This window comes from Echeneis naucrates, chromosome 20 (genome assembly GCF_900963305.1).
Source record: "Echeneis naucrates chromosome 20, fEcheNa1.1, whole genome shotgun sequence".
In the NCBI taxonomy this organism is placed as follows: Eukaryota; Metazoa; Chordata; class Actinopteri; order Carangiformes; family Echeneidae; genus Echeneis; species Echeneis naucrates.
This window is the reverse complement of record NC_042530.1, coordinates 14,379,720-14,501,420: the sequence shown is the minus strand read 5'-3', so window position 1 is coordinate 14,501,420 and position 121,701 is coordinate 14,379,720. Positions and strand designations below refer to the sequence as shown.

Sequence of the window (121,701 nt, the reverse complement as noted above, 5' to 3'; positions counted from 1 at the left end):
TCAGTTTGTGTGTGTGTGTGTGTGTGTGTGTGTGTGTAAGGACTCCTATTACTGCTGTTTGAACACATGCAGACAGGATTAACGCTGCTTTCAAGGTCCACTCAAAGCTCTGACATCTGACATATTGCCCTGTGTGTTTGCTCTCATAAATGTGTTTGTTTCTCACATAGTAAATACACTCCTGTGTGTCCGTGACTTATGCTTTAAATTTCAGATATGCTGTTTAGGACATTATTCATAGTCTCAAGGATATGTGAGTCAAAGTGATTTGACTGAACTGGTTTTCGAGAGACGCTTCCTCTCTAAGACTGTTTAGTAATGCTCTTGCTGCTTTTATTCGCCTATTTTGGCCATCCCTTCTACATTAATTAGTGTAGGATCAACAAAAACGCGAATCAAAATCAAAATCGTGGCTTCGGTTCGGCCTTTCTGTTTGCGTGTTCTTGCTTTCGTGTGTTTCCTCCCACCATCCAAAGGCATCAATGTTTCGGTTAATTGGTGACACCAAAAAAAGTTGTGCGTTCCTGTTTGCGTCTGTGTGTCTCTGTGCGTTGGCGTTGTGACGGACTGGCGACCTGTCCAGGGTGAACCCCGCCCCCGCCCAATATGAGCTGGGATTGGCTGCAGCTACCCCCCCCTCCCAGCAACCCAGAAACGTATAAGCCGGTAGAAGATGAATGAATGAATGAATGGCTGAATGAATGAATGAATGAATGAATTCATTAATTAATGGTTCACGCTATCTCTACATTACTTGAAGGCAGCGCTCACCTCGAACGCCGATCGGCTCTGCGCATGCGCAGCCAGCAGTGGACCAGCTCCGAAGTGTGAAGAGATAACCCGGAGCTTCTGAGAGCGGAGCGGCCGACAGCGGCGGACCTCGGACAGCGTCGCTGTCAGCCGGTGTAACTTTGTGCCTTCGGTCGCTGTGCGTTTGTTTAACCGGCCGAGGCTCCAGGGAGGCTGCGCTAACTCCTGGAGCTGTGAGAGGTAGGACCCCCCCCCGCACCCCACTCCTGCCGCCCCGGGGTGTCCTTCAGCTGTGCTGCAACCGGGCTGCACCGGTTCACGGTAGCGGGCTGTGAGGCGGTGTGTCCACCGCTGTCAGACGGAGGCAGGGAGCTTTGTTAGCCAGTTCAGGTGGCAACAACTACACAAAAACAGACTCACATTTAATGTTTCAGATCATTGTCTGCAGCCTTTAGAGGAGGGGAGAAACTCCTAGAGCAGTGCGCGTTCCGAAACGCACAACAGTCACTGAACTTGTCGTCAGTCTGTTATGTCGAAGAGCGCAGCTGACTTTGTGTTTGTGCTGCAGTCAATCTGCTGCTGTTGCAGAGCTCATTTACTCATTTCGGTCAGTGGTCTCCCCACGAGCAGCTCTTAACAGCAAGAGACCACTATAGCCTATTGTTACAGTATTATCACAATAGAATGCAACACTTGCTGATGTCATTGGGATCAAAGTGATGCCAGTCAGATTACAAGTTTGACTGGAAGCAGAAGCAAACAAGTTCGTGTTTATAGATACTGGAAATGCTACTGTACTTGTTGCACCTCTTTGTTTCATCTCATTTTGACGGAGATCTAGTTCCACAGGTCTGTAGAGGCAGCGAGTTGCTGTTGGCCTGGTAGGTCCTACAGCTGAGCTGGTTGTTTAATGGATTAGCTGTGCACTTTTGTCTCCTCTCCCATTTTTGTGGGCATGCTGGTGGGCTGCATTGGAAGTTTGTGGTTTCCTCAGTGTATGTCTTATATTTTTGCAGCAGGTTCGTGCTTCTTCCATTCTTTTCAAAGCTGTACCTGACAGAACAACTTGAACCTGGTTGACTGTTGACCCAGCTGATTTATTAATGTTCGAATACAAAACAGTCTTTGAAAGGAGTTGCCTTCCGGTGTCTCCTGAGCTGACCTGTTCATTGTGTCCTTTGTCGTTCTTGTTTGTAGTCAATAAAACATCATGTTTAAAACAAACTTTTCACAACAATTTCAAGTTGTGCTAAAGGGAAATAAAGGAGTCCTTAAGTGCGAAACCAATACCAAGCAATTGAGTTGAAAGTAAACAAAGGCCTTGATGTTGTCAAAATGAACACATCTGGTTTTAGTGCGTGGAGGGATTCAATCTGAAACTACAAGGAAACAGAGGATCTGATGTCAGTATTCTTTGTTCAAATAAAACATATTTTAGAAAAAGGTACACCGTCACATTTAGCAACGTGAAACAAAACATTGTTGCCTGACTGTTCTCAGTCTTTAAAACTTTTCAAAACTGATCAGTGATCAACCCGTTTTACCATTGTCTGTTATGATCTAGGGCAGCGGTCCGCAACCACAGACCGGCCTAATGTCAGACAACATTTCCAGGGCCTTTAAGGTGTGGCGGATAAATCCAACAAAATAAAATGATACGATCGGCATAAAAACTGTGCTATTTTCTAAATATCGTAATAAACGTGAATCCACTGTGCACTTGTATGGAACTTTATTAGCAGCATCCTCGTAACATCGCCTACAACATAACACGAGTAACATCCTCTCCTAACCCCCCTAACCCTGAACCTAAATGCAGCTTTCTTTTTCATGGAAGTCACAGGCTCTTCTTATGTCTCCTCACTGGGCCTTTTCCCCTTCACAAAGAAACTGTCCTTTTTTTAATCATTTCGCTAGCTTGTGGGTTTAATTTTAGCGGTAATGTATCCCGTGACCGAGACAAGCGTCTTGACATGCGTGAAGAGTGAGTCATAGACGGATGTAACAGAGAGAATCTGGTAATTTTTCAAAATAAAACATAGTTCAGCTTTAGATAATAAATAAAACATAAATAATGTAAGTTAGTTATTTTTTCTGTGCGGCCTAGTTCAAAAAACCTGGGGGTTGGGGACCGCTGATCTAAGGTTTATATTTTTTATCCTTGACATGCATTACGTCCAGTTAAGCTTGTTTTGCACATAATTAGTTTATTGTAACATCTCATTGTATGCATGATGTTTTAGCCTTTAGAACACTGTGTTGAATGTTTTCCTGTTTGTCCAGCTGGACTGTTTTCCAAAATACTTATCTCATCACAGTTCAATGATACCTCCTATCACTGACAGGTTCAAACCTTTATATTGCTGTGTAACGCAGTGAGAGGACACAGGTGACAGCCTGCAGCTGCTTATGCTGCTCGATGCAGATTTCCCCTTCAGTGACGGCATCTTGAAGTCTCTCCTTCTGAATTATTTCCAAGGGCTTGAAATCATGCAACAGCGTTCAACTGCAACAACATATTCACATTGTTTTCTTGGAGTAGGCTGGCTCATGGTGATTTTATTGCAGTGCTGTGTAATGAGCGTGAGGCAGACTGTCTTGCAACTTTTGTGTTTCTTCCCAAGATAAATAGAAAAACTTACTTAGAGCAATACTTTGGCACTTGAGACATTGTCCATCCCAGTTAAAGTTAAAAAGATCCATTGAGCTTCATCTTTGACCTGCTCTACTATTGTAGTTTGCAGTTATCCTAAGTAATGACAGATTGTCACTGGAATTTTGAGTTCTTATTTTTTTTCCTATCCAAATACTTTAGACTGTCATTCACCAAGAAAACGTTTCTGTGCTGAAATTATTAATATGATGTGAATTAAAGATAAACTGGGAGAGAGCCGCACCTTACAGGGAGATCACTGGCTGGAGAGACAGTCTCAGATTCTCAGAGAACTAAAACTACAGTCTGTATCACAGAGACACAGACTATTTATGAAAAAATAAACTCAAACTACTAACAGAATAAACAATAATTAGTGACAGCTGATATGACGTGATGGTGAATTTGACGGTACGTGCATATGCATAGAAATTAAAAGCAAGATGATCTGCAGTCTGTGTGTGAAGGATGTGGAACAGTGCAGGGTTAGATCAGATAACACTGCCTGTGTCAAACACTGGGTTCCCAGCTCACAGACAGAGGAAAGACCTGTTAATGTGACATTTACATCACACCAGCAACATCACATAGAAGTGGCACCTTTCCTCTTTTCTATATCAAGACTGAATCTGAATATGACCCAGATTAAAATACGAAAGGATTTTTCAGCGTTTTAGCAGTGGAGACAGCAGAGACAGTGACATTTCAGAGACATTTTCTGCCACAAATAAATATCGACACAGACATATTGACATGAAAAAATCCTCGGGTTTGGGATTCAAACACAGAACCTTTTTCCTCTCAGGCAACAGTGCAAGCCAAAGTGCCTCCCTGTCCAAACCAAGTGTCCAAAACAAATACAGCAAAGTCAGCAAAGTCATAAAATAAACCCATGAAGACAAACCACGACGACTTAATTTCACCTATCCATTTCTTTCTTCTGTGTTTTCCTCTGTTACTGGGACAGGAGCAATGAGCTCTGAGGGCACACAGAGACAGCACAACATCAATTCTCAATACTTGTTCTGCTCTGGGGTAAACGCCTATCACAGCATGTACAGACAATACCCCTGTGGCAACAACATGTTTTTCAAACAGGTACCTTGAAAATCATTTCAACCAAGGAACCTTGTAGGGATCATTTTCTCTTATGTGACAAAATAACTAGGCATTCTAACATTAAAGTCAAATGTAATTTATTTGTAATGTGCCAGCTCATAACAAAAATACATTTACATGATTTACATTATGTTCAGCTCTAAACCAAACTCTTTCAAGAATTATTTAAATAGACTAATACAAATCCCTTCATCAACTCATTCAGCCTTTCCCCAAACTGATGAGCAGAGTCTATAATGAAGACCGTGAATCTGAATCTGGCCAACAGGCAGACAGGACACCATCAACAGTGTTCCCCACTGGCAACCTGGCCTTTCTCTTGGTGTAAAAATCCAGCTCTGTATGCTTCCTAAAATCCCTTCCTGGGCTGTGCTGAAGGCCCATGATGAAAATGAGAACGTGCTCAGAAGTGAGATTGGATTCCATGTATCGAATCAATAAATACCGGTGAATCATAGACAATCATGGGATAAATAAAAGAAAACAAACACTTCCCTTCTAAAATCAAAATTAAATCAAATCAAATTTATTTGTATAATACCAAATCATAACAAAGTTACATCACGGCACTTTTCATATAGAGCAGGTCTAGACCAAATTCTTCATAAAATTATTTAAAGAGACCCAACAGATCCCCCGATGACCAAACACTTGGCAACAGTGGCAAGGAAAAACTTCCTTTAAGAGGCAGAAACCTCGGGCAGAACCAGGCTCAGGGGGGGCGGCCATCTGCCTCGACCGGTTGGGTTGAGAGTGAGAGTGAGAGAGAGAGAGAGAGAGAGAGAGAGAGAGAGAGAGAGAGAGAGAGAGAGAGTGAGAGAGGCATGTGGGGGTGGAGGGGTGTAGGCAGGAACATGCTGCTACATTAAGTTCATGGAGATGAGCTGTAGTACAGAAGTCATGAAGATATTGGACCAGCAGGCGTTGCAGGAACATAGTTAGTAAATGCAGTACAAATGCTTAGAACTGAGAGAAACAGTGATTTTTAAGAAGCATGGTTCTTATCAGCGCATGAAGGGGGGAGGGAGAGAGAGATCTATCTATGTAGCTATCTATGTAGCCCACATTGTTTTCGGGACACCACCTCGACACCTCTGTCCGACATAGTATTAGCAAAAGTACACACCAATTCCACATAAATTTTTGTGACTTCCGACTGGCGAAGTCGGCTGTCGTTACTGCCGACGTGAATAACAATCTTAGCATATTTACGTTTACCCTTAGCCAGCAGTTTCAAATAAGACTGGATGTTGCCTGCTCTGGCCCCCGGGATACACTTCACTACGGCCGCCGGTGTCGCTAACTTCACGTTCCTCAGAATAGAATTGGCAATCACAGAGTCGGCTTTTCAGCGGGTGTGTCGCTGAGTGGAGAGAACCTGTTGGAAACGTGTACTGGTCGGTGGTGAACCGGGGGCTGCTGCCTTCGACTATCCCTCTTGTCTCGGACAGTCACCCAGCCGCCCTGACTAGATCTTGGCTGCTCGGGAGCCACTGCGGGGGGGGGGGAACGCTCTCGGCTGCCGTAGGAGCTGGTCTAGGTCGGCCCGTACCGGCTACAGGGGGCGGCTAGCTACACTAGCATAAGCTGGGCTAGCTAAGGTGCGGAGCCGCGACTAACTCGCAAATTTTCACCTCCATTTCTACCATCATCCTGCATCTATGAATAAGTGCTATCATAAAAGGAGGCAGAAGAATAGCGACACATGAGGCACACAGAACAGGAGAGGGAGAAGGAGGAAGAGAGAGTGGCGAGAGAGCTAGAGGACATTGCTAATCGTGTGGTTTGATAAACGGAGCAGCAGAAGCGGTTTTAAGCTTTGGAAAGGGGAGAGAGAGTTTTAGACCAGTATTAGTGTGACAACAGTTTGCTGGCGGATTAATCGAGTGAACAGGAAAGAATAGCAGAAGAATATCAGACAACCCACGAGGTGACAGAGCACAACCACCAGTGACCGGAAATGACATAACACACTTACCGCGAATTGATGTGATGCATTTCAACAGAAAATGTATGTTACCATGTTTTACTTACCACCCCATTTAATTCATTAAGATATTTTGTAACACTTGGTACAGGGACCACACCTTCCAACTCCAGTCATTGATCCTTCCAAAAGGTAATTTGATCTGATGCAGCTGGTCATCTACATCCGGCCTGGAAACACTATCACTGGCAGAAGATTTCCTCTAAAGCCAGGAGGTGTAAGAAGACACCAAGAACACTTAGTCATTCTATGAAATTGATTAATCAAAATGTGTGTGGCAAGGGGAGGAGGTCTGTGGGATAGTGTAGAGTTTAAAAAAAAAAAAGGGAAAAAAGCAGTGGGGTGGTTAAAGAAATCAATGAACGGCGCCACCTGGGGAATTTCACCCCAGGAAGTAGGACCATATTAATCACAACCAAGAAAGAAAGGACACAGGTTCGGCCATTGAGGAGGCAGAGACTGTAGATAGAGAAAGAACATTTTCATTTAAAATATCAAATGAGGTTAGAATTAGACTATAACTGGGGCTGAAACAACAAAGAAAGAGTAAGAGTTAAACACAAGCATAAGTAAGTTATTAAACTCAATTTGAAAAGATACTTAAATCAAAAGAAACTATAATTAACAAAATAACTAAAGCCACAGTGTGGCCAGAGCCTCAAGGGGAGGCAGACTACGTAGGAAAATACCCCTACTCCTCACCTGGGGTGAAACACCACACAGCACTACGGTGACCAGGTTCCCACTACAGTGCCTAGCCTCCCTCTTGGACCTTTAGAACCATACTGTCAAACAAACAAACAAACAAAAAAAAAAACCTAGAACCAAACAAATGTTAACAAAACCACAACCAAAATTGAAACTTAATATACAGAATAAGTAAGATTCACTCATACCATGGACCAGGAAATAACAAAATGTCAACCGAACACAAAACTCAAGCTATGAGAGGGGGGGGGGGACCCAGGAAATGTTCTGTTGAGGGCCTCGTTTAATGCCCATACCTGTTACTCACTACATGTACAAGATCAGCTGCACTGGCATGATGTACATTCAGTTAGAGTGGAAAGAAAACTCATTTTAATTCTGTACAGATCTAAGTTCAGTATACCAAAGGTACACACTGAGGGTCAAATGAGCCTTTGCTGCAGTTATTGTCCACTCCTCCTTTTTTTTCTTGACATTCATTCATTCCCTCATTCATCTTCTACCACTTTTCCGGGTCGTGGGGGTTACAATAGCCAATCCAGCTCACGCTGTTCGAGGGTGAGGTACACACTGGACACGTCGCCAGTCCATCACAATGCTAACACACAGAGACAGACAGAGACCAGCAACCACTTACACTCACATTCAGACCTACAGACATTTTAGAGTCATCAATTAAGTCAAACGTGATGTCTTTGAATGGTGGGAGGAGACTGGAGTATCCAGAGAAGTTTGACGTTCAAGCACAGACATTTTACTCTTTGGACAGGTGAGTGTAGCACAGCTTCAGCTTTCAGGACTCCTAGCTTTTAGCTTTTAACTTCTATCCACTCCTTATTGTAATTATTTCTTTTTATGCAAGTCGCAGCTACTTATTTCTTTAATTCATTCTTCTTTTCTTGAGTAAAATTCACAAGGAAGTAAGAACAATGCCATAGATCTTCCTGCAAGCTCAAAAACAAGATCCGTTCTCGTAAAAGCCAACTAAATGAACTGGATTGAATCGCTGCTTCACCTGCCAAGGACTTTGAGCTTCCATGCTAAAACTTCAAAAGGGAAAGGGAGAACATATCAGAAATGTGTAATGAGTTGTTTTCTCCAATTAAGTTGCTGGACTATGGTCTACCAGTTTCTCAACTGTGTCAGATGGTTTTTTGATGTCAAACCCTTTCAGTTGACAGTACAGTAATAGGTTGCTTTAAAATATTATTTTCTGTGTAGCAGAAATACCTCTTTTAGTTACTACTTTTCTGTTTCAAAGGTGAAAAGCAAGACACAGACTTCACTAAACTTACACTCAGCTTCACTTAACAAATAAAAATTGTATTATTTCAAGAATGATGAAACTGGAAACTGGAATTCATCAGCTGCCATGTATATAAAGTGCACCTTACTGGTATGTTCTTATTTTCTTATACTTTAAGAGAATCAAAATAGTGCATGTCTAACCACTTGAAAAATGTGGATTCCTCCGCTGCTGCCATGGTGCCACAACAACATGATTTTCATTCTGGGATTTGTGCTGGTGCATCAGCGAAATGTTGATAAAATCTTGGAGAAAAAAAAAAAAGCGGAATAAGATGGTAGTACAATACTGAACACAGAAGCTCACATACTATCACAGAAATGTTAAAAGTAATATATTAATGTGTTTCTTGTGTAATGCTTACCTTTATACTGTGGCGTATGTTGTTGTATGTTTTAGTGAAGGGGTCGGGGTTAGGTCGGCCAAATCGAAGCAGGAGGTGCAGCTGATTGAGCTTTGGTTTTGGTCTGAAATGCTGCTGGTCCAGTGGGCGTCTATTGCTCCTGTTAAATTGCACTGCATTGTCTTGAAAGGGCCCCTACTGCATATACACTTCTTTTAAATCTCTTCCCAGTCTAATTTTTAATAAGTTGCATTCTGTCTCCTCTTTCCACAGTGCATGCTAATAAGAAGAGCAAGTCAACATGCCTTCAAAAAGCCTCAGCAGAAAAGGGCAAAGGAAACTGCTGGTTGCGTTGGCTGGAGAGGTAAGATATGAAAGATCTGACCGATGGAAACAAGATAGTTGGACAAGCACATTCTGAAATGATGCTGAACTGTAATACACTGCTCTGTTCCTGTGGAATGGATGTTATTGTCGCTCCTCTTAAAGGTGGTACACTTTCACCATCTAGTGACAAGAAAATTGAATCACAAAATCCAAAATACTGATGTATCCAGATGGGCAGCATGGTGTTTGCATGTTCTCCCAGTGTCTGCGTGGGTTTCATACCATCATCTGAAGACTTACCTGTTGAGGTTAATTGGTGACTAAATTGTCCGTAGGTCTGCGTGTGAGTGTGAGTAGTTGTTGGCTGTCTCTGCCTGTCTCTGTTGTTGGCCCTGTGATGGACTGGCAACCTGCCCAGGGTGTATCTCGCCGTTGCCCAATGTGACCTGGGATTGGCTCCAGCACTCCCCGTGACCCGGAAAGGGATAAGGGGTAGAAGTTGAATGAATGAACTAATGATGTATCCAGGGCAGGACGGCGGTGTGGAAAGCATCTTTCTTTTTCAAAATGACAGCCCGTATAAAAACATATCTATGCTGTGTTGAATTCAGACAGTGGAACCATTTCATTTCTGATGTATTGAGCACAACAAATGTTGAAGGTGAACTGAAAAGATGCTGACTCGTTCTTCAGAAATATTACCAGGCCCTTTATGAAAGTTAAAAAATATATATAAAGAGAGGATTTTTTTTTTTTTTTACTTCTCTCCCTCAACAGTGCAGCTCATTATTAATGTATAACACCCAAGATGAGACAGTGGAAAGTGTGACAGAAAAATATCATGAAATGATATGTCTGTCTGACTGTCTGGTTTCATGCTCCTTCATTTCCACAACACTGAGCAGAGATCATCATCACTCTTATTATCTATAATTGCCCACTATTGCTTGTATAGACTTAAAAGTCTATTGTAGGCTCTTCCTCTGCTATAAGTAAAAATGCTCCAGTTACAACTGAGAAACTTAATATTACTGCTGCACTGAATGGGTGCATTGATAGCAACATGAGGATAAAAGCAGCGATCCTAAATCCCACCCAGGTTTTACTGAGGCCCATTCATACCCCTCTGAGGCAATGTTGCATGTTGTTTATTGCCTGGTTTGTTACAGATAGTTGCATCACATTCCTGAATAGGTGAACAAATTAACAGGTTGGAACAGCAGGATGCAATTCTTAATTTCCTAATCATCTCAGCATGATGAACTGATGACGTCCTTGATCCAACTCAAAGTATATTACCAAATAAACAAAGAAAAGAGAAATGTTACTCTTTAATTTGTGAATTCACTGAACAATGGGAATGATTAGTACTTAGCAACTTACGGCCCATGTTGACTTAGAGTGCTGAATTTAATTTAAAGGACTGTGTGTTGATATACAGCTTTATTGCATTAATCGTCATCTTTGTCATCATCATCTTCATGAGTTCTCATCAGCCTGTGAAACAGTTGTTAAATGTCTGTAGCTTTGAAGGAGTTTCATCACGGAAATGAAAATGCCAGAGAACCTGCTTCAGGTTATTACAATTGGTTTGATGATCCAACTCAATTTACAGTACAATACGATGAAACACATGAAAATCAGCTCTCCTGCAATGAAAGTCTCAAAGGTACAGTAATACCACAGTTTCCATAGCCACCATGTAATGCAACTTAAACAATAGTTATGCCACATTTTGTGCTATTGTGCTATTGTAGTCTTCTTTGGGAGGGTGTTTTAGGATTGGAGGCTTTTGTTCGGATTATATACAGCCAATAGTGAAGGTGACGTTTAATAACTGCGCTTCCATTTCAAATCCAGAGGGTTCTGGGAAAAGAACATTTAGAGGATAGACTTAATTTGAATGGCTCTGTGACATGAACACTTGCCATTTAGGGATTCACCACTAGAGGGGGCAGGGTGTACACTGAGTAGAGACAGGTATGACAAACACACGGAAACATGGTACTAATACAAAATAGAGCTCACTACACTGTTACTGTAGTGCTGGTATGTGTGTATTGCTATGTAAAGAATATGTAAATATGCCTTAAAATCACCATGTACTCTATATATATAATATATACAATATATAATATATTATATATATATATAATATATTGTGTATAAGTGTGCTGTAAATATTGGTATTGCAAACTAAATTCTATTTATCACACTATGCTGTATCACATTGTAAATGTTCGGGAATGGCAACCGCAAAAAAAAAAAACATTAACCAGTTAGAATTTCATGTGCGTGTTGTTGAGCCGTCATGAATGAAAATTCTCAAATGCCTAACCTCGAACTGAACTCGGCAGGCAGAGGGGGAAGGTGAGGGTTTTTTACTCTGCTTCGTGTGCTCACATTTCACCATGACCACATCTGTACGACTTTAGTTGTTGTACAACGTCTTGGCCTGGTTTAAAAAAAAAAAAGAAAATACAACACCACACACACACAAAAAAAGAAGCAAAAAACACTGAACACAATCTCAATAGCAATTACAGGGTTATTCTCTCAGTCTTGATGAGGCGCCTCCAGAGCAGCAAATACATTGCAAAACTGTAAAGTGAACTGAGCAATTTATACTTTTGCTTCTTCTGTAAATGTTAGTCCTGTTTGTAAACTATAGATTGCACTGAAATTGCACTAAATACAGAGTCTGTTTGGGTTTCTTCACTGCTTTATTTGACCATGGCTTATAGTGAGGTATTTTTTTGTGTTCTCAGGTTGTCTGCTGCAAAGTCCAATATTCATTCATCCATACATTTTTATCCATACCACTTACCCATCTGGTTAACCTGTAACCTGTAACCAAGCAGAGGTAACACTAGGTGAGTTCACCCTGGACAGATTACATACCAAAATACCAAAATAAAAAACCTTTCACACTCACGCCTATGGGCAATTTAGAGTCGCCAATTAACCTATGTCTTTGGACTGTTGGAAGAAGCTGTGATAGGATACCTGGATCTAACCCATGCAAGCACAGAGAGAACACATCAAAATTCACACAGAAAGAATAAAGGCCTAGAGATCAGTCCTTCTTGCTGTGAGGTGACAGGAAAACCACTGTACCACTGTGCTGCCAAAGTCCAACCTTGTAGAGCACAGTATTTTGCCAAGAGGACAGAAAAACTCAGCCTGACAGAATCATAAGTATGGCAGGGATGGACACCTCTAAATGTAGGGACGCTCCAGTAATTTAATTGCCGAAAGTATTACTTTAGCAGTAGTTTGAAAGACGTTATTGCCCATATTTTAAAATTTGGGGGCTTGTGTGGAATTGTTTCCTGTGTGTATACAGGCAAGGGGCTGCGCAACAAGCACGATTCGTCTTTTTTGTAGACAAATCGATAATTCTGAGTTTTCTTGTTTGTGTGGATCTACATGTGGCTATGCACACAGTAATGCAGTGGGGAAAGACTATGTTGGGTATTGTTTGGTTTTGTTAGAGATGACAGGGGATGAGGAGAGGGAAAGACGAATAACAACATGTAGATAACTGTGCAGATTTGCAGGGGTGGAGAAAATTCTAGTAATTTCAATTCCATTCATTGAGCGGCTCTCAGTCATAGTAATCTGAGCTTGCTTTATTCTTTTACTTCTGCCTAGTTGGAGGAAGATAAAACGTCCTCTTTGTCAGCAGGTGGCTCCCCACTGTGATGGTCATGTGGCTCTGCAGGGACCCTTTGGTCACGTCCAGACATCTGGGTCTAAACTCAGAAAGCTGTGGCTATCGGTCTGTGAAGTTGTTTGGTCAGCAGGTATCCTCTGCTAGTGTCCACACCACCTGACTCTCCACTGTGTACTCCATACGTTGATGAGAAGGTGCTATTCCATCTCACTGATGCTGTTGCCCCTTATGGCCATGTTTGCCGATCTTCGCAGCCACCTCATTTAATATTGCTTGATCTTTGTGGCCAGCTGCATGCCCGCAGTTTGGTTTTTCCTGTTGTACGTCCATTGTTCAGCTTTTGTACATTTAAACAAATTAAATCCCAAAACACAAAGTGCTTGAAATAGGCTGGACTATGGAACAGGAGGATTGCACAGTGTGGTCCCTGCTGCTCCAGCTTCCTCTGGGGTTTGACCTGGTGAATATATAGAGATTGACTTATTAATAAATAGCTTTGTTTTTTCCTGAGAGAGGCAAAGAATCTATTAGTTTGGATTAGAACACTAATGCTTTGATTATCACATTGACATAGTGTGTGCCACCCTGATGCTGCTTCCTGTTGAGGAACAGAGTATCAGACAGCCAACAGACGTGCTTTGTATTGTCAGTCAATCTATTAATGTAAACAGAAAACAGACAACAGAATGTACATTTCTGTACTTGTTTCGTATTTTCTCTTTAGTTTTAAAATTTTCACATACATCAATGTAAATACATGTATCAGAAGAGGGCTGTAATATCTACAAACTTATCTCAGAATCTGAACCTGGAATTGATCGGCATAACTTAATATTTCAAACTAGAGGACAGAAAACTCGACAGATTAAAAAAAATCATCAGAGAAACACCAGCAGGAGCAAAAAAATCAGTAAATCAGCTTCAGTAGACTATAATTTGGACCTGAGCCACTGCCCAACTTGAATCCTGGTTCACATTTTGGACATGATTACCTTTTTAATACTGACACACGAACAATCAAAACACTGTCAAAAGTTATATAATCACATTTTTTGTATTTATTTGTACATGGCAACATCATTGAGGTTAAGTATTAATATTGCTGCATAGCCAAGATCTGCTTACTGAACAGTCAGCATCAACCCTCACTCTTTCACTCACCAAAAACTGTCTCCAGCGGTTTAAACAGCCCTTTCGTTGCTTTGTTCTACAGCATGTGCCAGTTCTTTTCCTGTAACTGAAGTTAGCATTAGCGATCAGATGGCCACTGCCCTGTTGTCGGTTATCTGAGTATGACTGGTAAGTAAAGAGATGCTGATGCCGAGGTACTTTAGGGTTTGGGGGAATTGGTATGGTGGTGATGAAGGAAATATTCTATCCGTGGTTGGAACAAAGCCATGACGTCTGAGATGAGATGAAACTCTGAACTCTGTAACACCATCAATCGACCTGACTGCCACACACCTTTTAGGCACCTCACGCTCCCTTTCCAGAGGTGGGACAGTGGGAATGTGTATCTCTGAGAAGGTGAATCAGGCAGCCAAGCCCACTTTACACAGTGGTTGACCAAGTGAACTAATGCATTAAACTGGTAAGGGGCTTGAACTTCCATCTCAACCTTTCTCTAGTTAGTTAACATAAAACGGCTTTTGTCACTTTTTGTGTGAGTAACCTTGTGTTTGAGGAGAGACTGTAATCAACACATTGGAAGACACAATAAAACCCACATCTCTCCCGACACTGTCTGGATGAGACTATGGCTACTTTTCACTCTGCTAATTATGGTTCCTTCTGTTTTTCTTTTCAGAAACACTCGTCAAAAATCATAATTTGTGAGTTACATAAGGTCAGACTTTGTCAGCTGACCACTGTCTGATCATTAAATTGTGCAAAGTAAGGAGGCTGATTGATCCTTTTATGAAAAGTTGAACATTGGAGGTTTATTTGGAGATAGAAACTTTGGAGTATAGGCCAAATAATAGAAAGGAGACAAATCACACAAAAAAATTGTATCCTCACAAAACTCCTCTTTGAGAGGGTTACAAGAATAATTTAAATGTACCCATTAGTTTGAATGACTTAAAACTTAACAATTGCATGCATATTTTCAGTGCATCAAGTACACGTTGAACCATTAACACCTTGGCCTTGTCCTGCCTTATTTACATAGATTCCTCTGGCTTGTTTTGGATCTGCTCCCACCTGTCTGTGCTGGGCATGAAATAGTCAAATGAGCACATAATTTGATATCAGGGTCAGGAAAGATAGGAAGCATGCAGCAAAATGCTGCATGTGCCTTTTTTTTTTTTTTACATCAAAGTAAAGGTGTATATATTCCAGCATAGGCCAAGGAAAACTCTTATGGTCTTATTGAAACGCAAAGAAGATTTACAAATGGAACATCTCAGACAATGTAACTGTCAGATCAGCATCTTGTGAGGTGCGTTGCAGCAAAATGTCGAAAAACAAAGCTTGAGAGCTGGCAGAAGGCTGAGCCTCTGAGTCAGAGTGCGGAGGTAAGTGGCCTAGCAGGCCTAGGAAGGCTTTATTTGGATGTATCATTAATTGCAACACTAACAACCCTAGAGAGATTCTTGATCTACTTCGTAATTATCTCCTCACCAGTCGCCAGGAAAGCAGCTCCTCCAGAGCGAGAGAGCGAGAGCGAGAGCAAAAAACCATGTATGTCAGTAATTGTGTATCAGTATTAATGGAGATACATGAGCAGCCACTGACTTCAGACAGCATAAACACATTTAGCCTTGTGCTCCTCTCCTGCCAGTTACACAAAAGATAAAAACACCCACAGCTTCATTTGTTGAAATATTTATGGCTTTATATCACTATAAATATATTTATACCTTAGAGCTGAACAGGTCATTATTGGTACTATTATGAATAATTCCAACAGTTGATAATAAATAATAAAATATAGGACTTGTTTTTATATAATTCTATCTAATGACCATCAGAGGGCAACTTCACTGGTTGTTAAAACAAGTCAGATTGTTTTAAGTCTTTGGGAAAGTTAGTTTACTGTTTCAGGGTAGACATTCGGGCATGGCTGCAGTTTGACGCGACAGACTATCACGCACAACGAATCGCCTGACATTCAGGATACAAGACAGAGCGGGTCAAATAGCGAACTCAAGACATCAAAGCAGCAATTTGCAAACTGATAGATAGTATCACTGGGTGCACTGAATAGATTTTAGCCTCTCGTCACCAAACAAAGTTTTTGGCCCGTTGACCTATTTAAACAAGCTTGCACCAATTGGAAAATGACAGCTGCATTGTATATACGTGCATTGGGATCGTCCTCAGCTGAATTCTGTTGTTAGTGCTAACATTTGGCTCAGCCTCAGAGATGTAGCATGGCTCTGAATCATTAAAGTAGCAACCCATTTTGATTTAGCTTTCAAAATATTGCTTTGTGAATTATGAATTTCTTCTAAAATAGCTTTCTTCTCAGCTGGTATCACAAGGGATTAACTTCTATTTAAAATTCAGCCCACCTTCGAATCAACTACTGTAGCAGCAAAGAAAACTAAACACATGCATTCTGTGTCATCTACGATGTGGCCAGCGTGTGCACTGAAAGCAACATGACATGGGCTGCCTCGCTGCAGAGCTGACCCAGCCTTCAATCTTCACTTCCTCCAATGCCCGCCACAATTATTGTCATTCATGGAAAGGGTCCTGCGTGAACCGCCTTCAGCGGGTCGCAAGAAAGACACTGCATGAATTTCTTATGAAGTGTGACATGCCAGATATGCCCAGGCTGCTTGAAGCATGTTACTTTGAAGTTTTCTCCGCTGCCGCTTTGCCTTTTAATAAGAGCTGTTTATTCACACGTGATGATGAAATCAAATCTGCTGTGCTACACTTGACTTGCCCTAAGAAATCAGAAAGCAACATATTTTGGCCTTTATTTGCAATAATCAACCCTTATTTTGTAAATCCCCGTCATGTTTCTCTTGCAGCTCCTTACTTTATTCAGCATGAAGAATCTCTGTGTTAATTTGTGTGGACAGGGAGAGATTGATATGCATTTCAAAGTGATGTGTGTGCCTGTTAGTTAAGGTATTTTTGCATGCCTACTCCAGCGATCTATTGACTGTATCTGGGTCGCACTGCTGCCTTTGGCATGATGGTGTAATAAAACACAATGTAAGCATTTCTCATATCTCAACCACAACACGCCTATTTATAGATTCTCAGTCAGTCAGACTAATATTGTCTTGATAGCACATTAGTTCATTTTCAGTGTCTTTTATATCCGTGACAGGGCAACTGGCTTTCTTCTCTTTTACTGTACATTATAGCGTCAGACCATTTGAGAGCAAATTATCATGTTAAATTAAAAATATGACTTGCTTTCTCCTGATACTAACTCTAACAGCTGAACCCAGAATTTTGTGTTGAGTAACAACCAGAGACTGGTGCTCTTTTTTTCTATCATGTACTCTACAAGGTGGTCTGTATAGAGACTACACATAATTCTTCTACATGAGGCTACAGCACTATCTGACACTGTTATTGTACTCACTGTGCTCGTGGAGGCCAGAGCAGATGAATGCTGCCTTTGAATTGCTTTCTTGTGTGTTACTTATTGTCCCGTCCCTGTTTGCTGTCGTTGCATGGAGTGATGGTTATATTATTTTCTGCTCTGAATCTGAACATATCAGCATCATGTCAGTATATGCATGTTTATATAGATATATGAGACAACTGAGTCAGAGTCAAACTCCTTGTTTGTGTGCACAAACTTTGCCATTAAAGATTATTCTGATTCCGATGTATACATGTCGTCAACCAAACATGTTTAGATGATTTTAGATTTTTTTTTTTATTATTATGTTTTATGATGTATATTTTTATTTTTTTGAGCCACAGAAAGTTGTGCAGTTATTTATCACTTGAAAAATAACCCCCTCTTTTGTTTCAGCCACAGATGTGGAAAAACTCTTACATGCTTGTATTTCCTTCTGCCTAGACTACTGTAACTCTCCCATATACCTGTCTCAGACAGAAATCAATACATGGCCTACACTTAGTTAGAATGCAGCAGCTCGGCCCACAACTCAAAAAAAAAAAAAAAAAAAAGTTCATATAACCCCCGGTCTCAGCCTCTCTCTGCCCATTTATTTTAGGATGAATGTTAAACTTCTTAAGGCTGGAAGGCTGGACTTGGGCAGTATCTGAGTTTTAATCTCGTTACCTAGGACAGAGTCTGAGATGCTTTGGTAATCTAATGCTGGCCATTCCACGCTATAAGTTGTAAACCAAAACTCTCCATATGGCAATTTGTTTCAAAACTGTCAGAGAAATTGTCTTTTTGTCAGCAAAACCTCAACAGTCAATTTTGCATCTATTTGGTCCCTATTTTCCTTCTCAGTGGGTGGCAGGAAATGTGCAAATTCAACACAAGCCCGTCCCGATCCATCTCACATATGTTGGTGGTTGTAAATAGAGCAGAGACAACAGCACCATAAAAACACAAAAACAGCTTGTTTCTTAGTCTCTCTATTGATATCTTACTTTATGCGGTGTGACAAGCAGAAACTTTTAACTACCCTATTTCTCCCCAAGTGAACAAAATATAAACTTTACGATTTCCACCAAAGACTGTCTTGCCGCTCCAATCTGCGTGCTTGTTGTCATACCTGGGCTGTTCAGACCAATCAGTGAGGGCTGTGGGAGGGACCTCAGCTAACCGGGGGTAACACCATCCACCAACCTGATGCTGTCTGCTATGACAGTGAGGAGCTTGGCAGCTTGTACAGATGTTAGCATCTGTTGAATCCATTAGATTAGAACTGGACCAGATTTCGTCACTGATAGCAAATAATGAAACTGAGGGCTTCTCTTAGAGGAAAATATGCTTCTTCTACCATTGTGACAATTGATTTACCGTCTGCCTGCGCTCACAGTGGGACAAATGGGAAGGATGTAGAATCTGATTGCTTGAATTTAGCCCAAAATGAATTATGGCAGACAGATGGTCCACCCAGTCACCTCCAACATATTTTTTGAAAGGGACATTTTCCAACAAAGTCTCTCACCTGGCACTATCCGTCAATCCATCCATCCATCCATCCATTATCTTACCTATTATCTGTCCTTGGTGGACTGGAGCCCATCCCAGCTGATATTGGGCGAGAGCAGGATTTACCCTGGATAAATTGCCATTGTATGACAGGGCTGACATTTAGAGACAAACAACCATTCACACTCAAGCCTACACATTATGAAGAAACACCAATAAACTAAACATATATGTCTTTGGACTGGGTAGGTAAGCCAGAGTGCCCAGCAGGAATCCACCCAAGCACCCACCCAGAACCTCCTCGCTGTGATCACTGCTCCACTGTGCCGATTCTAGCAATCTGGTGTGTCAGATTAACAAAAGACTTCATTAGCTCTTAAACATGTGCAGTATTCTTTAGCTCTAACTTTATTTATGGTAACAAAGCATGGTAGCCTAGTTGGATACACCTATTCTTTCCCTCAGCAAAATATTATACCTGAACTCAGAGCTGATATCACCCAGCTAGACAAGAATATTCTTACTTGCAAGGAGAAACGAATTAGTGCATGTACCCAGCCTAAAGGCCAAGCCTTATATTCCACTGGAGGTTATAGGAGAATGTCTTAGTCACAGACCTGAACCAGGAAGTTTTGTGGATTGCTAAATTTCTTGACCTTCTGTTAAGGCCACAAATCAGAATAAATACATCCCAAACAGGCAGTAATGTGGACTAGATACCAAAAGCAAAAGAATAACCATAATAATACATTCACCCTGACCTCTTCAATGTCACGCTGATTCTGCCTCGACATACAAGACTTATTCAACATTTCACACGGAGATCACAGTGAGAATGCAAAGTTATAGGAAGTTTTTGCCATTTGATCAAAGGACTTACATATTTGCTTGTGTCTGGTGTGAATCTGTAAATCAGGGGTTAGGAAGATTTCAGGGATTTCAGTTTGATCTGTAAATAAAGATGCTGAATGCTCGTAATTCTTTCTTTGTCCCATGTAGCATGGTGGCAAAGTGGTTAGTACTGCTACCCCACGATAAGAAGCTTGTGGGTTCGGTTCCCAGCCCGGGGCCTTTCTATGAAGAGTTTGCATGTTTGCCCTCTGACCATCTAAAGGTTAATGGGTCACTCTAAGCAGTTGAAGACAGGTGAATATGGGCTGGCAATATCTCTATCCTGTTTGAGGTTTTAGCAATAAGGGGGTGAATTTTGTTCAAATCAGGTTTATATCCAGGGAGATGCGGCGCAATACCATCACTTTTCCTTGAGTTAGTTAGTTAGTTTCATTTATTGTCCACAACGTGGAAATTTGTCATCACAACAGGCAACAGTAAATAACAAACAGCAGCAACAACAACACCCCCTACACACTATCTTCGTGACAAAAATGCAGGACAACAGTTGCAAATACATTAACATAACAGACCCAACAAGACAAGGTATCATTTAGTGCATTAATGGCAGTGGGAATGAAGGAATCTTTAAAGATGTTACGGCTAGCTTTTGGTACTTTGTACCGTCTATCAGAGGGAAGTAGTTCAAACTCCCTGCTGAGTGGATGAGAGGGGTCGTTTGCAATTTTAAAAGCTTTTTTCCGAATTACTTCAATGTAGATACAACTCAATTGTTCCTGTCTCTTCCCAATGGTTTTTGAGGCGAAGTTCACTATTCGCTGCAGCTTTGTTTTTCCATTTACATTCAGATTGCCATGACACATTGCCACGTAAAAGGCCAATATTCCCTCTATCAGGTTCTTATAGACTGTTTCCATGATACGTTTGCTCACGCCAAAGGATTTGAGCTTGTGTAATAGGTGGAGGCGTTGATTGCAAGTTTTAAAAATCTGGTCAGTATTGTCCCTGAAATTAAGTTTATTGTCAATATATGTGCCTAAATATTTGAAATTGTCTACTACCTCTATTTGTCCACTAATTGTAATGGACTGCACAGGTTAATTTTCATGAAAGACAAGTTCTTTTGTTTTAGTCACATTGATCCCTAAGCAGGCCTGCAGATAGATTTGTAGGCGTTTGGTATGTTGCCATAACACTTATCTAGGGTGCGTGCCAGGCGGGTCGGACAGTCCATGTCCTGGTGTTGGGTGGGCAGGTGGTCAAACAGTTCACAGGAGTTAAAGTCCCCGAGCAGCAGGACAGGTTGGTTAACTGGGGACAGAGCGTTGTGGTAGCTTTCGGCTATACTATGCATATACCCCGCAAAGTCCGGCCCAGGTACATAGGCCAATATGATTGTAATCTGGCCAAATTCCCTTGGGAGGTAGAAGGGACAAAATGAGACCACCAGGATTTAATAGTCGTGTGCATATCCGCTCTCCCGGACAGTATACTGGGTAGCCCGCCGTGTGTCCATATAAACACACAAGCCAGCACCAATAGATTTCTGTGACTTGATAATGACCTGTATAATTGTGTAGCCCGGCAGGTTTGGGTCTGACATCTCTTCTTTCAACCAACTCTCCGTGAAACAGATGAGTTTGCTCTGTCTGAACTCGTTGTCGTATTTAATTTTGGCGACCAGTTCACTAATCTTGTTGTTCAAAGATGGAACTTAGAAAAAGTTTTTAGCGGCTAAGGATGTTTACTGCTGCGCCTCCTTAATCTGGCTCTCACACCTCCTCTTGATACGCTTTCCTTTTCTTTTCTTCTTTCGCGTTTTAAGATGTGGATACTTATCCAGTGACTCCAACACCGAGTCTCCTGGTATGTCTGAGTGCCTGAGCAATAACAGCTGATCGCGAAAATAGGTGAGGACTCCGACTTTCCCATATAAACTCCTTACTTCAGCTACTAAACAGCTAAGAATGCACACGGCCAGGCAAAGTGTCATGCTGACGTTGAACTTCATTTTGCCGCAAACAGAGTGCGGGTTGGATCACTTAGAACGACAATATTATTTATATTTTTTTTAAATAATGATAAAAAAATAGCAGCAGACGAGACAGACAGGTGAGACACTGGGTCAGCAGCAGAGCCGCGCCCCTCCCAGAATACCTGCTCTGTGATCCAGGTACACTCCGACTCTTGTGCGACACCGTTTTGATACTTTACCTGGGCACCTCTGGGGCATTTCCTGCTCCTGATGCTTGTAATCATCCTTAACAATTGCACATTTATCACAGCCAGACAATGGAGAAAAATGCAACGCAGAGATATGCATAAACAGAGAAAGGGATTCTCAGCATGCGTTCCACGGCAATCATCAACCCCTTATTTATAGTGTAGACAAATTTTAAAGCTGGTGCGTGTTCTCTTTTGTTGTATTCATAGTTAAAACCATGCTTTGGCTCTTGCTTTAACTATTTCTAAGTCTGAAATGTGTTTGATCACGCTTTCATGTTTCCTACAAGTGTGTCAGATTCTTTTCATGCTTCAGTGCAGCTGCGGTGCGGTGGGACACCTGTATTCACTTGACAACAAAGCTCATTAGTCGCTCCTCAGGGAGAAGGTAAAAGGGTCTCCTTCTCAAATATGCCAGGTAGAGGGCAAAGAAAATATGCCTGTCATAGTTGCCTAAGATCTCATATTTACTGCAGCAGCCGTTTTACTATGACTACACCTCATATCACATAATACTCTGTTATCGCATGGAATGTAAACCTGCCTTTAATATGATATAAATCATTTTGTAAAAAGTGCATGAGTGTTGAGATAAAATACTACTAAGGTGAAGTCAGTGTATCCTTAGTGCCCACATTTCAAATGTTCCTGGGCCCTTGAACGGCGATACCAGTAGATTTCTGAAATCAACTTTATCAGCTCGAATTATTGACATGATACGAAATTTTACTGAGAAATCCCAAATGCTCCTGAGGTGGCAGCTTTATTACAGAGTACTCAACAAGCTTAATATATCAAATTGAAATGTATGTCCAATGAATGCTATTTCGCTCACAATATCCATAACTGAGGTTTTTGTCAATCCAGCAGTCAGCAACTGTGAGGGACAGGAAGCAGTGACAGATTTCCCTGCACCCTTTGCAGTACTTCTGTTGTATGTATTTTATGTTGAAAACGAACTGTGATGTATCATGTGTGTGTGGCCTAATCAGTGTTCTAGCAGCCAAGCAGTGACTGTGGGACTCCTCATAGGTTGACAGTGACAGATGGACCTATTGGTCTACAGAGGACTCAACTGTGTTCACACTCTCACCACCGTTTACATGAGCTGTCATCTGATTGGCTGAATTTGGAGCCTCTTCTCTGCTTCATTGGTCATGTCTGTGTGTGTGTGTGTCCATGTGCGTGTGTGTGTATGTGTGTAGGTGCATGATCTTACAAAAGAGGATAAGGAATTTATCACATCTGATTTCTGTAATATTGACTCAGCGAACATTTTATCAGGAACCTGCACGCTTTCTTATTTCTTCAATTATTTCATCAGCCAATAAAGTGGCAAGAGTGCAGTGCAAAAAAAAAAAAAAAAAATAGATACAGGTCAGAAGCTTCAGTTCAAATCAAACACAGAGATGCATCCAACCTTGAGGTGGATAAGCTGCAGCTGGTTTACTGTCAGGAAAGAGCAAATAAAAGAAATCTGAGGCTGCAGTGGACACAAACTCACCATCACTGGACAGCTGATGATTCAGAATGGTCTTAGGAATCTGCTGAGGCAACAGATGGTCAAGTAACACTTTGGCCTCACCAGCCTGAACTCATGGACCTAACTTGGCTCATGATGACAGTATGCTAGTGGTCTCGACATACTTAAGGGCCCCCTAATAGAAATCATTCATGAATTGAATATAGTCAACCGTTTCAACCATTCGTGGCCACTTTTCACTGTCCTTTCACTGTCAACATCCATGTTGACATGATTTTGTCAACGTCTGATTAAATCCAAGACATGAAGAACCGAGGCTGTTGGTGACCCAACTAAAGTGTTCATTGAGTGTACACGTGAAAACATACAGGCCCTGAAAAAGTTTCTTTTTTGAGACTTTTTTTTTTTTACAAAATGAAATATATTTCTCTGGGTTTCTGTTGGCGGGCCAGTTATTCTCCCCACTTTCTCCATTATTCACATCTGCTCCTTGATAAACGTGTTTTCAAACACGGAGCTTTAGTCACTCTAAAGCCTGCGTCACAATGTATTTATTATTTATTCATTTGTTTGTGACACATCAAAAATGTTTCTGTTTGTGAGGTCTCAGGTTTGCCAGCAGATTCGGCTCTGTCAATGCCCAACTCTCTGGAGAATCACTTTGAAATATGTCCACTGCTATGAAATTGATTACCATAAAATTTCATCCCGACATTCACATTCCCCACAGGATGAATTATGATCCCTTTAAACATCCTGTTCTACTTCCTACTTCTCCACTCACACTCCGCAGATTCAGATCTTAACTTGTCCAATGCTTTAGTTTTAGAAACTGCTGCCGTTCCCAGCAGCCTCAGCTGAAACCAAACACTGTATGAAGAGGGACCCATAGGTATTTAAACTCAAAGCTGATCCTTTTTGTATGTTTTTAGAAAGTGACCACTTTCTGATGCTATTATATATGACCATCAGAGATCTCTGAAATGTCTGAAAATGTATTATCCATAGTTGCTCCGGCCTCATCAGTGTTAAAATGGGGAGTGATGACAGATAATGGCAGCCATTATTCAGTGCCGTCAGCGTGCACCCACCTGCATCTCCATCTGCATCTCTGTCTCAGCCCGAACTCTCTTCATCTCCGCTGACAGCATTCACTTATGGATTTTAACAGCAGAGCAGATAAATGTGTTTCCGCCGTTAGAGAAAGAGATTGACAGGGTGGGTGTGGAGTACGGAATAAGATGAGGCTTCAATGATCCATTTGGATAAAAATGGGGTTGCTGCAGCAACAGAAGAAAATAAATAAATAAATAAAATATAAATAGCCATAAAGGCAGTGGTGGTTATTGAACATAAAACAGCTGTTCCAGCATATCATGAAGTGCACATGTTAGAGGAGTTATGGCAGAATCGTGGAGTGAAAACAGCAAATTTCCACTCAACAGAAGACAGTTGGACAAAAAAGAACCTCGTTAAAAAGTACACCTAAGAAATGGGAATGAAATTGAGCGTCTGTGATATTAAAAGGTAGAATTATAAATGAGGGATCCTCACAGCACACATGGAAAACAATCTGTTTTATGTTCTCACAGGTCTTGTTATAGAATAATTTGTCATGAAGGCAGACATATATGCAGAATGTTGAACTTTTGCTGGCATTTGGAATGACTTCTAAAATAACACTGTGAAAATACCAATGAATCTATACATTGGAAATGACACATGACATGTCACAAACGATGAAGAGCAGGAACTTGACAGCAGCAACCCCATAATGATGTCACCGATCGGTTTGAGTACTGCTGTTTTGAAGTCTCGTGCTTGGAATTTCATTGTCAATATCTTGGTCAGCATCTAGAAACCAGTGGGTAGCATTTCTGGAGGAGAAGTCGCAGCTGAGCTGTGGATCTGACCTGCTCTGTGCTCTATCCTGATTGGCAGGCAGGTTGTGGTACAGTCTGTCAATCACACAGTAGCCACTCCTTAATCGTACCCTGGGACCATAAACACATTAGGAAAGTGTCTACTGAGCTAACCAAGTGAAAAGTAGGGACATTTTCCCATAGACTTCAATACAATTTGATTTCTTTTTACCACCTGATGGTCAGTAGATGGTCAGCCTTCAGCAATTCGTCATTGCAGAAATATCTATAATGATGCATTTATATATCTATAGTATATATTTGTGGTAAGTATCATATGAACAAAGCAGTAACAAATGTGTGTCACTGCTTTATGAACAACAATGGATGGTTATCATTACTATTATTGATGACCGATATCAAAATCAAACCCAACTAGCGCAGCAACAGTGGATACACACTGGGAGGCACAGATGTTCTGAGACGCGGCCCAGCATGACAATTCCTGTTATTTGATGTGTGTTTGTGTCGGGTACTGGTCTATATTTTCCCGAAGAGGATTCAGATCAGTGCTGCCAGCACACTAGCTGAGTGACGAGCCGTGGTAGATGGGGGATAGGGGAAAAAATAGAAATAAACAGAAAACCTAAACAGACACCTAAAGAATTGGAAACGAAACAATCCAATATCCATATTTTTATTTCAATGAAGATTTTTAGGTAGCACAGCTGATCTGGATCTACTGTCGTTGATACACCCACAACCTCGCCCAACACCGAGTCGAATTACCCAAACAGTCGCTTTAAAGCTCAGCTAAGATGTCATTTCAAGATATCTGACGCATGTGTGACGTCACCCACAGGTTTCTGAGAGGGTATTTTGAAGATCAAGGCGAGCTCCTACTGATTCCATCAAAATTTGGCAGTTAATTAAAATAAAGGAAAAGAGATGGGGTGTGTCCTCACCACCTGTCAATCAAAATAACCATGCCCTCACTTATACAGAATTACAAGTCACAAAGCAGGAAATGACCTATAGGAACCAAAACCGGGCTGTAAACATGTTATTGGCTCTTCAATGTTGGCTTCATTTTGGTTGCCACCTGGTGATCACACCACCTCCATATGTTACCCTGTGATTCAGTAAGATAGCACTCCCTGCACACACCTCAGGAGAAACTCAAAACCTTGTTTTTTGTTTTGTTTTGTTTTGTTTTTTTATCCTGTGGCTATTTGCTTCTTGTTATCATATTTGCCATCATCTATACAGGTATACATGAGAATTGGTCTTTTCCCTGAAAAGGGGGTTCACAGTGGGGAAGAAGGATGGCTGTCATGAGAAGCGACTGAAATCTATACTTTAAAAATTGGCCATTTTTATTTCATTTTCATTGTGCCCTGTATGAATGCGTGCAGATGTGTGTAATTAACGATGGAAGACTGTTGTGGATTTTCTTCCGAACATGCTTCTGGTGTGAGATATGAGGTTGAAAAATCCTTAGTCCTATTTTTGTGAAAACAATATATTCCAGAGTTTATCTGAATCTGATAAGAGTCTTCAGCGGTCTGGGGCAAGGAAATAAAGCTGCTATCTGCAAAAGTAACAATTTTTACTTTTTATCTTCTGTCTTTTCAGACAGCGTTGCAGAGCTGCACTTGCGCTGCGCAGGAAAGTATAAAAACGATTACGATCTTTGGAGGATGCCAAATTTTTGTGTTAGCCTGGGCTAATTTAGAAAACTGTGGAATTGACGTGTCTTATCATTAACGCTGCAAACACAATTAAAATAAGATCCCTTTACAAGCAGCATACGTTTCTGACAAATATTTGACACAAACATGAAATAAAGAGGAACAACTTTCTTTACCACAGAAGGATTATTATAGAGAGAGACTGGTGTTATTGGGATGGATGGGGTGGAGTACTCGCCTTCATCCCTTCGTGTGGATTGCTTATGTGCAGTTTAAATCCTGTTGGAATGATAGACAGGTAAATGCTGAACATTTAATAGTTGATGCTGAAGAAGAAACAGACTTAGCAGGGGTTATGATGTAAAATCTACATTTTTACTGCTTGGACTGTGAGGACGTGAACGTGTCTTCATTGCTGCTGACAGGCAACAACTTGCAACATTTTACAGAGAAGCTGCTTAGGTCATCTCAATCGGGGAGCTTCTGCTCATTCAGTTTTATTTATTCACAGATTCCTCTGAGGACATAAGAAATTGCATTTACAGCAACCCCCCCCCCCCCCCCCCATCCATTTTACATCCTTTCTTTCATGCATCCAATCATTCATTCTCTTTCTGCAATTCTCGTGCCCTGAGTTGGTTAAACACAGCACACACACACAGGGGTGTGTGTGTGTGTGTATGTGAAGGGGGGGCTGTCAGTGTTTGTTTACATGTCGCTCTAATCTTCCTCTCTCACTCACACACACTAACGTGGGCAGGGGATTTAGCCGAGCCTCCTCATCTCTGACACTCTCACACACCCAACTGTCTTTCCTCTCTCTCTCTCTCTCTCACACACACACACACACACACACACAGAGATAGAGAGAGAGAGAGAGAGAGAGAGAGAGAGAGAGTCAGCCAGTCTCCAGTCAGCAGCAGCAGCGGCGGGCGGAGGAAACCAGGGCGAGCGGAGCCTCCACCACGATCAGAGACAGCGGCTGGTCGCTTGCAGCCGAGCCGAGCCCAGCCGTCATGAGCCGGTCAAAGGGAGTCGGCACCTCCGGGGAGGAGGAGGAGGAGACCGGATAGGAGAGAGACAGAGACACACACACACACAGAGAGAGAGAGAGAGAGAGAGAGAGAGAGAGTGAGTGCATGCTTCGTTCTAGTTAAATGTCTCTCGCTCTTCGTCTGCATCATGCTGTACTTCCAGCTGGTGATCATGGCCGGGACCGTCATGCTGGCCTACTACTTCGAGTACACCGACACCTTCAGCGTGCACGTCCAGGGCTTCTTCTGCTACGACACCACCTACACCAAGCCGTACCTGGGCCCGGAGGACACCAGCGCCGTCCCGCCCGTCCTGCTCTACGCCGTGGTGGCCGGGCTGCCCACGCTGCTGGTGAGTGCTCTGTGGAGAACTTCATCCGCTGGAGCCCCACCACACACACACACACACACACACACACCTCTACAGCCTGGAAAACTACTGATAAAGTTGATTTAAAGAAAAAGGGGCTTTGCATTTAGAAGACAGGACCTATCAACTTTTAACTGTAAGGATGTCTGCATCAGTTTGAGTTGATGTTTGGTGTTTGGTCATTTCTTAAGCAAAACAAAAACAAAATATAATCAACATGTCCCTCTCTAGAAAGGACAAAATGAAAATCTGACAATTGAAATTATGCGTAATTCTTAAAATCACTGTGCAAAACAAGGAATGAAATGAATGAATGACAACAGACAACAACTCGGAGATAATGAGAATATTTCTTAATGATCTCTGCTCTGGGAGCAGACTGGACTTTTCATTACTGTTTAAAGAAGATCAAATATAATGCCAACCTGTTCACTGGCACTGATGTAAACGCCAAATGAGCACGGAGTGATGAATATTGATCCTGACTTATGCCTGATTGGATGTTTTCCCAAGATGAATTAATAGACCCATTTACTTCTTTATTTTTATGGCCACTTGGGGGCAGCGCATTTGGATGGAAGCACAACGTTGATATGCATGCATCAAGATCACACTATAATGTCTTTGTGACTTTGTTCACAGGTCACACTTATATTGGAATGATGTGAATGTAAAATTTTGATTCCAAAAATTATGTGTAATATTGAAACCTGCTGTGGGGTCATTTGGAATGATCTGTGTTTCTGATCTAAATCCAATATTCACTCTCATCTAGGCTTCTTTATTGTCTATTTTTGGAGCAATAGCTGTTTCCTTAGCTGCTACTTGTTCATCAGCTGGTCTCTCGCTGTGCCTTACTGTTTGCTGCTGAGTGGGAAGGGGACGGGGGGCTTATCAGATTTTTCACTGACACCGGCCGCCTGTTGCTGTTGGAAACCAGGCAGGCGAGAGCAGAGTTTGCAGGCCACAAAAGAGAGTGAGAAGATGCTCAGAGTGAGCGATGCTTTCCCCCTGTATTGAAGTGTAGCTCCATTCAGCTGTGAGACACACTCCTCTTGTAGATTATAGCCCGAGATTTGCTCAGATACATTATTCCCACAATGGCGAGATCCCATTGAAAGCGATAGAAAAAGCCTTGCTGTGTCAGGGAGTCCAGTCAGAAAGGTCAGAGGTGAACCTGTTTGTTCAGCTCTATTGATCTGATCTCTTCACGGCGGAGCAGTGACAGATGTTTCTACTTTTAGTTGGCTGAGCTGATGAGTTCTACGCTGTAAAAAGAAAGGTAATTGATTGCTGCTATGTTAGTGTGATCTTTCCTAAAAAAAAACAAAAAAACAAAAAAAAAAACAGCCGCTGCGAATTTCTTCACCCTCCACTATCTCCAGAAAATTCCAGCATTTAAGTGGACTGCAGAGACCTCCTGACGCCTGAGTTGCGTTTCACTCTTCTTTCATTAGCTATGCTAATTACAAGCTGATTGTGCACTGAACTTGTAAAATGCTGCCGACAGGGGTGCAGTGCACCTTGAATGTTAAGTGCTGTTATTACCGCTGCAGTTGCTGCTCTGAAGCTGACATTATAGGACGATCATTTCCACACAGCGCCTCCGCTCTGGCTACACGTAGGACTGTCTGCACGCCTCGGTGTCTGTAACAGCCGCTCGCCTTCCCCTCTGTCTGCAGCGACACGCAAACATGGGCACACACACATAGAGAGATGCATGCTGGAATCACAGGAATAAGGGATTCCAACCCAGGCGTCCTGCAGCACACAGCCTCAAGGCAGCAATAATACATTAAAACAGATTTAGTAACATAAGTCTGCTTCTATCTCTTTCCCAGGAGTGCGTCTTTGATTGCACTCATCATTACCCTGCATAAGACTTTTTTGATATAATTACTTTAGGATGTGCTCATTCAGACCGACAGGGTCTCTAACATGCAGTGTTGGATGTGGACTGAGTATGAAAAATTATGCTGCAGAACAGACAGTGTCTTCACATTTGTTTCGCTTGACCAAGAAAAAAATTCACATTCCCAGTTTTTTTTTTTTCTTCTTCTTCTTTTTTTTTTTTTTTTTTCATTTCAGTAAACTAATTTGAAAATGTACAGCTTTTACATGGGAAGACACTTAAAAAGTGCAGTCTGTGAAAATAACAGGAGATTAAAGGGAAGATTAAATTATTTTAATACTGAAATGCGTATATAAATCATAAGTTTATGTCAGTCATTTCCTCATGTGTTTCTCTTATGACACCGAGTGTGTTGTTCAAAATAAATGTGCATTTGTTATCTGTTGAAGGGGCCCAGTGTTCTCTGCGTAGTGTTGCACTTTAAGGGCTAGAAGGTTGCCTGTGGTTATGTTTCTTTAGGTGTCTTTTAAGAAATAAGCACATGTGCCTGTGCTTGCTATTGGTTGTGATCTTGATGGAACAATCTGAGTCCTTAGGTCAGCCTGACTGAATTGTAATCTTATTGAGAACCCTCTCCCCTTATCTATCAATAATTACCCTTTTCCTGGAGCTTTGTCAGGTCTAGGAAAAGCCCAAGTTATAAACTAGACATATTTGAAGGATACAAGAAGCGTGGGATCCAAAGTTTTATCGGAGTTTGAATCATAAATCATAAAAAAAAAAAAAAAGTTTATCTAGCGCTCTGTTGCAGATTCTGACCTTTCTGCTTTTTAATCTGCCTTTGGGTGGACCACATACGTAAAAAGTGCCCTTTTTCACTCCCTGCAGTGAGTAAGACTGGTGATGTTTTATTTTATATTGTATTGTCGACCAAGCCATTAAAAAAAGAGAACATGGCAATGCTCCACTGCACTCTGAAACCCATAATTTCCTATCATCCTCAGCCTCATACTCGATGCTGCCCTTCTTATTAGCCTCGTTTGAGCCGATGCTTGTTTCTTAGAATTGTAGAGGTACAGCTTTGTTGGTGGCAGATAGAATGACCGGATTCTGCTTCACAGTGAATAAAAATTCTGAAAGCTAGAGTTTTACTGGAAATGACTTGTAATACACTCATCAATGAGATGTAATGTTCATCTCCACAGCAGTAACTCAATCAGTAGAGTCTTGTTATTTTGCTGCTTTCATTTTTTACTATTCAACAGAAATAATCTTCATTCATGGATAACTCCTGTTTGCTTTTTTACGGTTCAGTGACTGGGGACGTCCATCTTGTTCTCATGAACATTTCGGGCTTTGGCACAGACTTTCACTTGGCCTTGAGGATGAAGTGATGAGTATTTGTTCATCCAAGGTCATGGTGAAGGTCACAATATATGTATCAATGATTGAGGAATGTTCTGAAAAAAAAAAAAGAAATAGAAACACATCTGCACATTTCTCAGTCCTGTCAATCAAAGGGAAGGGGAGTGAATGACTATATCTCCTCGAAAAGAGTTGGTTACTGGAAGCAAATATCCATGAAGTGGTAGTTCTAGTTTGGCACTGTCAAAGGTGTGGCAGTTCCTGCAAAAAAAAAAAAAAAAAAAGAAAAATTAAAAGCCCACCAGGAGCCTGAATTATAATGATCCTAGAAAGCTTTTAATATGAAAACTCCATGTAGGAAGATGAGGGCTGCAAATTCTGGTTTCATCTGTCCCCCGCTGCCTGTCAGCTTGTCAAACCTTTATATCCACTTATGCAAAAAATTATTTCACCCGCTGGGGCAAAGTTTATTTTTCATATTTTCCATTATCCATCCCTGTAAGGGTTTTTCATTTTTGTTGACTCTTTGCATCTTTGTCAGGATCTGCCTGCTCAGAGAAGTCCTTGGCCATGTTGGTTTTCAGTCTCTATGACTGACGTGCCTAAGCATGATTTTTAAGTCATTTGCCATTTGTGGGTTAAATGCATTGCTTTTTTAGTTTGTTTTTTACTTACATGGTGTCAGTCACTTTGCATGGCAGTGGAGGACACACGGTAGATGTTATTCCCAAAGAGAAGAAGGGCCTGATGTTTATCTGAGATCTGGCTATCACTGCGGTGCTGCTTAAGTATGACGATATGCAGTCCTGCTGTTTCACGGTGACTGATGGATGGAGTTTTACTTACTTATCTGTGCAGGAAATGTTTGTGTTCATCCAACCAAAAATATTCCAGTTTAGCCTTTTAAAACATGAAAGGTGTGAGGTGTTGTCTATTTGAAGTGAATCTGCTTCAAAGAACTAATTTCAACTGTCAAAATGAAGACCCTTATGCTGCTCAGAACAACAACATCAGACAAAGTTTAGACAACTGCTACTTTTAGCCTTTTTTTTTTTCATGACTTTAGGGCTTTATAAGATATAAACAGGAAGAAACATGTTGCCATGGAGTCACATTCAGCCAGAAACCCAGATGTAATGGTGCTATTTTGTTGCTCTTTATCTATTATACTTTCCTCTATTACATTCACCTGCAGTAAGTCACCTGCTGCTTCAAGTCACTTTTCACGTTTTCAGTAAAAACGCTGTAAAATCTAAACTAAATCAATCAAGCTTTAGTTGCAGCGAGTATTTGTTAATGCATTAATTTCAGAGTCTGAGTTCGTAAAGATTTAACCAATGACCTTGTTTTTTGCTTTTCCTGTTTTTGTTTAACATGCCATTTTTTTGTGAGGGTGGGCTTAAAATAGAAACGTAGGTTGTGGGAGCTCTAATGCAAGCTTATCTGCATAATGATGCAGCTTATTTCACTAATTCAAATTATTTACACTCAAAAACTAAAACTAAACCAGCTGATTTGAATTGTTCTGAAGTTTATTTATAAACAAGCAAACAAATTTATATTTTATGGGACGTATTTAGCTGTGACATCATAAACCCATTCAGCAGGAAACAGGATGGTGATCATTAATGACCAAGCAGGTGTCTACACTGGTACATGGTGTTGTTATAAACATGCTGTAAAACTCAAATGCCAGCACTTGACCAGACCGCTTACCACGACACTTACAAGGGTGAAATAAGCGGCTGATCCCAGAGGATTGTGGGAGAACTGACATTCCGACAGTCATCAGACTGGGGCAAATAAAACGTCTGTGTCACTCCCTTATGCTATGTATAAAACTGCTCAGGTGTTTACTAAAATGTAGGTTATTCCCTGTCAAACCTTTTTTTTTTTTTTTCTTGCTCTTGGATTAGATGTTGGCTTTGTAAGTGGATTTAGTAAAGAGACAACAGTCAAATGAGCGGATTCTCTAACCCATCCAGACATGAGGCATCCTGCAGAAACTGTTCTGAAAACTCAGCCCTGATTAAAAACAACCTCCTAATACCAGAGGGTCCTCTGAAAAACTATTTGCTCACTAAAACCTTTGTTACTCAGCATCTTAAGCAGATGGAAGAATGAAATGAAAATTCTTTGAAGCCTTAAGCCTTTATTTTTCTTCTCGAATCATGGGTTTTGCTTCAGAAATGTAACATTGCCTGGGAAAACAGGCACATTTAGCAACATTCTCAGTTCACTTCAACCATTTTAGGTTGAAGTGAACATTAGGTCAAGGTTTTTTTTATTGGAAAAAAAAAAAAAGCTAAGTAAAAGTAAATGCAGTAAAAGCAAAGGTTTACGGTATCAAATGGTTCTGAGAAATAATGAAAGAAAAAACAACAAAGGATTAGCTACAGCATTACACAAGGTGAATTTTTACCCCTATCTATCTCAAATCAATCCAGCATCTGTGGGACGTGCTGGACAAAAAAGTCTGACCCATGAAGGCACCACCTTACAACTTCCAGGACTGAGTCTCGGTCCAGATACCACAGCTTCAACAGATCAGGGCTGTTTGGTGACAAAAGTTGGACCTACACAATATTAAGCATTAAGGTGGTCACAGTGTTATGTCTAATTGTTGCATTTATGCCAAATGGCTCTCCTGCTCTTAATGTGTCGATAGCTATAATATTATATTAATATTTTTTCATTACCTCTCTTCTACAAAACATTTGGTAATTCAAAATGCTCTGTCATCATCCATTTTAGGACACATGGATTTTTAACTCATCGGAGCAAGTTTTGATGCCTTTATGAATCCACCCACATCTAACCCGGTGGCCTGGAAAGTGAACACTAACATTAAAATCTACTCACGGCCACAAGATGTCAAAGACAGATCTCACCTCCAGAGTGCTCCATTCTTTCAAATTTACCGAAGGGGCACTTTCCCTATTACTTTCAATTACTGTTTCGGCAGCTTCCACGGCGAACTGAGCAAGTGTAGAAACAAAAAAACACATGCATGTATTCCTAATTACCCCACTTATCCAGCAGAAGACAACGGGGTGTCCATAGTTTTTTTTTTTTTTTTTTTTTTTTTGCAACTTAAAAATAAGGCAAACACTGAGGCGCATCAAAGAACATTGGTTCCTACTGTTGCTCCACTCACTAAAATGTTTTCTTTCCAAGAATAAAAATGCCATAGAGATGGATGTGCATCTGCACAGCACCAAGGCTGGCAGAGCGTCTCAGCCCTGAAAACTCTGCAACATGCCTTTGAAATGCTAGTAATCCGTTTAAACTGCATTCATTGTTATTAATGCAGTTTGATTATCTTTTTCCCTTTTGTGAGGAATGCTATACCAAAGATAATGGGCTTCAATGTGAACTGGCACTTATGAATATTTAAAGTTTTGAAAAACTAAAATTTAGGAGTCCTCCCAGCCTGATGTACAAATCACATCCAAACCAGTAATAAGAAAAAGGGGAAAACAACCCTTCAATTTGGTTTTGGTCCACAAAACGCTGACATGAAACAACCAGAAATAAAGCTCCCACGAAGAAGAAGAGATGCTCCCTCCCACATATTCTGCAATAGACAATAGACATGAAGGGAATGCAGATGAGAACCTGCAGTCCTGTCATTACAGGTTATGCTCTAAGTGTTGGAGGTCATTGAAAAACATGAAGGAAATCACAAACCACGGTAAAAATAGACAGGTATTATGGCAGACTTTATAAAGCAGAGCAAACATGGGGCTGACTCAGTGCGTTGGAATACACTGAATATCTAACAAAATCTATCAAATGGCAAAGAGGCGTTTTTACTGATAACTGATTATATACCAGGTATCAGCCAGTGTATGCTCTCACCAAAATGAAATTGGTACTGTGCTCTTCATAATGACTTTGCTGAATTGATTTGAGAGTGTTTACGCAAGAGTCTTTCCTTAACGAACAGACACTTCTCACAGCAGAAACAACACTGTGAGGCCTGATTACGATATGATGCACTTGATTACTGGGAAGGTTCTCTGAAATGTCTGGCTGTTTCAACTGCTGCTGCCTGTGGATTTAAGAGCACAGAGTGCGCTTTGTGAAGGATGAATAAGAAAGTAAAAGAAAAGCGATTGTGTCCTCAGGCCGCACCCATTACTTTCTATCTGCTACGCAGCCCTTCCAGAGTCCCATGAACATTTTACAGAGAACATCTGCATTGGTATGAGTAAATGTTGCTGGTACAGCTAAGTGGGGAACATTTAACTTAGCAGTTATGAAACAAGTCAAATGACAGCTTTCATCAATTTGTTAATGTACCAGGCGTATTCTTCCATAAATGCAGAAAGAACGTGGTAACTTTTTACAGAAAGTAACACATTCCAGGCAGGCGTGAAATGGAGCACACTTTCTGACTCCATTCAAGGTTGCTTGTCCATGCCAGAACGTAACCACAACACAATACAACATTAGTTACAATATGAATCTGTGGCAGATTTTGCAGCTCAACTTATATGCTGCTCAATCAACACAGAAGAAGATCGAATTAGTCTGCGATACTCCTAAAAATACTATTAGCAAAGAAACTCATGCTTCATTTAGACTTTTAATTCATGGCTTCATATTTAAGTCCTTCTGAAGTCCTGTTATTGGAAAGCAGCATTTGGAGCAGTGACACCAGACCAGAACAGCTGATGATCTGTATTATGAGATTTCATGAAAGTTTAGATTTAGTTTTTTAGTTTTTTTTAGTTTAGGTTTAGATAAAGGTCATTTCCTACTTTGCCTTGAGATTTTATAATAATCAAAAACTATGTGGTACCAGATTGAGACAACATCTATTTCAGTGACTTTGGGACGAAACAATCTTCTCACATTGGACTAAATCAGACATTTATACTGATTTCCTGGAAAATAATGTCCTTCCTTTACTGTTTCTGGTTAGTTAAGAAAGGTCAAAAGTGTTAACAGCTGGCAAAAGACAGAGGGAAATTTAAACAAGAAAGACACTCAGAGAGCTCAGTGCATCACTAAGGCCCATGTCTAACAACACACCACGGACTTCATAGAAAAAAAATCAATTTCATAGCAAATGAGTCGGGTCCGCCCTGAAAATCTAATGACCCGTGCCCCTTCCCTCCACCACGTTTGTTTTGTAATCCTGCTGACAAATGAACAGAAACAGGACAACACATAACCTCCGCTCTCCAGAATTAACTAACTGGTAAATCAACCTGCCTTACCTTTGGTTGAATCCTGATGTCCGTTCAGAAACACATGACTGTAAATTGTTCCTTAGTTATGTGAGGTGGCACAGCACACTGGTGTCTTAACAGTTGAGGTAAAACCCAGTAGAAACTATGCCATTGTTTTTATTATTATTATTATTATTATTATTATTATTATTATTATTATTATTATTGTTGTTGTTGTTGTTGTTGTTATTATTATTATTATTATTATTATTATTATTATTATTATTATTATTATTATTATTATTAGTATTATTATTATTATTATTATTATTATTATTATTATTATTCCAGCCTAAAGATGAATGATTAGTTGCAAAAAAAATAAAAATAAATATATGATATGTTTTTTTCTTTTTTTGTTCTTTTTTTATCTATAAGACTACCAGAGCAGTAACCTAAGCTCATCTGACCTTATATATTTTAAAAAGAAACATGATAACGTTAGTCTTAGTAAGGTTTTCAGTTGGTATCTCCCAACAGCCCAGAGGGGCAGCCGAGTCAAGTCCCCTGACCATTCAATCTGGACCAACTTCATGAATCTATGACCTCTTGTATGCAAATGCCCCCGTCTGTTATGAGCACGAGAGTTACGAATTCCATCCGCACTTTGGCTACAGGGGTTTCTACAACATCAAGATGTTTAAAGTGATGAGAGGAGGAGTTGCTTAGCTGAGAGCTGAGAGAGACACGCGCCAAACTAACACTCTGCATTATAATCCATAACCATTCCATCGGCTAACCTTCTTATCTTTCTTACTGTAACCATAGTGACAAGGGCAAGGTAAGTTAAGTTTATATTTTAGAGTGAACACAAGAAATTTGTGCGACAACAAAATGGACCAGACTCATTGACTAACTCCCCAACAACAAACTTTCGCCCTGCCTTTTGTGCCCTGAAGATAATATCTAACTAGGCCGGTGAGCAGTGATAGCTAACATGTCTTTGAAGTCATCAGGTGGGAACCGCCTTTCACCGGTGTTTCATCTAGTTAAGCCCGCAAAACCTCCAGGAGGCTAGACAGTGATCGCTGGCGTCCCAGAGTCACCCCCCTAACGCCAGCCATCACCGCTCCTCACACAAAGACAACTATCTCAAACAGCACTACCGTCAACTACTCTGACCTCTCACCAACTGCACCATTGAAAGCGGGGTGGGGGTACAGACGCTGGTTTGGGCAGGGGGCATGAAAGTATAGAGGGTGCAGGGTGCTTCTTCCTCTATATAGTGCCATTCAGGCACAAGGCCAAAGTGCAACAAAAACAAACAAACATAAAAACTAATTTTAACAAATACATTTTAAAGATTTAGTATATCATAATAGGCAAGAAACTGCAATAATTCAACACAGTAAAACAAGTAAATTCAGATGTTCCAAAAGACCTGAGCAGGCTGAGTGCATAACTATATCAGATATGTTTTTGAGCCCAATACATTTTGTGCTTTGTAGTCAGATTTTAAAATATATGCTTTGATACTCAGGCAGTACAGTGATTTAAAGACCAATGTGATGTGCTCCACTTTCTTCTGTGTTATGGCAGAAGCGTTCTGGATGAGCTGCAGCTTTGGAAAACACTGTTACAATAGTCAAGGCTGCTGGGAATAAAAACTTAATGTTAACTTAATGTTTTCTTTGACACTGTTTTGACAGAATTATCTAAATTCAGGCCCCAGTCTGTTGCTACATTTGATTTTAGTATCATGGATTCAAGGATTCTGGGTTCAGTTGAAGAAAACTGTGGCACATCCATACATGGTTCAATTGTTCATTGTGTCTGTTCAGTGAATATAAAGGTCTGTCGTCACCTGGTGACACTGTTATGTAGAGTTGCATGCCATCTACATAATTAAGAGGAGAGCTCTTGTAACGTCATAATCTCAGCAGTGGAAGGACATGTTGATGTTGAATAGAAGAGACCAAAGAATGACGCCTTGAGGGATTCCACATGTGATATTTATTCGCTTAGATTTATAATTGCCAAAAACAAAGTAGTCCCTTACTTGCAAGCATGATTTCAACCAAAGGAACACTGTCGGAGAGTCAGATGCTATTTAATGTTAAAGTGCTTTGAATAAAAAAGTGAGCTCCACTAACATCAAGACTGATGAGTCATTGTTCAGTTGAATGTCATTTAAAACTGACACGGCGCAGTGCAGACTCAGTGCTGTGGTCTGAATTTAGAGTGACAGGCAATTAGTGAATTGTTTTGAAGTTGCTGAAAGTGCAGTACGTCTGTTGCTGTCGTTGTCTTTTGAGAGTCATATCCAAGGGAAAAATAACCTGTAGGTTTGTTTGGGTTGGTAGATTTGATAGTCCGTTTCACACTGCTACCTTTTAAAGTGGCAAACCTGTAAATCCAAAACGAATGGGGGTTAAAGCACCAACCTGAGATCAATTAGAGGGGTCAGACATCATCAACTTCCTATTACACTCACAGCTGCGGTTTATTTTTGGTGAAAAAAAATCAGCTTACTTGATTGTTTATCTGATTATTTGATGGTAGCTGTGTGGCTCAACTTCTAAAGCTTGTAAAATACACCCTCTATTTAATAACTGTCAAGGATACAGTTTGTATCTAATTATGTGATTATGACATTTTGGAAAACTGATCAGCATGATTATCACGAGACAACGTTTGAAGTTACAGAATGAATTCTTGCAAAGTCACGGGTGATTATCACACATAAGCGTTTTTATTTAAGGCTTCATCCCTCAGCCCTGGTTTTAGTCGAAGCGTTTTCCAAAACAAGATCCATTTATCACTGTGGACTACGGAGTCTGGAGGCGTCATTCATGCCTCAGTGGCTGAAAATGAAATGCTTTCCTCCACTTCTGTCCATGAAGTCTCTTTTTATATCAGTGCACCCAGAGGCCTCCTCTGTTGTTCATATATCAGGCACTGTCTCACGCAGTTCACTTAAAACTTGTTGCCCAGTAAATTTGTAAACAGAGACATTTATCGGGAAGCAGGCACACTGATCAGTAAATTCTCACCCAAATATTGGTTCAATGTCAAGTGGCTTTTCCTGTTGGCTACACTTGCCATGGCACGCTGATGAAGATAGATCACCAGGCCTGACCTAGATCGGTGTGAAATTAAAAGAATTTGAATTTCTAAGGGAGAGTTTTGGTGGAAGGAAAGTAGAGGGGTGAGCAAGTTCAATCCTGATCAGTGGAAACACTTGAGTAAATAAGCAGCGCGGGTCACTCTGGCCTTGTCATCTTGACTTAGCCCATGGAGAGTAAGCTCTACAGTGAGAGAGATAGAGACGGAGAGCGAGGGCAGGGTGCTAGTTAAAGGACTAAACAAGCAGCACATTGTCACTGTGGCCCTGTCAGCTCGTGTTATGGCCGAGCAGAAAGCGGGACAAATGGCTTGCGGCTGTCACACTGCTGCTCAGGTTTTTTGGAAATCAGTCGGCTCTTCAGCTCAGTCTCAGTGATATCACAAGAACTAAGTTGTGTCTGCTGAATTCCCTAGTATACCAAAGAAATAATAATAACATCTAAAATCTAAAGTAATGACACTTTATTTAAAAAAAAAAAGAAAAAAAGTGTTCTGCTTCTGGTGTGAAAGCAGTGGACTGACTTTTAATAAGACTCAGCTTGAACTGAAGAAATTTTTGATTGTTAAATCCATGTGCTGATCATGAACTGTTAATGAAGCTTTTAAGCCTTTATAAATGATGTATAATGTGACATCACTGAGTTGCCATGACAACAAACATCTCCACAGGAGAGAGTATATTTTTGCCCGATACTGGTAGAAAGCAGTAGAAATAAGATGCGTGAGACCTGGGAAATATAATCACTTGCTTAGTAAGCATCTCTCACTGAAGAGGTAGTTACATTAAAGGTCCCTTGTATTGTCTCCAACTCATCCACACCCACACATTACATCTTTTCATATAAAACACATCTAGAAACAGAACACAAGGCAGAACAGTTTAAGAAGCCAGCATGAACAATTCAGATATATTTCCTCACTTGTCAGCTGCACCGCCTACCAAACTCCATGACCAAATCCCCCAGGTAATCATGGGTGTGTTTAAGGTGTAAAACACCATTAACCAATCAGAGGGCAATCATCAAATCCCTTTTAGAAATGGGTGGACGTGATAGGCCTGAACGTAAGAGGAAATCATTCTGCTAACAAATCTACTCCTGTGCAAAGGGAAAGTATCTGGACAGACCGTCTGCAGCAGCAGAATGAATCCATTAACCTGGAACCTGGATCAAGTGCAAAATATTAAACTGAATAATAAATGCCAGGTACAACATGGCAGGCATATTGATTTCGTGGATGTCTCTATGCAGCTATAACCGACTAGCATGATGTGTGTAGGTGTGCGTGTGTGTGGTTTCTCGGCTGATTTAATGAAGGTAAACACAGTAAGCGGTTGTGTGTAATGGGGCTGGGCTCTGGCGCTGCAGCCTCTCAACTAATAATGGCCAAGATCAGTTGTGTCTTCCTTGGGTCTTTGTGGCGCAGGGTAAATAAACATCAGGTTCAGTGAACTGTAGCATGTCGACACGTTCTGGTTTGTTTGTAATAAGCCGGAAAACAAAATCGATCATCATCCGTGAAAGCGCTCATGGAGTCAGCAACTGAGTGGTTGATAATAAACAGCAATATATTACTTATACTATGTGCATTATGCCCTCTCTAAGTCATTACTGCTCTGCAGCAGCGATGTTCTCTTATGCACCAGGTGCCAGATTGCATATGAGCAGTGGAGCTCTTTGGTAATGTCATATTTTAAGAGACCTTACATAATCCAATTCTCATGAAACACATTTCTGATTCTGGGTTTATGTAAAGTTTTCGAGAATTAGCCTGATAAACTACTGTACTGTTCATATGAGACGCAGTGAGGAGAAATTCAACTTTTCAGGAAGGAAATGGTGTGATTTCATCTCTCACTACTCTGTACTACTACCACATTCACACAGTGCAGAGAGGTGATGATGTTACCGAGCACGGCGGCTGCTGGCGGGCCGACGGTGTTGCTTGGGGATGGGTGTTAAGGCACCTTGTGGTGGCAACATCGCTTCATCACACTGATGAGATGCTGAAAAGACTTGTGCGCACCTTCAGAGCTGCAGCCCTGTTCGCGCTTACCATCTGCATACGTCCCGTGCTCACACTGTCTGCCGAATCGCAATGAATCACAGCTTCATTGGTAACAAGTTCTTTGGTGTTTGTATTAATATGAGAAGGAGAAGGAAGATTTATATTGCTGCTGTCAGTACGGACAGAGGGTTAGGGTTAACCTGAGCTGCTAGCAGACTTTTTATGTCAGATCGCTTGAATGTGCAATCTGCTTTCTGCATCAGGCTTACCAGATGTCATGATCCTCAGTCAGTCCATTTACATGGGGTAGTATCACCTTATATTGTCTACCCTTCTTGGGAACCTGTCAACCTGATGATACATGCTGACCCTTTTTCACCTCAGCTTCTAATGCTTGTGGCCACCCTCAGAAAGGGATCCTGTGGAGTGACTTTTAACAGCCCTTTGAGCATAAGAAGAGACTTTAATGAAGCTTCTGCAGTGAAAAGCTTAATCAACGCAATTGTGAGAGTCTGTGAAACTTTTTGTTCACTTTTGCTTTTCATGGTTGTAGTTGGTCGCAAAAATACTTTACTAATGCAATGGGCAACTTGTCAATCACCTCCATTGCTATAAACCTGATGTCAGGCTGGTGTAAAGTAATGCCGTAAGGTTTTACACACAACACACAGAACACACACAGACTGCAGGAACATGCTGCATTGGCCAGTGAAGTACTTAAATCACTTTCCAGATGAAGTACGGAACAACCATTTCATGTCCATTCACCCATTTTCTTCCACTTATCTGGGGTTTGGGTGGCAGGGGGGTACTTCTACCAGTCTACCAGTTGGCCTCTTACGAGTTGGACATGCCTGGCAACCTTCCACAAAAAGGCATTTGAATCTGTTGCACAAACCACTCCAAATGGCTCCTTTTATGTAAAGGAGCACAGACTCTACTGAAGCAGTTGACACAGGTGGAGCTGAAGGGCCTAGCCAGGAAAAGAGACACCAGGACGCCTTCTTGCAGCCAGATCTGAGAGGGGAGCATCTCGTTTAACTAGTAAATCTGCCCAAAAATCTGTCAAAAGAGAAGGGCATAGGTGTTGGGTGTGTCCCAGATCAGGCAGCAGGAAGAAACAGGGACAGGTCCGAGGGACGTGAAACTTTTCATGTCCTGATGAAAAATGAAACTGCTGGTGTTGCGGCATCATTCCAGATCACAACCAAAAGTAACCCTCTGTACTGGCACAGCCTCTTGTATTGTTTGAGCACAGGGCTGTTCTCACTCCTCAGGCCAACTAAGCCATTCCTCTCTTGTCATTGCTGAACGGGCACATAAACGCTGGGGACTAATGCTAGCAGAAGTGGGGGCATTTTTATGCTGCTTTCACTTAGGATTGGAGCTGTTGCTGACAACACTTGCTGTCATCTTTGGCCGAGTATTTTCAACAAGATGGATGTTTTCCAGAGAGCCGAGTCTGAAGTTATTTATTACCATATTAGAAGTTCAGCCGCGCATGGTAGAACCATCTTCATCCTAAAACAAGCACCATCGATCAAGAATTGTTATATATATTTTGTCCCCTTTTAGACAGTTGAGTAAGGACTAAACTGCAGTTTGAGCAGCAGCTTGTGACGACATGGCAGTGTGGTAAGACACCAAAGGATTTCATTCCAGACCGAACGGGTTTAATCCAGTGTTGGTTTGGTTTTATTTAACCTTAAAAAAATCCACACTTTCTGAAACGAGAGAAAAATCATAAATATATGTGCATTTGAAGTAGAGTTGAGAAAAAAACATTGAAGCAGTCTGAATGCTATTTGTCATTGCAGGAGACATACTATGTTTAGTTACAATGAGCAGTGAAGGGAAAGTTGGAAGATGAGGAGCGGAAAGGCATATAGACTATTCTAGGGGGAGCTCATACAATACAGCACTTCCAGTTAGACAAGACTATAATCATAGAATTATTTTTACGTTTCATACATGTTGTAATCTCTTCTCTGTCTGTACTCCTCCCTGTTCACGTTTCCTGGTAGTAACCAGATTAGTGTCAGCAATGGAGAAGTCTATTTTAAAAGAAGGAGGGAGAAAAGCCTATTTGACTTGACATAATAGTGGCGTTTTGCATTCCTTCCAGTTTTCTTATGTCTTCAACTGCCCACACACATCTATAATTGGAAGTAGATAAATGTGCATTCACTTCAAACAAACCCTAACCTTTTCTCCCTTTACTATAATACCATGAAATACAGATAATGAGACATGTCATAATTTGATTATATTTGGTTGTGTTTATTTTATTCTGTTCCAGGAAGAGAATATGGGTTGTCGCTATTTACTCCATTCATTGATTCATCTTCTACTGCTTTCCGATGCTGGAGCCAATCCCAGCTCACACTGGGTGAGGGCAAGGTGCACGCTGGGCAGGTCGCCGGTCCATCACAGGGCCAACACACAGAGACATACAAAGACCAACAGCCACTCACAGTCACACTCAGACCTGCAGACAATTTAGAGTCACAAATTAAATTAAACGTGGGAGGGAACCGAGGAAGCAAGCACGGTGAGAACATGCAAACTCCGCACAGAAAGGCCCCAGGCTCCAGAATTGAACCCTGGACATTCTTGCTGTGAGGCAACAGTGCTAATCACTATGTAGCTCTGCTGCCAGCTGTTTACTTGACATTCTTTTACTCTGATTGATTGGCATGTCATTTACTTTGGACTGTACTTTGCACTGGCAGCAGCCAGGGCTTGGGGGAATTGCAATCTCAGATGGTCAGTCCTCTCATTCATGTCAGTAATAGCTTGAGGACATTTTCTCACATTTGACACTAATGTCCACTTGGCTTCAAGGATGATCTGATTAGAGTTTGGTCATCAAAGATCAAAGTCAGTGGGATGGCAGAAAACACATCTTTGAGGTCTTGAATGTGATATCTCAAGACCTAAGGCAAAGAAAGGCAAACATAGTTGGCGAAAAATGTTCACTTGGTCTCAGTAATGAAGTGGTTTGAATTTAGTAGACAAAGGTTGAAGATCAAGGTGACCTCACAACTCATAATTCGGCCATATCTCTAATTATGACACAATTTAACCCATTTAAATATTTAATGGGATAAAACAATGAAGTGAGGACATTTTATGTCTTATTTGTCAGGTCAACTTGTCTTTGACATCATTACGTCTTGCAAACAAACTTCTGGTCATTATTCAGTAGTGTAACTCAGGAAGAGGAAATTGTGGTCATATTTCATGCAACTTAGCTGGTAGGTGGAGGCAAAGAACCATGAGGCCATTTTTCCAGTGGAAATTCTGAGCAGATTACCTCTCTCAGCTTGGATCCCTTTTGACTGCAATCAGACTGTGTCACAAGAGAGATGTGCTGCATTCAGCAGCAACTCACACTTTAACGGCACCAAGCACTCCAGCCTCCAGAGGCTTAATCTTGGAGTCATATCAGATAAGTCCTACAAAAGTGATGCTACTAAAGGAGGGAGACTCAGGTCGACGCAAAGAGGAAATACAAACATAAAAATACCCCGGGCCTGGTGTCTAAACCCAAACCTGCTGTAAGTGATTCATCATTCATCTTCTACTTCTCATCTGCGTCTGTGTTGCGGGGGGTGCTGGAGCAAATCCCACCCCACATTGGGCGAGGGCGCGGTACAACCTGGACAGGTTGCCAGTCCATCGCAGGGCCAACACGACTAAGAGCAATTTAGATTCACCAATCAACCCAAACATGATGTCTTTGGACAGTGGGAGGAAACCGGAGTATTCAAAGGAAAGCCATGCAGGCACAGGATGGACATGCAAACAGCGCACAGAAAGGCTCCAGTCCCGGGAATCAAACCCACAACCTTTTTACTGTGAGGGAACAGCGCTAACCACTATGCTGCCATGCTGCCCCAATTGATATTGCAGTTTTTTCCCAATTGCTAAAAACACATCTCTTGAAACCTCCACCTATCTTCTCAAAACCTTAAACACAAATCCAAAAATTCACACTACATTAACAAAACCCCAGACTTCTATCGCAATCAAACAATCACCTCAGAACCATTTATCCTGTGTTCAAAACCAAAGAATGTGTTCAGATCATACACACAGCAAGGAAAGTCAAAGTGATATCCAACATCATGTCTTTGTGTGGTGTCTGGCCCAAGGACTTTATCCACGTCACAGGCAATATTTTCCCTTGCTGAACAACGGGGGGAAAAAAACCCTCTGATGTGCTGAACCCAGCCTTGACAAGACTGCTCAGTTATATTATCACAGGCCTGTTTCCATAGCCTCCAATAAAGTTTCCCTAGTGTGGGGCTGTCAGTCAGACCTTCCACCGCAACACAGAGAAAAACTTCTCCATTGGATTCCGGAAGGCACTGTAAAGGGGAAGGAAAACCTTAATGAAGTGTTGGTTGTTGGTGAACCACTCACGTATCAGGACAGCACGGTGAAAGCTCACATTGTTCCAAACTATGACATATACAGGATGCACTGCTTGTTGATCCAGCTGCTCACGCAGAGCCATGATGTCCTATAGACCACCCAGAAATGTAAGGATGTGTTCTATGTTCTATGGCCCCAGGTTTTCATGATGGTGGAGAACATTTCAGTTACTTATGGCTGCATAAAGGGTGCCATCACGCTAGCCAGGCATTTCCATAATGGCACATCGGCCAGTTATGTTCCTGCCTCTTGGCCTCCTTTTTGCTAGATTGAACTGAACCATGCTTCATCTATGAAAATGTATTCATGGGGCCTTTTCATGGAATCCAGTCCGAACACTTTATAAAAATATGTGAAAGGTTTAGAACATTAAGTGATACCAAAAGACAGACTTATGCAATAGTGTATTTCCAGTATGTTGTACATCAAGACACAATTACCTGTTCTCTTCTCTGTATGTCCTGGCAATGCTGCCCACAGAGAAACTGCTGAAATTGAGTTGGATTCTTTGTCCTGGTTCTTTCATTGTCATCCTATGAACAAAGACGCAGTGCACAATAGTGGCCCGAATTTCATCGGAATTGATTGTTCTAGGTCTTCCTCGGCCTCTTCCTCGTCCCCTTCCTCCTCGTCCACCACCTCTCACATGAACTTTTCCTCCTTTGCCTCTCTGTATGTTTCTCTCCGTTGTAGATGGATGCACATGTGCCACCTGTGCATCCCGAACTGACTTTTGTCCTGCCCAATTGGTCTGATCGCATCAACAGCTGTGTTGGAGTTGTGTCCACATTTTGCTATGAGTGCTCACAATTTTTCTACGCAAGTTTATGAAGGTGTGAAATATATTTAGTGACCGAGAGTGTGTTTAAGGTTTGGCCATAAGAATGTTTGATTTGAAAAATTTGTTTAGGCCACTGAGAATTTGGTTCAGAGAATGAGCTTTACTGTTTTAGCAATTGTAAAAAAACTGTAATAGGATAGAAAAGGGTGATATATGCTGCACATGTACAACTTTTATTTAATCAAGTAATCTCATTAAGATCAAGATCTGTTTCACACATTTACATAAACACAATAAAATAAGACAACATAAAATAACACGGATACAGCATCAGAGATAAACACAAAAAAGACCATCATCACAAAGATTTGAAGTTAAAAGTCAAAATAGCCACTGGGATGAGGCATTGCACTTTAAAATTCCATCATGTCATGCTCTCAGGACAGAGTCATGTTTTTATTCTGATATAAGAAATCTTTTTAAGACTAGTGGAGACCACTTTCTTGCTGAACTCCCAGCTATTCATAAGAATGGGCAATACCGTCGCCAGTACAGTGTTAGCGAAGAATTTTTAAAGTTTCGGTAATACATTCTTGTGTATTACTGGAAAATGTAAAAAGTCACCTTTTTTGAACAAAGGGCACATGAAAGAATAAAAGAGTCTCTCGTCAGCACTACACTTTTAAGATACAGATATTTTTTAAAACAGGAAGATTATAACCTCAATGTAGTTTTAGTTGAGAAGTTAATGAACCCATTAATGTCAATGTCAGGAACTTGCCACCAGAACCTCAAACAAGTCCAGTTGCATTCAAATGATTCATCAAAATGACTTGAATTAGTGGGAGTTAAATTACTGGATATTCAAATAGACACACCTCTCTAAAAAAAACAAGCTTTTAATATTTCAGAATTACCCTGGAAACTGACCAAGAAATGGCCAGTCGTCCGGCCAAACTTCCGAAAGAGCTTTAAGGGTGAAATTACCTCAAAGGGACTGAACTTTCATTTAGTTTCACCATGAAAGTTACACGTGTGTAAAATGCATCAATTAGTTAGATTTACAGTGAAAAGAAGGGACAAAAAGTATGTCTGCTCTACATTACTAAATGATAATGACTAAATTACAGCACTGCAGCACCATTACTGATAAATGGTCGATCACGTGTGCACACGCGCGCGCGCGCACACACAATGTGCTCAAATTTATCAGGGATCGTATAATCACGACATCTCAAGGCTCTCAGCGTCATCTCTGTATAAATCAGTACAACCTGAGCTGCCTTCATTACAGGAGGCAAACAGGATAGTTCTGTTGTGACTGACATAGTTCATTGTTGGAAGGACTAAAGATCGCGTTCATTCAGATACATCTATACCTTTTTAGTATTTGGCTGTGGTGTCACTCCATCTTGAATCCACTTTGGATGCATTTACACTTTTTGTTATTGAATAAATTCACCCAAAGTACACCAAGTGACTCAGGTGTGAATGGAGTGGAAGGTGGGCCACAGTCAGATGTCTTTCATAGCAAGTATACACTTATATTGGCTATAGTAGATAAGTAACTATAAAACAAAGCTGATTAAATGAGGAAATGAATGATTAAAGCCTAAATGGGCCCTGAATAAATGGCGCGCTCATTTTCCAAATTTTCTTCAAACCACATTACTCTTAATCTCTAAAACCACGGGGGAAGATGTCAGTTTTGTTGGCGGCATTATAATATTGTCAGCAGAGTAATGTTTATCTATGTGGCATAATGAGTGAGTGTTACAATGAATAATAATACTGCTGTTTCAAATAGCAGTCTGGACATTGCTGTACTGTGTCACACACATTGTAATGGTACAAGCTTTGTATTTAAACGCTTATGGCCTTGAGACTGATTTCACCCCCCCGGTGAGCTGGTTAAAAGCTTCATTATCCCTATTATCACATGACCCAAGGAAATTTCACAGTCATTGGGCAGGCTCTTATTACACACCCAGGCCACATAGGGTTAATCCACACCAAGGTTACTCTCTGTTCTCATTTACTCTGTAGCTGCTAATGTCATTTCCACTTTGTTTGGTGGAAAGAGAGAAACAGGATTAACTGGCTGAATGGATGAGCCCAAATACCTGTGACCTGTGACACAGTGAGATGTTCCAGTGTCTGTTTTTTGTAATTACTGCCATGCACCTACTGTATAGCATCCTTTCTAAAAGGAAAACCTGGACATGATATTCAGCTCTTCGGGGTTCAGCATGTACATAAAATCAGGTGCCGCAGTAAGACATATATATTATATTATATTTAATCACATATTATTATCTCGAAAGTCACTATTGATATCACTGACTCTCTTTTGCCACTCACACACAACTTTCCCTTCTGCCTTTGCAACCAAATCCTGCGCGTTGCCATATTATTTTTTGTATTTGTGAGGTGGCCAATTTTTCCACCAATAAGAAAGGAGTTGTAGTGTTTCTCTCTGCTTATGAGCACGTTCCATAGAATAGCCCGTTACCGTTCCTTGCTGTGCCAAATGGGCAACAAACATGACAGCAATATTCGGGACCAAGCACGACAGGTAATCACTTATCTTAAGTCTGGTTTTACTTGGCCCATCAACACAATTTAAAAATCAGTATATAGTTTGAAATCAGTGTTTCCAAGACGCCTTCAAACAAATCATCTTAAATCGGTCTCGTGATCTGGTTGCACCAGCGTGTGAGAACGCCACACTTTCTCTGCACAGAAGTTTCACATCGAAACCTGCCAGAGGCTTGAGTCCATCTGTTTCTGCGAGACTTTTCATTTGAAACCGAGCAAAAGGCACCGATTCAGCACTTCACACCATATTTAAGTGGGTCCAACTAATTTTTCTCTTTATCTCTGCTGCGTAAGTTTATCAGTCATAGTCCCATTTAGGGGGGGATACTGCCTTTGAATGAAGAGGCTTACATGGTTGGACCATTTATCTGGAGTGACTGTCCTAGATTGTGAGGGCCCTGGCTGTCCCATAATGGCCTTGAGGCTTTTATTGAGCCCTGCCGTGGAGACTGTGTCTCTGTGGCCTCAATACAACTAAACACCAGTCAAGAGGAAATTTTGGCTGTCAAATAAACTTGGTCCTGATGCAAAATATAAAATACTAGACCCCGTTTTTATAGTAGGATTGCACAATAGTAAATTCTCAATAGTAAATTGGATATCAATCAATATCACAGTTTCACACTTTAGAAATCAATGGTGGAATTAAGGATGTAGCCCCCAACGTCACGTCCCGCAGGTGTGTCAAGAGGGGAAAAAAACACATTTGTGTTGAGGTGCGGAGTCTACATGACCTCCTCTAACTTCAATCTGCAGCCAGCTGAATGATGTCGCTTGCTGATATCGAAGAAGCGTTAACCAAACACAAACCCCCTCCGAAATTTCCCCAAAACATTTTGCCTTCAACGTTTGCATTGTTGACTACAGAAAAGAAAACTACAGTTTGTGAACTTTGTTGCGTGTGTGTAGCAAACCTCACAAGCAGGCCGACACATACAACCGAGCATCTCCACAGGCATCATTAAGAAGTAGACTTAACCATGAAAATAACGCTGTTAACAGTCAATTCTTCTGTGCTCATTTAGAGCCGGAGCTCATTCATTCAACATTCAGCTCGCTATAGGGGGATTTGCACCATCAGACATGATTATATTTGATGAAGAAAACCTGCATTAAGCATTTAATGAACTTACTGGAACAACACTGTGAAATGCCAAGCAGGTTACATTTTACTGCAAAGGTGCTGCCTTCCATTTATGGGAAGTTTCCTACAAGAAAGTTTCCAGTTTACTGGAAAATCAATTAATTGTTAGATTACACTATTAATAAATGATTCAAATCTAATAATAAAGCCTTAGTATGCTAAGTGTAAACAACTAATGCAAATGATATCATTCATGACACCATGCTGACCATCTTATGAAATTAGAATAAAATAATGAAATTAGTTAGGAAGACACAAAACCAATAAGACTAGACTAGATCAGACTAGACTCTAAATATGGCATCTGTCTGTGGTAAAAGGAACGAAACAAGTTCAAGTTTTAAATCTTACAATCTGCCATTAAGTTGATTCAGGGATTAGGAGAATCCATTCATTCATTAATTCATTGGCCTTCTACCAATTATCCATTTCACTGTGGAGAGTGCTGGAGCCATTCCCAGCTCACACTGGGCGAGGACGGAGTCGCCCTGGACAGGTCACCAGTCCATCACAGGTCCAACACACAGAGAAACCACTCGCAGTCACACTCACGATTTAGACTCACTTGTTAACCCAAATGTGATGTCTTTGAATGGTGGGAAGAGGGCCAACACACAGAGACAGACAGAGACCACTCACACTCACAGTCATACCTAAGGACAATTGAGGGTCAACAAATAACCTAACCTAAACGTAGTTGTAGGAAACCGGAGTACTCAGAGGAAACCAATGCAAGCACAGGGAGAACATGCAAACCCCTCACAGAAAGGCCCCGGGCTTGGGAATCGAACCTGTGACCTTCTTGTTGTGAGGAAACAGCACTAACCACTGTGATACCATGGGGAGAGATACCATGTGACACCCTGACTGTTAATGTCCTGTAATGGTCGGCAGGGTCTTCAAGGTGCAAGTCTTTTCAACCATAGCCTCTCTCAGTTGACATCAAATTTGATTGCGTCCATGGTAGAGACCCTTTCTTCTGCTCAAACAGATGATGTCCTCCCCCAAAAGTTAGATCTCAGGTGGGAGATTATTTGGAAAAGTAACAAAACTGACATTTAGGGTTAGCCTCTGACAAATTAAATTGAACTCATGTCTGTTAATAAATTGTGTACTTAGCCCATTATGGGTGTTCACAATCTGTCTTGAAAATAAATAAATAAAAAAGAATTACACTGTCACGAGGCACATGGCTCTGCCTTTGCTCAAAGCAAGGTTGGTGGTATAGATGACATGGCAGCAAACACCGACCGCAAAGCTTCATCCGCACCAATAGTACAGTTCAGTATTGAAACAAGTCAGTTTGGCAACATCTTGTGCAACCTTTGGAAACATTTTTTGACAGGCAGACGCACAACCTTTTTTTAGACACCTGCCCGATTAGGGTTTATCATTCAGGAAAACCGGACAGAGGTGGATGTAACGTCAATTTGTTTAATTATGTAGAACATTCGCTATTCTCTACATGAAAGAGTTTCCTCTCAGTCCTGATTTAATCATTTCGTTTGAAAGCTAAAAAAAAAGGCCAGCAGATAAACTTAAACCTTAACCCTATTTGGCACCCTATCACTGAAGACGAGAACAGACTCAGTGGTAAGATGAACTGAAACTACTCAGATCAGGTTAGAGGGTCCAGTTGGCCGGAGACAGCACGTGAACTGAGACTAGCCAGTTCAAATCTGCATTGCGCCGGTAGACTTAAGTGAATTTTACTAAATATAGTGAGCATAATTGAGACTCTTCACACTAAAATAGCAGTTACTAACAGTTTCATTCACAGGAGACAGTGAGAGAGAGAAGCAGTGGGTTCAGGACGATTCCACCACTCATTTTTGCTACAAGGTTGGGGGGTTAATCTGGCCAAGGATGCCAGGATTTAAATAAAGTGAAAGCAAAAACAAACAAAGCAATCTTAATTAGGGATGTAACGTTGCTGTAGGCAATTTCAAGTTTCACGTCATGGCATCAGAGCTATTGCAGAGAGTTATATTTCTGAAAATAACACAAAAAAAAGACAAATAATTATAAAAATGTATCTATATTTATTTGGAGGTTGAGTCAAAGTTTTTATCTTAGTTCTCCTCTCCCGCTCTACCTCATCTGCCCTCTTCACCAGTCGACCTGAATAAATCACTGTGGCACTGGCTGAGTATGTGGCAGCTCTGTGGGTTTCAGCTCCGGGCCTCAGCACCCACATACTCGCCGAGGGCCGCATGCACACAGGCTTGGACTCACTAGACTGTTTACTCTGACAAGATCTGGTGCATCTGGATGTCAAGCCAGGTGGAAACATTCAGAGCAGGCAAGGGCAAAAGGTTGCTGGTACAAATCCCAGCAGGGGACGCGAGGACCTGTAAATTAAAGATTAGTCCCTCAGAACACTTGAGTGTGAAATTGTCACAGTTGGAAACCCAACTCTGGGCTCAGGAGACACCGGGTCATGGGGCGAAACCTGGAGATAAGCAACTATTATGGTGCTTGTCCTACTGTAGGCCTCTGGTCATGGCAGCTCACTGAGAACATAATGAGCTTTAGGCAGCAGTGCCGATCCAGGCCTGTGGTCAGTGCTTTATCCCTGTAAAATGCATCAGAAAGAAAGCTTTAGGAAACGACCTGCTGACACAACTGCACAGGGGGTTATCATCATATCCTGCAATTACACTGCCAGGCCCCTTTAATTTCAAGGCTTGGAAAATCCACCATAGCTGCAATTTAATGAGCGCAGGCATATCTCCACTGAGCACACGCTTCATACAAATTTCCACCAGCAACTCAAAATCAGATGCTAATTACTGTATGGTCTTTCTTTAGGAAAAACAAAACAAACAAACCCACTTTAAGTGATTCACCGATAGAAGTGCAAAGAGGAACTGGCAATAACTAATTCAGCTTTTAATTTGCCAGAAACTAAGAAAAGAAACGAAGGAAATGAGGCTCAGATGAGAAAGCCACGACTTAGTCATGTTCAAACATGTGAAACCATTGGGTCCATGGGAAAGGACCTCATTAAATCTGCAGCCAGTGGTACAGCAACCCATTTGATGAATCTGATCAATGAGTCCTGTACAAAATAACTTTTCATGTAGGATTTTTCCTGTCGTACAGTTGTTATTTAGCCTGCTTCTGTTCCTTTTATGTAACATTGTTCTCATCTGTCTTAGGCACTGGACATTATTATTAAGCTGCATTATTTTGTCAGTGTTGCAGCAGCAGAAGCTCAGCACATACAGCTGCAGTATGACTCAACTTGAGCCCGGACCTTTTTCATTATTTGTTGAAAGAGAGCAGCTTGTTTTTTTGTTGTTGTTTTTTTTTTTTTTCTTCCTGTCCTGTCTTGCCATGTTGAAGGATAAAGGAAGACAAAACAAAAAGATTCTCATTCAGAAATTGATTATGATTACAAATATGACTACAGTGCGTGGATTTTGCTTTCAGTAGTTGATTTTTAAATTCACATGCTGTAAAAAAAAAAAAAACACTCACCAAATGGGTTACATCACCACCAACTCATACTTTGCTGGTCTAATGAGAGAAAAAAAAAATATTTACATATAGAATAAAAGACAAGATTTCTTTCTCAAGTTATTTTTAGCCATTTTTTACCTTTGTTATTTTATAGGCCATACTCCGGTTTCCTCCCACCATCCAAAGACATGCATGTTTGGGTTAGGTCTGAATGCGAGCGTGAGTGGTTGTTCGTCTCTGTGTGTTTGGCCCTATAATGGACTGGCGACCTATCCAGGGTGTACCCCGCCTCTCGCCCGGAACATTGGCTGGGATTGGCTCCAGCACCCCTGCGATTCTGAAATGGAAAAGCGGTAGAAGATGAATGGATGGATTTTACAGGCCAAGTGCAGATGGGCAGGAAATGGGACAGAGAAAATGGGCATGATGGGCATGATCAAACTAGCCAACTAGTCAACACAACAACAACAAAAATGTTCTTATATCAGTACAGGGTTCCCTCAAGACAGTCTATACTTGAGTAACAAAAAAGGGAACAGAAATTGCTGACATTATCATGACAGTTATTACAGGGATGCATTGTGTTTATGGACAAAAGCAGTTCAATAGAGCTTTTCGAGAGTGACGTAGCTGAACACGGTTGCTAATTATGCTAGTCAGGTGAAGTTGAAAAAGTTAAAAAAAAAAAAAAAGAAAACAACAAACAAAACTTATTTGTAGACCAGAGACCACTTTAACTCATCTATCAGACATTCAGACATGGAGGTCTGATCTGGGAGATCTCAGGGCAGCTGGACATAAATATTACAGGCAGTTGCTTTGATCAGGTGAAGATGTGTGAGCATTGGTGGCTTGGCTGTTACCCGAGAGAGCAGCTCCGCCACAGTTGGACTGCTGTCAAGATAATCGCTCTGGCAAGACTGAGCAATTTTGATCTGAGAGCCGCTGGTGCCACCGTAAGTGCCGCACTGGTGCAGTCTGATGGAGAACAGTAAAGTTCAGCAGATTATTTTAAATAACCAACTCAGCAATTAATCAATTTGTTGTTTGAATCTGACGCCTGATATAAGGTATCTCAATCCCCTCTGCCATTCGGTGTCATTGTTGTCCGAACAAAACACAGATTGTGCAAAAAATAGTACCCAAGAAATGCACCTTGTCGGCCTACATTTGATAAGAACTACTACAATCAGCATTTAAAGGAAGTGATGACTTTTAAAATAAGACAATAGAGATTATTATGCGTTATGGAATACTGCTATGTGAATACTATGGTAGAGTGCGCTGTAACTAGATGGCAATAACAATGATAACAATAAGCAGAAATAGAGTTCAACCTCAGCTCCTTCTTTCAACTCTCTAACTCTGACGGAATAATAAAGCACTTACTGATTCATCTCTCTGTGTCTCTGTGGCTTCTGCTTCTACCAGATTACAATAACAGAGACCGTGCTGTTCCTGGTCCAGTATACATCCAAAGAGTTTGACCGCTCAGAGAAGACGGTGGCCACTGGGGACTGCTGTTACCTCAACCCGCTGGTGCGTAGGACTTTCCGCTTCCTAGGTAAGTGTAATTACTGCAAACCGGGACAGTACTCTCACTGGTCTGCCTATTTGGACTGACTGTTGAGTTTTGCTGCAGGCCTTTTGTGAACAGGCTTAACCACAACCACCCACCAAGCTCCCACCAACTAATGAGAAGTGGAGGTTTTTCCAGACTGGTTTCTTCATTTAGTCCAAAAACCTGCGGTCTAGGCTTTTTGTTTGACTTTACTTGCCTTTTGTGGAACTTTCAACTACACCGCCTGATCTCCCCTGAACAGAACAGGCTTATTTACTGTTCTGATCACTAATCCTATTTCGAATCAACTCTATAGTGTCACTGCTGTCTCAGCTTTATTCTGGCTCCCCCAATGTCACTGATGCTGCTAAGTTTGTGATGATTTCTAAGACCTTAGTGTTTATACTTCTTCTTCTAGCACCACAACAGGTATACCTCTGCATATACATCTGTTATATTAATGATTAACTCATCTGGATGCACACAGACTGATGCACAGGTGTGTGGGCTGGGTGATTTTATCATTTCATTTGCAATTGTAGTTTTAGATGATTCACTCATAACACAAATTGACTTTCTCTTTAACTTCCACTGCTGGTGCACTTCTTGGGCTCCCAGAGTTCGTCCTTAACCTGATGTGAGTCGCACATCTGGAGTGATGAGCAGCCAGGGCCGCCATCTTAGATTGCTATTTCTGGCAGCTCCACTTGAACAAAAAACTCAATCGGAATTAGTGAGATACGAAAAAAGAAATAAGAACTTTTTACACTGTGACAGTTAAACCTCCAAGGGTACATTTTTTCCAAATAAATTCTTTGAGGTTTGTTTGTTTTTTGTTTTTTTTTTCTAAGAATCATGAATCGAATTTGGTGCGAAGAAATCAGATATCTTATTGTAAAGCCATAATGCCCGGGTTAAATAGGTAATCCCAGTGTGTCCAGTTCAGGGGTTCTGTTGAAGGTGTCCCTCCTCTGAGTACATGTTTCACCTGATGGCCACACACACCCATTCTCCTTAAAGATCCCAGTGGACATAAATTTCACAAGATGTCGATAAACAATTTCTCGCGTGTGCACGCATCTTCCTGCACATCTGTGTGGTCGCACAAACAGTGTAGTTGCAAACACACGCGCACAAATGCATTCCAGCAGGTAAGAGCAAAAGACACACAAAAGGAGACTCAGTCTGTCAAACGCACACACATTGCAGCACAACGCTGGCCTCTCCTTGTCCTCCCTCCCCTCTGCTTAAGTGAGAGCAGCAGATAAAGCTGCAGAAGAGGATTATTACCTAGATCCCTGAGGGGGAATCCACTTGGTGGCCTGGCTTTACCCTCGCATTTACTCATCCAACATGCCATTCATGCTGCTCGTTAATTTTAACAGGACTCATATTCCTGACTAAATCTCCTTCCATTCCTCAGAGACTGGAATTACTTGTTATGTATTATACACTTGTACAGTGTTATATCTGGATAAGGCTTACGTGTTAATGTTAATTGATGTCAGTTTCTAAGTAGTACAGTGTAATGACTTTTCATGAAAGTCATCTTTTTCCTGCAAAGCCGAGGGAAGAGGACAGACAGTTGCAGTTGCTGGGTTTTCTTTGTACTGTTGTGTTTCTTTCATTGAGGAAATATGTGGAAATCTAATCTTTCAAAATCAAAAGAAGCAGGACTGTTTTGCTTTTTGTTTTTTTCTTCAACTGCTTAAATCCGCGTTTGTAGTCCTGTCCACTGAAGAAAAATAGTTTCAACCAGGGTAAACTTTAAATCTATTTTTCATGTGTTGTTCAGTGTGCCAACAAGGCTGAACCGGACTACAGAGGTGGCTTTAAGGGATAGCAGAGTAATAAGTATGGCATCTATTTACTTTAAAAAACAATTTTATGATGATTATTCAGTGACCAGTGCTGCTGCTGAGTTATTAAACAGGTCTGTTAACAAGAAATATCTTTTGCAGTTAAAACAAAAAAAAAAGTCCCACTTCTTTTGATTTTGAAAGATTAGATTTCCGCATATTTCCTCAATGAAAGTGTCCTGCTGAAGAAACACAATGATACAAAGGAAACCCAGGAATGGCAAATGTCTGTCATCATCTGGCTTGCGAGGAAAAGCCGACTTTCATGAAAAGTCGCAGCACTGCACTCTTTGAAACTGACGTCGATTAACATTAACACAAGCCTGGGTACGCCTAATTGTAGAGCAACCCCAGGGAAGACCAAGAATATGCTGGAATGACCATACATCCTCTTCTGCTTTGGAATGTCTTAGGATCATCCAGGAAGAGCTAGGGGATATATATGAAGGCGACAGCAGCATTACCACAGTTCTTAGTTTCAGGTTCACTTCTTAAAAAAGTGGTTCAGGCAAAATAGTTTTTAACATAACCTAATGTTTTGCTAATGGACGTTCCGTGACCAGTTAATTTTTGTTGCATTGATGGTGCAAATCTGAACAACGATTTCAGAGAGTGAAATGAGTTAACTGAGAGGTGTGATGTACAAAACTACGGAGATAAGACTTTGCAGCAGATTCTTCCTGCTGATGCAGCACCTTTCCCATGTGTGGCATTTCTTTTGACTCCAGAGTTTGGGGTGTGCATGCAGCGTTTCAGAGATGGATGCATTTGTCTTTTTAATGTGAGGGGAGGGGATGCAAAGAAGTGCCTCTGCCCTTTAACTACATACTCCCAGCTAAGTGGAGTAAACTGTGTAAGAGGAGCAGCATTCCCATCTCTTTACTGACGTCGGCTAATGGGTCTATGGTGAGCTGTCAGCGCCTCTTTACAGCATGAGCAACAGCAGTTATCCCAAATTACAAAGCACTATCTAACGTACACAATCTGGAAATCCAATTACATACATTGTTTTTGCCTGTGTATTTTATAGTGCATTTGAGCCATGGTTGTTGATAACTACCTCTGGCAGCCTTGTTGGCACACTGAACAACACATGAATTAATCTAGGAGAGACTCTGAGCTGGGCTGTACCGAGAGTTCAGCTCTCCTTGTACTACAGAGCTGAGTGCTGATGTTCGCCTCCCTGAGACTTGGAGCCGGGGCCTTCTGAGTCGATTGGACTATGTAGCGGGATTTCTGTATATGTGGGATCGGAGTGCATTATTTAAAAGGTCTGAGAGCCAAAGGGTCATTCAGAACTGCAGTAACAAGCCTGGTCTATTGGCAGAGCAACACGGATCGGTCTGCTTCCCTGGTAGAGCTGGGGACTGATGGAATGTTTGTCAATGCAAATGGAGGAATTCATTAGGAACCTGTTCGTTTTGTCAGAGCGGATTTCCAAAGGCGAAAAGTTTAAGGCTTGAGATACATAGATAGACTAACTTAAGGTGTCTCATGTTTGGATATTAAACATATCAGTCTGGTAGGGAGGTAGATTTAATATATTGTTTTACTTATCTCTACATGTTTCTCAAAAATCGGCGGTGCGCCTTATATATGAATTCTTGTTGTGCTTACTGACCTCGAACCAATTTTATGTGGTACACTGCCCTCAAAAATCTGGCAAAATGGTTTAGTGCGACTTTGGTAAGCGACGAAGCCGCCCCCCTTGATGGATTGTCGGAGCATTCCCAGCTGACACAGGGAGTTGTATTACGTTGGTTCTTGGTTTGACACGGGTTGCAACGTCAGACAACGTTAGATAACTAATTATGTAGTGCTGGAAACCAACCATCATCCAACATTTAGTCAATGTTACCTCACTATAATTAGACGTCAAGCCAACATTAGGTTTTTAACGTAAACCCAATTTTCAAATCCATATCATAATCCAATTATAATCAAATGTTGGGAGACAACGTTGTTCCAACGTCACACTAACTTCAGGTGTTTGCTATTGCTGGCAACGATAAAACCAAACAGAGAACAGTAGGCAGTACGCTTACCTCTGCCACTTTTTGTAATACTGGTACATACTGTGCTTCACCTTATTTATGTATTATCACGCGCCATATAACAAGGCGCTCCTTATGAATGTATATAAAATAGACCCGTTCATTGATATTGCGCCTTATTGCAAAATACGGTATTTAAATCTGTTGTCAAGTAAGGAAACTAGCTGATGAGTAGGTATAAATTTGGGGACAATCATCCCTGTTCCCCTCATTTTGTTTGCTTCAGACTTTTCCTGTGGCGTTGCATTCAATACTCTCCTGGCTGAATTGCAGCAGTTGGGCCAACCCTCTAAATGCCAATATCTCTGACTGACTGAGTGATCAAGTCACAACATTTAACCGGCTGTCGGTCATGATTCTTGTAAATATATTGGTGCAAACGCGCCATCGTAATATCGTGCTTTTGGTGGGCTTTTGACTCTTTTGGTAGTTAATAAACAACTGGATGAGCCAGAATTTTCTTCAGTTAAATAAGGGGAAAAACTGAGGTTATTCTGTTTGGAAAAAAAGAGAGGAGGGTCGGTATTAGTAAATATTGCGAGTCTCAATCTCTAAAACCACAGACCAAGTTTGTAACTGTGATGTATTAATTGACCCAGATCAGACTTTCAACAGCCACATCAAAGCTGTCGCCAAGACAGCTATTTAAGAGCTCAAAAACTACAGAATTAAAAATTTTGTCACCCAAAAAGACCAGGAGAAGTTCATCCACACGTTCATCTCCATTAGACTATATTACTGTAATGGTCCTCTAACTGGACTCCCCAAAAGGAGTATTAAACAGCTGCAGCTCTGAACACTGCTGCCAGTTTTAGCTCTGCTTAGAGCTCAGAGCACATTACACCAGTTTTAAAATCTTTACACTGGTGTTGTGTAATATCAATGATTATAAAACTGATTATTGATATCTAAAACTATTTCCTATGAGTAGTACATTTTGGGGCACCACACTGTTACCAGGGATCAATGTCCAAATTAGCAAAATCAATATCAAGTGTCAAAAGGTTTAACAGAAGGAGTAAATCCGAGCACTGGCTGTTATAAATTCACCAATTGTCACAATTCTAACCACAACAATCACAAACAACGACGGTTTGACAGATAACAGAATTTATTTACAGCAATAATTATTCAAAATAACATCACTCTGGATAAATGGCTGTTGTAGTTTGATTATTCAATGAGACACATCAGCTACTAATCTACAACAGATAACAGACATGTAAGAAGAATGGGTTAGCAATATGGATAGCCTTAGCGATGGTGATAGCTATAGCGGTAACAATAGTAACATCATATGCAGCAATAGTAATCAATAGCGACAGCAATGACAATCACAATAGCACAGCAACAGCAACCGCAGTGTGTGTGTGAGAGCAGTAAAAATGGCCGGAGAGTCACGTGAGTGACGTCTGCAATGGCCAAGATGGCGACGGAGTGACGTCGGCTGCACACTCGTTGGAGCCAAGATGGCGGCTGGTTGCCATGTGTGAATGTGTGTGAGGGGAACAAAAAGAACGAGAAAGAAATCGCGGACGACGTCACCACAGTTGATTCAGGTATGACTAGTGAAGGTGATCACGTGGCACGAGGTCTGTAGCACCAATCACTTTTGCAATTTATTGAATTTAGGGGAAAGAAAATTAAAAGCAAACAGATAAACTGAATCCCCAAATAAACAAAAGACATGCACCAGAATGCACCTTTGATATGTTTAGAGAATATAAACGAAGTAGGACTCTTAGGTTCATGGACTCTCATCAGCTAGTCCAGACCAGAGTCCTGGCTAAATATGGAGAAGCAACATTTAGCTTTTATGCTGCAAACAAGCAGAACAAACTGCCAGTGGAGGTTACATCAGCACCAAATGTTGATACCTTTAAATCAAGTTGAAAGCATTTCTTTTTTCCTGTGCTCATGTATAAAATCTGCACTGTACTTCTCTTAACATATCCAGACAACTGCATATTCTTTTATTCATTTTAATTCATTCATTTTATAATTGTATGACTTTAAGTTTATGCATGTGCATATGCTGTTATTACTTTTCTCTGTATGTTCTCTGGATGTATGTAAAGCAAACTGTATTACCTTTGTGTATAGATGCACTGTATAAATAAACTTGCCTTGCCTTTATAGCTTCTTTGTATTCTACAAAGCACCTTGGGGCAAAAATTGAATTTTTCAACAAACCTCAAAACTTATATAAGAGAGTCACCATTACTGCCCTTTCACTGTGTAGACCCAGTTCAGTGAGTAGCATTCAGGCAGACATAAATTATCATCTTGGGACATAAATGGAGTTGAAGAACAGCAAATTTTTGTGTATTTTGAACATGTGATTTTGTCAGATGAATGTAAAATCAGGACTTTAGCAGCAGCAGGGCAGCAGCTTGGAAGGCAGCATGTAGTCGTAATGGGCCGTGTGTCAGTAACAAATTCTGACTTGTTCCAGTGTCTGACAACAGACAAAAAACTTTCTGCTGTATTTACAATACTGTACACGAGTGACATTATCTGATTGCAAATTGTGCTCATGTCTGGGAACACCCCATTTCAATGATGTCCTCAATCACAGACCAAAACAGCCAGAGACGTATAGCAGTTTGTTTTATTTTAATATTCTAATCAACTACCCATTCCGCATCAGCTGTGTTTTCCGTCGCCATATATTTAAATGCTAATACAAAAGAATAAACCGCAAACTTGCCCACTCAAGCAGCACACAACCACTTCATTACACAGTTGCATCTGAGACTCACTTGCAGTGAATGAGACAGTCCCAAATGGGACCACGGCCCAAGACTTCTTCAGCTTGAAGTCTCTTGTCTGCCTCTAATGCATCATATAGCCGGTGGGTGTTTCCCAAATAAAAGAAAAGCACTGTGGAAGAATGGCCAAAAATCTGAGCCAGCAGAAGATGCATTATATACTGAATTGAGTGACAAACTCGCAGAGGATGACGCATCACATTCAAACAGATGGGGAAGCAGACGGGGAAAATGAACAGCTGTGTTGTACGTGAAGCTTTCATGAGGTTTGTTCATGTCTCCGAGCCCTGTGCTTCCCACAGCCGACGGATGCGATCTGTAGCCTGAGAGCATGCGATTAACTTCAAACTCGCAAACTAGTCATGAACAAATCTCTGAAAGTGTGTAGTGGATTTGCATGAGCGATATGCTCTGGGATTTAGTAAAAGGTTAGTTTAGTCATATAATTATGATGATTCTTATTTTTGTGTCTTTAGCGGTTTTGACCACAGATCTGGATGCAGTGAGGAGAGCTTCCTTTCACCCAGAATGCCATGGCCTGCGGCTTTCATGCAAAAGCTGAATAGTGTCAAAACAGCTGCTCCGAGTCCTCTTTTCGTCTTCTTATACTCTCTTTCTGTCTCTTTGCTATTGTCCAGGGCCCCACTCCACACACGTGACATTTCCACGTACGTGGCTGAATATGTGCATTCATGCAAGTCAGTATATGTATTTGTACGTACATGCCTGGTGCCTGAGCTTACATCTGCTAGAGAGTGGCACGGCGCCGTGTGCGCCCGGCCGTCTTGCTCGCTCTGCTCCCCCTCCCACTCTTGGCCCGGCCTTGCTTTTGCATAATGACTCACGGGGCCGTGCTGTTTGAGAAAGATTAAATTTAGAACACAGCCGAGGGGTCGCGGTGCTCTCACACGCTCAACTTCAGCTGTTATTTTTTTATGTTTTATTTTACCTTCATGCATTTTATGTCTTTTCTTGTTGAAATGTAAATGGGGGACATTCACACATGGCCCCTCTTTCAAGGGTTATGTAAAAAGAAATCCACGTAATGTAATTTTTTAAAAGGATGTGAGGCTATCCCCTGGGGAGCAGAACGGTTTTGTCTCGAGTGCACCAACAATTTTTGTTAACACCAACACCAACCTCTCAGAACACCCCAAGCTTTCAGAAACTACACAATCAGATAAGATCACATTCGGATGGCAGGAAGTTTGTTTATGTTGGTGTGGACGGATGAATTAGAAATGCTAATCAAAGAAGCTGCACACTCAACCCACCAATTTTTTGGCCCTGTGGACAAGTGTCCTTACTGGTCAGCAGAAAGACAATGAGCCTGCATGTGAGCTGCGGACGTATGTCCACAGAGGGGTCGTGCTCCACCTCATCATCCACTTACAGCTTCAGGGGTGGATGCTTCCACACCAACTGTTGTTGTCATGAGCAGATATGAAATTCAAAAAAATCAGGCTCGCTTATAAAACGTCTGCTGAAGCTGCTGTGCTGTCGAACCTGTCAAGAGAAGCGCTGGTCTCTTTATTTGGAGGGGGTCCCAGATGCTGCATCGATCATTCAACACTGGGTGTGCCTTTTCAGACTCTTATCTCTCTTATTTATTTAACCCATTTTGAGTGTCTCGCAGGGTGAAACTCTTTCATAATTGGAATTTATAAGTGTGCATAAAAGTAAGGAGGCAGCTGAAGCATGATTTCCGCGTGATTCACCAGAGAGCCCATTGTGCATAAATAGATAGATAGATATTTATTGTCCTTTTCAGGATATGTGTTTCTACAGATCAGTCCGCATTAAAGGCATATTGTTGCTGACATTTGCGTACACGCAACACTCTGTGCAACCAGGAGACAGGCAGCTCCACTCACGGCTATGTTTTTTTACCCAGAGCTCTCCTCGACCCTCAGCCACAGCACAGAGCTGCCCTGCCTTCTTGCCTCTCTCCCACCTCTCAGCATTAACGTTTTATAATCTATGTCACCCTCCTCTGTCAGGAGGAGCGGTGTCTCCAGAGACTGCAGTGTTACTTGTTAAACTGTTTGTGGCTGCGCTGCCGAATGCAGCACAGCTCTTCCCTGCCCCCCCCCACCTCCCCTCTGGTTGGGAGCGACCTCCCTCCCAGCATTGCTCTGCACCACCAGCACTTTTTGAACATGATCTCAAAAATTGTCTCTCACAATTATAATTCTCAGCCACCTTTCATCATTGTTGCTCACTTCTCCTGCATTAAACTCAAAATTGGGCTTTTCTGTGTCTATTTGTTCCAAGCAAACTACACGCAATAATCACAAGACTTCCTATGCTAGAACTTCACATCGCAAATGACATTTAGGTGGAGGGGATGTGTAGGAATGGGTGGCCAAGCTCAACACTAAACTGGGCGCTTGGGGCAAAATTTTTAAACATGGTGTCAACAAGCTCAATTAGCATTATGGGCTCTGTTCTTGGTGCCTGATAAATTAAATAATTAGATTCCCTGTTCGTTTTTGCTCCATAAAAGTTCTCTCATACATCTACTAACTCAAGGAAACATAATGAGAGAACTAGAAAGAGAGGGCGGTCCTGCTTTTGTGATAGCAGCAGGAAATATTCAGAAGTGTGGTTAAATCTCGTGCATTTACGAGCAGGAGAAAAGTCTGTCACATCCAGGAGCAGAAACGCTCTTTAAAGGTCTGTTAAGCCTGCAGCCAAATTACTGCACAGAAAATATCCATTAATACTGCCAAGGTAAAAGTCCTGCACTAAATATTTGTCTGCTTTACGTTTGCATCACTTTTACAATGTATCCAAAGTTCTATTGTGAATGAATCAGGATCACGAGCAACAAACACGTCATGCTTCTCTTTACTTACACACAGAGCTTTAGTCGCATTTGAATAAAGCTCTAGAAATAATGGATTGATCAGTTAAATGTTGTGTCGTCAGCATCAGATGGTATCATGAACAGCACTTCTTCCAAATGTCCCCTGTCTGTCTTCGCTTGTGACTAGCTTGTCTTCCAGAGCTGTACGGATGATAACTGAGACATTTTGCTGCTTCCCGTGTTTGTCTTTGCACTTCCCTCATTTTTTCCAGAGCAAAACAATTGCGCGCCAATTCATTTATATCATTATAGTGGAAGGATAAGCGCTGTAATCATGTCTGTAGGCAAAGCTTATCAAAAAGCCTAAATTGTGAATGGTAAAATAGCTGTACTCACAAATGTACAACTCTAAGGAAAATGAACGGTGAACAATTGGAAAAAATTGCCACAGGCAGCATTTGCGTGTGTTCATCCTTTTGCTTATTATTGGGAATGAATAATAATTAGTTTAAATAATAACTAATGGAAACAGTCAAATTATTACTGTCACAATGTATTGTTCATCGTGACAAAATTGAATCTCACCAATCTCTCCATGAACTTCTCAGTTCAGCAAGAAGAAAAGGAAATTACATTATACCAACTTAAAAAAATTGGCCCGCCACACTAAGAGCAAATATTTTGCAACATGCATGTATTTCATATTCAGGCTCACCTCATGTTGTACGTAATAACATTCAATGCAAACTCCTGTGCAACTTCTGGCAGCTTCTAATTTCATTGAAGTTTTAAACTAAAAGACCCATAAAATACTTACAGGCTTGTGATGCCAATTTTAAGACAGATTTCCTTTTTAATATATTTTTTTTATATATATTGTTTAACCTAGTTTGAAAAAAACATGTTTGCTTGCTCAGTCTGTTGCAAAGGCTGGTGGATCTTTTTTTTGGCAAGCTGCTCAGAATGGAAACAGGAGCTGTAAAGGCAGAATAAATTTCCTTATTTGTGACCATTTTCAATAAATGATCAGTTGTACAGAAAGTGATCGACCAGTTGGGTAAAGGTTGAATCCTGTCAGTGCTTAGTGGTAATAAAAGAGTGTGATATTGAATGAGTCTTGTAAGAAGAGGAAACGTGATTAATCATTAAAACCGACAATGGAAACTACAGAAACATGGTAATTTTTTTATTTCCTGGGAATTTCAGGAGGCACAGAGCAAATAGTCAGTCTAATTTCAATTAAAATTGAAGTTAGGTCCACCGACACGTCAATCAATCATTTTAAGTATTGATGGTGGTTGAAAGTTGCATTTGAAATGCCAGACAGGCTGTCAGACCCTTCTGCCTCCACAACAGGCTTCCAGACGAATTAAAAGAGAATTGGAAACCCACTAGAAAAGAAAAAGTTGGCACAGACAAGAGAAATGGGGCATGACACAGGAGGAAATACCCAAGATACACTTCAGCCCCCTCAGGATGGGTGATGAGACAGAACTTTCAGCACTGCCACATCCCACATGTCTGGGTAAGACACACGCCTCTGTGTGGACTCACTGGCTACACCACATGTTCAACCACACCCCGCTCTGATTTTTTTTACAGCTGCGACGAGAGACTGTCACCCCTGGTGTTCTAAACAGGAGAATGTTAAAACAAAAACAAAAAACAAAACAAAACAGGGAAATCCAAGGGTTAAAAATGTATTCACACCCAACTCCCGCCTGAAAACAAATTATTATCACTGCTATGACCCCCCCCCCAACTACATATATGAATAATTAAGGTTGCACTGCCGATGGAAAGCCTCCAAATTCAACTACTGCCTTCTGAATTCACACTGACATTATCGTCTAGCCCTGTGACAATACGCTCAGTAATATCACCATTGTCAAATGGGAGCAGTTCTCAGGTTCTCTACCTGTGACTTTTGCGTGTCAAAGTGTTTGTGTGCACTGGAGGGAGTCTGGGAAAGTGTGATAACTTTGAGGCTCCCCGAGTTGTGCATCATGCTGCAGCATTGTTGAGATGCTGGCAATGGATCAAAGGCAGCGGTGCATTGCTCCAACCCTGCTCACTCACAAGCACACATACACACACAGATATACACTAAAACAGCAAGATTACGTTAACCCTCTAAGCATGTCTTCTCAGGCTGCAGCACATATACATATATATTTCATACACATGCACATGCGTGGCTAAACAGTAGCGCCGTAGCAGATCACAGCAGTGTCTGAAGCTGGCCAAGTGAGTAAGATTTATTCCCTAATAAGCAATATTTTGTTGCCTCTCTGTATGTTTCCTAAGCCAACCGAGATGAAAGAGGAGTTGAGGGCTAGTAAGTGGTCCATAAAACACAGCCCACGCTTGCACGTTTGTGTGGGGGCGAAATTGGGCCAGCGATGAGCTACGCTTGGCGAGTGAGTCACAATGCGTTTGACAAAATCCACTTGACACTTGTTAAGAAATGGGCCTGTCAGCATCTGGAGCCTCACGCCGCACCCCTGCATGAGGAGGAGGACACTGACAACAAGAACTTGCACATGAAAAGGAAGAGAAAGACGTAGCCTCGCTCCAGTGGCCGTGACACCTCGCCGTCTAAATTCATAAATCTTCTCTCAGCTTTCAAAGACGCAGGGCGAACTGAATTAGTTTGACAGTGGCTGGAAAAGCTGCAGTTATTTCCCCAGCAAATGATGCATCCTGGAAGTGTCTATGTGTATGTGAGCTGAACTCGCCTCTGAGTGTGCATAAGGGAGTTGTCTGATCACGCACCTGTTTGGTAATTCAGTGTGACAGAGGGCTGGGCTCTCACAGGAGGGAAGCAATTATTTCTGTTAAAGCCCCTCTATCGCTGAGACGTAAAACCTGGCTGGTTTTGTTAAAAGCAGATTGAATTCATGGATGCTGGCACCTAGGTGACTGTTACACATAACCCTTGGGTGAGAGCCCATGGTGTGTGTGTGTGTGTTTGGTTTGGGCAAGCAGCAGGGGTTTGTGTTCCTGTTCCTGAGGTGTCCATGTAGACAGTGGGGCCCGTGCTGCTCAGCATCCCACAGTGTGAGGAACTGCGGGACAAATGGGCTTCGTCTGGTGTTAGAGCGAATCATTCGCAGGGGAAATAAGAGTACACTGAATGATTTATGCCTCGTCCTTGTTTTACCAAGCGCTTTGCCAAAGTCTCAACACAATGTGTCTTTTTTAAGTTTCATGTAGAGCGGAGACGGCGGAGCTGTGGATGGAAGTCACATGGACCCGGGCGTCTCAGCGGCATCAAAGTGCATCATCTAAAATGTGACTCAACATTTTGCGGGATAAGAAAATAATTGCTGCCTTTGCATAACAGCTGATATAAAAATACAACTTTCAGACTAAAAGCAAAATAGCAGTACTAGCAGATCTAATGTTTACACTGCTCCACAGGATGATATTTAATGGAACGCATCAGAACAGCTCATTGCACGAGTGACCGAGCAAGAGAGTTCAAAAAAAGATTAATTCATGTTTTTAGCAATAAAGTTATAACAACTCCATAAAACTCAAATTAGCTACCAAAAAGAAAAAGCCCCAAAGCAAGAGTCACCTGACTAATTGACTAAAATACATTATAATATATCATATTCAACATCCAGAGCGCTGAAAAAAAACTGCATTCAGCTACCAAGTCCCTCATTTAGCAAGTGAAACAAACAAAATAATAAAGGACTGCAGCTGCCAGCGCCGCACACATAGTCTGTAATGGTGTCAGTCAGCAGGTGTTCTGTTCAGGTTCATGGTCACCACTCTCATTCTCTCCCTGAAGAATCGCCCAGTGACAACAGAAGCCACAGGATACAGTTCAAGACCTCATCCTGTGTCTGTATCAGCGGTAAACACCCTTCTAAAATGATGAATTATAAGAACCCTTCATTCTCTTTCTATCAACTAATTGCTTGCGTTTTAATTTCAGTACCGTAAATGCTCTCATTCTGTTGTCAGATAAACACTAAAGCAGTTGTTGCATACGGACGAAAATTTGTTTCTTCTCGTCTGTCACCTTTTTTTTTTTTGCATTGAAATCTGAATTTTTATTCAACTTGTGATATTTTCAAGAACTGCATTCATTTCACACTGATACTTATGTTCACAACTTCAGAGGGAAAAATTCAAGTAGAAATGCAACATCCAAATTACCTAGAATAAACAGTCCGTGCTGTCTCAAATGGAAATGAGATCCGTAAAATTATGCCCCACTGTCAAGTGGCATCAGTGGCTTTCATAGTGCTCACCGTAGGGCAGCTTCAACAGCCTCGAAAAGACATATTATCACATTTTATATATTTTGTTCATCATATATTAAACCTCAATGTATTACACTAACAGAACTATCATGCTTGGAATAAAACAACTTTAGGCAGTACAGGCCATGTACAAGAATATAAAATATTGCACATATTGTTATAGTCGAGGTATTATTGGAAACAAAGTAATAGCATTCCGGCATTATCTTACATAATAACGTTCTGTGTATCCAGCAGGGTCGTCATGGGTAAGCTGTCTCAGAGCGCTGAGTGTTTAGTTTGTGGTTTATTCGCTAAGAGATTAAAGAAATGTTGTACATATTTTTATTCTCAGCACGTAGACATGCACAGACTCACACCCGACCCCATCCTGACATATTCATTCTGTTTTTAAAGAGTCCTCATCCTTGAAAGCCCACCCTTAAGAAAGTGAAATAATACAAAAGAAGGTAAATCCCGCAGTGAATGTGCTGCTTGTCTGTCAGTCCCAGCTTCTTGGCAGTGCTAAGAATGAGTCTGCCTGGGTGTCTCTCTTTTGCGACAGCAGTAATTCATTGCTGTTTGACACATAACTCAGCCCTCCGTCCATTTCTGGGTCTGACGTGTGGAAACTCTTTGGACCTGTTTTTGGTTGACAAGAGTTTATTTCTTCCGTGGCAAGGCTGATGAAAATTTTTGCTGACTGACTCAAAGGAACTCAATGTAAATGGACTCACAGGCGCTTGCTATTCGGACAAAATGAAGGGCGCAATCGATGGTTGGCCACATCAGAAATAAATTGTTTACACCAACTAAATTGGATTAAAAAGCAGGTTGTCAGAAACAAGAGGTAATACTGTTAAACTATCCTAATATTAATTGGTGATATGATGGTGTGACACTTATTTATTTATCCACCTTCTCAGTCTCAATTCCACCAACTTTACCACCTTTGCCTCCGACTTTTCCTCACCCCTTACAGTCACATCTCCTTTTCTCTTTCACTCTTTAGGAGTCTACACCTTCGGCCTCTTCACCGTTGACATCTTTGTCAATGCAGGCCAGGTAGTGACAGGGAACCTTGCCCCCTACTTCCTGACGGTGTGCAAGCCAAACTACACAGCGCTGGGCTGCCAGCAGGCTCTGCGCTACATCAGCCACCAGGAGGCCTGCACGGGAAACCAGGACGACATCCTGCGGGCCCGTAAAACCTTCCCATCCAAGGAGGCCGCGCTCAGCGTCTACGCCGCGCTCTACTTGGCTGTGAGTTACTCTGCTTTGCTATTTACTGCTCCTTTAAAATGTACCAGGTCCATTATGTTTACCTCACAAGCATATTTTGATTTTACATCTCATTTTACAGCTGTTATCATAGTTGGAAAAGATCAGATGTTTCAAGAAACACGAAAGGTCAGATGGCCAGAAAGAGTAAGATTAAGATCAAAACTGTACTATGAACATCCACCACAGCTTCCTAACCCACGTCCTGTTCCATTTTTCATCTGTACTCTCTCAGGGTTTTTCTGTGTACTGTGGGATTATTGATAACATTTTAGGAGCAGCTCGCGTTCATTGTGACCTCAAAATCCGGTGGTTTAGACAATCTGAATGAACCCTTTATGTATTCTGACCTATCAGCCACGATAACACTGTGGTGCGACGATGCTATCGTGCCTGTGAGAAGTTATTGTCAAAGCCTCAGGTGGGAACTAAGTAGGAACTGCCCTTTGCGATTACGAACTGAACTGGAATAAATAATCTTCCACCATTAGAAATATACATTTCATATCTTTGAATTAACTTAATATATTTACCCAAGTAGTACTTGGGGATGAAACTCAGTGGTAGAGTGAATACTTTGCATGGAAGGCCCTGGGCTCAAACACCGGCCACAACCAGTGCTTGTGCGTTCCGAAGCCTGGATAAATGGGGAGGGTTGCGACAGGAAGGGCATCCGGTGTAAAAACTGTTGCCAAATCATCCATGGAAGTCACGGCGCCGGCTTGCTGTGGGTGACCCCAAACAGGGAAAAAGGTAATCTGTTGCATCTAATTTAACCCAACTAATTCAAAAAGATTCAAAGAGAGCAGCCTGTCAGTAACTTTCTCTCAGTTCTCTGACAATTAACTAGCCTGTAGATAACACATCAGCTATGTATTGTCGTAGTAGGCACAAACAGAACATGATTAAACACAATATAACAGATGGATAAATGACTTACAATGGACTCTGGAAGTCTTGGAGAAATTTGGGCAAAACATTTTATTTTCTCTGAGCTCAAAAGCTTGCTATTTTACTTTAGCATGAAGACAAAAAATAGATGTTGACCATTCTTTTTCCAAACCTGGCATTACAGGGAGCATTAAAAACTCTAACTTACATCAGGACTCTAATCTTAGGAGGAAATCCTAAATAATTGATCCAATTTTTTTTACATTTTACCTAGCAACTAGTTCTACTTATCTCATGTCACAGAGGTATTTTTGTGAACCATTAATTTTTTGATTGAAAACCTTTTCACTTTATGCTGAAAATGTCCATTAGCAGGAGAAAGAGTCAGTTGAGCCCCATTTCTCTGGTCCGGTTTCTGCACACATATTGTCATAGCTGCTTGACCTACCGATGGACTGCGACTAGGAGCAGTATCTAATAACATGCTGTTGAGCACACTAATGTTTAAACTTGGACTTGAAGAGCACCTCTGAGGAAAGTGGAGAGATCCAAGTCAAATCGATGGTTTAGCACCAGACATTTGGTCATGTTGAGGTTAATACAGAGTTTAAAATACAGTTTTACTGTCAGACTGCAGGCTTCAAGTGATTCCCAAAGTTCAAGACAAAGTTAAAGAAAAAAACATTTTATGGAAATCTCACAGAGATGACTTAAGGGTGTTTGTGCAATAATTTTTATTTTAAGGCGGCATTAACTTAGACTGGCCCCAGGTTCTAAACCTGATTACTGTGGTTACCAAATGGTTAATATATAGCATCTCTAAGTTATATGTAGTTTATATAATACAGCCCCGGAATTTGTCGGGGCAATATGGTGACTCATTTCATGACTTCCTGTAAAACCAAAACCTTTCATTTTTACAGTGGCAATACATTTGATTAATACCTGACAATTGTTGTCATTTAGTCAGCAATACAAGCCAAGCTGGTCTGTCTTTATGCTTAATTAAGCTAATTACCACCTGACTGTGTCTACCCTCGAGATATTCAGCATCTTGTCTCAGCTAAAACCTGTTGTTGAAATTTCTTTTAATGTGGACTGTGAATAAGAAAAGGTTTTAAAGGCAGTGAGTAAGCTGTGTGTATTTTCGGTGTCCAACATCGCTCAGATAATGGCTGCGGAAAGCTGAGGAAAAATATCCCAAGTGGAAGTAAATCTATTATCCCGTTATTGGATGGCTGCCGAGTCAGATTACACAGGAAGTCAGACCGAGTTAGCAATTTAACCGTAGCCTTCTCCAAATGTCTTTTCTCTGGGAGGCTGAGAATCCTCGTGATGTGTTTATGCAAATTACATTCAGTCCAAACTGTTTTTGCACACACAAAGGTTACAGTTTTGGTTTAAAAGCAGCTGGATCAGCAATTGACTCACCAGCCAAAGATTCAGGTATTCAGTCAATCAATCTATGTGGGAAGAAGTTTGGTGGAGTCGATATAAAAACAAACCCAGACCTCAAACTCTGAAGTTGTGTGAGTGATTTCACAATTCGGCATAAAAGACTTTTCAGGTCATAGCTGATGTTTTTTCTCTAAAAGCTACAGAAAAGGAAAGACTGCATTAAAATATCATAGTACGGATTCCACAATCATTAACACTTTTAACTTAACGCTTCCTTTCATCTCAGCAGCAGTATGTCAAAGTTATCTGTTATCAGTGCTGCTCCACTGGACGCCTGTACGGCACGTCTAATCTTCGATGTCTAACGAGATTAGCGCATTTATTCCCTCATTTGAGGGAATAGTTGTCTCCCCTCACTGATGTCAGATTCAAACACAAGTGGAGGAATCTTACTCGATTACTGATGATCATTAAAGGGACAAGGATCACACAAGATTGGCAAATACATTCACTTCTTGTCCAAACAACAGCCAAGCCAACCTTTTCACTGACCAAAACAAAGAGTCAGAGAAATGAAAAATGGTCATTGTTTTATACTTATGGACTAATATTAAACAAACACATTACGTACATGTACTGTGTATATGCAGTTTGTCTGACTTTGAGCAAAAAACACTTCCAGTCATATAAAAACTCCACCTGAAGCTCTTGACCCATTTAAACAAACCAAACAGCGGGCACTTCATCATATAACAAACGCACGCTCACTTCTAATAATAGAATCAATATCACATTGAAAGCTTGTGACTGAATGAGTATGCAACTAATGACGACTGATGATGATTAGAAATGTTGAACTCACAATTAAGTCTTCTGTTACTTTCAATCCAGCATTGTCTAAATTAAGAATCTAAACAATGTCCAATAAGAAATAGGTGTCACTTGTTCTTTATGGTCTCAGGATTCTTAACTTTAGAAATATGCATATTAATATTTAGGAAAACACAGCACAATCAAAACAAGTCCCAGTGATTGTCTCACAGGAAGACAGAGTTTTAAGAGAACTTCCAAATGGGTCATTCCTTTTTCCCCCCAAACTCATATTAAAGCTTGGATGCTGAACTGTATTATAATTCAACATAATTATACACCTCAAATGAAAACACATAGAGCACTAGAAAGTTTTCTCTTTCCCCATTTTAACCATATTAGTGGGCTTTATTTTGAAAGTAGCAGTTGGTTTATGTGTGCACAGTATTCACAGAGTCAGATGATGAATTAGTGAGCCTTAAAATCAACATCACATGTTTTAACAATAGCTGAAGTAAAACAGCAGCAGATGCAAGAGAATACTATATAAGAACGGTAATCAGATTAATAAAGACATTTAACAAGGAAATGGAATGGAATCTTTGGGAAAATATGGCCCCTTGGTAAAATTCCCAGATTTTGTCTGTGAGAGACCATAATTTAACATGATTTCATGTTATGCCTTCTTGTCGTGTCCTCTTTTTAAAGCTTTCCCATTGATGCATTTTTTTCCATGCAACAGTAAATCTAAATTAGCTTCCTGATAAATGAAAAAGGAACAACGGACCTGCCGCACTCTTCTCATGTGACTGGCGACGTGTGACAAGCTCACATTTCACTTAGAGTAGAATAAGCATGTAGGAATTAATGCTTTACAAGCATAGCCACAAGTATCATTTTACTCTACAACACTGCTCATTAATTTCTCCTCCATATTTAATCATAGCACAGCTGTATCCTTCACCAAGTAGCCGTGCAAGTCTGCACAATGCTATGTGCAGCAACACAATAATATACACATAATATAATATAAATAATAATAATAATAATAAAATAAATAAGCAACACAATACATACAAACTTATTTCCCACAATCACATGAACGTGGCTTTAGGCTTAGCATTTATTTGATCATTTTTTCCTTTTAAATGTGCAACTACAGTCCTGTCATCAGTTCAATTCAGATATTTGGGTGAGATCACAGAAATAATCTTACAGAGCAACAGTGAATGCTCACTGGACTGTTTTTGCTCAGGGAGAATCGAACACCAGCTAAAGAGAAGGCAGCGAGGTCAGTGCTTCATTATGCAATGATGCAAATGAAGTGATCTCATTGAAAAGTTAAATGGGCGTTTTAGAATGAATAAATTAATGAATGAGAGCATGTTGATTAAATCCAGTGAGATATTCAAATAAATGCAGATTTATTTATTTTTTTTTCCTTTTTGATTACAGACACGTCCTGCCACTTGTATAATAACATTCATGCTACTCATCCAGCAGACACATACCAACTCAGCCTCATCCTTATGTTTGCTACAATTGACTAATGTTAGATTTGCATCTATGCGTAATCACTTTATGTAGCATCCTGCAGAATAAAGGCCGTTTCTATGTACAAAGCACTGGAGAAAAGAAAGAAACAGGAAATTGGGATATTTAGAGGTCATGATCAGGGCACTGAATATAAAAAGAATATAGTGGGATGTAGGGACTTTTTTAATCCCAGCTGGTACTTGGCAAAAATTAACTAACAGGCCTCTGAATTCTTAGTCTTTTCTATCGATGGTAAAATAATTATCACGTGAAAACTTGGTGAAGTAAATCCTGTTTGCTGTAATTTTCCTGGAGATGGGTCCAAGGAATTTTCTGTTGACCACCACAATAAATTTGTCATGTATTATATATCAGGGCAGCGTTATAAACAATCCCTAAGCTTCAAGTGTTGACAGGAGATCAATGTAGAATAGGGACTCTTCTTAGAGTTGACCAGAAGTCAAGAGGTGACCATGAACCTATGGGAGCTTCAGACGTCCTCTGCAGCAAACTGAAGTAGGTTTTCTTCTAAGACTCCTCAAGACTAAATTCCACTTTGCCACAATTCTAACCAGAGTGCGGCCTAGACTGGTTTCAGAGTTCACTCTTCATTGAGGCAGACACCTAAAACATCCATCCATCCCTCTATCATTCATCCCTACAGGGTCAGAGGGGTCTGGAGCCAATCCCAGGTGACATTGTGCGAGGGCGGGATACACCATTGATGGGTTGATTACTATAGTGACAAATAATCATTCACTCTCATTGAGAAAGTTGAAGTAACTAATTCACCCTGCCTTCCCAGAATTTAGAGTTTTAATACATTGCGTCGCTACAGGCTGATTATCCTGAGGTGTCCCAGCCAAAGTCCAGATTAATATATTTTATACATAATTTTATTAAAAAAGAAATTATTTGTGTTTTTGCTTTCAAGGAGATGCTAAATTAAGTGGAGAGTGTTAATTTGACTATAGCATGTAAAATAGACAGAAATGTGGGTATGTTGCAAATTTTTGACAGCTGAAATCCAGGTTTGCCACGTCAATGGAGACGTCACCAAAATGACTTGTAGCTAAGTCGTATCAGAACAGTGTTTAGTTTTTACAGCAAAGTTGAGAGAGCAGAGATTTTTCAGCCCAGTCCTGCTTTCCTGTGTCCTTGTACTCTTTCAATTTTTACAGTGGGTTTCAAACGCCCCCAGAAGTATTTTAGGATTTTATCTAATTGATCCATCACGCCGTGGCTCGAAATCAAACACGCTCGAAGGTTTGAACCCGCAGAGAGGAGCGCAGTGGCAGATTTCTGCCCTGTCGTTTACTGTGGATTTATCCTTTATTCCCACCGAGGCTCAGATTCTAGCTGATGGTCTGATTGCTTTGATTTTCTGTGTCAGAGATCCAGCGTCTGCCCAAGTGCCCATGAGCGATGGATGCACAGATTTGGACCATCAGTGACTCCCTGCACGATGGAGAGAGCAGATTGCCTCTGTTATCTAGGTCATTTAGCAAAGACCATGGTGTGTGTGTGTGTGTGTGTGTGTGTGTGTCTGTTTTGTGTGTACAGCTCTGCTTTTAAGGGCATACATGCAGTTTGCACACAATCATACGAGTCAAACAGGCAAAGCAAGGACACACACACACACACACACACATGCAACCCTGCAGCTTTGAGATGATGAGTACCCCTCTTCAGACTCTCATTGTTTCGGTCATTACAGCAATGCCAGGGCCAAACACAGCCCTGCAGCATCCGCTCAACCCGTGGATTTATCGAAATGAGGTCGTAATTACCCCCATTCAAATGGAAATGTAACAGTAAAGCACAGACTCACAATTACTTATTGAAACGCTCTGACCTGACTCCAGATTGAAAACTTGTGTCACCACAAGCAAGTGCGAATCATTATTGTCCTGACACGGCAGATAGATTTCATTAACTTGGTCAATGCACATATGTCATAGTACAGCTTAAACTCTTTTTCTGATGTTCCCTACACACACGTTGCCGCCCCTCTGTTTTGCACTTACATGTAGTGAGTGTGTGTATAAAGGGTGTGCACATCAATGCTCTTTGGTATGGTTAATGCTTTGCAGCTTCTGCAGACAGATGGACCGTGCGTTGACTGCAGTATGGGATTGAGTTTGTCTGTGGGCGTGACATCCAGCTGTGAGAGTCTCAGCTCGTTTTGTAGTCGACAGCCTCCATTTGTTTGTTGCCATGGTATTTCTAGTCAGCGTGGGTGGTGATGTACTGTACTGTGACATCATTTCCATTACGCTGAAGTTCAAATATTTGAAGGCAGTTCTATCTGAATATAGTCAACTCTACTTCTTCTACTTATTCAAAGTGAGAACTGAATACGTCTTCCTGTTTGGCCCAGGAGGGATGTGTATGTGATGGGGTCATTTGAACATTTTGTATTAAAACATTAACATTTGACTATGCGTTTATAGATCCACTTATTTTTTTTAACTCTAAAAGAGGCGCACTATGTCTGCGTGGCAGGTCGCAGACACACTCCTCGCACATTTCGTACCTCGCTGCTGTGGGATCCAGCGATTCGTTGAGAAGCTGTTTATGTCATACTGACACCATGTTACATAAAAGTGATGTATCTGACATCAAAAAAGCAAACAGGAGAAGGCAGAGTTCTCTGCGGTAGAACACATGGAGTGATGCCTGCGAGCTAGTTCCGCCGGATGGCTTGAGCTGCGCTCCCAAGTCACATGTCCCACCCTCCATCTTCCGGTCAAGTCCCCTCAATGTGGTGGTCTCCTTAAACTGCAGCGATCTCTCAGCTCTCCCTCCGACTGTCAACTGCTGCGCTGTGTCAACATCGTTCCTACCACCAACCCCGCATCCACCTGCAACTATAGTTTGCGAAATAAAGCAGCAAGTATTAATTATAGTCTTATCTAACATCAAACTATTTGCTTTTATTCAACCCTTCTGTGATGTTCAACTCTCAGGAACAGCAAAAATGTTGTGGGTCAAATTGACCCGGTGCATGTTTAGCCATCCGGAAGTTTTAAAAATAAAAATAATATAAATAAAAATATTTATATTTATATATATTATATATATTTATAATAAAAAAAATATCCATAAACATTATCTTTAGCTCAATTGATATAAATTTAATCAATATTTTGTGTAACCACTCCTGTTTCACTCCTTCCAGGTGATGGTTAATTTTCATTTTTCAACTGCTTTTTCTACTGCTTTATTGGGTAAAACTAGACATTCAACTATTTTTTTTTATTCATTCATATTTTATGTAAACTTTTCACAATTAACAATTTTTTTACATTTATTTTTTTTAACTATTTTTGCATGTAACTCACATTTTACAAGTCACTGAACAAGGTCAAGGGATAGTAAAGCATACAAAACTGTAATCTCCCTCTGTGTGTGTGTGTGTCTATGATGTACATGAGTGACAGAATGCCAACACATGTTTTGCGCAAATAAATTTTTTGCACTTGAAGCATGTTGTGCTAATCTTGCTGTCTTCTTCGGGCTCGCAGACTTGATACCTCTTCATCTTTTTACTCCCAGCAGCAACCTAGGAAGATGAAGATGATGATTACTTTATGAGTTTGAAAAGTATACAATCGCATCCTACATACACATGTACACACAAACTTACCTCGGGCACTGGTAGGGTAGGTGGTGCGTCCTCCTCACCACGGACACAGCGGCTGGGCTCTTGCAATGCGTGGAGTCAAGAGCGCTCTCCCAAGTTCCTCAAGGAAGAGCCGTCTCTTGAACAGTTTGGAAGCATCCCAATCTGGGACGATCTCAGTCCAGATAGCATTGTAGGCTGACACGTTCACAATGTTATAAAAGATGACCAAAGACTGCGCACTTTGGTTGAAAATAGTATCTGCATTTGTGTGTGCTTGTGCTTGTGTGTGTGTGTAGGATTAGGCATCCACATTTAGGCCAGTTTTGGTCTAAATTTGATATTTTTACCTGTCATGGCCTTCATTCAGTCAAATTGACCCGAACGGTATGTGTGTCATATAACATGCAGGTGGGGGTTTACATTAAAATAGTAATTTTCCATTTACATGTTCATTACACTAATTAAGCCCAGGAGAAAAGGTTCCATGCTCCAAAAATTATTTTAAATATTTTTTCCTGAATTTTTTAACTTTGAAATGGTTCAATTTGACCCTCAACATAAAAGGAGGGTTAAAAGCGTCCAAAATCAGTATCTCTGTTTGAGCCAGCGTTAGTTTTTTTAGTTTGTAGTCTTCTCTAGGCGCCAATAAATATTTTATCCGAAAACTTCCACAGTTGCATCCATCACATCAGAGGTGGACCACTTTGACCAGACGTGATGCCATTTAAAATAATGGTTTAATTGCTATCCAAGAGATCTGTCTCATAAAACAAACTGAGAAAGGCCTTGAGAAAAACCTCCCTTTAAATCAGCCTCATTATATGAGCACATCAGGCTTCACTGCTCACCTAGCAAAGTGGTTGTGTGTCTGTTGTAGTAGTTCTTCCATAGTAGCACCACAGGACACCATTCGAACTTGGCAAGGCAGTGAGATGGATGTCTGACATGCTACAAAGCTGAGGACGGGCTGCTCGGGCTTCATCTCTGCAGATTGAATTTTTCATGTCACCCTCTCCATTTAGCTGACAGGCCTCTGATATAGTGAGCATGCCAACAGCTGCTAATGTCAGACATTAAGTCGGGAAATGTAGGTAGCAGCGTGCAGCCTGCGAGACGTTCGCAAAAGGCCGTTAAGACAAATAAAGTTGACCAGACGAGTCACGGGTCAAGTGAAATCCAACCGAGAAACATTAATATATGTATGTGTGAGTGTGGGGGTGTACAGAGGACATGTAGCAGGTTGTTCAGTGAATCTAAGTAGAACATTGATAGTATGTGACAGCTCATACAAGTCAGAAGCCTTGCAGGGAGAAATCACCTTGACTGCGTGACACAGACACACACACACACACACACACACACAAACACACACACTCCACATTATGAACAGTCTGACCTGACAATGAGAGAGTAACATGAATCATGACTCCGCAGCAGAGACATGCACAGATATGGCCATTGATACACACTGGGCACAGAACCAAACCAAATACAAATGCAGCCTATATTATGGACCAGCAGCAAAATATTTTTCTTTTGTTTTATTATTAACTTTTTAGTTTAAGTGTATTACTTGTTCAAAGCATTTGGATCTCTAAGGTTCTTCCTGGACTTTCCGCGCACCTCCACAACTCTGGTAGTCACACAAGTCAAATTCTGTGCAACCACCGGAACCAGCCTGCCACAGAACAACCAGGCCTCCCATGCTCATGTGTATGTGAAACTTAGTTGGTTGTGATTCATTAATTTCTGCAGTTTCTAGTGCTGTGCAACAGCTGTATTGGAGACCGCCGTACAGTCAACACATTGCGTGGCCTCATTAAAACGGCAAAGAACTCACCAACAACTCCTTCTTTCTTACTGCAACATGTCGTAACTTTGACAACAACAGTTTGCGCCAACGTATTTTTGCTAAGGTTGGCCAACGCAGCACTGTACCTGATTGTCAGCAGGTGTTCATGTATGTAAAACATTTCCATGATTAACTGAATTATATAGAAAATATACTCCCAAACAAAACGCTGGAATGCACCTGTTTTTCCATTGTAATCTTTGTTAATGGACCACAGTGGGAATTAATGGCAGATGGTTAGTGTTTGGATCAGTGGGTGTCAATGCAAGCTGCCATTTTAATACCATGGCACAGGGAAACATCTGGGCTAGTGGCTCAGCATCAGTTTATTAGAGCTCCTTTACAACCAGTTTATTATACGCTCGGACTGATGGTGTTAAATCCAGCACAGCTGTAGGAAATCCAACTTTTGTGCTGGTTGGGGTGTCCTGTTTGTGCCAGCTGTTTCACACTAGCTGAGTCAACTTGATGATAATTTTGGAGGCTGCTGAAGTGCTTTTGTGAATTTGTTTTTTTTGGTTTTTTTTATGTGTTAATGTGTTAATAATTGCAGTGTGATGTCTTGAGGGAGGGAGGAACACTAACATCTAACTCAAACTGTGCTTGACCTTCGCGTGTAAGTGACCATTTGTATTGAATTTGAAGAATCCCCACACCCCACCCCACGGCCTTATGGAGATGTCGCATTCATAAGTCCAAAGGTACACTTTTGACCTTGACTGTTGAACTTTGACAGCCAAAATCTGACCGTTTCTATTATGGATACCTCAGAAAGTTGATACAGCCATTGCTATTTGTGAGGAAGAACATGGAGAGCTCCTTGGACTGGTGCCATGGAGCGATAAATCTTGAAGCCAGCCACGTATTTTTTATTGCCAATGGCGATAGTCTGACCATTGAGACTCCAAGTGAATGCTAGAGGCTCAATCAAGGAGTGACAGAGTTATCACAACCACAAGAGAACAATACGCATTGTTAAAATTTGAAATCCCAAACAGTGTCCTTGTGGAGGACACTGGTGCGCTGTAACATACCACTCTGATAGACATGTTGGCAGACCAGCCTTTTTTAACATTTTTAACAGTGGGACCAGCCTTTTTAACATTCCTCTCTGTGCGGTGGAGTGAAGCTCAGCTCGGGCTTCTCATGCTGATGGATCAACAATCCTCTCCAACTCTTTCAGCAAAGACTGAACATTATCAGCTCCAGCGTTAGTGAGCCGGCCCTAATAACCTGCAAACTGAAGCATATACTGTATTTAGAGTATGTGATGCTCTGCAGGTCTCTGCAGGAATTATATATTGAGTGGGGGCAGCACAGTAGTACAGTGGCTAGTGCTGTTGCATCTCAGCAGTTGCTTGTGTTCCCTATGGGTGCTCTGACTTCCTCTCACAGTATAAAGACATGCACATTAGGTTGAAAGGTAACCAATTAGCCCATAGACGTATTTGTGGGCATGGATAGTAGTTCGCCTCTAGATGGTTGACCTGTCTGGAGTCCTTCACCCTGTGTCGGCTGGAATTTATTCCAGCTCCTGTCGTGGAAAATGTGAATAAATGATTATATATGGAGTCCCTCAACCCACTCTGCTATTAACAGCGCAAATGGGGCAGCATGATATTTATAAATCTAACTAATCAAAAGAAAAAGAAATGAAAAAAACTGAACAGAGAAATGGAAACATTTGAACTGGCCTTGGAGCACAAATGCACAAATGAAAAATACAATTAGGCCCTCGGAGGCCGTCTGCTTCAACAACACAACAGATTAGTGATTAGACCCAAACATAGATGTTTCCTCTGGACTCTCTCTCTCTCTCTCTCTCTCTCTCTCTCTCTCTCTCTCTCTCTCTCTCTCCCTCCCACTGCCCCTCCTTCCTCCATCTCTCAAAGGTTGATATCATTGCGCCAAAAACAGGAAAGATTGGATATTAACATGCATACACTCACATTTGCAGTTTAAGAAACAGCAGTGTTGTATTGCCATCAGAGCCTCTGACTACAGCAAAGAAAACTGTGATAGACATGAAAAATAGTTGGAGGTTAAATAAGTGATATATAGTTATTATGTGGTACACATCTGTTCTTCCTGCAGAGCTGCAGGCTGTTTTATGTCAGCAGCCACCGCTCTGACTAACAGCGCAGAACCAGGGGCCCCTCTTCTCCATCCTCTGCAAATGTCACAGAGCTCATCCAAGGTCTTTGACGGTTGTAAGATGAATGAGCTTAACGCTCCCATGTTTCATCATACTAGCTCATCATTAACACACACGGGATGGTGAGCATTACAAGATGAACAAAAAATAAAAAATAAAAAGCATCTCGTCTTTGAAGTACAATTTAGAATCTGAGGATTTTTGACACAAAGGTCAAAGTATAACTTGGAGGACAAAGCCGGTGTGATAATCAGTGTGATAATCCACATCTTCCTTGCCCTGACTGTGGCGTCCAGCGTCAGACCAGGACTCTAGGACCAGATCTAATTATTCTAGTTCCCTCTAATCAGCACAATATCTGCTCTAGCAGTCATTTTGAATTTGTCTTGATTCATTTATGACTCGTGTATTGACTCAGTAATGAGTGTGAGGACTGACCAATTTTAGCAACGTTTTCAGTTTGTATTGAAGAATATCTCAGAGAAATTTGGATTGAAAGACTCCAATATGAGACTAAATAAAAACACACATAGTTCAAGTGTTTCCTGATACTTTACAACTAAGTAAAAAAAATGGAAACAATTTAATTCAAAAACAGATAAACTCATAGCATTTGACTTGAAAATATATATTTTTTTTAGTAATGCATTTCATGCAAAGGACTTAAAAACAATGCTGATGAAAGAAATAGTGAGGAAGCCTTATGGTGATGATGATGATGATGATGATTTATTATTCACAACAGCTCATTTGAGGCCCAGATGGTCAGGAGAGGAGATGGAAATAAGAGAAGGAAGAGGAGGAGAGGATGCTGGGGCCTGTGTGTCCCTACTTGACATTTTGTCTCTCTCTCTTTCTCTCTCTCTCTCTCGCTTTCCCTCTCTTCATTAGTAACCAGATAAAACCAGATGCATACTTTCTTCACCATCTTAGGCTGTTCTCTGTTTATCCTCCAGTCATCACCCTCCGCTATTAAGTGTCCATCTTTTTTTTTTTTTTTTTACTTCAATCTGCAATTGATTCAGCTGACAATGGATTGGAAAGACACCCCTGTCTGTGAGCTCTCAAAAATGAAAGTATGTATCAGACCTCAGAGACAGGATGGTGTAAAGATTGAGATCATTAAAAACAGAAACAAAAAAAAAAAGATTCTGCTGTACTAAATGTGCCCAGCAGTGATCTGGGCTTTATGGCAGTGTCCTTAGTAAACGTTTGGAAAAAAAGAAGCACCTCAAGGACTCTGAGACTGTGAGAAAAAAGACTCTGGTCTGATGAAACTAAGATTCCTCTTACATAAGTGCCATCTTAACAGTTGAGCTTGGTGGTGGCAGCATCAGGCTGCTGTCGGGGGCGTCGCAGAGGAATACAGAGATAGCACAACTGAAAGCCTGGTCCTCCGACTGAACTGAAGGTCCAGCTGCTCAGTGACCTGAAGGGCAGAGCCGAGACGATGCGGGTTTAAATGATTGATTCGATATGAATGAAAGTGTCACTGGAGAAGGAGGCTCCTAGACTTGACAGGAAGTGGTCTGCAAAATGTTGGACTGGAGAAGACTCGTGGATCGGCAGAAATGCTGTGTTGAAAGGAATGTGGTGCTGTTGCAGAGCAGAGATTATTCTTCAAACAGTCTTTGTTCATGTATAACCAGAGTTATGGTGAAACAGTGACCTACAGGTGGTCAATTTAAAGTTGAAGTCACCAAAGTGACAAGTATGTAAAAAAATATATAAAGTATAGTGTATTAGTAATAATACATTTTATATATATATTAGTATATTATTATTTTATATTATTTATATATATTATAAGTATAAAGTAAGGATCCAAAGCTGAAAAGGTGCTGAAAAGGGCTCAGTGAATCTGTGTGGCTACACAAATACAAAATAGATTATCTGTATTCTATCCATCCATTTATTACCCTCCATCTGTTTCTTTATTAGAATTTTTTTCCTCACACTCACTTATGTATACATATATATATATATTACCGTCTGTCCAGTGGACTATCGTCCAGCATGTCTGTAAATACAGGGGAGAAAAATAGAGAGGCACCCTAAGGAGAGACTTAAAATTTTGGCTCATCTTTACATGCAGTCGCAGTTGTCTGCTGGCTGTGACCAGACTCTTTAATAAAACATCAGCAGCAGCGCAGAATATATTATACATACAATATAATATACATTTCTTTTAAAGCCAAATTAAAATAATGCAGTTGACTTCAGATTACACTTTTTATTTTCTGGAGTTATCTAAACAGCAAGTCAGGGAAATGCCCCTCTTTTTTTTTTTTTATCATGTCTCAAGGCAATAAGCACAGCTCACCTGCTTCATCACAAATTTTATACACTTTTATACGCTAGAATCTACAGTCAAATGTCATGTTTAACAATATAAAGCAGAAATGTGAGAAATTGCACTGAGGTTGCTTATTTGAGGATGGGTCAAAGCCAAATACATGCAAAAAAACTATTCTTCCACCTGCTTGGTTTGTGATAAAGGTCATTTTATTATGCATCTGTAATTACTTCACTTTATCAAACAGAAATCCAATTTTCCAACCAACATGCCATTGGAGGTGAGACTGCAGCCCCTTGGAGAGCACGGAGCATTCAGAGCAGATTTATTGGCCTTCTGGGTTTAGTTAAAGTTGAAAACACAACAAGTTAACTTTCACAAAGTTTCCAGTTCACTTGTTATATTATATATTACATATTAAATGTCTTTTATTATTTTGAATGTTGTCTCTGTCCATCTGATGAACGAGTACGGCTGCTCATAAAAAGCAAATGACTGCGTTTAAAGAGGCTGAAACAAATGCCCTGCGGAGTTGTGGGCCGCCTTTGAGTTTGACACTCCGGGTTCGTCGCTATGAGAACAGCTTTTCATAGCTCTTAACTACAATCAAAGTAATTGTCTCCTAAAATCAAGCATACTGCGATAACCTCTATGAAACATTTCCTGTCAGTTTGCCGATTGATTATTGTTATGGTGAAGGTTTGGTTCAGGGTCAAAAACAGTTAAGCAGGAATTTTCAAATGCATCTGATGGACGCAGGCCCAGCACTGGGACACAGCTGCTGTCTGTAGCTGAAACATGCCCCCTAATTAATACCATTGTTGTATTTTTTTTTTTTATTTCATTCTTCACATTACATATTATCTTTTTTTTTTTTTTTTTTTTTTTTACATTTACTGCTGATAAAAATGCTTAGGAACTTTGAAATGAATTGGAAGCTGTACTGTATAGTCTAAAATGTTTATATCAAATCTCTTAATTTTGATAAAGGTAGTGGTTTCATATGGTTGGCCCTCAGTGGTGTGATGTTGAATGGGTGATCGAAGCATCAAAATTGACTTCTAATCCACTTTTAGGATGCATTTTTACAATCCATGGTTTAGCTCAATTTTATTTACGTTATTTAACTGCAAAGTCGTTGGCCATCGGAGAAAAATGCTGAGCATAAAACTGAGACCTCCATCCACTATCCACTCAACATCTTCAGAGAATCCTTGATTCATTTCTACCAAATTTAATCCTCCTGCTAAAAATTAACCTGAACATCTGGATCATAAATTACCAAAGGAACAAGCTGAAGCACAAACAATCACTCAGCCTGCAACTCTTCTTGGACTTTTTATGATAAACCTGCACCATTCAGTGTTTTACCTCGTTTAATCACCTGGTCCTCTGTGGATGATTTGGCACCCAGTCAAAAAAAAAAACAACTTCTTAACAATTGATACTGAGAGGAAAGTTGATGTTGATGAACGCACAAATGAGCCCATGATCCCATACTTTTTTTGTTTGCGTGAGATCACAAATATTCTCTGTTTACCCAAATACCCAAGCTGTATTGATCATTGACTTATTGGCCATGCACCTCACTAATCAGCGCTTGAGTATGAGTTTGATTTCATGGTTCACAATTTTAATTTTAATGTAGAGCCCAAAGAGGTCTAACCCTGTCTTCCATCTTCCCGGCAGATGTATGTGACCTGCACGGTACAGGCAAAGGGCACTCGCTTGGCCAAACCAGTGCTGTCTCTCGGGCTCATGTGTCTGGCCTTCCTCACCGGTCTGAACCGCGTGGCTGAATACCGCAACCACTGGTCTGATGTCATCGCTGGCTTCATCATCGGAACTGCAATTGCCACTTTCCTGGTGAGACTAACACCTACACTGGTTGACTATGGTGATGCATGTGTGTCAGGGATACAGGAATTAAGGGGGAGTATGTGACTTTGTCCCTCCTTACCTGGCAGCCTTTCAGTCAATAGGGTTCATCACCTGGGAACTATGGATGTATGCAAATTGGTCAAACCAATCCATCCAGTGCCCTTAGAGATATAAGCAAATCAGGACAAGAGATTTACAGGATAAGTAAAAGATTTGACCTATTGTAGCACTGGAGACAAATTTAAAGTATCATCAAAGCCATAAGTCATTCATCATCTGGTCGCTATGGACTGCTGGTTCAAATCTCATGGCAGTGTGCCTTGTAGTTGTTGACATATATCATGTCAAATCAGAGCAGTGGCTGCACTCCTTAGAGCCTTACTGTCAGCATTACTGTCTGATTTAGATGCCTGTCAAGTTTCATAATAACATGTAACTATTACTACCCTTTTCTACTATTGTTGTGGAAATGTACCGTATAAGGAGCATTTACATTACATGGCTGATATCACAGTCCAGGTAATTTCACCAAATAACCTGCTTGACTGCGCGACTTTGGACTGTGGGAGGAGGCTTGAAACCTGAATCTTGTTGACATCACTGAACACTGTTCCCCTGAGTTGAGCACGGTAACTGCTGGTTTATTAAAATTTGTAGCTCATAATAAATATACTGGTTTTGTTTTTCAGAAGGGACAACAATATTTCTTCCCTGCTCTCACCAAATACTTGCTCTTTGTGGGACTGTTAAGCTTCTCTCCATGATACAATTAAAACTTAATCCTAGCCTGTGAAGTGACTTATGCAAATTTATATTACAATTTGGCATGGGGTGACATTTGGGCCAGTATAAGTTGTAAATACATACACCAAAAAAAAAAATAAATAAATAAATAAACTCTGTAATGAATGTATAACGTATAAAGAAATCTAAAATTAACTTTATTATTCAGTCGATGACTAAATACATTTTAAATCCTAAGAATTTGAATTATTACAAGTAACATGGACTCAAATGCTTCAAATAGTGCAATTATGTAATAAATAGAAATGTTTGAGTAAATGTAAATTCATAATTTTGTAAATAAATAAATAGCTTTTTATATTTTTCTACCTTAGCCTCAAATTCATGTTCCAGCTTTTTCCATGTGCTATATTTAAATGCAAGGGTGTTGATGGGGGACAGAAAAGCAGGGTCACAGTCAGGGTGCACGCAGCTTTATTGCGGGGTTTCTGTCGGCTTCATTTGCATCTTATGCAACCTGCGTTTGCTCGTGAAAAACTATATGTCAAGGCTTGCCCCCCCTCCCACACAGCTGCGCTGCGGCTATCACGAAGTGCACACACAGCAGCGATGAGTGGACCCCAGATACAGCAGAGGAAGATAATCTCTCCCTCTTTTCTCCCCCGTTCTCATCCTCTTTCTCCCTTTGTAAGAGGACCGCCACTGTCTGTCTTTGCCATCATGACTAGAGTGTTTGAAGAGAGAGCAGGTCTGTGATAATGCCTCGCTCAGCCTGACCTCCATTAATGTTGGTCCTCTGTAAAAACCCTACTGTGCTACTAGTGATGGGCAGAGATAGGGGGATGCAAAGACAACGCTTCTTTGAATACCTGAAAAATCTCCCCTCTCCATCTCCCCATCTGTTTTAGAAAACAGTGAATCAAGAGCAGAGTAGAGCCTTGGCTTTGTGCACATATGCATACATTCATATGTACATACACACATGAGAGAGCTGAAATACTGTTCACGGTGAAGCTTTTAAAGGGATTGTAGTGGAGAATGACCTGGTTTGGGGAATTAAAGCCATAAATGAGTCTGGAAACAGGTCGGAAAAACCAGGAAATAGATGTTGAGACCGAGGAAATGTGAGGAAACATACAGTAAGATCGTTTAGCGTATCATAGCATCCTGAAATTTCAGTGTGGTTGTTCATCATTTTCTTCAGTTGGGTTCCATGTCCACAGGGAAAAAAAAAAGACATTTAGGCATGGCATGAACATTCCCACACAATCTGATGATGGTGGCCGCTTGATGCACTGATTGACTGGGTCTATGTGGAGTCTGGTCTATAGAAGTTACTGGAGTATTTATTTTTCATCTTGAGAAAGAGGGTGACATCATGATTGATGATTGATGATGTATTTGTTGTAGAGTGCAGAACTATTAGTGGAGAAACATGTTCCTTTGTGTGGATTTCAGATAAATATGTATTAACTGGAACAGATGTATCCTTTTTTTCTGTTACAATTGCTCTGTATCAGTAACCCTTTCCTCTTTCCTGTGTAATAGTGTTAATTCTAAAAAAAAAAAAATGCATTTCTTCTTGGTTTGAATGGAGACATGGTCATGGCTCAAGAGAAATCTGATTGGCTGTCCATTTTCAATGACTTTTTTCAACTTTGTTTTCTGTGTGAACTCCCCAACCGCCCCCGGCTCTCTGCTCACCCACCTCAAAAAAGTTCATTTCATTTTGAACCTCAGAGCCAAGTCCTGGTTCTTATTAGCGGAGCTCATGCGACACCCACATCCATCATATCCGCAGTAGGCCCCCCCAGGAAAAAGTCGATACACACATATGTGACCTAGATATTTTGGTTAGTCCGTCAGTCCAACTGTACCACTGTCCATTCAGTTATAGACACACACACACACACATACGACTCTGTCTTTCACTGTGTCATATTTGCTGTGGTTGTGTGTGGTTATTGCAGGTGGTGTGTGTGGTTCATAATTTCAAAGGAAAGTTGCTGCTGAGTGAAGAATCGCCGGCGGAGCAGCGGACCAACACAGCCATGCTGAATATGGGCCGCGTGGAGAGTCCTCTGGAGAAGTACATCGCCTCGCAGGTCAGCACATCACAACACGACACAACACAACTTTTTTACGTGCTGGTTAAATTAAATTACCTTCTCATGTTGGAAAAATGTGTGTCCATATGAACACTAATTTCTTTCGACTCATATTATCCTGGTTCAAGACTTCTAAACTTGTAGTCGTGCCCATCTCATGTTTGAGAGTAGTTTGGTTGTTATTTTCCTGCAAATGGAAAGGAAAAATTGAATCAGAGCTTTTCAGTTAGAATAAGAAATGAGTGAGTCATCTTCTTTTGTCAGGGAAATAAGTAAATCACACCACAAAATGTCAAGAGTTTGTGTAAGATTGACAGTGTTTTTTGTATTTTTGGTCCGAAGCACTAACTGCTGTGCAGACTGAAAATGATGGAACCAGCACATCACTCGCCTCATGCTGTCACGTTGTCATGCCTCTTAAAACTTATCTTTATACAGAGCAATTAAATTGCTGAGATAAAGGGACCAGTGGCAGGTCCAGAGTTCTTACTCTGGGAGTAGCACACATGTTGACCGATAATGTTCCAAAAAAAACAAAACAAAATGGATCCATTTGTCACAGTTGCTCATGTCTTTCAATCAGTCTGAAACTGACGACTTTTTTTTTTTTTTTCCCCATCCATCTCTTTCTAAGAAATTCCCTCTCACTAACTGCTGTAACTCAGATCTGGCTTTAATGCTGCAAATTATGCTTTCCAACAATTTATTTAAATTAAATTGAATTCAATGAAGGCATGTTTCTTTTCTTTATCATTATGTCACATTTGCACTATTCTTGGAGGGAAAATTGGGTGTTTTATAAGACTGATTCGATCTTCTACTGGTCAGATATTAGACTGCAGATAAAAACAAAGAACTTTAGAAGCATATTCATAGTGTATCACCCGTTAGACTGTTCCAACACGAAAAAACAACAATTTCCACTCAGGCAAAAAGGACATTTAGACATGTGACAAGACAAGATGGAAGTATTTTTTGAACATGAAAGAAACACTGATTTAAAGAAAAAGATTGGAAAGATTTACTTCTTCGTCTTTGAAATGCGTTAATCATATAAATTAACCAGGTGATCCAGTAGCTTCCTCCCTGACATATCCTGATGATTATCTAGTCACGGGGAGGTTGTCGCACTTGACAGAAAGAATTGTTACCAGTGAACAATAACCAAACTGCAATCAAATGTCTCAAAAGTTTATTTGCCAAGTAGAATTTGGGCTGTGAAGACTGGTGTTCTGTCCAGGGTGGACCCCACCCTCACCCGATTTAAGATGGGATTGGCTTCAGCACCCCTTGCAACCCGCAAATGGATGAGGTAGAAGATGAATTAGTGTGAGAAGGTGCAACTTCCCTCCACAACACAAATTAAACAAAAACTACTGATGGTCGGGGTTAAGTCAAGTCAAATGTGACGTGAAAGGTGTCGTGTGCAGACAAACACGTATATCCTACTTTGAGTTTGACTAGTCACCCAGCTTATTGACAAGATGAACGTTTTTGAATTGAATTGAATGTTTGAAGTCTTGAATCAGGTAAAAATATTTAATAAATCCTCATTCCCAAACATGAACTGGCCAGTAGGAATGAAATACATACACACATACATAAACATAAACATGCAAACATGTGAAATAATAAGCATGAACAACAAAATGAGTTCTGTTCATCAGAAACAGAGACAGATGTTATTTTCAGCTTTATTGTCACTCAGATGTGAATTTTATGGATACACACACATTGGTTTAGAGTTCTTTCTATTCTAATTTGACAAACATACACTAAATACTGGATGGCACAAGATGTCTGTCTCAATGTCATTTGGATGTGATCCCCCTTCCAACCACTCACACGTATGCCGCTGTAGGAGACGGATGATGAAGAAGAAGAGTCAGGCTACATTAAAGAGCGACTTTCTGCCTTCCTGCATTGGCTGAGGAGTCTTGATTGGTTCCAGCGCCTCAGAAGCAAAAGGCAACAAACTATGAACCTGAGCTCTGCCAAATATCTCTGGACACAACTCCAGTGTACTGCACAGACAACTGGCTGATATTGTACTGTGGGGCCTGCATTAGGTTTGCCGGATGCCGTTATCAAGGAAGCAAATGTGCTCATAAGTGGCAGAGTCAAAAGACGTCAAATACACTGATTCCCAATCCCATTTTGAAGGAAAACAGCCTAACAAATAAATTAATTTAATTTTATTAGTTGGTAACACAAGGAGACAAATGGAGTTTGACTGAGATAAAATGATCAAACTCAGGCTCAAGTCTGCTCTGAAAAAGGTCTCTTCAGCCCATAAACTGCATATAAAATGCTTTGGAAGCTGAGAGTGAGCTGCTCTGCCATCGCCATCTTGGCAGAGCCAGACTCCACCGAATCCAAAAATGAGCTAAGAGGAGAGTCATGTGTGGGGACCTGAATCCAGTGAATGGTGGCGAAACACCTGTGGCAAGCACAGGCTAACCCCACTTGGAAATTCATGAACTGGTTAATGGGCTACCCTAACAACCTAGTTAAAGTGAACACAGACTTTAATGCTGGTGCAAACATATCATAATATAAATAAAGGAGGCGGACATATTAATTGAAAAGATAGCAGACCAAATGTGACAGCGCCCACCTGTCACTCAAAGCAGTAACACATAATACTCAGCCTTAATAAAATCTAAATCGGTGAGTTAGATAAATATTCACCTACACAGTGGCCATGAAAGAGGGAATTAGCTAAAGAGACCAGGCTGGCCAACATGTTCATTTCATTTCTTTCTGAAATTAGACATTTCAACATGGAAGTCTTTCGGAACTTACTTACTTTTGGACCCAGAGTGGCAATTGATGGAAATTTTATTGCCACATCAATGTTGGCTATTTTTTTTTTTTTGGCCAAAACTCCAGTTGTGGAAATCCAACAGCTTCCAAACAATAAAAAAGAAAAAGCATTTTGCATTCCCCTTACCCTAAAATGCCACGAGTCAGTGAATACACAAGAAATGAACTACTTGCATAAGAATGCAAAGCATGGTGAAAGAGATTTATCTTTTTTGTTTCCTAAAGCGTCCTTGTAAGACACAAGCTATCATTAGACAAACTTATGGTGATGTTATCTCATAATATCAGAACCATGTGGCACACACAAACACAAACTATAGGATTAAGTACCACATGGCAGAATACACTCACAAAGTGTTTACCCGGTTTTTCCCACAAGAACACTTATTTTGCCGAGGATGACTGAAAACACAATCATCATCTCACAGTAATAGTTTTAGATTTAGATTTAATTTGCTGACATAAATTAGTCCAACAATGGCAGTAAGAACGCTGTTAGTCATGCTGTCAAATATGTTTTGATGTGCTTTTTCTTATACTCTATATCACTCTAATAGAGTAATTTGGTCAAATGCAACACACATATTATTTTGTACTCAGTGGAAAAGATTAATCAGTGGTTTCATGTCTGTCAGACGATACACAGTAATGATCCAATACCATTGCTACATAACAAATAAGAATATCAACAGATTTGTACTTAACAACCATATATATATATATATATATATATATATATATATATATATATATATAGATAGACAGATAGATACAGAAATACTTTGAAACAAACTTAAGGTGCACCCCTGATTACAGCCACAAACTTGGTACAATAACAGTTTAAAACTGTTGAGAAATAGCTATTTTAAAACTAAATAAATCGTGGAATAAACAACTGCCCTAAAAAGTGTGGAATTTATCCTGTCATTAGAAAATGGTTTCTGGCGCTTGCGGCTTGTTCTGTTTTTATCGCTTATATTTGGTGAACTCATCATGCTCTTTAATGTGATGTCTGATTTTCTCGTCACAGATTTTCAGAAAAAATTACAGCCTGTGAATGCTGCCTTTTAGCGTAGCTGGCCGGGCCTACCAGAAGTAAAATCTAGCCGAAATGTTGACCCTTTGCTGAAGGCAAATGTTACACTATTTACTGGAAATCAGTTCTTAAAAACAGTAGTTGCCGGTGGCTCCCTGTGTATGCAGGTTACAGTAAGAACCAATATAATATAAAAAACCTTTTCCAGAATTCACACATGGATTTGTACTTGTCACTACCCAGTGTATTTCAGGTAGTATCAGAGGCATTTCAGAGACGACCATCTGAATCAGAACAACACCAGCAGTGAGCACTACTGTTCTCATTACTTATGCCAGCCATGGACATGACGTGTCTTTTTATTCGTCAGGATAATTAGGCCGATGCTGCTGAACCAGTTTTGTGGAGGGTCATGGGTTAGTGATGAGTCAGTTCAATTTTGGTGCAGATCCAGATCATTTGTGAGGAGTTGGAATTTTATTTCCTCAAAAATTTGGTGCATGTGGTTTGACAGCAGCCTCAGTGCAGGTCTGTGCCCCATTAATTTCCTCTCAACCCTTTATTTATATTACGAATATATCAGCACCCCTGGGACAGGATTAAAGTGGGGGGGTGAAATATTCACTGTGCTCCTCTGTAATTTAGCTTATTGTTCCAGGGAGCATTTTAACCGTCAAGTTATTACAGGATCTGACCTACATGTATGGGTACCTACATGGAGCAGACATTCAACAGAACAAAGCCCAACATGAAAAAGGAAGGCCTCCTCACGAGAGCTGGAGGAGAAGCAAACCACTCCTCCTGATTCATGGTTCAGTCAAAGTGGAATTCAGACAAAAAACGGATCGTGAGATTATTAGGTGTGATTTACTCCTCCTGAGGTCATCAGCGTATGTGCATTGCAAATAAACATCTTTGAGGCCACTTAGAAATCATCAAAAAGATGCCCGAGAAATATAAGGGGCGTCACAGCTGCCTTTGCATCCACAGTTAGGGAAGTAACAGGAAGTGCTCATTGCTAACTTAACAATTTTCAAAATCTCTTAAAAACCCCTTGAGAGTGCGTCAGTCCAGCTGTGACAGCTGCCTTCATTTTCATCTCAGCTACTCATGTGTAAAGTGTTTCTCGCTCGGTTTCTTTGTAGTTCTCGCAAAAACTCTCACACACATAAAGACCTGCTAAAATATGGAAGCTGCTACGGTGGGACAGGCAGACTCAAAATGTGAAAGCGATGTCGCTGTTGGTAATGTGCACCTACCCATAGCAGACATCATGGGAGCTTCAACAAGGTTTTATTTGTGGGAAACAATCGGCACTGGCAGCTGTAATTACCACGAAGCTGACCTAACCAGGTAATCTTAAAATCATCTCCTTAAAGACATCCAGTCTGAACGGGACATGAGACAGACCTGCTCAATTATAAAAGGCCAGAAAGATACGAATACAAATGTGAAAAGATGAAAGGACATCAAAATCAGTTTGCTTCTGGACATTGGCCTTTGTTTCAAGTCCTTCAACATCTTTTCCCATCACTTTGTGTCAACTTTTTTGATGGTCTAAATCTCTAATAAAGGCATAAAAATGTCCCCCAGATTTAATTAGAAGTGGAAGTAAGTCTTTCTGCATTTCCATTTCTCTTCTACAGCTTCTCCGACCGACTTTGAACTTGCTGGGTGAACACTCGACAAAAAAGAAATGCAGGACCCGTTTGATCGTCTGTCTGCTCCCTGTCAGAGCAGACAGAATCAATGAATACAATGTTTTTATAGCTGGTTAAAGTGGAATTATTGGTCAACTCCGTAGACAGTGTATAAAAATGGATGTTGACTCAACTCCACTGGCTGCAAAATCTGTTTTGTTTTGTTTTTTTTAATGATGGTTCTTTTTAGGAGAAAATAGAAAATAGAGAATAGATTGATAGATAGATCCTCAGCTCCACCTTTTCCTCCACATAAGATTTCTCCTGGCATCCAAAATCCAAATTGGCGACAGCCAAATTACAAACTCAAGGCTTCCAAACAGCAGATGACAAACCAACAGGTGACGGCCCCCCACCCCCCCACCCATCCTCCGGTTCACTGATCGCTCATCTGTGGAACTGATAGCACTCTTGTTCCACCGAACAGCTTTGTATTATACAAAGCTAAAATAGGAAACTGCACACTGTCCAGAGTATTTCAGAGTACGTCAGGTTGAAGTGCTTTTTCTGTTTTCTCTTTGCACCCAAGTGAGTTCTCTTTCTGTCCAACCTTTGATGTTGTGCTAGCAGAACACTGTGTTCCCTTTTCTCATCCACCTAACGAGACACACATTTAGCAGGAAAATGTAGACAACATACAGTTTCTATCTGATGAGTCAATTCACATCCTCCATCTGGAAAAGCCTGCACTCAGTCATCTTACAAAGAGTAGAGCGTTTTACACTCTCACCTTGTGACAACAGGCTCGGTGGAAAATTGCCCGCTCTAAAAATAGCACAGCCCAAAAGATGCCTGTAAGCTAAACAACCCACATTGAACAAAATGCCGGGACGGACAGGAAGGAACCTCAGAGCAGCAAAAATGAGGGAGGCGGGGGGGGGGGGGGTCTAATTCTTTTATTTTGTTATTTTTGTTATTTTTTCTGCTTTCGTGAAGTGGGATGACAAGAAACAAGCTATTAATTTGATCTAAGTGTTGTACAATAAAATAATAATAATAATGCTAATAATAAACCTACTTTGTAGAGAATTAAAAACACCCTGGAGGAAAACACACTTTTTAGTTTTGGAGGATGAATTATTGCTCGATTGATTAGAAATGCTGCATGTGAGATATTTCATATGATACAAAATTTTATATATCTCAGTCAAATGAAAAATGTAAGGAATGAAGAAATCTGTAACAGTTCATTTATATGTATAAGTAGCCTGTATGTGGGCCTTATGTGGCTTAGTTCATTAAAAAAAAATATGTTTATAATATTCACAAGCTCCACAGATCCACTCCATCAAAGAAGTTATACTTGCTGATAAAAGGCACAGAGCTGCTTGAGTCTTTCATGATTATAATAAAGATTAGATAATACTTATACAAAAACAGGGATCATCGGACTTATAATATTTGTAAAACTGGGTCATTTTAGAGCTTCCATAACCAGCTGCAGCGGGGCATTAGCCTGATGCTGGATATGCTATATTAATATGCCGTCAGTTCATTAATCTTCAACACAGGCTAATATCAAGGAAGAGACTACTAAAACATTCTTGCTTGAACTGGCAACCTCAATAGAGTGCGGCTCCAGATAATTTTACGGTACTCTGCCACAGCACCGGTCAAAGTGGAGATTGCTGCATTTCTCTTCTAAACGGCCTGTATAGTTAGAATGTCAGCAGCGTATCAGTGCATAATGTGAACAAGGAGTTTGCTTAGCTCACAGCCAGGTTGGCTCTGGCTCAATTCCTGCAGCCTTAGAGAAACAAATTAGACCGAGATGCTCGTTACATACCTGTGTCCAGGTGCATGCTGGGGCAAAAGTCCCAAAGCATCACTATTCTGTTAAACTGACCCTTGTACGTTGAAATCAAGCTATATGTGCTTATATAGAAATAAAAGTGGGCAATATAACAAATATACTTGATGTATTGCAGCTTTTTCCGCATGTAGGAAATGACTACAGCACAAACGTTGAGGACAATTTTTTTTTTTTTTGTTTGTTTTAAGCCATCGGCATGAAATTCGCTGCAGTCACCTTCTCACAAACAACAAAATCTCATATCCTATCCAGTAAAACTCTGTGTGTGTGTGTGTGTGTGTGTATCGGGGGGGATCTGTGTGTTTTCGTATCTGGAGCAGAGGGAACCGGAGAGAGTCTGGAGAGCTGAAGAAGATAAGTACCTATTGCTGCTTTATGCAATTACTGCTGTCTTCTTTTACATCAATGGATGAAACTCTTCATTTATGAAGTGCTTTAAGGAAAATCGACATAATGTCGAGATGCATCATATCTCACGTTTCCAAAAATGTCACTCTCGTTTATTTTGCCCAACTTTTTATGGAATATCTCATAAACAAAATAACAAACATTTTAAGAAGTGGAACAACTCAGCCAATGTGATTCTTTGCCAAGCACGGCCTCCTCCCCCCACAGACCTCCTTCCCTCTACTTAGCACTGTGGTTACTTACGGAACTGCGGAGGAAAGCACCCCCACCCGCACCCTCTTCTCTGACTCCACAGCCAAACACACAGTGAGGTTGGATTAGAAAATCAAAGCTTCCAGTCTCCATGAGGAACCCTCCCCCCTGCTCCTGATTCCGACTGGCATTGTTTTAAATGCCATGGTGGTGGAGTCTGTTTCTGTGTGTGATGCTTTCATGTATGTTTAGGAATTCATGAGGATGTTTGCAGTGGTGTGATGGTGGGTTTTACATTCATGAAGATAACACTTAACCTGGCATATCCTCCATGAATGTGTTTTTTTTTTTTCTGCCATTGTATATATATATTAACACAAAGAGAAACAAAAGTAGAACCATGAAAGAGAGATTGAAGGTAACTACATATTTATACCAGTCAACTGTTCCCCGATCTCTAAACTAGAGTAGTGAGTGTAAAGATAACATGAACCAAGGAGGCAAAATGGCTCCACATACTTTATGGGAAATACACCAGGTTGGACTTTTTATTTAAATGTCACTTGATTTGAAATCTCATATATATATATATATATTTTTTTTTTTTTTTTTTTTTTTGCAGTAAAATACATCTAAATTGATTCTTATAAAAATATGTGATTTGACCTTTCATGATAATTTTCAGAAAAAAGAAAAAGGAAAAAAAAAAAAAAAAACTTGCCTGGTTCACCAAACTAAACTACTCCTTTCCATTATTCTGACTTTTTCCCCCTTGCCTTGCAGAATCACATCGCCTTCGCTGAGGTCACATGACGTGGAGTCGGCTGTGTGGCAGACTCATTGGACGTCCACGCTCTTCACCGTCCAATCTAATTAACCGGAGCGCAGCGCTAAACCCATTCTCTGTGTATGTCTGGTCTTCGGTATGTTGTTCTATGTTGTCTTTACCAGGCCCCTGTTGTCATTTGCAGCTTCTTGTATTTAAAGAAAAAAAAAAAAAAGAGAGAACGAAAAGAAGACAGAAAGAGTCAGTGACTCGGCAGGACATGTTTCTTCTGCGTTCTCCATCTATGCACTTACTCAGACAGCACTCAGCTTGGTGTGAGGCAGAAGCCCAGAGTGGACTCAATGCACTAGAAGAACAAACTACAAGCACCATCTCAGCTCTGCCCAGGTCAAATTCATCGTCATTGTCCGGTTTATGTTGTTTTATCCCCGTGGTTGAGAAGTTGACTGCAAGTAAGTGAACCTTTCTTGACTGTTGAGTGTAACTTCTCTCATCGTTGTTATGAAATCAACTTCACAAATTTCACAGGACTGCTATGGATTCCAGAAGGAGACACTGACTGTTGGGCCCAGGTTTATCAAACTTACTGAGGTTAGCACTGGATATAAATGAAGGATAACTGGATCATACTGAGATACAGTACAGGGGAGCACATTCACTATATCAGTGGCCATAAGAAAGAAAAAATGAACTCACAAAAGTTCCAATCTCATAACACTTTTCTCTCTACAGAGCTGCACAGGCGGGTCTATCGAGATATACACAACATAATAAAAAGTTAAAATCACTTCCCTGGCTAGTGATGTTTAATATTAGGTATCTTATGACACTGAAGTAGTCTTTAAAACTCTTTATCAGAATCAATATGACTATATACTGTAAGAGTGGATGATACGCTCATAATGACATTTAAGACATTCTTAAACATTTTTTAGAAACAGCTTAAGAAGCTTCTCGAGTTACTTATCGTTTTAATAATAGTGTTATAAACACATTTACCAATTTATTCATCTGAACTATTATTGACATACCTTTGTTAATTTTTTAATAACACCAATGGATACTTTATGATGCCCTGATATGACTAACTAGGGTTGATAAAATGCGATTGAAGAATTACTTTGAGCAAGATATTTCGGGGACAAAGCCCAGTAACCCAGCTAAAATGCTTTTTCCGTGCAAATGGCAGCAGAGCAATACATGAAATCAAAGCCTCAAGAAGACCTCTGAAAAATAATAAATGCATTTTTAACAGCACATGAACAATTCAATTTTTTCTGTATGTTCTTAAACCATCAATGACCAGCAGAAAATGGAAAGATACAAGTATCATATAATGTAATTTGGATGTGACACAGCGTGATTAATTAACTGTTCACGAGGAAGAAAACAACAGCACTGATGAGTTTGTTTTAGAGGATGAGGTTGTGAAAGACACTGTGGGAGTTCACCAGTTAATGTGTCTTGCAGTAAATTGCGACACAGTTGGGAGCCCCCTAAAGAATAACCCCTGTAACTTTGATTAATATGGGCTCGGATCAAAGACGCTCAAAAACTGCTCGTTTTGTGTTTGTAGTTTTGTCTCATCTCATTCTCTATAAAAGCTCAGGCTTTGTGTCTAAGAGTGTGTGTTGTGCGTGCGTTTGTGTGCGGTATTTATGCATTCAACTCCAACCAATGAGAACACTGCACACTTTGACTGTCAAGGGTTTTTAGCCACACGAGACAATCACCACCCCCCTCTCTCCTTCTTTTTATGTCTTTATCTATGAGAAAAAGGCTTTCTTCTTCTTTCAGAAGTAAATTTTACTCAAGGCTGGTATTATGAAACGAGAGACATGAAGACCCATCTCTATAGTTCCATCTCACAGCCAGTCAGGACATGATCATCTTTGATCATCGGCACGACTGAAAATGGTTTTTGTTGCACTGCTTTTTTCATGTAGCTCAGAGTCACTTAAAATGTGAGAGAATAATTTTGCAGGAATCTGACTGGAGTCCTTTCAACGTATAAGTGAAGTGTCAGCCGTATTCCCATCATTGCGGCATTTTGTTATAAGGTCCGGATCACTTTCATCCTCTCATCTTTGCCAGGCACAAATTGGCCACATTTAAAGGATCCTTTCACCATCTCAGAAAATGACATCCGCAGTCAGATGAGACGATTTATCTTGAGCTTGAAGAAGTGTTTAGCCTAGCTAAGCACAAGGACTGGAATGAAGAGGGAATTGACCTGCCAGTTCAATCGGGAAATTCCTTTTTGTCTTGATATTATATGGTGTTCTGTTATATGTTGAATACGTGATATAAAGATATGTGATAATGGACACGCAGATAATTTCCAAATTGTCATGTTGAGCTGGGTACAACATGAAATTAGCATTTCACAAAACGTGGGCACAATTCTAATGTTCAATTAATGAATTTAACCTGAAAGAACCAGGACATATTTTTCATAGCATCTTAAAACAAAATCACTCTGTTATAGTCTCTTTGAATTTACTGCCTGAGTGTCGGCCATCAACACAAAGCTGTTTCTCAGCTTTAGCAATCTGCCGGGCTGATATAATCACATTTTAACCATTTCGCCAATGCCATCGAGATAAACATCAATTTTTCACCCAAAAAAAAAAAAAAAAAAGTAGGGGGAGGTAAGTTAATGAACAGTTACTGCTGTTCAACTCATATTTACATTATTTCCCCAAGTCCATCTGGTTTGACATCCTACCTTGTTAATGGCATAGCGTCAAAACTTGTTTGATATTCAGCAGACAGATTTTTTATCAGTTATTGTTTGGAGAAATTGATCATTAGCTCTTGAAAAGCAATGGCATACAGTAGCAATGCACCAGTGAGCATAGTGGAGCATTTAGCAGCTAAGAAGGAGGTTGATGGAGACCAGACCAAAGCTAAAAGCAGAGGGACTGACATGTTGCTCTGTGTGTGCTGAATGTGAAAGTAGTCAAACCACAACAAGGTTAGCCATTCAAAGCCACGCATTCGTCTCTCTCTTTTTTTTTTTTTTTATGTTCGACTTTTCCTTTGTGGCCAACTATGGAGAAATGCAGCTTTAACAAGTTCATTGACTGTCCTTTGATCCAAATCATTGATTTTTTGAGCAGTAGCTAATATTAATGTTGGTGATAATTGGACATAAATCCCAGGCGATCCCCTACCCGGGTAAGTGCCATCCCTCATCTCTATCACAGCATCCTTTTTCGTAGCAATAATTGTCAGGATTTATTTCCCATCTTGAGAGGGCAGAAGAACACAGTGATGGTTTCATTCTGTCCCCCCTTCAAATCTCTATTTTTGTAATAATCACTGAAGCACTTATTTAAAAAAAACAAACAAACAAACAAAAAAAGACACCTGGCAGAAAGATGCAAAAAGCAGCACTTTAGATCAAGCTGTCACTCCTCTCATCGCTAATGAAATGGCCACCAACATCTCTGCTTCTTGAAAACAAACATCACTCAGAATAATCAGGGCTCAAAGAAAAACGTCTGCTCGAACGTGCATTGCAACAGCTACTAAACTATTCTACTATATTTAAATGAAAAGAGAACTGTAAAAATGTATATGTTCAAAATTACAAATATAAATATATATATATATCCTTTTGGTCATAGTCTACGTTAATGCTGTCTATTTTCGTATGACTGTGCACTGTGTGAGTGTTCACAACATCTTTTACCCCTTGCATAACTGTTGTTGCTTCTTCATGTTATTTTACTGCAATTAGATATAATTCATGTTGCTGTTCAAAGTTACAATTACACTTTTATACTGTGTTTTGTGGATAGTGACACCTATGTTTGTCATGTCATTATTACATTCCTAACATTGGAGTTTGTTATGAGGTGTTAGTCATTCACTTTTCTAAACTGGTGGTTTGTGTCTATTTTCCCCTCACGTTTCTTTCTTTCTTTTTTTTTTTTTTTTTGCCTCTAGTCAATCAATTTATATCAATGTTTTTGCTGTTCTTCTATTCCAATTCTTTTTATATTACATGTTTATTTAAAAAAAAATTCTCTTCAACTTTAGTTCAGATTGTGACCTTTTACACTGTAGAAAAAAAGAACTTTACAGCCTTTGAATAAAAAAACGATAAAAGCACTTGAGTATTTCTCGCCAAAAATCATCTCCTTCTCACTGCCTGTTTTGTATTGTGTGGAATCTGTAAAAATATTTTTACACTGTATATTTTATGATAATTTCGGAGACTACTCCCTCCTCAGGGCTTCAGTTCCTTCAGTATTTCATCTTTCACAAGACCTTCAAACTCAACGAAGAAAATACAGTGTTTCTCTAAGTAGGATTGGACGTTTTAAAAGAGGAAGTGGACAGAGGTTGTCCATGTTAATCTTGTTTCGATGTGCTGATGACCCATGTATGTACCCAGTGTGGTCTTTGTTGTTCTCTAATAACACCTGAATTTGGCCTTTCCACCGCAGCTGGCTAAAATTAATTGATCTGATGGACCCTATCATGCATCTTGACACCCCGCATTGAGCTTCATACCCTAAGAGTTCATAAACTTGCCTTCTTGATTATTTTCCACTAAGGTGCAGCTCATGGGCGCTCCTGCTGGTGCCAAGCAGGTAATTGTGTGCACGAGGAAGCCGGCACTTTAATTAAACAAAGCTGCCTGTAGTTGTGTAGCAGTGTAATAATGTGGCAATGATTGACACGAGGGATGAGCAGGAAGGCAGAGGTCCTATGAAAAAGAGCAGCTCATTAAAGATGCTCAGAAATGAATGAAATGAATGGGAATTTGTCCCAAACCGATTGGTACAGAATCATTGAATTTAGGACAAGTTAGACCAGAGTTGTGTTGATATACAGGTTTTTCTGCAACTGGCCGAACAGTCAAGCCAGTAAAAGTTTTGGAGATCGTTTATCTATGTGAGGAGAATAAAATAAACTCATCTGGGCAAGCTGTTCTCGAAAGAATTGAAGAACTGTTGGCAACATATTTCTTTCAAATCCCAAATATATGAGCCATTAATTAGTGATCAATGTATAAGATAGAATGAGTATGAATAAGTACCTTTATGGGTGCACCAACAATCTTTTTATGTGCAGGATCCGTAATCGCAAAAATGTTCCCTGGAGAGATGAGTGAATGATGCCTCAGCCAGGGCTGAAGATAAAGACAAATTACTAACTGACCTTTCCTAATGAGTTAGTGGAAGTGAAATTCCAAGTCCTTTGTGGCTAACAAGACAGTCCCCAGATGACTCTGTCCTGATGGACCCTCTGACCTCTGACAAAGCTGGTGGGGATTTGTAAATGAGCATGAACACTTCAGGTACAACACTGCTGTTCACGTATTGCTCTCCCTCTATAAAGATGAGGAGGTTGTAATGTAGATGAATGTTATTTCCATTCACCCGAGTTGAGCCATTAAGGTGACTGTAACGCATGCATTTTTCAGTTTAAATCATTTTCAACAGCAATTTGCATTTGACGTTATGTCATTTATGTAAATATGCAGCTCTGGTGATGTTATAAAATCATATAGTCACATATTAAAGTGTCAACCTCACAGCTGATGGGATTTATAGTGATAATCTGACATTACAACCTGCACTTGCTTGCAGATGAGGGAGGAAATCATTTCTTAGTTTATTCATAGTTTCCCGCATCAGAAAAGATGGAGGTGATCGGTGTGTGATTGGCATCCTGAGGTGAAACATAATTGCGGCACTTTTAGTACAAAGAGTCAGTGTGACAGTGCGCTGACACCGATGTGAGAATTGACAGCAGGTGGTTGTCAAAATGTAGACGTGGTTTTTTATCTCTGATCAAATACGATGTTATGTAATTCATGTGTGGCATTCAGTTGTGGCCCTTAAAGCAGTACAGAGCCGTGACTCCACAAGCATCCCTCCTAACAACATGCTTGAGATGCTTTCATGCTTAAAGTTTGCTTTGCAGCTTTCACATATCTTTGGCATCAAAGTCACTGAACTCCATCTTTCCCATGCCGTACTTTTTCAAAAGAAGGTTTCTGCATTCTCTTCAAAAAGCAGGGACTGATATCAAAGATAGAACATAAACCTGCTGGGGATAAGAAAGACTACCGTTTCCTCAGACATCTGCCGATCACAAGACATGATCCCAAATGTCATCAGAGCTGCAAAGCTGCAAAAGAAAGCGGTGTGAATAATCTAGCAAAATAAGGCGCTCATAATCACACTCGGAACATGCCAAAAAAGGAAGTGACAGTTCTGAGAAGCGGTATGTATGTTTTTTTGTTTTTTGTTTTTTTCTGTTCTGGAGTCTCATAGTTACTTTTTGTGCTGGATTTTTCTCTTTGTTTGACTGAACCTCAGCTCACTGCACCCACAGGGAAGAGGTTAACCATCATCCCCCAGGAGTCAACGGGTGGCCAAATGACGATCAAGATGGAAGGTTCCACCCATACACAACCACCTTTCACCAGTCGCATCTCCCTCAAACCTGTGCGAAACTCCATCCACTAAAGAAGATCATGAGCTGCGGCTCAGAGCACACTTTACCCACGTAGTTCAATACGCTTCCCTTTATATTCCATCTCATATATTATCTTAAGGCTCTTTCCACTGGAAGGTAAAAGGCTGTAGTGTGAGGTTTCCTCCGAATCTCAGCCTGTCCGTCACCCACTGAGGGCCATCATCGGGTACATGCAGTGTTGCTGAAACACATTCACACCTGACGGATGTGTGAGAAAGAAAAGGGAGGGAAGAGAGCCCGGGATGGTCGAAGGCTTTTTTGCTGACAGCCATGCTTTCAGGGTTGATCACTGTGCGGACTGTGCGGCTGCATTCACACTGCATACTAGTTTGAGCTATAGTGCCTATGACTGAGACTTTTGGAGACGCAGTTGTTTCATTTTGAAAATTCTGGCCTTGCACTTTAGTGTAGAGGAGAAGAAATGGAAACAATGTTGACACTTTCAGGTTTGAGTCCTGATTTATGAACCATAAAGATGATGGGGTTTATCTACTTTGACATCACCCTCAGGTTTCTGAAGAGCAGATCCTAAGATCGGAGTGGGCTGCTTCATGCTTGATGTTGGAAATGCTTCACTCCACTGAACCTAATGCAAAGATGGGGAAAGAGGTGGGGCAGGTCGGCAGCAGAGATTTATTTTATGGCAAGTATACAAGCACTAAAAGTAGCCACGCCCTTAATTATCTTATTATTAAGCCTTAATAACGTTTAAAAGTTTTCTAAGAATTCAGCCCCGATCGTTTACAAGAGGAAATGAGTGCCAGGCTGTAAACATGTTCGTTTCTGCTGCAAAGTTTGCCAATACTAAATTAGAGACTATAAAGACTGCTTGACTTTTGGAGCCAAACTCAAGTGACTATTGTAACTGCAGTTCTTTGTGTTATCTTGCAACCTCGGTGGTTGTTGCCTGGTCACAACATGGATAACGTATTAGAAGCATTGCTGACTTTGTTGTCCTTGCTGGTGCTGTTCTGTGGATCGTTTCACCATTTACCACTGAATGCTAAAAATCGCCACTTTTCAAGACTGTTGTTGTGTCTCCTTCGTGACCTTGTTCATTGTGTCATCAAATCAAGCAACTCCAGTATCGACAATTTGCTGCCTTTTTACAGTGCTTTGCACATGCCCACTGCACATGAATGGTCATGTGATATACATTTTCGGGTGCGCCAGTGTGGATGGGCAGTTCTTGACACAGAGCTCAGACGCTTACTTGGACACAAAATCATAATGCATTCTGCGTATTTGTCATCGTTTTCTTCTAAGCATGCAGGATGCGGCTTCTGTTTGCCGGCAGAGACTGAGGACCTCGGCTCGGTGAAGCCTCTGAAGTACAGAAAAGTAGGGGATGTGGCACGTGTAATTGCACTCAGCGGGGGCTGATGGAAGCTTGTCAGGCTGTGTCTTCAGGAGTGGACTGACAGGATGTGCAAAAAAAACAGAAACAGAAATAAAGCCCAGCGATCACCTCTCTGGTACAGCAGCAGCAGCAGCAGTGGGGGTCACCACGCTGTCGTGATTCCTATTCCAAACATCCACAGTTTAGATTTTCGATCCCGTCTCCCTCTCAGCCACTGGCCTGCATGGAATTCATTATGTGAAAAGGGATCAGTTTAGAGAGAGAGGGAGGGAGAGAGGAAATTACGCAAGAAAGCAGTCTGAAATGAATGACTTTAGTCTGATTCTGCTACTTATATGTGGGTGTGAGTGCTGGATCACTGGAGAAGGAATCACTTCATTTTATAGCCAAGAGCACAGAAGATGAAGTGGATCATTTAGCGAGAGAAAATGCTGTCATTAGGAAGTTAATGATTTGGAGGCTACCCTGTGAAGCCATAGTGAGGGGAAACACTGCTTCCGTGTGCTATCAGTTATTGGGGAAGCTCCGCTGCTGTATCTCTGGGCCATATTTTACACATCATCCGTTATAGATCATCTTTCTGTGTTGTGTTTCCCATTCCAACGGTTTTCCACACATATGTAGCACAATGAGAAAGCGAAGATGAGCTCAGGTATGAGATGAATAAACTATTCAGCAGAGGAATCTAAAAGAACCCCGGGGTTAGGTTTAAAATGACTGGATGTCCATCTGTAGGATGCCCCCACCCAACCACCCACCTAGTGCCTCTCTTTCCTGGAGTCAGAGAAGTGGGCTGTCTCACCATTTTTCTCAGTTAGATAAGCATATCTATGAGGCAGCGCTGCTGAGAGCCAGTGCTCTCCATCTGAGCCATAAACATCAGCACTAAGTCTATCTTGACCCAGGCCATGATGGATGATTGTACTCAGACTGTTGCGGGTGGCTTGGCCTCACTGCCGTGAGGTGTTGGTAGGGTAAGAAGGAGAACAACAGCCATCACTTTTTTATGTTGAAGTTACATATTGTGTAGTTGATATTAAGACTAATGCAAGTGTAATTCAAATGTCTTGATGTTGCCTCACAACAAGAAGCTCACGGGTTCAATCCCTGGGCCTGGGGACTTTCTGTGCAGAGTTTACACGTTCTCCCCATGCCTGTGTGGGTTTCCTCCAGGTATTCCGGCTTCATCCCACCATCCAAAGACATCATGTTTCGGTTAACTGGTGACTCTAAATTGTGTGAGTGTGAGTGGTTGTTGGTCTCTGTCTGTCTCCGTGTGTTGGTCCTGTGATGGACAGGCAACCTGTCCGGGGTGTACCCCGCCCTCACCCAGTGTGTGCTGGGAGTAGCTCCAGCAACCCCAGGAAGTGGAAGTGGATAAGTGGTGGAAGATGAATGAATGAATGAACGTGTCAGCTGCTGTGTCCTCCCAGCACACGTAATGGGAGCTCTCTGGATCTATTAGCAGCATTTAGCCCTGTGCCTGTGGCTCACGCTTGTAGCATAATTACACCCTTTCCCGCTGGGATCAAACGTACATCAAACAGCATGATATGCCAGGAGATAACTGCTCTTCTGATTCAGTACTATAAAAATAATGTATTGCACATATTTAAATAATTCACAGTGAGAGCTTTCGAAGCAGATTGTACTGACAATTAATGACAATGCGCACACAAACGCAGGTGCAATGACATGTTTGGAATAGATAGCCATGTTGCTACAGCTGTACTGAGCAGTGACTCTCAAACCTTTTAAATCCATTTAACGACCCCCGCCCCCCCCACCAAAAAAAAAAAAAAAAAAAAATCTCACCTAGCATGCTGAACATCAAAACTTTTTAGGGCTTCTTACTTCAGTTATACTTCAGCAAATTTGGACAAGAAAGTGTCACCTGAGATTTTTTTTTTTTTTCCCCCTTTTGATATCTATTTCTATATCTATTTATCCTACAGTCTTAGAACTGCAAATGAATGAAAGGGGCAGTAAACACAGACTAGGAGTCAATTTGGGCACTCTGTGAACTCAGACACTCTATAACATAACACTAATAATGTAGCATCAGCACTATCGTTGTGGCCAAATGTCAAATGCCACAGCCATGGTGACTGCATCGCAGTGACACTAATCACTTGAATGTTGTGTCTGACAGGTCAGAAGTTTAATTGGGTTCAATGAGTCTATGAAGTTGTCCTTCATCTCTGTTGGATAGTTAGCTGGCTGCTGATGGCCATTTGCTCTCTAATGTTAACATTCATGGTGGAAATCCTAAAACTGCTGAAGTTACAGTGTTGCAAGATGTTTTTTTTTATATTTTAAGAAATTCATGTGTGGGTCCATGGACCACACTTTCACCGCACCACAGCCTCAGAAACACCATTTCGACAATAGTTCACTACTGGTACCAGTCGTGTGTGTTTCTATCAAGGCAGTTAATGAGGACTAGTTGAATTTTTCCATATGGTCCTCCACATTAAAGCTGTGTTGTACACCATCAGACTCTGTTGCCACTTTAATGTGGGTGCAGTCCTATGAAGAGAGGAAAACACATGCTGGACGGGATCTGGGAACATCTTAGCAACACTGTCACTCAGGCCTTTAGGATAGACTGGTCAGACGCAAGAAACTTTGGGTAGAATCCAGGTGACAGTCCGCTTGAAGTTTGCCAAACAGAATTGAAACGACTTCGAAAAACGCATGGGGAAAAGATTGTCTAATGAGAAGAGATAAAAACTGAACTCTTTGGCCAGAACTCCCGCAGACAAATATGTCTGCACAGCACTTCCTATTTTAGATTTTTATTAAATGTGCCAAAAATTTTTAAAGTCATTATCCATTTAATACAGAAGCTTTCTCCAGACTCCTGATTAACTATATGAATCCTTAAGTGTAAAAAAATTATGTTAATGTGTAATAAAAACATTTTGACCACTTGCTTTGAATGGCCCCTGCCATCAGGAGGTTTTCTGTGTCCTCAGTGGTCCACTGAGAAAAATTATTTGTGCATTTTTACTCCTAATCAATTTTTAGCCACATGTCAAAACTTCTCAAACTTTTTCTGACCGAGGACTACAAGTCACTAAAATAAGCATCACAGACAGCCAAGGTCCAAAAATATCCAAAGAGGGGTTAGATATCATTGAACATACCACATGTCTCATTCATGGTAAGAATGATACTAGTGAAACTGCTGTAGTAAAACTTCCTTGTTGTTTTTGTTATGGTGGAAGGTCTGTTATTCTCAGACCATTGCCTTTCTGCCACGTCTCATTTCAAAGGTCACACTGATGATTTTTAAATTGTAAAACATGAACTGTGACCTGTTGCATCTCTGAGAGTAGGAAAACTGTGAAAAGCCAATTCAAGTGATAATTATAAAATATGCACTAGCTGATTCAATTTTGCAGGTGGAATAAAGGTTGTGATGGACCTGTCCAAGGTGTCCCTCGCCTTCACCCAGAGTGAGCTGGGAATAGCTGCAAAGCACCCCCCGCAAAGCCATAGTAGATGAATGAATGAATGGATTTAATAAAAACACATTTTACAACCAGGCTTCTGTAGTTTTGCCAGCTATGATGTAAGTGTCAGTGGTTGTGACAGCATTATACATATTGGTCTGTATATATCATACATAATATAGGTGGAATAAATCATTTATTATTATTAGAGATGATGCCTTTCACTTTCACCTTCTCTCCATCCAGCAGCCTGATGGTCCTCCCCTTCAGCGGAGAGGAAGGACTGTCTCTCACATATGCATGAATGAAAGGCTGCCAGGCCGAATGTGAGGTGGATTACTGACTGCCGTGTCAATAATCCACCTCCTTAGATTTTTCGGACTCTATCCAGATTTCAGTTTTGCCTTCTCAGAGACAAAGGGAGGTATGTGGATTGGTACTGAGATAGGGAATTAGGCGTCAGACATGTGCATCCCCATCACCATCGGCTAAATCCCCTGCACTGTCAGTTACAGTGAAAACAGCATTTGCGGGGGGGGGGGGGGGGGGGTAGTAGCTCAATGTAACAGGTGGAGATGACTGACAATCAGCCCTGTGGAAACACTTTTAATGAGGCAAATGTTGTGTCGCTCTAGTCAGATGCTTGCAGCGGGGATTGTGGTGTGATATGCAGGCAATCGAGTATTTTTTTATGGAAAGCTCTTCTCCAAGGGCACAGACAATACACCCAGTAGTGCTATTATCTGCAGACACTCACACAGCTGGCTAAATCCTTTTTAAATCTTTCATTGTCTACTGGCGACTTAAATAGACACCATTCCAGTAAACGCAAGTCGCGTGCAAGAGGGAATTTTGGAAAATTAAATATGATTTTCTCTGTGAGGATACACACGTTCTTAAACATAGGTTATGACAGTTTAAGTCTTGCCTTATGAGCCTTCATCTTAACTCAAATGCGGGATAATAGGAATGCAGCAGTATTTGGATGGAGGCAATTATTTTTTGGATGGCAGTCTTATATCGGAAAATTACGTAAACCTATTCCACCGCATGTCAAACTTGCAGTTGATTTTTGTGGGATGACGATTTATCATTTAAATCGTCTCTATGGAACTTTTTGCTAATATTTTTATATGATGTTTTGTCCTTGATACTCATCAGACAGCACCTGTGAGGCCTGCGCCACGTGTGATGCCTGTGTGTTGTGAGTCATCTGTGAAGAGGTTCTGCTTGTGTTTGTGATAAACTGTGAAAATCAGGATATAGGTTGGAGGTGTATTTGATCAAAGCACGCTTTCGCTGCATATCTGAGTAATGTATTCATATTCAGCTAGATTCCTACCCTCTGCACGCACGAATGGAATGAAATTATTTACTGAAACAGCTCCACTAGACTCTTATAATATCAAATAGAAGAGAGATGAAAGCCACCGCAGGATGTTTGTAATGCTCATTTCATAGCTGCTCCCTTTTGTAATGATTTCTTACGAGGAAAGGTGTTGGATGAGTGTTGGTCACAGGATCCGGTGAAGTTGAGTTCAAAGATGAAGTTGCAAGCGCAGCATTGCACGATGCAATTAAATCTAACAACCTCAGTGGCACAACAGGACTTTAAGGAGCAGGGCTCACTGTAAAAGATCAACCGGAATAGTTTAACACGTGATAGTTAGGCTGGCTGTTTTCCCAGACTTCTGGTCTTTATGCTAAAGAATGACTAATGTTGATCTCATATAATTCAATTTATCATATTTATAATAGAAGAGGGAATAAACAGCCCTATGAGCAAACCTATATCTTCAGAACAGACCACATGCTATGTTGACGCGGTATCGGGAAACAGTCAGACAATTCAACCTGGCACGCTAGCATTATTTAAAAGAAAAAAGAAATAAAATGACAAAACTAATCAGTGTGTTTGCTTTTCAGCAGCAGAGACAGCTCTCTGTGAGAAAACAAAGTTTCATGCTTGAGAGGAAATATTAGCACTCTTTCAAATATCTTGTTAAACGGTGGCTCTGTATAAAAAATACACTTAATTTGCACTTTGCTAAGAAGCCAGCAACTTTGAAGTTGGGACATTGTCTTGCATGTTATTCAGTGCTTGAGTTGACTGCGTCTTTTTAAATGCCATTATGATATTTTCCTCTATTTAAATAGATAATATGTTATTCTTCAACAGATTATGCTGTGACTTCGTTTATTTGAGTTATATTGCGAACCCAAATTTACAAATGTTTCAATATAACTCCCTCGCAATGCCAGAGGTTGTACATACCATTATGGAGAGAACTGATAAATCTTCTCTTTTCCGTCAATCCAGACTGTCACCGGGATCATCGGCCCCCGGATCCCTGCAACCGGCGATGATTCGCCGGCTGCATATTGATCTTAATGAACATTGTCTCCAGTGTAGGGGCTATTTCATTAACGGCAAGGCCTGCCCGACTGTGGATTCATGCAGAGATGGAAAGACATAAATCTGTAAGTGGAGGCGAAATTTACCCAGAATTCCTCAACAGTCACGCCAAGGACAGAGGGTTCATTTCAGCAGCAACAGGGACAGATTCCGGACAGCAAATCACACTGGCACACGAACGGTATTCATCGCAAACAGAGTCAAGGCAGCATGATCAAACGGAGAGACACCACCATAAAGCAGCGATGCCCACGTTGCGGTCATTAAATCGTATTATGTCACACAGTATATCTAGATCTTTGCTGGCCTCAGGGCTCATGGCGTGGGATGCAGCGTTCACATGATTTCAGAAATAGAAAGCGCACGCCAAGCCATTGGGGTTGCTGGACAAGTCATTGCAGAAAAATGTAATGATTCATTTTTAGGATCATGTTCTGTGCTCCAGAAAAGGACAAGATAATGACAAGGACAATACAACCTTCCTTATATTCATTCAGCCCGCCTGCGGGCAGACGGGGTTTTTTTTGTTTGTTTGTTTCTTGGCATAAATGAATAGTAACTCGTAACCATTATTAATTTGATTCCTGACTTTTACTTACATTTGTGTACCAACCAAACCAAGGAGATTAAATACGATTTGGTTGGGTTGCTGTGATTATGTCACCCTCTGTCATCGGGATAGTGATCCTCTGAGCCATGTAATAAAGTTAAAGTCTCCTGCTTATTTGGTTTTTTGCGTATTTTACATTGTAACGCTGCTGCGATAGTCACACTGGGATCACACTTCACGCAAAATACCACACTCATCCAATGAGAGATATACCAAATGGTTTTCCCCCACATTCTTTAATCATTGATACAGATTATTGATTACGCACATATGGGCCGAAAGCCAAACTATTAATACATGTAGGGAATAGCTGGGTGCGACGGCTCACTGTGCAACTGGCTTGTTTCCCCTTCTTTAGTTTATTTTAGCTGGTTCAACCTCTTTTGGTTGACCCTTGGTTTTGAGTTTCACCCATTGTAATAAATGAACTTTTGTTTACATTGTAACTTGTCTGAGTGTCCTTTGAAATATATTGCAGCCTCCATGCAAGCCTTTATGTTAGAAGGCCTGTAACACAACCAACCAACCGACCGATAATACCACAAACTGGAACAACACAATTTACAGCAGATATAAATTCAGTCCATCCAGCTGTTCTGTGAATTTAATTTAGCTGGCTACAAACAGTCACTGAACAACATAAAAAATGCCCATTGAAAAAAATTGCACTGCGGCAGTTCCACAGTTCGCTGCAGCCACACTGGCTCCCGAAAGCAGTCCGAAAAATCGAATTACTTCAAGAACAGTTCATGTAGTGTTAGCTTATTCATGTTTGATGTTTCTGAAAATAGGAAAATTTGCTTTAGCGTCTAAAAATTTGGCTTTGGGATTGAATATTAAAGTAAACCAATAAGAGGGACATTAAGTAGGGTTGGTCCAGTCCTGTGTCAGCAGGGCAAAAGAACACTACAGGTAATGCGATACAGATGACTCACAGATTCTTGCAAATGGGGTAAGATGTCCCCTCATAAGTTCTTTTGCAGATCTACCCGATTCACATGAGTGACCTCTTTAAAGGTGAAAGCCTTGCACGCCTCATCTACTCCAAACAAGCTGTCCTTTGGCGAGAATTCGTCGTACAACATAAGTTCGGTGTGTTACTGTGCATACTCATGCGCCATACCGTCGTTGTTGTGAGTCTGTGAGCTGTTTTACATCCTGTTCCTGTTCTGCTGGTGTTTTGGGACTTTAACAGTGTAACTAGTATCCGTGCTGTCTCACAGCAGCAACAGCACAGAGAGAAATGTTTTCTCTGCGACCTTGATGGTGCAGTTTATGTTGTTTTATATCACCTGTTGGGTAAATCAATAAATATGTGTCACGTGTATATCTGTCAATATATATATATTTTTTTTTATCTGCATGAGGAATAAAATGAAAAAGACTTTTTTTTATGATCATTCACAAGTTGTTCTGTTTGACCCAGACAAATATGATCAATGTCAAGTGTTTCCACAAATAATATGTCACGCCCCTCAAATGCTAAACATGTGGAAATAAAATAACAAAATAAGCAACACAGCAACGACCACTGACCGTTATCACTGTGGGGCTGAAATGGTCCCTGGAGGCCTGTGGCCAGGAGCGCTTTCAGACTCAAAGCAGAATTTTATTTTATGATATGAAGAAATGCAGTATTTATGAATAGTGGTTGACTGTGTGGAGCAGCTGCTAAACAGAAGAGTTTTACTTTGAAGAAGAAAATTCTGAACAAGACACTTAATATTCTACTGTTTTTCACAGATCGCCATTCAGATGACACCAAGATTGCCAATTAGCAATATTGACCTCTTCATTGGCGGTTGGTGCATGCGTCTCCTATTTTTTGTGTCTCCGACAAATTGTTTCTGGTTTTCTTACATTTTTAAGGAAACTGTGTGCTGTCAGGAATATGTTCACTGACAATTGTTTTTCTAATACCTCAAGACTCTGTAAGTGTGAGTGTGAGTGGTTGTTGGTGTCTGTCTGTCTCTGTGTGTCGGCCCTGTGATGGACTGTCCAGGGTGACCTCGCCCTCACCCAGTGTGACCCGGGATTGGCTCCAGCACCCCCCGTGACCCAGAAACAGATAAGCTGTAGAAGATAAACGAATTAATAAATACCAACTATTTTAGCATGAATAAATGCGCACACGCACAATGAAAAGAACCACTTGTTGTGTTGCTGGATGCAGGTGGATTCACCGACTGAGCAGAGATTAGCTGTCTGACATTTAGACTGACAGTGGCATTTACTCAAGTTCACACACGCATAAAACACAAGCATACACACAAATCAATGTGATCTCAGTGGCCTGCTTGTTACTGCAGTGATATCGATCTGGCCACCTTGTCAAGGCTGTGGCTTAAAAACATCTGGCATGTGTGTGTGTACTATTCCTGTCCCTCCATATACAGTATTTCCAGTGTGTGAAAGGAACTATTTCTTTAGTCAATGTCCAGTCAGTCTCTGAAGAGGAAAACCGACACTAAAACAAGACTCAGTCCACATTGTTAGACTAGTATTAGCGTCATGACCTTGAAATGGATAAGCAGTAGAAGATGAATGAATGATGAATGAATATATCACTCAGTTTTGCAGGCTCACTCTTGTGGCCATTAGGTGGACTGCAGCTTTTGGCGCGTCATTTGTCAACCCTGGAGGATGCTGATTAGTAAATATCTGCTGTTTGTGTCAGCATCCATTTTGCAGTGATTCAGACATTTTAGGCACCATTAACATTACCATGGATTCTGTCAACGCAGGTCACGGCTATTATGCAGCTAAAAAAGCAATTCATGTTTATTCATGGCTGCTTAAAAGTGTTAGGCTGACCCTGGGCAAAGCTCATTGCTGCTCTTGACAACTCTAAATTTTAGAGTCACTAATTAACCCAAACATGATGTCTTTGGATGGTGGGAGGAAAGTGGAGTACCTGGTCGAAACAGAGAGGCCTCAGCTCTGGGAACCAAACCCCCAACCTTCTTGCTGTGAGGCCCCTTAATGATATAACCTCTTAAACTCCCACTGACTGTTGTGTTAATTAAAATAATACACTTTTTTGAAGATTTTGAAGCTTTTTTTGTCTCTAATCCTCTCCTTGGCCTTTATATCACCCACCTCTTTAAATTTTATTCAGGCTTAAAGTTACTCACCTCTTGGCTGCTGGTGCCCTTTTATTTTATTGAAATATCAAACTAATATGACTTGTGTAGTTACTGACAGAAGAACCTGAAAAAGTGTGTGCTGCCTTTTTTTTTTTTTTTTTTTTTTTTAGGAGAGTGAAATTATAGTATTATTTTATTCACATGTTAGCCCTAATAAGCAGGTATCGCACCACACCTAGCCTGTTTGCTTAGCACATTGACTGGCTCTTTAACAAACAAATAAATTATAGCTTTGTGTTAGATTTGATGACTATGGTAATGGGAGTTGCGCTTTGTCTACAGAGACTACCTTGTATTTTTAAATTCATCTTTTCCGTATTATTACACTTTATGTATCTGTTGTAAAATTAAACCTTCATGTGTATTTAAATTCTCTAAAAGTTACTGCTATTGACTTTCATCAACAGTACCTCCGAGTTTGTAACCAAACCTACATGTTTTACAATTTTACCACGCATATACACACAATTTAAAACAAACAAACAAACAAAAACAAAACAAAGCACTAGCTTAAATGAATAAACATCTTTGGCCTCCTTACCTAATCAGTATGTCACTGCAACCCATTCACTGGCATGACATGAACTGGGTGAATTTGTTGAAATAGTTTTTCACCTGGACACTGGGCCTGGTCTGCTAAAAGTTTGCTCGTATAAAAACGTGTGCAAATTTGATGTCACAAAGGTGCAAGCTGATCTACTGAGTGCACACTGAGGACTGCTCTTTAGCACCCTGGCCTTAATGAAGGTGGGACATGGGGTGTTGCTGCCTAGGTGAGCAAAATACTGGGCAGATTTATCAAACTTATAAGTAATTGCCGGGATTATGATTGCGTCTAAATATAACAGGGTGGAAGGACAGGCGCAAATCATCCCACCGCCAGGAAGAGAAACAGGAACAATGAACGCAGATGCAGAGAACGGATGTTTCTCGGTCGCGTCAGTGTACTTGGGATGGCAGAAAAAAAAAAATTTAAAAATTCAGACATATCACTGAGCTTGAGTACAGGCATCGCAAACACAGCCACTCATTAAACGTGCAGGTGACTCCAGGGGAGTCGTAAATAACGTTGTGGCAAAATATCCTCCGTCGGTGAAAGACTCATTCGTCATGAGAAATAGCTGTATATTTTCACAGTTAGGAGATGGCGAGTATGCTGATGTCTGGCTGTTGCGTGAGTAGCTTCGATATAAATCATTTGTCTCATTGAACAAAACTAAACCGTGCATTGTCCCTTCCTCCTGACTCCGACCTGTAGTCACTTTCTCTTAGCAGGTCTCCCGCAAAACGCATGCAAACCAAGCGCGCAAAATCTTTCCACAATTCAGCGCCTGTTATCTGGGATATTAGTAGACCAGGCCCATAGAGTAACATCTCAATTGTGACCATTTGTAGGGGTCACGCTCCGTTCTGTTCATAGTATAATACATTAGCATGTATATCATTTCTGTATCGTCTGTACATTCATTAACTTGAGCAACTTTCACTTCAGGCGCTATCAGTGACTGCAACAGGAAAACTAATAAAAGAGTGCCAATGGAGAAGCTTTAATGGATGCAGACTATTTGCATTTACTAAGTTGTTTCTTTGTTATCTTCATTAAAAACAAAATATTGCACTTGCCAAGTAATATATGTATATATATGTAATTTATAAAAGACGGGATTGCAGAACACATCATAAATCTAATTGTGACAAACCACATTGCCCCCTCACATTGGCTGCAAACAGAATAGAAGTGGGCCATTCGTGGTTCAAGACATTAATAATGTGTGCCCCATGGACATTTACTGCACATGTACACACAACCCTCAGTGCCGCCATACTTGGATCATCTCCATCGCATTGAGCAGTACGTACTGCAGAACATTCGCTCTCTGCCAAGCCAACGCTGTAGCCATGAAGAGTTTTCTCTCCACCTGAGGGAAGCTATATTAGCCCATATGTGCTGTCCAAAGGCTCCAAGAAATGAGGCTACGGAGGAAGGAGCCAGACATGGCGTTTGTGGATTGAAAACAGTGCTTCATGGGAGAAGATACATTATTCAACATCTCATCTAAGTGTTAAAAATATGTGAAGAACAGAAGGAGCCAGATGTTTCTGCAAACAGATGAGGCTATCTGTAAATAGCATATTTACTTTGGTATTGTGTACATTGCACAAAATCATTCTAGTAAAACAAAACAAAGAATGGTCGGAACACGTAGTAATGTAGTAATTTTATTGGAGAATTTATTGCTATCAAATTGTCATTCTCTAGTTTAAGTACACTGAATTGAGAACATTTTACAATATGGATGAGGACAGCATACAAATGGAAAGAGGGGGAAAAAAAAGTTAAATGCAAATGTAGCCAAATAGTGTAGAAATAATATCAGTGTAAATTACCCTGATAGCCAAGGAATAATTAAAGCAATTAAAAAGTAAATCAGCTGAAAAAAACAGCTGGAAGTGAAACAAGATGCAATTAAAGATTCAGCGTGATGATAAAAAAAGATTGAATTCTGAAAACAATCGGCAAACTGTGGGTGTTTATATGCAGGCCGACAAAAATGCTCCACTCTCAGAGTGAGCAGAAGAAACAAACACCGGGGTGTCTGGCTGGCTTAAGGATTTCAGTCACTGGGTGGAGTATGTATGGGAAATGATTTGTGTTGCAAGGTTTGTTTAAAGGGCAGATTTGCTGAATACACATTGTAGCCTTGGTCACCATAATTTGGACACAGTGTCAATGTGTTTTATAGCACTAAAAGATAGACTGTATGCTTTTTCTCTCACTGCAAAACAAGGTTTTTACCTCTTAGTTTTTTTTTTTTGTTTGTTTGTCTTTTTTACCCCATATAGCTTCATATAAACACAAGGACACCCTTAAGGTGAATGTGCATGCAGATTATTGTAATGCACAGTTCTGCCAATGGCTTCGCAGTACACGCTAAATGAAAGGTGATGATGGCAATGTGCAGCCCTCAACCTGTTAGACTCTTATATAAACTTTCACAATAAAAGCCAAGGCCGTTGTTGTTGTTGTTTGGTTTTTAAACCACCTGATTAAGTTTGAATTCCACTTGGTGTCTGCGTTATCTTAAAATTTGCAGTGTGTTAAAATTTATGTAAAATTACATTCAGTTCGATGGAGAAAATGGTCTAGTTTATCTCGCAGCCACCTTTGCAGAGCAATTTAAAAAGCCAGATTAATTTATAAGAAGTCTTCAAGAGTAATTTTCTGAAACACGTCAGGTTTCTGTCAGTTTTTATGTATCAGTCCAATTCGTTCCTGAGTAATTATTAGAATGAGTAAAAAATAATCATACATTTTAGCTCAAGCAGGATCTTTGCAGTTTAAAAAAACCCTCAGATAATATTAATGATCTTAATAACAATGATAATGGAAAAGAATAAAGAGAAGCAGAGGAGGGAGCCAGAATTCAGGACGGAGAGAGACGTGTAGTGGATTAAACCAACATAACAAACAAAAGCGTTACTGTCAGGATGACAGTATACATATGGGAAGGATACATATATCTCTGATTGGCACCTGAGCACTCACGCCATTCTTAGAAGCTTGTCAATACAGGCCCAGGCTTTGTGGTTGTAATCTTGCAGTAAATCAATAAAGCACAGAGGTTACTGTGGATGTGTTAATTACTCATATTATAATGAAGTCTATTTCACTGCTTGTAGCGATTTGCTGTATCATGGAGTCAGCGGTGCAGACATGAAGAGGCTCTGGAGGTCGAATGTGTTGACACTGCTACCTGATCGAAACAGTGTCAACCATATATGTATATATATATATATATATATATATATATATATTTATCAGCTCAAAAAACACTTTTCTCTTTGCTGCTCAATAAATATGAAATAATTCTGTGGAAGACTGTCTTCCCAAAAATCACGGTGGGATTCCAACATACATTCAGCATATTGAAGGAATTGTATCTACAAATGAATAAATAAGATTGTCATTATTTTCCTATCATTACTTTTAGGTTAAAAAAAACAAAACAAAACAAAAACCTAACAAACATGTGAATGTGTGTGAGTATAGCACTTCCTTTCACTCATGGAGCTCATTGGGGTTTTAATTATCAGGTCTACAAGTTGACACCAGAGCAGAGCCACTCACTGTTGTTGGCACCTCGTGGGTGTTTTTGTGCCACTGTGGTAAAATGTGGTCCCAGAGACCCTGGCTGTAGCAGGAGGTATCACAGAGGGGGGTTGGAAGGTGTTCACATGTCTGCGGAAAGATTTTTGTCACTTGATTTCATTCGATTTTTTTGCCCTGATAAACGGATTAATTTTAACACAAATATAAATGAGCCCTTTCATATTATACAGTGATTGGGTGCATTTTGACAATAAATAAATGAATAAATCTTTGGAAAATACGTTTTGGAAAATTTTATTTGCCAATATTAAGAAAAAAAGAGAGAGCGAGAAAAACAAAGTGCATATGCTGGAGTATGGAAGCTCAGGAAGGCTAGTATTTTTTTTTTTTTTCTGTATAAACAACCACTATTCTTTTCCAGATAAATAAAAAAAAATATTATTAAAACATCAAGAACTTCCCTACATAATGGAAAATAACCAAAACCTTGTCGAAGTAGTGACATTACATTATGATCCAATAAGCAGATTGGAGTTGTCATTTAGTTTTTGCCTATTTTTGCTGGGGAAAAAAAAAAAAAAAAAAAACTAAATGGGTTGATAAATCTTGCAACAAGTTCCCAACACTAAAAGTTCACTCTGAAAGGACTCATGGATGAAACTCCCACACTCAGCTGGTGGACGAATGATGGAGCAGTCCTGCCTAAAACCAGCCACAGTTACAGAAAAGCTTTGGCAATAGCATCTGTCAGTGAAAGCCAGGACAGAACGGTGCAGCACACGCTGTACAAAAACGGGCGCAAATGGAAACAGCCACTTCGGCTTTGCTTTTAGTGTGAATAAAAAGACTGTCTGTTCCTCTCTCTGTGCGTAGCGGGGAGAGCGTGCTGTTGTACATGGTACCACTAAGTAGGTTATCCTGCACACTTAATCACATTAAATATGAAAGAAGGTTCTTTAATATTTGAAAATTAGACCCACCACATGCACTTTTTTTTTTCCTAATTCAGGAGGGAAAATCAGCAAGAAAATTAAAAGAGAGGAGTGAAGGAAA

At 40.7% G+C, this 121,701-nt stretch overlaps 1 protein-coding gene across 1 annotated transcript; it reads left to right on the top strand.

Moving 5' to 3' along the window:
- Positions 1 to 28,181: 28,181 nt before the first annotated feature.
- plppr5b (phospholipid phosphatase related 5b) lies at positions 28,182 to 99,187 on the top strand. Its single transcript, XM_029529393.1, has 6 exons — positions 28,182 to 28,415; positions 55,823 to 55,955; positions 70,717 to 70,967; positions 87,241 to 87,417; positions 90,147 to 90,281; positions 99,043 to 99,187. Exons 1-6 carry the CDS (start codon positions 28,212 to 28,214, stop codon positions 99,070 to 99,072), a joined length of 930 nt encoding a protein of 309 aa, XP_029385253.1. The 5' UTR covers positions 28,182 to 28,211; the 3' UTR covers positions 99,073 to 99,187.
- The last annotated feature ends 22,514 nt before the right edge of the window (positions 99,188 to 121,701 follow it).

Excerpts from the sequence above, each read along its gene's own strand:
- plppr5b (XM_029529393.1), top strand. The coding sequence starts at position 28,212 with ATGCTGTACTTCCAGCTGGTGATCATGGCCGGGACCGTCATGCTGGCC. Across the intron at positions 28,416-55,822 it reads CCGGGCTGCCCACGCTGCTG|ATTACAATAACAGAGACCGT; the intron begins GTGAGTGCTCTG and ends TGCTTCTACCAG. Across the intron at positions 90,282-99,042 it reads AGAAGTACATCGCCTCGCAG|AATCACATCGCCTTCGCTGA; the intron begins GTCAGCACATCA and ends CTTGCCTTGCAG.